The sequence below is a fragment of the Protopterus annectens genome, chromosome 1.part2, assembly GCF_019279795.1.
Source record: "Protopterus annectens isolate FY-2018-M chromosome 1.part2, PAN1.0, whole genome shotgun sequence".
In the NCBI taxonomy this organism is placed as follows: Eukaryota; Metazoa; Chordata; order Ceratodontiformes; family Protopteridae; genus Protopterus; species Protopterus annectens.
In genome coordinates, this window is record NC_056727.1 from 1,230,480,545 (window position 1) to 1,230,624,723 (window position 144,179).

At 44.8% G+C, this 144,179-nt stretch overlaps 1 protein-coding gene across 7 annotated transcripts; it reads left to right on the forward strand.

Annotated features, from left to right (window-relative positions):
- The first annotated feature begins 6,759 nt into the window (after positions 1–6,759).
- RSRP1 (arginine and serine rich protein 1) lies at positions 6,760–99,664 on the forward strand. Of its 7 annotated transcripts, none has more exons than XM_044060093.1 (7): positions 6,760–6,863; positions 55,685–55,737; positions 91,694–92,599; positions 93,188–93,321; positions 95,361–96,406; positions 98,514–98,585; positions 99,092–99,664. In XM_044060093.1, exons 1-5 carry the CDS (start codon positions 6,802–6,804, stop codon positions 95,430–95,432), a joined length of 1,227 nt encoding a protein of 408 aa, XP_043916028.1. In that variant the 5' UTR covers positions 6,760–6,801; the 3' UTR covers positions 95,433–96,406; positions 98,514–98,585; positions 99,092–99,664. The 7 variants fall into 7 exon arrangements, with proteins under 7 accessions (XP_043916028.1, XP_043916029.1, XP_043916032.1 ...); XM_044060094.1 differs by having other exon boundaries at positions 98,517–98,585; XM_044060097.1 differs by having other exon boundaries at positions 91,694–92,354; positions 92,394–92,599; positions 95,361–98,585.
- The last annotated feature ends 44,515 nt before the right edge of the window (positions 99,665–144,179 follow it).

The window sequence follows — 144,179 nt, forward strand, 5'->3', positions numbered from 1 at the left end:
TTTTTGAGGTTAGTGTACTGTGCCTCTAACAGTGACACAGAAGTGATAGCCGGGGTAAACCTACGATCTCCCATCCACTCATCAAGATTCCTCTAGAAGAGAGTCAATGTGGGACTCTGCCTAACCTGGACTGGGATTTTATTCCAGAGTGAAGGGAGCCTCTGGGTTATGAATCTGTTCCTCCAGCATGTCCTATTTATTTCAGTGCTGAGGTTCAAGTTTCTCGAGCGGGTAGCTCGATGGGATTTGGATTTTCTGAGGTGCGGCATGTCCATTAATTCCAGGTTGGACATGGCTTTATACGTCACGCACAGATCGCCTCTGAGCAGGCAGTATGCCACTGAGTAGAGCTGGAGTTTCTTTAACCGGGCAACATATGGCATCTGTTTGAGCCCTTTGATCCTCTTGGTGAGGTACTTTTGGGGTCTTTCCAGTTGCTGCAGGTGTCTGGTAAGGTACATCCCAAAAGGGGCATTGTACTCAGTTATGGGCCAGATAAGGGATGAGTAAAGAGGTACGATGACCTCCCCTGATCTAGATGTGAATCCCTTCATGATTAGGTGGGCTATATAAAATGTTTTTCTAACCACTTTGGCCACGTGGTTGTCAAATGAGAGATTGCTATCAGCTTGGGTCCCCAGGTCCCTAATGACTTCTTCTGTACTTAATGGATTACCACCTATGTGATAATCTGTGGGCACTTTGTTTTTGCCAAAGGGGATGACTATACACTTTTTGGCATTTAGCTTGAGGCCATGGCTCTGCCACCAGTTGTCTGTTTCTATGAGGCCCTTTTGGAGGATGCTTGTGTCGGCTGGAGAGTTGATTATGGCGCCCAGTTTGCAGTCATCTGCGAACTTGGTCAGCCACAGGCCTTCCGTGTTGGCCTGTACCGCCGAGAAATATATACCGAACAAGAGAGGTCCCAGGACTGAGCCTTGTGGGGCGCCACTTGTAACTGGTTTCGAGTCTGACATGGCTCCAGCAGTTCTAACCATGTGGGTTCTGTCCTTGAGCCAGTTTGCAACCCATCTAGTGACATAGAGGTTTATATTTAAGCTGGTGAACTTATCTATAATGCCCGAGTGGGGTATTGTATCGAAGGCTTTTGCGAGGTCCAGGTAGGCTGTGTGGACCACCTTCCCCTCGTCAATGGCCTTGGTGACTGTTTCAAAGAAATCGACCAGGTTTAAGAGGCAGGATCTGCCCTTAACAAAGCCAAACTGGGTAGGATCCAGTGTCTGTAGGTCCCCAATATCTTTATTTATGAGGTCCATGATGATCCTTTCCATAGCTTTGCAGACCAAGCTAGTCAGGCTTCCAGGATCCGTTGAGGCACCACCTTTGTAGAGAGGGACCACTGTTGCTGTACGCCACTCTTTGGGTACATATCCTGTAGTAAGGCTAAGATTGAACAGTAGTTTTATGTTTGGGTTTAGCTCTTCTTGGAGTTCATGTAGGACGCAGCCTGGGACATCATCTGGTCCCATTGATGCTGTGTTTTTTTGCTTTGGAGAGGGCGGCTCTTACCTGACCATCTGAGATGTCAGGGGGGCAGCACTTTGTTGGGATAGATATTTGCCCTTTTGGTGGGGAGAGGGGGGAGAAGTTTGCACTGAACCTGTCAGCTAGGATGTTGGCAATGTGTGGGCTCGGTGTATTTTGTGTCATTTTGGACTAATTCTGAGTATATCTGGGAATTCCCACCCAGGTTACTAACATAACTAAAGAAAGCCTTGTGATTATCCTTAGTGTCCTGTGAAATTTTTCTCTCGAAGCTGGCCTTAGACGATTTTATGAGTGCCCGTAATTTTTTTGCTAATACTGATTAGAGATGCCTTCCCTTTTTGGGATTTTGCTCTATCATGTAGTAGCTTCCTCCTTCTGTTGTATAGTTTGTTTATGGCTGGGGTCCACCAGAAAGGACGTCTGCCTTTGGAGGATTGGGCCTTGGTTTTATTTGGGATTGCATGATCCATGCATTCCTGAAGGTGTTCATAGAATGCGTTTATAAAGGATTCTGCGGTCTGGGCCGTATTTTCCACAGGCCCGGGGGCTTTGAAGGATTTCGTCTCAGTTTTGAGGCATGTGAAATTTGCTTTAGAGAAGTTTTTCACTGTGGTTTTCTGGGCAGGGGGTGGGGTCGGGATGTGAATATCCAGTGAGATTAGTTTATGGTCTGATCTTACCAGTGAGGGATACACTTCTGGTCTGGAGCATAGTGTCCCCATGTTGGTGATGATCAGGTCCAGTACGTTTTCCCCTCTTGTGGGAGTGGTAACAACTTGTTCCATTGCATTTGAGTTTATAAATTCTAGGAACCTTTGGGCTAGGGTGTTGGAGCTAGAGTAATGCTCCCAGTCTATGTTTGGGTAGTTGAAGTCGCCCAATATAATGGTGTTTGGAGAGACCTTCATATTTTCCAGTATTCTCAGGAAGGCCAAGTGGGGTTCCTGTGTTTGGGAGGGTGGTCTGTAGCAGGCTATAAACTGGAAGGCAGTTTTACCCACAGTTAGTTGCACATGGATAGTCTCTGATGCTTCGTGCTGTGCCACCAACCTGGAGGTGTGGGTATCTTTGACGAATATTGATACTCCCCATCCTTTTGTGGTTCGGTCCAAGTTTGGACGGCACCGAGAGAGAAGACACAGGGCCTGGTGCCAAAGAGGTCTGCGCCGAGGGCACCGGCAAAGCATGGAGCAGACTCAGTTCCGTAACTGACAGAGATGCAGGAACTGAGTGACTCCATTTTTCCTTATGTTTTTTGGTCTTTGGAGGGGGTGAGACCTCCGACCCATATAGAGCCTTCGAAAAAATTGTCTTGAGTAAACCTTTTAAAATAAGTTTATTTTTATGTTCTGCTGGTGTACGATTACTAAAACTAGCACAAATGTCACAGTCAGCTTTAATATGATCCATGCCCAAACAGTAGACACACTTATCACACTGTTTAAACCCCAACTTAGCTTTGTCTGATATAGTAAGGCAACAAGGCTATCCTACAGAAAAAAAACAAAATAAGGGAGAGAATACCATTGATGGTTTTTAAAAAATACCACAAGAGGTAAGAAAGGGCTTGTCAAAGACAGGAGAGAGGGACAGTACCAATAATGGTAGAAATTAAATTACCAAGGTAAAGGGTAGGGAATAGAAGTAGGTTATAAGCGACAGTGAGAAAAGGCTAACTTGACTAAAAAAATAAACAATTTTGAAGAGAAACTGTCTTAAAAATAGTAATTTTCTACTTAGCTTTGAGAAGAGATGGCTAGCACTCCTGACTAGGAACGTGGCAAATGAGATCTGGAGTAACTAGGAGAGGGGCATTATGGGTAGGTCTTAGCTGAAAGTTTTTGGCTGGCATGAGCTTGGAAATGGCCGTATCGGTTCCGGACAGAACCCAGGTCCTAATAGTAATTAATGAACAAAGATTTACAACATCAGATTAATATTGCTCCTGATTTTCCAGTTTCCTTTGTCAGCTCATATCCGTTATCCTTTTATAACCTCTTTCTCCTTCTGCAAGGCAACTTTTCTACACTGCTTCTTAATCACATTCCTATTTTAATCCTCACTTCACATTTCAGTTTCTTTCTGACCTTCCCACTTTATCTATCTCAATTTTTTCTACCACTCTCTTTTAAGGAGGATCTGTGTCGGTATGAAGCTAATATTCTTTTTTTTTTTTTCAAATATAATTTTTATTGTTTTTTGCAAGATTTATACAAAGGAAAAGCAAAAATGTAACAAAAAATCCATAATATATTACATACAGAAATTAGTCTTTACTATAGAAAGAGATTGTGACAATGTGAATAAGCATACATATTCTACCATAGCAGGGCAATAACTTAAGAAATTAACGTAAGAATAAAAGGAGAAGGAGGATTAACTACTATCAGATAGTAATAGAGACCCCACTTTATAATAACTAATGTGCTATAAGATATAATTAACCTTAAGTAATCGGAGGATGAATAATGGTTAGAGGAAAAGATGCATGTCTGATTTATGAGTAAAATGAGAGAGGAAAGTGAGTATATTATAAGAATAATACTTTTTACACTATAACCATTTACAACTTGGATGCCTTGACAAGTGTATAAAGGGACATCTCACTAATGTGATTCACAATAGACTATCGTCAGTATTTATTTGTTACAGGACTAGAAAATTTGCACACAAAGGTCTGCACAGATTGTTTATAGTAATGAATGTTGTATGATGATTACTTTGTTTGAATTAAGTCAAAGAGACTGCACCAGTATTTCTGGAAATAGTATTTTTTCTTTTTACTGTTAGAGCAAAGTTTATGTGCAGATATATACTTAATTACCATTGTTTTAAAATTCTCCCAAGAGATTCCTGGGGGGTTCATAGGTTGGTACTAGGCTATCGGCCCTAGGACCTATACAAGCCTAGCCATAACAATTCCCTGGCTATTTCTTCCCACACTATTTACTTCCCTGGACCCCTGTCTAGCAGGGTGACTGACATGATCCCCTGGGTGAATTTCCTTTCTCCCATCCAGTCATCAAGGTTCGTTTTGAAGAGGGACAAAGAAGCGCTCTGCTTGACATGTATGGGCAGTCTATTCCAGAGTCTGGGGAGTCTCTGGGTCAGAAACCTATCCCTCCAGCATGTTTTGTTTATTGTGATGACAAGGTTTAGATCCCTGGAGTGTGTGGCTCTGTGGGATTGGGATTTCTTTAAGTGTAGCATGTCCAACAGCTCTGGGTTTGACATAGTTTTGTGTGTTAGGCAGAGAACGCCTCTGAGTAGGCGATATGCAATGGAGTAAAGCTGCAGTTTTTTAGACGGTCTGTGTAGTGCATCTGCTTGAGGCCGGTAATTCTCTTCTTGAGGTATTTCTGCGGACTTTCCAGTTGTTGTATATGTCTTGTAAGGTACATACCAAAAGGGGCGTTGTACTCTATAATGGGTCTATAAGTGATGAGTAGAGGGGAACAATGACCTCTTTTTTTCCTGGATGAGAAACCTTTTGTGATGGTGTGCCACATAAAAGGATTTCCTGACTACTGTGGCAATGTGATTATCAAAAGAGACTACTGTCCACCTGTGTCCCAAGGTATCTTATCACACTTTCGGTGTTAAGTAGACTACTGCCTATGTTGTAGTTCATGGGTACAGAGTTTTTAACAAAAGGGATGACGATGCACTTTTTGGCATTAAGCCTGAGGCCATGGCTTTGACACCAGGCATCTGTCTCAGCGAGGCCCTTTTGTAGGATGTCCACATCTTTTGGAGTTTTGATTATGGCTCCTAGTTTGCAGTCATCTGCGAACTTTGTTAGCTAAAAACCTTCTGTGTTAGCCTGTACTTCAGAGAAGTTGGATTTGGAGTCTGCTACTTTCACAGAGTGGGTTCTGTCAGTGAGCCATTTGGCAACCCATCTTGTGACATAGGGATTTATACCTAGTTTAGTGAGTTTATCTGTAATTCCAGAGTGGGGGATAGTGTTGAAAACCTTGGCGCGATCTAGATAGGCTGTGTGAACCACCTTACCTTTATCTACGGCTTTGGTGACCGCTTCAAAGAAGTCTATCAGGTTTAGGAGTCATGATCTGCCTTTTACAAACCCCAACTGGGTGGGGTCCTGAGTTTGGAGATTACCAATGTCATTGTTTATAAGTTCCAATATGATACGTTCCATGGCCTTGCAGACGAGGCTCGTCAGGCTAATGGGGCGGTAGTTTCCGGGGTCCGTGGTGGGTCCCCCTTTGTGGAGTGGGATAAACATCACTGTGCGCCATTCAGTGGGCACATAGCCTGAGGTGAGGGTATGATTGAACATGGTACGTAGGTGGGATGCCAAGTTCGTTCCTTAGTTCATGTAGAACGCAGCCTGGGACGTTGTCAGATCCCATGGATGTTGTGTTCTTGGCTTTGGAGAGTGTGTTTCTTACCTGTGCAGCCATGATTACAGGAGCTTTGCATTCTTCCGGTATAGAGATAGGCCCTTTAGGAGTTAAGAGAGGGGTAAAGTTAGCACTGAACCTATCTGCCAGGATGTTGGCAATATCAGTGGATTCTGTATATTTAGTGCCATTGTGCTGTAACTCAGATCAGATCTGAGTGTTGCCATTGAGATTCTTGACATAGCTATAGAATGCTTTGTGGTTGTCTTCTGAGTCAGTGGCGATTTTGTTTTCGTAACTAGCTTTGGAGGATTTTATGAGGGATCTCAGCTTCTTACTGAGGTTGACCAGGGAGTTCCTTCAATCATAGGATTTTACCCTTTTTTGCAACAGTTTCTGTTTTCTGTTGTAGAGTTTGTTTATGGCAGGGGACCACCAGATTGGCTTTTTTTTTTTTTTGGAGGATAGCATCTTGGTTCTGTTATCGATTGCACGATCCATGCACTCGTGTAACTGCTTATAAAGTGCATTTGCGTAGGATTCAGCAGTCATTTTACAGCACTCATATTACACTTGTCTATCATCATTCCTAAAGCTCACGAGCCGGGAATTAGAGGGGGGGGGGGGTATAATTTGATTGATAATACAAGTAACGAGTTACCGTCCAGTCAATAATACCCTCCTCCTCCGAGACAGCAATTTATAAAAATATGCAAAATCTTAGGACTGTGGGGTGGGATTGTTATATGACAGGAGTGTGACGTGTACTATTTATACTACGCAGCGACCATTTTCAATTCAGTCTGTTGCAGCTATTGAAAGAGTTGGGTGGAATTTTTGTTTTATTGTGAAGTTCGATATTTTTTTCACTACTCTTTAGAGAAACAGTTGCTGTTATATTTATTTGACAGAAGAAACTGATTTGATGGTGGCGAGCGACCGTTCAGACAGTCTACCAGCAAACCCTGACTCAAACTCACTGGAGAGGTTCGATTCGTTTCTCCTTATAGTGAAAATTGTATAGGAAATATTTTACTGTATTAAGGGTTGGTGTAGACTGTTGAAATTTTAAATGAAGTGGTTATATATTGGTGGTATAATTGAGTCGTGTTTGTGGGGAAAGCGTGTTTGAGCTATAGGCAGGGAATCGATACATAATAAATGTGGAAGTTATTTGGTTTTTTGATCAGTTTTGCAAAAGGTGTGATTAAGAATTTCATTGCGCGTGTCTTGAAATTCAGTTTTGATAACTGTTGTACTTTGAAGCCGTGTTGGTGGTAGTTCGTTTTTTCTGTAGATTTTTTTTCCCCTCTTAATCCAAAGTTGTAAGGGATCGTGTAATGAATCTCACGCAAAGTTGTAGAAGCTACTGAGTAGTCTGAACGAGTATGTAATATGCATTTACTAGTGGGGTAGTTCGTAGCCAGTTGAGAAGCTTCGAGAACTTGTTTTTCAAGGAAACGTTGTAATTGCGCATGAGTGCCCTGCCGAGCTTTCTGGAAATTATGCGTTGCGGATTTTAGTCGCAAGGGGCGCAGCGAGTCTTACGCATCCCGGTTTCTGGAAGTTTCGTTTGTTTATTGAAGTGGCTTATCGCTTGGGGATGCTATATCCTGTTTTACGTATGGTAGAAAAAGGCATGATTTGGGAATTTATGGAGCCCAAGGAGCAGTGACTCAAGAATTGGCACTTTTCTGTGTAGGTTTTAAACAATTTTATTCTGTCGTTGAGGGGGTGCTCCCTTGCTCAGTATTGAGCTTATTTTGAGAGCAGTGGGTGCTCGGTAGCAGTCCGAGACGTGCTATGGTCAGACGGGAATTATCCCACCCACAATGTCAAAGCACTGAACGCTGTCGGTAATACTTTTTTTTCTAAAATATGTGGTATAATATTACAACAGTAACTGCGCGGCTGAGGGCGCGTTGGTACTAGGATTACCACCTGTCCCACTTTGCGAGGGACAGTTCCTCTTTGGGCAGTTGTCCTGCAAATAAAGTGAAAAAATGGCAAATGTCCTGAGGTTTTAGGACAAAATTATTTTCTATATTTTATGTAATAGTTGCATAAAACAGTTATTCTGTATCTGAAACACCTAAATGTTACAAGAAACAGAATAAGGAACTAAAATGCTACGAGAATAAACTTTTATTTAGATAAAAAAACGAAGTTCTGTCCTTTGTACTGGCCGTGGGTATGTTTTGCCCTGAAAAAATTTGATGTTTGTAGCACAAATGTCCCCCTTAGAGCATTTGGAAAGGTGGCAACCCTAGTTGGTACTGACGGGGAATGGGCGTGGAAAACACGACTGGCAGGCACGCTAATTCGCATGTCATGTCTGTATTATAACCGTTTAATATCCAGATCCGATAACCAGAGTTCTGCATCTGTTACTGTATGATATAGCGATAAGGCGTAATATGACAAAGCACAGGCAGATTGCAGACCCCTTACCTTTCTAAACAGAAGTGTTATAAAAATGTATTGAAATGAAGCGTAATGTCACTTAGTGGTGTTAAAGCGACCCTTGCATGAAAACTGCAGGAAACACTGAAGCAGTCCTGGGGACTTTTTATTGGCACAGTTGGACGTTCCCCTCTGTGACTGACTAATCACGGCTTAACCTGTGGATGTTCTTTCCCTAATCACTTCCTCAAAGTTAATATACTGCTACAGCACTATGGAATACGCTCAAAAAAAGCTTAGCTGTCACGAGATCTTTCTGCTCATCTGAAGTAACTGGTAACATTGTGCCAAATCTTTACATGCTTTCATGAAGAAGTATGACGCTATCATAATTTCCCACGAGTGGTACAGACGGGTTAGAATTATGCCGCAACGAAGTAACAAGGCATCATTTTGTATATGATAAACATGGAGTGCAAAGAATCTATAACCACTGAGACCGCAGTATTTAACAGGGTTGACAAAATGCTGGGGGTGGCTTGTGGTGCAGCGATTAGCGATGTCGCCTCACAGCAAGAGCTTCTCCGGTTTGATTCTCGACTGGAGCGCCTTCTGTGGGAAGTCAGCATGTCCTCCCCTCGGTCGACTGACGTTAAATGCATGCGGGTAGGTGTGTGCGTGAATGGGTGTGCCTTCCTTGAAGGTTGGGCTGGCAACTCGGCACCGTAAAAGTCATCCGCTGTGGCGACCCCTAACGGAGAGAAGGCGAAAGAAAACATATTTTTTGGCTTGCAGACAGATGACTTGTCAATACTAAGAAGACTAGCCTGCATTACTTGCTCTGAATGAAATTTCAAAACATTACAATTGAAATGTGATTTTTATTTACATTTACACAAACCTGACATTATAAAGCATCTTCTTACATGAAGGTAAACGTTATGAAGTGCAAAAATCTATAACCAGCGAGACCACTGTACTTAGGATTGACAAATGGGGGGGGGGGGGCTTGCTGTCTTTTAACCAAACACCAGAGGTCTAAACTTCCTGCTTACAGAACTAGGACCAAAGCCAGAAATTCCCCAAATGGTGTCATTTTCGTAATGCTGCTTCAAGAGATTCGACAGATTAACAAATTAGGACCTCAGTCAGCTATCCAACTGTAACTGCGTTGATTATTTGAGAACAGCAATTCCCCAAAACATGGAGTTGGTATTTTAAAAAAAAAAAAGTTATGTACTTGCCATATAATGTTCCGTGCTTGTTGTCCATAATCTCGCCTTCATTCTTGCTGGATGGGTTCGGCACTTGCTAAGCTCGAGAGTCACTTTTACCAGCTCGAGGCAGCCCCATATCCCATGATGCAAGGCGGTAAATACCCGGATCTCGTTTGCCGCTTCGCTGATGAGGTACTCCTTTTACCAGCTCTTGGTAAGTAATTTGTTATTCAAATATTAGTCACCCCATTCCTCCTTTTTCTCATATTTCTTAGTGTATTTGTCACTTTTATATAGTTTTAGGGTCTCTAGCTCCTAGTTTACTGTTTCCTGGTTGTTTTACTTAGTCGAGCCTTTATCCTGTCCCATCCCTTCCTGTCAGGGCGTGTGTGTGAGTTTATTTTTCCCCTTTTAAGTTAAATTTTTCTGAATCTGGGACTGTGTGAGTAGTGTGTTTTTGTGTGTGCTCACTATGTCCAAAGAACCGAGGGTCTCAGGCTTCAAGAAGTGTGACTCGTGCTGTCAGAAGATGTCTCTGACAGACGGTCACACTTCTTGTATCTATTGCCTGGGACCTCTCCACCTGCAGGACTCCTGTGCTATTTGTCACTCTCTCAGCCAGAGAGTCCTGCAGGAAAGGAGAAATTAATTTTAAGAAGACTACTTAAACCGGAGGGCTCAACGGCCAAGTCTGCCTCGGGTCAGCCCTCTAAGACCTCCAAGGCCCAGGCTTCTGCTACTAAGCCTTCGGCCCTGGGTCCGACTCCTTTGGAATCTAGATCGGCTCCGGCTGGAGCCGATCTTATTTTGACTAAATCTTCGGCACTGATGGCTATCGGTGTCGGCTCACTGCCATCACCATGTGTCTGCTCCGACCGGCTCCGATACCATTATTTCCTTGCCTGTATCTGCTCCGGCCGGAGCCGATACATCTTTGACCAGGCTTGGAGCCGATAAGTTGTCGGCTCCGTTTGGAACGGAGGGTTCTTCGGCTCCGATGGTTCCGTCGAGGAAGCGGTCCAGGTCTCCCTCTTTGGAGCCTATACTCTCGGCTCCGATCTCTTCTCTTCTTGCGGAGCCATCCGAGCCGATCATCTAGGTCTTCCAGGCTCTCAGACCATCATTTAGAGAGAGTGGTAAGCAGATTGTTAAAATCACATGCACTAGCCCAAATGCTTCATAGTCCGTCTCAACAGACGACTACTAGTCCACACCCTCTTCAAGTTCCTCCTTCGACTCTCCTCCAGAGCTCGGAGCCGGAGTCTATTGGAATAGTCACTGCTACGGCTGCGGGGCAGATACCACCCCTTTCTGCTCCTTCAGCTTCTACTCTTATCTCCTCCTCGAGACCTTCCTTGGAGGGATCCGGTGGTCGGGCTTCCCTGGTCTGCTCCGAGGGGGTGAGTGGCATCGGACCCTTGTCCGACCCTGCTCTTCCCCTCAGGGCTTCGGCCTTGGTGAGCTCGGCTCCGACATCTGCCTCGGAGCCTTCCCTTTCGGTGGGCCCGGGAGCCCCTGTTTTTTCAGAGCGGGGTCTCTCGGATCTCCCTGGGAGGGGAGCCTTCGAGGTGATGAGGAGTGTGCTGGCCCCCGGGCTCAGTCAGCAGTCTATTCGCTTAGCTCCTCCCTCTATGGTGCTTGTAGATGTCTCTTCCCGCTCTCTTGCTCCCGGACCGAGTGATCCATCGCCTCAGGTTTCCCCACTGGGAAGAACCCCCTCTTCCGAGGATTCTCCTGATCCGTCAGGAGATCCTCCGCATAAGAGGAAGCACCTAGACTCCCCTGAGTCACTTCAGATACCGACTTAGATGAGTCGGAGGGGTCCCCAAGTTCCCCCTCCGAGGATGTCTCCTTTTCAGACATCCTAGAACTTCTAAAACAGAGGTGAAACCCTCCATTAATCCTTCCGAGGATGAGTCAGTATACCCAGAGGCGTTTGGATCTCGACCCTCCACCTCCTGGGTGTCTCTGCCTTTCGAACCCCTCATGGAGGTGATAGCTCGGAAGGCGTGGGCATCTCCTGATTCTGTGGAACCAGTTCCCAGGAGGCCTTCTAAATTTATTACAGCCCCTTCCGAGAAACAATTTCTTACAAAAGGTGTCTCTGTTGATGCCATGGTGGTGGCGGCCGCCACCAAGAAGGAACTTGCAGATCCTTCCGTACCAGTCCATCCTCCTAACAAGGATTCTAGGACCATGGACAAGTATGGTAAGCGGATGTTTTCCTCAGCGACCTTTGCCATGCGTTCGCTGAATTATTTATGTCACTTCCCCAGACTTCAAAGGGACATCCTTAAAGAATTAGGTGAAGTAGTACAGGATCCTTTAGCTGCAGGGGCTCAGGAGAAGATTGCTTCTCAGCTAGGAATCCTTAACTCCATAACCAACTCCTCCATGCGGCTAATTTCTTATGCAGCAGATGGAGCAAGTAGAGCTGCAGGGACAGGAGTGGCTCTTAGACGTCAGTCCTGGATGCGGCTCTGTAATTTTGCAGACCCCTTTAAGGCGTCCTTCACAAACTCTCCCTTCGATGGATCAACATTGTTTGGTCCTCAGGTGAAGGATACGTTGACCAGGTGTGAGCAAGACGGCAAGACTCTTTCTGCCGTAGGAGTCCGTTTTTCCACCCCTTCTAGGCCTTACCCCAAAGGACAGAAGGGGGGAAAGATGTGGTTCCGAAAATCTCAGGGAGTCACGCCAGACACACGTGGTCAGTTTACCCCTAGAGGCAGAGGGGGTAATAACAACAGACGCCGCCCTAGGGGCAGAGGGGGTCTGCAGAGCCAGGGAGGCAGAAAGCCTCTCTCTGACAAGCCCTTCCAGCATCCGTGAGGTGTTGCCCGACTGTCCACCCTTGGAGGCAGTCGGGGGAAGATTATCTCTGTACCCAGAAGCCTGGCTTTCCCTTTCACAAGACAAATGGGTACAGTCTATCATATCCGAGGGTTACAAGATTCCTTTCGAGGAAAGTCCCTTCCCTCACAAAAATTCCCTTCCAGATGTTCCACCCGGTCTAAGGGAAATCGCAAAATTAGAAGTATCAAAGCTTCTACAAAAAAGGGCCATTCAGCCAGTTCCAACAGACCATTCAGAGCCTGGAATCTACTCAAGGTTTTTTTTGGTTCCCAAAAAACGGGAGATTGGAGACCAATATTGGACCACAGCAGACTCAACAAGTCTGTGAAAAAGACAAGATTTCGGATGATCACACTTCAATCGATTTTGCCCTTCTTAGGCAAAGACAACTGGATGTGCTCAATAGACCTTCAGGATGCGTACTATCACATAAAAAGCCACAGACGCTCCAGAAGGTTTCTCCGCTTTCGGCTGGGGTCCAGTCATTTTCAGTTCAGAGCCCTGCCCTTTGGTCTCACTACAGCCCCCAGAGTGTTCACCAAATGCATGGCAGTGGTCACGGCTCACCTGAGATGTCAATGATTCCAGGTGTTTCCGTATCTCGACGACTGGCTCCTCTCAGCCACCACCAGGCATCAACTTCTCCAAGCCAGAGATTACACCCTAAATCTCTGCACTCAGTTAGGAATTTCGGTCAACTACGAAAAATCCTCCTTATTGCCCTGCCAATCTATTACTTTTATAGGCACAAATTTAGACACTGTTCGGATGTCAGCAAACCTCACAAGCCAGAGAATCCTAGATATCCAAAATCATGTGCGGATCATCCTTGCCAGCAAAAAAGGTGCAAGCCAGACTGGTCCTGAAAGTATTGGGCCTCATGGCAGCTGCCATTACTCTTCTTCCCTTGGCTCGTTTTTATATGCGTCTCCTTCAATGGATGTTGTTCGCCCAATGGTCCTTCCAACAGCTTCCCATGCGTCACCAGATCCTGGTGACACAAACTTGCAAAAACCATCTATCCTGGTGGATTTCTTCTCCCCAAGTCCATCAGGGCAGACCCTTTGTATCCCCGGCCCCGGTAGCCACAGTCACTACGGACGCCTCCCTGATCGGGTGGGGGGGGTCATTATCAGGGCAGGATGGTTCATGGGACGTGGCAACCGTTCGAATACCACCTGCACATAAATGCCCTAGAGATGAGAGCAGTGCTTTTAACGTTGCAAGCCCTCAATGACTTTCTTCCCTTGGGAACGATTGCAGTTCACATGGACAACATATCCGTAGTGTGGTACATCAACAAGCAGGGCGGAACCAAGTCCTACCCCTTGTGTCGAGAGGCTCTCAGACTTTGGCAAAATGGGCGATCTCCTCTCATCGGTTTCTGGTAGCAACGCATATCCCTGGGAAAACCAACATTTTAGCGGACAGACTGAGCAGAGCTATACTCATGCCTCACGAGTGGTCTCTCAAGCAATCTATAGTGGAGGAGATTTTTCAGAAGTGGGGCCGCCCATGTTGCGATCTTTTTGCTACTCCCCAAAACAGCAAATGCCCAGACTTCTTCTCTCTCTTCCCACTTCCGGACCATCCCCTCCAGAGACGCTCTTACCCAAGATTGGCCCCAGGGACGACTTTATGCCCTTCCTCCTTTTCCATTGATACCACAGGTACTCCAGAAAGCTACCGTTTTGAGAGCCAAAATGATTCTCATTGCCCCGTATTGGCCTCGACAAATTTGGTTTCCGTTCCTTCATAGTCATCTTTTGGTGCAGCCGTGGCATCTGGACCCAGTGCCAGATCTTCTGATCCACCAATCGGGTCAGCTGCATCGGTCCATTCCTTCTCTCAACCTCATAGCTTGGTTGCTCCATTTCCTTCCTTAGTCAGACTTCCTATGATCTCTAACCCCGTTAGGGATATCATAGTAGCTTCCCTTAAATCTTCTACTAGAAGGATTTACTCTAGCAAGTGGAAACGTTTCTCCCTTTGGTCGAAATCTGGGAACATAGATCCCTTTACTGCCCCTGTTCATGCAGTCTTGGATTTTCTAGCGGAAATCTTTCACCCCGGTTCTTCATCTTCCACGGTCAAAGTTCAGTTGGCTGCAATCTCGAACTTTCATGTCGGGTTTGCAGATCACAACATTATGTCCCACAAGCTTTGTAGAGCTTTTCTGAGAGGAATTTTTCTCTTGAAGCCCCCTGTCAGGAGTCCCCCTCCCCAATGGGACCTAAATCTAGTGCTGACATCCTTAATTCTTCCTCCTTTCCAGCCAGCTGCTTCATGTTCACTAAAGTTTCTTTCGTGGAAGACACTCTTCCTTGTCACGATTACCTCGGCTAGGAGAGTGTCTGAACTTCATGCCCTCTCTGTTCGTCCCCCATATTTGGTCTTCCACAAGGACAGAGTATCCTTGAGAACTAATCCATCCTTTTTGCCCAAGGTTGCTTCAAAAACAAATTTAAACCAATCCATTGATCTCCCTGTGTTTTTTCCTAATTATTCCAACAGATCGGAACAAAAATTACATTATCTAGATGTTCACCGCCAACTCAGATATTATTTGGACAGAACAAAGCAGTTCAGGAAGTCTGATCAGCTTTTTCTTTCTTATGCTGAAAATAAGAAAGGCCTCCCTGTTTCCAAAGTGACCTTATCTAGATGGCCATCTTCCACCATTTCTGAGATTTATTAACTTAGGGGCAAACAATTGTGCTCAAAACCAAAGGCACATCCCACTAGAGGCCTAGCCACTTCTACAGCTTTTCAGGCTTGGCTACCCTTGGATACTATTTGTGCAGCAGCCACTAGGGCCCCTCCTCATACCTTTTTCTCATTACAAATTAAATTTGGCCTCCAGGGATAGGGCCAGTTTTGGTTCCACGGTTCTCAAGAGTCTGTTCCATTGAGCCACCCAGGATAGAGGTGCTAGGGACCCGGTCCCATCCAGCAAGAATGAAGGCGAGATTGACAACTTAACATTTAAGAAGTTATGTACCTACCATAACGTTCCATGTTAGTTGTCTTCTCTCGCCTTATTTCTTGCGACCCTCCCTCCTGTCCCCCTTGCCTGGACAGACCTTGATCTCCCTTGTCTCTGGAAGATTTTGTTTCCTTGGGCACCAGTTAGTTCTAGTTTTTAATTATCTGGTTTCCCCTTACAGCCCTTTTAGGCTATCTGCTCTTCTTTCCTTAGTGGAAAGTTTTTATGCTAGGTAGTTTTCCCTCTAGGTACCAAACGAGATCTGGGTATTTACCGCCTTGCATCATGGGATATGGGGCTGCCTCGAGCTGGTAAAGGTGACTCTCAAGCTTAGCAAGTGCCGAGTCGGAGCAGAGGATCGACTCCGAACCCATCCAGCAAGAAAGGCGAGAGAAGACAACTAACATGGAACGTTATGGTAGGTACATAACTTCTAATTCGGCTGCTTACTAAAGCTTGAGAGCTTTCACTGGCTCGAGGCCACATCCTATCCCAAGATGCCTAGCGACTGTGCAACCCAATACAACAACAGAACCTCTGCCCATAATTCCTAAGGCATGAAGGGAATCGGGAATTTACAGCCAATTTCAGAAAAATTCCTCTTGATCCCTCCAGGAAGGGGGGAGGAGGTGTGGGATGCAAGAATAAAGGTGCGATTAGGACAACAAGCGTGGAACCGTTACGGGTGCATAAGTTTTGGTATGTTGTCCTATTTTCCCTTTATTCTTGATAGTTGGGACAGCGTCACCAGCACCTTCTTTCTCAGGTAGCTCAAGGGAATAAGCTCTTCAGAACAGTGGAACTAAAGGATGTCCTGTTCTGGGAGCCCGCATCTACTTTTTAATGAGTGATAAAGGTATGAGGGTTAACCCAAGTAGCTACAGCACAAATTGAATCCAAAGGGAGCCTAATTTGAAAGGCAGTGGAAGTCGACATAGCTCTAGTTGAATGCCCTCTAAATTTTTCCAGGCACCCCTTTATTCTGAGGGTTATAGACATAAATAATGGTGTATATACGCTACTTTGATAAGGTGACTTTTGAAACTGAAGTTCTTTTTCTGTTTCTGAGAATGAAACACAGAATTTTCTAAATTCCTTTGTTCTATGCAAGTAAAAACGTAACTGCCTAATTGGTGAAGCCTGTATTCTGCCTTGTTGCCATGATTGGGAAAAAATATGGGTAGCTCAATAGATTGATTTTTAAATTGGCCTCAGAACAAACAAGAGGATGGATAGAGCTTGCAGTTCTGAAACCCTCCTAGGGGAAATAATGGCTGTCAAAAAGATTGTCTTCCAACATAAGAACTTTAGTGGGCAAGAGGAGGCTGGTTGGAATGGAGGGTGAGTTAAAGAAGATAACACCAAATTGAGGTCCCAAGGAGGAGGTGGTGGTTCTCTTATGGGAGGTCTTAAAAGGAATGGACCCCTCAGACAGGCTTTGCATAATCTGTGGGACATTATATTGGATCCCATTTCTCTTACATAGTAGTTTGATATGGTAGCTAGTTGTACCGAGGCTGCTGCTGCTGCACCCCGATTAAAAGGTTTCTGTTAAAAATTCTAGGATTGCAGATACATGGGCTGTAAAAGGGTCTCTATGGTTTTTGTCAGCCAAAAAGGAAAATCTTTTCCATTTGCTTGCATAAAGTTTTCTAGTTGTATTCTTGTGCGACAAAACCGGAATGTGTCACACTGCTGGGGATAGTTCTGGAAGCCTGGCTAAGATGGGAAGCGGAGTAACCAAGCTGTCAGCTTGAGGCTTTGAATAGATGGGTGGAGCATTCCTGAGTCAGAAGATCCAGCACTGGGTCCAGGATACAAGGCGCCCACTGAAGATGGGGCCATAGAAAGGGGAAATATATCTTGACAATGGGAGCCAGTTATTACCAATTCAGAGCTCTGCCCTTTGGTCTCACTACAACCCCCAGAGTGTTCACCAAATGCATGGCAGTAGTTACAGGTCATCTGAGGCGTCTCCGGGTATTTCCATACTTAAGACTGGCTGCTGACTGCCACCACAGAGCATGTTACTAACAAGGACAAGAGACACCACCATTCATCTCTGCTCAGAGCTGGGCATCATAAATTTTGAAAAATCTGCCTTGTTGCCACCACAGCATATTACCTTTATAGGGGCAGATATAAACAAGACATGGTTATAAAACTGCCTTGAGGCTCAGAGTATGGCAATTTCTTCAGTGTTTTCTGACTGCAAAGCACATCCCAGGGAAATCCAACGTGACAGCGGACAGATTAAGCAGTGCAATTCTTATGCCTCACAAGTTGTCCCAGAATCAGGAAATTGCTAACCAAATTTTTTGCCTTGCTGTGACCTGTCTGCCACATCCATTAACTCCAAATACAGCATCTACTTTGCCCTAATTCCCTCTCTGGGGGAGTCACCAATGGATGCACTTGTTCATAATTAGACCCCTGGACTTATATACACTTTCTCCCCAGTTTCTATTAATACCCAAGGTCCTCCAGAAAGCCAAATCGTTGAATTGCAGGCTAATTCTCATTGCTCCTCACTGGCCTCCACCCATTTCCTCTCAGTCATCCAGGAGCCTTTCGGATGATGTGGAGTGGGTGGTTAGAAGGTTGCTTAGTATACTGGCCCTAGCAAAAATTCTCATGAGCTCAGATGAGACAGTCGTGGAGCCAACTTCAGTACCTTCTGTGCCTCCACCTACTCAATCAAGTTTTGAGCCAGTATGTCTGGAGGTCCTTGTGGTGGAACCAGACCCAAAACCCATCTCCGGAGTTTCGGTGCTGACCTCCGCTCCGATCTCATCAGTGGTGTCATCCATCTGGGATTTGTGGCTACCCGCCACTGACTGCAATAAATGAGACTGTGGCACCGAGCAAATCTAATCCAAGGAAGGGGACTGGCTCCTTTTGTGGCTCCGAGATGGTTCCGAAACTCCAGGGGAACCGATGGAGACTTCCTTTTCAGAACCAATAGACTTCAGATCCGAAGAATCCACAACCCCTGACTATGAGCTTGTTCTTCGTTACTGCAGGACCTTGAACTACAACCATGGCAAATAGAACAGGAATCCTGCAGGTGGATGGCACCCAAGCAATACACACTAGTGTGCTCATCTGTGCGCGTTTTTGTATGCAAGAGTCACACTCCTTAAAATTGGACTGTTTGGTCTCTCTAGGCATCCTGTTAAGTCACAATTGGCAGACTGTCACAACCAGTAATGAAGTTACAAACATGCAAAATTTGTCACCACAAGCCTAAACACAACTGATCAGGAAGACCACAACAGAAAATAACTATCGGGCGGATTCACGAAGCCTTACACGGAGTTTAAGAGTAGTGTAAGCCTCCCGATCCAGGAACAGCCCAAACCTCCGTGTAAGAGATAGCTAAAACGTCTCTTACACGGACTGGGCGTGGAAATGCTCAATACCTCATTTGCAGCTCAAAGATATGCAAATGAGGTATTTGAGTGATCCAGGAAGCCCAAACCAGTCCGTGTAACTGACGTTTTAGCTGCAGAAATGTACTCATCTGACAACTGAGTACATTTCTGCAAAATTGACAACGGAGCTATGTCAGCTCCAAATAAAGGGTGCATATGTGTCATCTAGCATGCCAATGGCCAAATATGTGGCCATTGGCATTAAAAAGTGATGCAAAATTATTTAAAACAACTTTTTTTTTTATCTGGGGATTTTGATGTTTAACTGCAGCGCACACCCGCGCAAACGGGGTGCGCTGCCTAAAAGTGAAAACCGAAGCTTATAAGCTCACAATTGTGGGTTATATGTATTACATGGAATGATAATGCAGGGACCAGCAGACCAAAAACAATATGGCCACTGTGTAGTGGTTGCCAAGGGGGGGAAGCTCAGTGTAAGAGATGTAACTAAGCATTACTAGGCAATCCTATGTAAATGAGGGTTACAATACTGAATTACACTGCCACATAGGTAATGAGCACTTTCCGAGTAGTTGAGTAGTTAAGAGTTACAGAAGGGAGAGGAATAGAGAAAGAGGTAGGTGACATCACAGGGGAGAATGATCACATTACATTGGAGGGCAGTGTAACGTGACAGATGACAGACATCAGGGAGAGAGGTGTGTCCCAACAGAACACTAGGAAAGTCAAGAAATAGAGGGTGTACATTATCCCTACACTCAAACTTTCTTGATATACGTGCATGCGCGTGTGTAAGGCAGGCTCACCATGTGGGAGCTTGTTGCAAACAGTTTACAACGGTTTGCGCGGGTGTGCACGTGTGTAAGGCAATGTAAAGATCAGGAAGCCTGTTGCCTGATGTATAAGGCTATGTGCGCGCGTTTTACCATGAATCAGCCAGGTCCAAACCGTGTAAGTATGTGTGCGCGCGTTTAAGTCACTGTGAGCGTGCTTATGCTGCTGTGCACATTGCTCCCCCTGAGGAAACAGAGAGGAAAAAGGAAACAACCAGATTACAAGGAAGCTGCCTGAGGATACTGCTGGAGTTAATTGCTGATAACAATTAGAAGCAGGCAATTACATAGGCAGACTAGAAGCCCAACCCAGCACTTAAAACACTGCAAACAGCAGTGCAGGGTGTTTCTCTCGAGATACTGCAAGAAAGGAGTAAGCTTTCACAATTGAAAACTGAAAAAGCTGAACTCGGAGCAGAAATGCTAGGGGCTGCCATAGCTGTTATAATCAGGCATAGGCAAATTGCTGAGGGTGGTGACAATGCAGATGCTGACAGACAACCCAGAGTGAGGAGAAGGAGAAGAGTATACAGGGCCAGGGTCACCTACCATGGGTTACATGAGCTGGAGATAGTAGAGCGCTACAGAGTGGACAGAGACCTTCTGCAGCAAATTGTTGAGCTGTGCAGGCCACGTCTCACACACAGAACCAACAGAGGGGAACCCATCCCAGTGGAAACCAAGGTATGTGTTGGCCTAAGAATACTAGCAACAGGTACCTTCCAGAGACCAACTGGTGATATGATGGGGATATCACAGGTATCAGCCTCCAGGGTACTGCACCAGTTCCTGGATGCCATGTCAGCACATGTCGGTGATCATGTATATTTCCCCAATGCCCGTGAGGTATTGGCCAGCAATATGTGTCTCTCTCAGCAAATAGTGGGATACCCTGAGGTACTGGGTGCAATAGACTGCACGCACATACGCATCAAAGCACCAGCCGGTGAGCGGGGTAGAGCCTATATTAACCGCAAGGGATTCCCCTCCATCAACTGCCAGGTCGTGTGTGATGCCCAGGGCATAACAATGAATGTGTGTGCTGGCTGCCCTGGGAGCTACCACGATTCCCACATCTGGCATCTGACGCAGTTGTACCAATCATTTGTCAGTGGGGACTTCCCACTCGGACACCTAGTGGGGGATGCAGGTTATGCACTTGAGCCGTGGCTGATGACACCCATCAGAAATGCACACACACCTGAACAGGAACGCCATAATGAGGCACACGCACAAACACGTAATGTCATAGAGCGTGTGTTTGGGCTGTTCATGTCACGGTTCCGGTGTCTGGACACATCTGGTGGAGCCTTGCAGTACACACCAACTACATGTACCCAAATGATCATGATATGTGCTATGCTACATAATATGATCCTGCAGAAACAGCTGCAGCAGGACCAGCATAGGGCTGGGCCAAACATACCCCCACCATTGCCAAGGCCACCACAGGCAGAGGGTGACTCGGAGGAGGAACAACCTGACCTTGCCCCCCAGTAGGCAGAAGGAGGCGTGCCCAGTATTCCCTGGCCTTGGCAAAGAGGCAACGCATAGCACATACACTGGCTCCGTAGGAACACTGGGACTGATACCCCCTCCGACTCACTCCTATAGTAACAGGGACGCCTAACATGACACAACCTGCTTCCAAACATGTACAGGGAGTGTAGTATGTGCATCCGACAGAGGCAGCCCTGCAGCATCACCTGAGGCATGAATGCCATGTATTAAGTAATGTAACACCATGTACCATATGCACACCTGAGGACCCTGAGTAACATTCACCCTCACCAATCATGAACCAGAAAAACACAAACCCATCTTCATAGGTACCACAAGGGATAGGAACCTAGATGTAATGCTACCCAATGCCAGAAGTATAAACAGCAAGATGCGTGCAGTGTAAACGCACACAGTATAGAGAATGTAGATATCAGTGCTGTAATAGAAAACTGGGTCAAAGCCCACATCAGCACCCTAACGCTACCAGGTCACACCTCATACAGTGATGTACAGCTGCAAAACATGGAACAAGCTACAAAACGAGAGTGACTAGCAATAAATGTCATGGATAACCACACCCCCATGTTGGTACCACAACAAGAAGCAGCATGGATTAGCCATGGTCAAATACCAATGGCTAAAACTGCCTACTACTATATAGCTTGCTGCAGACCACTGTCCTAATAGCAGGAACTGCACCAGGCCTATGTTGGAATACATGAAGATATCAAGCCCCCCCAAACCACATTATATTGCTTGACTGAAAATACCTACACATACGCCATAGTTTCATAGTTTACTACTAGGCTGTCTGCCCTAGTGCATTTATAAGCCTAGTCATAGTGATGTGGCTATTGCCACCCCTTATAGTGGTAATAAGTGTACAGAATAGATCCGAATATTGTGCCTCTGACATAGTAGTGACACATTATGACCCCCTTACTTAATTGAATAACTTGACTGTGCCTCTGTGTAGTAGTGACACAGGGAGGACCCCTGGGGTAAACCTACGATCTCACATGCAGTTGTATAGATTTCTCTTGAAGAGAGTCAGTGAGGGACTCTGTCTAACATGAACTGGGATTCTGTGCTAGAGTGAGAAGCCTCTGAGTTATGACTGTGTCCCTCCAGCATGTCCTATACATGTATGTGCTGAGGTTCAAATCTTTAGCTCTCATGGTTCTGGTGGATTTGGATTGCTTGCAGTGGAGCATGTCCACCAAATCCTGATTGGACATGGTCTTGTATGTCAGGCATAGGTCACCTGTAAGTAGGCGGTATGCTACTGAATAAAGCTGGATTTCCTTTAGTCTGAACGCATATGACATGTGTTGTAGACCCTTGATCCTCTTGGTAAGGTACTTTTGGGGTCTCTCCAGCTGTTGCAAGTGCTGGGTGAGGTACATACCAAATGGGGCTTTGTATTCAATCATGGGCCTGATAAGGGAGAAGTATAGGGGTACAATGACCTCCTTTGATCTGGATGGAAAACCCTTCATGATAAGTTGGGCAAGATGGAAAGTCTTTCTAACCACTTTGGCAACATGGGTGTCAAACAAGAGGTCACTATCTGCATGGGTCCCCAAGTGTCTGATTTGTTTTCTGTGCTCAGTGGGTTGCTATCTATGTATTAATTTGTGGGTACTTTGTTCCTCCCAAAGGGGATGACTACACATCAGTTGCATTCAGTTTCAGGCCATGATTCCGGCACCAGCTATCTGTTTTTGTGAGGGCATTCTGTAGGATGTGTGTGTGCCGGCTGATGTATTCACTATGGTGCCTAGGATGCAGTCATCTGCAAACTTTGTCAGCCTCAACCCTCCTATGTTTGCTTTCACATCTGAAAAGTAAATGCCAAATAAGTGGGGTCCCAGGACAGATCCTTGTGGGACACCACTTGTGACTGGCTTTGAATCTGAAAAGGCACCTGCAATGTCGACTTTATGGGTTCTGTTTCTTAGCCATTGTGCAACCTATCCTGTGACATATGGTTTTATATTTCAGCTGTTGAGCTTGTCTATGATGCCTGAGTGGGGTATTGTGTCAAAGGCCTTAGCCAAGTGCAGGTAGGCTGTGTGGACCGCTTAGCCCTCATCAATGGCCCTACTGACAGTTTCAAAATAGTCAACTAGGTGCAAAAGGCAGGATCTGCCCTGTACAAAGCTGAACTGGGTGGGATCAAGGGTCTGTAGGTCACCAATGTCTCTGTTTAAGAGCTCCATAATGACTCTTTCCATAGCTTTGCAGACAAGGCTGGTTAAGCTTGTGTGTTGGTAGTTCCCAGGGTCGGTGGAGGCATCTCCTTTGTGGAGTGGGACCACCGTTGCTGTATGCCAGTGTTCAGGTACATATCCTGTAGCAAGGCTAATGTTAAATAGCATTTGTATATACGGGTTTAGCTCCTTCTGGAGTTCACGTAGCACGCAACTGGGGATACCATCAGGTCCCATTGATGCTGTGTTCTTGTCTTTGCTGAGTGCGGCTCTCACATGGACATCTGAGATGACAGTGAGGATACATTCAGCTGTGATAACTATCTTCTTTTGGGGGTGAGGGAGGGGGAAAATTGCACTGAACCTGTCTGCCAGAATGTTGCCAACATCTGTCAGGTCACTGAAATTTATGTTGTTGTGTACCAACTCTGAGCATATCTGAGGGTTCCCACCCAGGTTTCTGACATAACTGAAGAAGGCATTGTGGTTATCTTTATTGTCTTTGGTGATTTTTGTCTCAAAGTTGACCTTGGATGTCTTTATGAGAGAATATAGCTTTTTACTAGTGCTGTTCACATCTGCCTTCCCTTTAGGAGATTTTAGCTCTGTCTTCATTAGTATCCTTCATTTGTTATACAGTTTGTTTATGGCTGGGGTCCACCAGACAGGCCACTTTCCCTTGGTGGAGAGGGTCTTGGTTTTATTTGTGATTGCATGGTCCATGCTTTCTTGGAGATGTCCGTAGAAAGCGTCTCTGAAGGAGTCACCATTGTGTGTTGTGGTTTCCACTGGCCCAGTGGGCTTAAAGGATACCATCTCAGTCTGAAGAAGTGTGAAGTCAGCTTTTGAGACGTTTGTCACTATACTCTTTGTATTATACTAGCACCGACACATTTGTAGACAATTTCGCAGAATCCATCAAACAAAATGGACATGCAAAATGTAACACTTCCACAAGAGAGGTAAGCATACTGGATGCGATAATCAGAAATATGTGTACTGGATGTCAAGATGAGAAGTGTATCCCTCACTGGTAAGACCAGACCATAGAGTAATCACACTGTAGTTACACATCCCGACCTCAGTCCCTGGCCGGAATACCACAGTGAAGCACATGTATAAAGCATAGCTTGCACCCCTACAAACCAATGTGGAATCCATGAAAGGCCCTGTGCAAGTCCAGAATATGGGACACACTGCAGAACATGTTATACAGGCATACCATGAACACAGCCAAGAGTACTTGGAGTCTGCAATCACAAATAACAAGACACAATGCCATACACCCAGGCATCTGGCATGCTGGACTCCAGCAATTACTAAACCATTGAAGAGAATGAGGAAGCTACCACATGATAGATCAAACATAAAAAGTGAAGTAATCAGTGATCACTAGTATGGCAATAAAATGTGTCCACACATACAATCCACTAAGGCCAGGCAAAACAAGTAGAATCTGTGAATCCAGAGGCAATGTGACACCTGTCCCAAGTACACACGCAACAACAACTCACCCCATTAAATACAAATATATGTAATGGATGCAACCAGGTAGCCAAACCGGAGCCTGAGCACCCCCAAATCAGTACTGTCAAAACTAGTCAGGAGGACAAGGTAACCACATACACCACAAACCCAGTCCCACATAGACCTAAAACGACTGTAAACCAAACACAAAAACATTCCCAGAGGCCCTAATTACAAAAACACAACACCAACACAAGCCTCCAAAGCAGACACCCAATAAAACAACCTCCAGACATAGCACATGTAACACATAGTACACAAAGCTGGTGTGCCAAACAGTCACAGGACAGAAGGAGAAACAACATGCCTGATACAGTTGTAATAGGTGACTCCATAGTGAGACATGCTGCTGTTCCAGGGATGGCTTGCACCTGTTACCCATGGGCGTCTGGATATTGCCTAAGGCTTTTGCAACCTACAGAGATCCTTTCGTAGGCAAGGCCAAAAAGACTAACCCACCACCATAGAAAGCAAAACTGGAAAGAAACAGAAGGGTAATGTTGATCAATGCCAGATGTGTAAACCTCAATATGCATGCTCCTGAGGCCCTCCCCAGTATGGAGAACATTGAGGTCTGTCCAGTGATAGAAACCTGCAGCAAGCCTCATGACAGCACACCAGCACTACCAGGTAATACCACATATCATGTGTTATGGCCACAAAACCTGGAACAAAACATAAAAGGAGGGGGAGTATCCATATTCAGCACAGACACCTATACGTCCAGTTAACTGACAATGCTTACGTCATTGCAGTCCACCCATGTGCAACTAACCGTAGGCAAGACTGCTGTACAGTCTGTAGCATGCTACAGACCACACTCTCACACACAGGAACCCCACCCCACTGTCCTGAAGACAGTGGACAGTATGAATGTACCACCAAATACAAAACAAGGTACACAAATTACCACATAGGTGGTAAACCATTATGTATGGAAGGAGTAATCAGGGACCTAGTGACACAAGTGGACAGTAACCTGTTATGTGACAGTCAAATCGCCAATTTGGCTAGGAAGACTGTCTATATTGGACACTGTATCATGAAAGGATTCACATCTACGTCAACAAAGGTCATTGTGCCCCTATACTGTTCCCTTATCAGACCATATTGTAGTACAATGCCTCATTTGGGATGTACATTACCTGGAAAACTCTTCGGAGCTGTGTGAGTCAGAGATGTCAACCTCAACACATAATCAAATAGGATGTGCTGGAGGGACAGATAGCTAACCCTGAGTCTCTCCACACCCTGGAACAGAATACCACTACATGTTAGGCAGTGCCCCTCACTGACACTCAACAGGAAGTTTGCAAAATGGATGGATAATTGTAGATGTACACTGGGGGTCTTTACTGTGTCATGTCCAGACAGAGGCACAGATAAGTAAATCATAAATGGCCATAATATTCACATAGCAAGGGGTGGCAAAAGCCACACACACTGTGGCTAGGCTTACAAATGCCCTATGGTGGATAGCCTAGTATGAACCTATTATTATACAAATTGTACAGGACACTAAGGATAACCCCAAGGCTGCTGCAACTGATGGTAGGAAGCGTGTTGTGAATTCCCAGATATGCTCTGGATCACACAAATATTACAAACAACATACCAAACACACACACATATTGCCAACATACATCCTGACAGGTGCAGTGCAAACCCCCCCCTCCCCATAATGCAAAATATCTTTCCCAACAGACTGCTGCCTCCCTGACATTGTCAGCCTTACCACAAGATATGTACCTAAAGAGCAGTGTACAACAGTGGTCGTTCTCAAGAAAGGTGTCGCCTGAATGGATACTAAAAACAACCACCACAGAATCCTGAGAAGCTTGGTCTGCACAGCTATGGAAAGGATCAGCATGTACCGCAGACATAAAGATATTGGGGATCTATTGACACCCGACCCTACCCAGTGTGGGTTTATTAAGTGCAGACCTTGCCCCTAAACATGTATGACTCAGTTGAAACAGTAATTGAGGTCACTGATGAGGGCAGTGTGGTCCACACAGTGTAGCTGGACCTTGCAAAGCCTTCCATACAATACCCTACGTGTTCAATATAGATATGCTCACCAGCTTATATATACACCCCTATGTCACTAGAGGGGTTGCAAACCAGACCAACGACAGAACTGACATGGTCAGACATGCTGCAGCCATGTCAGACTACAAACCACATATAACAGGTATCCCACAAAGCTTGGTCCTGGGACCTTCCCCGTCTGATATATATGCCCATTAGGTACAGGCCAACATGTAAGGACTGTGCCTGAACATGTTTGCAGAGGACTACAAACCGCCCAACATATCTGACACTCCAGCTGACACAAGCATCCCACAAAAGGGCCACATAGAAACAGACAACTGGTGCCATAGCCATGTCAGCATGTTAAATGGAGAAAACTGCATAGTCAACCTCTGTGGATATACAGTAAGTGACCACCAATTACCACATAGGTGTTAACCCATTACATACTTAACATGTAATGACAGACCTGGGTACACAAGGTGATAGATATCCTGCATTGGACAAACATGTGGCTGTAGTGTTAACAGAAACAATCCATATACCAACCTAATCATGAAGGTTATGACATCTAGATAAGGGGAGGTCATTGTGGTTCTGCAGTTATCCTTCATCAGCGTTACAATTGACTAAAACAGCCCCTGTGGGGTGTACCTCAGCAGACACCTCCATCAACTGTAAAGTCCACAACAGTACCTCACCAGGAGTATCAAAGAACTTGAACAGATGTAATGTGATGCCTGATTAAACAGAGTGCAACTCCACACACTGCCATGCTGGCTACCCAGATGCAAGCTGTGCCTGATGTAGAAAGCCATGTCCAAGCTGGAATCAATGAACATGCTGCACCTTGTACAATCTGAATGGCAGTGAGCTATGCACATGAGGGACCTGAACCCCAGCACTGACATACATAGGACAAGCTGTACTGCATTATCCATAACACAGAAGCCACCCCCACGCATGAGTAAACTACCAGTGCAGGTTATCTTGTAGAGTCGCTCGTTGATTCTCCTCAACAGGAATCTTAATGAGTGGATGGGAGATTGTAGGTTTACCCTGGGTATCACTGTTATGTCACGGGTAGACATAGGCACAGTATACTAAACATGACATATGTCATGGCAAACTACACTTACAATGTGTCGAAGGACAAACACACTCGCTGACTAGCATTCGAAATGGCCTTGGGCACATCGGTAGTGTTTGCCAATGTACGCCTATGTTGTGGAATACACTACTGATTTTGGACGAGGCTGTTGTAAGTAGTTAATATCTGAACATAATGCAACATGGTCAGATAGCCTAGTATAAACCTATGAACCTATCTGCCCTAAGGCATTTATAAGCCTAGCCCAGAGTTTTGTGGCTTACGCCACTCCTTATATGGAAACAATACTGTGCCCATTAGTTTGTTGTTCCTCTGTCCAGCAGTGACACAGAGACGATTCCCAGGGTAAACCTACGATCTCCCATCCACAGGTCAAGATTCCTTGAACAGAGCCAGCGAGGTGCTCTGCCTCACATAGACCGGGATTCTATTCCACAGCACAGGGAGTCTCCGAGTGATAAATCTATCCCTCCAGCATGTCCTATTTATTTCCGTGCTAAGGTTGAAGTCACTTGCTCTAGTGGTTCTGGTGGATTTGGATTTTTTGAGGTGGAGCATGTCCATTAATTCCTGGTTGGACATGGCCTTGTATGTCAGGCGCATGTCACCTCTGAGCAGACGGTATGCGACTGAATAGACCTGGAGTTTCTTCAATCTGGCAGCATATGACAGATGTTGGAGTCCCTTTATCCTTTTGGTGAGGGACTTTTGGGGTCTCTCCAATTGCTGCAGATGTCGGGTGAGATGCATCCCGAATGGGGCATTGTACTCGATCATTGGTCTGATAAGTGAAGAGTACAGGGGAACAATGACCTCACTAGATCTGGATGTGAATCCCTTCATGATCAGGTGGGCAATGTAGAAGGTCTTTCTAACCACTTTAGCAACGTGAGTGTCAAAAGAAAGGCCACTGTCAACCTGGGTCCCCAGGTCCCTGATAACCTCTTCTGTGCTTAGAGGATTGGCACCTATATGGTAGCTTGGGGTTACCTTGCTTTTCCCGAAGGGTATGACTACATTTTTTGGCATTTAACTTCAGGCCATGGCTCTGGCACCAGCTGTCAGTTTCCGTGAGTCCCTTCTGAAGGATATCCGTGTCTGATGCACTTTCCACTATGGCGCCCAGTTTGCAGTCATCTGCAAACTTTGTCAGCCAAAGTCCTCCCATGTTGGCCTGTACTTCTGAGAAGTAGATGCCGAACAATAGGGGGCCAAGGACGGAGCCCTGTGGGACACCACTTGTGACCGGCTTGGAGTCTTGACATAGCGCCAGCAACTCTAATCCTGTGGGTCCTGTCCTTAAGCCAGTTTGCAACCCATCTTGTGACATATGGGTTTACATTTAAGTTGGTAAGTTTTTCTATAATACCCGAGTGGGGTATTGTCGAAAGCCTTTGCAAGGTCAAGGTAGGCTGTATGGACTGCCTTTCCCTCATCAATGGCCTTGGTGACTGTTTTGAAGAAGTTGACCAAGTTCAAAAGGCATGATCTGCCCTTGACAAAGCCAAACTGGGACGGGTCCAATGTCTGCATGTCCCCTATATCTTTGTTTATGAGCTCCATTATGATCCTCTCCATAGCTTTGCAGAATAGACTTGTTAAGCTTATGAGGCGGTAATTACCAGGGTCCGTAGAGGTACCGCCTTTGTGCAGATGTGCACAACTGGACCCTAACCAGGCTGTTGTGCTCACTATGGAAATGTAAAGCAGTGATAGGACTAAAGCCCAGGATACTGTCCACCACAGTGAAAGTACTGAACCAGTACACTATACAGTACTACAGTGTTAGGTCAGTATGAACAGATGTTGACAATTGTATGCAAAGTATCCCATGCAAAACCTGCAGGCACAGTATAATCCCTGTTGTGTTCACACAAAAAGCATTTGGACAGTAACTACACAGCATGACACAGAACACACAACCATAAACAGGAGATATTTGTTGAAATTCACACTCATCCAGAAATGTGATGGGCTGCAAAGTTCAACATATGGAAAGCTCACACTGGGCATGCTCACACACTTTGATAAATGACATCTTTCACATAACATGCCATGGGAAGGCTGAACTGGGCATGCTCACACACTTAGTCCAAATATCAGTTTAGCATTTTGCCACATATATCTGGTATATGTACGTGTTATTCCAGTAACCAACAACATTATAGCAATCTGACCAGTGCTCACACTTAAATGACTACAGAGACATACATGATATAGTGGATTTCCCCCATATGCAAACATCGTCCACAGATACACAAGTTGTTCATACAAACAGGAAATGTTATGGCAATAAAGACCTGCAAACACTGCTATCAGCACCAAATAATGTGCATCTGACAGTTAAACATATGGGTGTAGAGGTCAACACTAGGCTGTTTGCCCTAGGGAATGACAGCTTATCCAGAGTGTGTGTGTGTGTGTGTGTGGGTGGGTGATTGTGGTTGCTCTGTGTGCAGGTCTGTGTGAGGGAAATGTTCCTTTTAGCAACTGGGAAAACACACCACAGGATGCTCATTCCCCCTTCTAAACACTGATGATGTCAGCACCCTATAAGTATATCAGGAGAAAAGAAATCTCCCAGTAATCTGAATAGCGCGCTCTGCTAATGTGTTTGTCTCTAGTTTCATAACATAGTTAGGTAGGGGTTTGAATCCGGCAAGTGTGTGTGAAGGGGGGTTAGTGTGTGTGTAAGTGTGTATGAAAGGAACATCCCTTTTGGCAACTGTGAAAACACTCCACAGGATGCCTATTCCCCTTTCTAAACACTGATGATGTCAGCACCCTATAAGTATATCCGGAGAAAAGAAATCTCCTAGTAATGCGAATAGCGCGCTCTGCTAATGCGTCCATCTCTAGTGTCATAACATAGTTAGGTAGGGGTTTGAATCCAGCAAGTGTGTGTGAAGGGGGGTTAGTGTGTGTGTAAGTGTGTATGAAAAGAACATCCCTTTTGGCACCTGTGAAAACACACCACAGGATGCACATTCCCCTTTCTAAACACCGATGATGTCAGCACCCTATAAGTATATCAGGAGAAAAGAAATCTCCCAGTAATCCGAATAGCGCGCTCTGCTAATGCGTCCGTTTAGTGTTTTAACTTAGGTAGGGGTTTGAATCCAGCAAGTGGCAAGTGTGTGTGAAGGGGGGTTAGTGTGTATGAAAGAAACATCCCTTTTGGCAACTGGGAAAACACACTACAGGATGCACATATCCCTTTCTAAACAATATCACAATTATTTATGGCTTTTGATTCCAGACATGTCACGTGTGTTTTGCTCACACAGAATGCCCATGTGTGCGGGATGTTTCTCACAATAATGCACGATATCGATTAAACCAGTTATGGCAATGCACACATGATGTATGTGCGCGCCAAATACACATATGTACCTGTGACCTTCAATAGTTACCATGTGTGATGCCTGCCACATGTGACTACATGGTATTTGCACTGGGTAACATTATGACTGTGGTCTTCTGTGCAGGTGCTGCATGTGGGATGTGTATATACAGTGTGAGATGTAGATGCTATCAACCTAGTAGTGAGGGATACACACCTGGTCTGGGGCATATAGTCTACATGTTGTTGATGAAGAGGTGCTGCATGTTTTCACCTGTTGTGGGAGTGGTAAGAAGTTGCTCCATAGCAATGCAGTGACCGCATGCTAAGAACCTTTCAGCTAGGGTGTTGTAGCTACAGTAATTCATTAGCATTCAGTAATATGTCATCATTCCTGGTGAGGGTATGATGCCAACCAAGGTCAGGGTTCTACCAGCCTGTGCCACTTGCTCAGTGACCCCTTCCATGTTCCCTGTCATGTATTCCAGTGAGGGACATCACACATCAGCTGTAGTGGCATGGACAATGACCGAGTCATATGTGTCCATGCATCTGACTGACCTGTATGCTTCTGTTATGTGGTGGACCATAGTGCCCCATGAGCATATCACTGTGACCTTCACCTTGTCCAGCCTGGTGAGCATGACCTCACTGTACCGGACAATAAAAGTACCTAACACAACTGCAGCAGTAGTGTTGTATGGCTGTACAGACTGTGCTTGTTTGGCACACAGGATTTGTGTGCTATGTGTTATGCGTGCTGTGTTCAGGCCTAACGTATGCCTGTGTGCCAGCTGCAGAGGTGTCTGCCACTCAGGCAGGATGCCATTCTTAGGCTCCATGAATGGCCCGGTGTGTTCCCGTGCTTGTATTGCTGTCAGTGTAGGTCTGCTTCAGATTGGTATTGCAGTCACTGTAGTATTTCATGCCACCTGACAGGTTATGCCAGTACTGGGTTCAGAGTGCTTAGCCCACAGTTTGGCTATGTGTTTCCATCTCATACATGTGTTGTACATCCATGGGTAGGGGATAGGGTTGACTGTGTACATGTGGCAGCTGTGACATTACTACATGACTCACATATTTCACAACTGTACCATAGAGGTGACTGACAACTGACCTTTGCACATGCTACCATAGTATTGAGATTGCATTGGTGATTAACAGCACATAGGGCCAATGGTGAACAAGATACATAGGTTCATAGGTTCATACTAGGCTATCTGCCCTAGGGCATTTATAAACCTAGCCAGAATGTGTGTGGCTTTCGCCATGCATTGTAAATCTATTTTGCTATGCCCTTTTCCAAGGTTAGTATACTGTGCCTCTGTCTAACAGTGACATATAAGTGATACCCAGGGTAAACCTACAATGTCCCATCCAGTCATTAATATTCCTCTTGAAGATGAGTGACTCTGCCTAACTTGTATTGGGATAATATTCCAGAGTGAAGGGAGCCTCTGAGTTATGAATGTGTCCCTCCAGCATGTCCTATGTATATCACTCCTGAGGTTCAAGTCTTTCCAGCGTGTAGCTTGATGGGATCTGGATATTCTGAGGTGCAGCATGACCATTGTCAGGGTTTGACATGGCTTTATATGTCAGGCACAGATTGCCTATGAAGAGGCAGTATGCCACTGAGTAGAGCTGCTGATGTTCTTCGTCTCACATTGCTGCAGTCATAACCTGTGGGTAGTCCGCTGTCCTCGGTCGGCCCGAATACCAAAGAGTTAGGCTGGCGTCGGTCATGGTCGCCCGGAGCTGACGTCAGTACGTAGTAGTACTTAAGCGCATGACCGACGCCATATCCCCAGTCTTTCTTGCCACATGGTCCGAAGCAGAAGCAGCGTTTGCAAGTGCCGTTCGGCATTCTGAAATTTTCAAATTTCGAGTTTCAGACCGAAGACCAAGTTGGGCTAAGTACCCCGTTGGGGAAAATTTTTGTCTTTTCTTGCCTCAGTTAATCCGGATGTCAGAAAAAGTTAGTAATTGTATTTCTTGTGGGAAACAGATACCTCATAGGGACTATCATTCTCTCTGTATTCCTTGCTTGGGGCCTGAGCACGACGTAGTCGGGTGTCGCTTTTGCGCTACATTTAATAAGCTCACCATTAAACCTAGATTAGACTGTGCTAGGCTTGTTTTCGGTAAGCGGTGTAACTACAACATGCCGTCGGATCCTCCGACGCCTTCCCATAAAGCGAAAAGATAAATCTTTAAGGTCTAAACCGGATGAGTCGTCCGTTGCGGACGCCGGTTCTATGGAATCTACGGTTGAATCTGTGGATCCTGCCGAGGTCTCGGCTGAATCCCAGGGGGAACCTTTACTTTTGCAGGAGTTGGCCTCTCATGAGTTAGGCCAGGCCGAGGGTGCTTCTCAAGTATCTGTAGTTCCATCTTTACAAAAGGTTATTAGGGATTCTACCTCAGTGACTAAAGGCCCTGCTAAGGCTAAACCTGGTCTTACTGGTACGGGCCATAGCTGTAGTTCTTCAGGTTCTGTTCCTAAAAAACATATGTTGAAAATGGCAGAGGATTTGATTACTTTGATCAGGGGTTCTATGCCCCCCTCCAGAGAAGAGGCCTAGGGTGGAGACAGATTTAGAGGGAATGGAGCATTCTTCAGATTACTCTGAGTCCTCAGCTGAGGATATTCAAGAATTTCCTCCCTATTCAGATTCGGATGCAGAGGATTCCTGTCCTTCTGCTTCACCTCCAGAGGATTTTTCCTTTTCTGAAACTTTGCATTCCATGAGTGAGCATTTCAAGTGGGAAGGTCAGGATTTTTCAGACTCGAAGAGGCTTAGGGAATTTTGTTTTGCCACAACATAGGCCTTTGGCTATTCCCCCTGTTTTAGATGTTGTTCAGGATGTTTTTTCTGAAGCTTCACTAAATCCTGATTCTTTACCCCCTGCCCCTGTCAAGCCAGACAGGTATTACAGAGTTCCAGAGGCACACAAATATTTGTATAAGAGTCCTAGAGCTGACCCGGAAACAACTATTCAAGGGCCGAAGGGTGTCAGGGCTTCTGTGGTTAAGAATCCAGTTCCCTTGGATAAAGATTCTAGAGCGTTGGATAGGTGGGGGAAAAAAGTGTACACTTCTTCTACGTTAGCTATGAGGGCTTTAAATTGCCAATTTCATATGCTGAAGTATCAGAACTTTCTGTTAGGTCAATTGAAATCTAAGGTAGATGCTTTATCTGAGGGTATAGAGTGTAAGGAATTGCAGGACTTGGTTCATGCTTCAGATCAAGTTGGTAAACATTCCTTGCAGTGTGGCTTCGATGCTCTTCAGGCTTCATCCAGGGTGGCTGCTACTGGTTCAGTTATTCGTAGGCATGCCTGGCTTAAGGATCAAAATTTGTCAGAGCATGTTAAAGCTCGGATTTTGGATGCTCCTCTTCAATCTGAAGTTCTTTTTGGATCCCCTGTGGAGTCAGTTTTGAAAAAGATGGAAGATAAAGCTAAGTCTATGCAGACGGTTAAGGATTTTTTGCAAGTGCAGCCCCCTAAGTTTTAGCAGGAATTGGCCTGCAAGAGGATGGTCCTACCCTTCTTCGGATTTTCAGTCTAAGGGCAGGTCTAGACGTGGTAGGGGCAGGGCTCACACTCAGGGTTCTTTCAGACCTAGGACTTGGAGTTCTCCTGCACAATCTTCTGGTGAGGGCAGGGGTCAGCCTTTTCGTAAACAGACCCAATGACCTGTACCTTCAGCTGCCAGATCCTTCTTTTCTGGCAGCTCCTCTAGGAGGAAAGCTGGCACTTTTTCAAACAAAATTGGCATTTGGTCACCCAGGACAAGTGGGTGTTGGAAATAATAAATCAAGGCTACAAGTTTTATTTTCACACTTTTCCTCCTTTCAAAGGCATGCCAGATGTACCTCCAGCAAAGGCTGGAGGCTCAGGAACAAATTTCTTTGCTTTTACAGATGGGAGCAATCCAGGTGGTACCTCCGTCAGAAGTAGACCTAGGGTTTTATTCCCGTCTATTCCTAGTGCCAAAGAAAGGAAACACTTGGAGGCCAATTCTGGATTTGTCCATTCTCAATACATACCTAGACATTCGAAAGTTCAAAATGCTAACATTACAGCAACTTCTGCCTATGCTAGGCAAAGATCACTGGATGGTAACTCTGGATCTCAAAGAGGCCTATCTTCACATTCCTATCAGGCCCAGCTGCAGGAGATTCCTGCGATTTCGGGCTGGTACTTCTCATTATCAGTTCTCTGCATTGCCCTTTGGTTTATCTACTGCGCCCAGGGTGTTCACAAAGGTTCTGGCTCCTGTAATAGCTTTCTTCGGACTGAGGGGAATACAAATTTATCCTTATCTGGACGATTGCCTGATTCTTGCTCAAGACAAAGACAAGTTACTTCAACATCTACAGTATGTAATGGCAGTTTTAAGGTGCCTAGGGTATTCTGTGAATACATTGTATTAATAATATTAATTGTAGTAATAATATTGTGTGGAGCCCTTTGATCCTCTTTTTGAGGTACTTTTGTGGTCTTTCCAGTTGCTGCAGGTGTCTGGTAAGGTGTATGCCGACAGGGGCATTGTAGTCAATTATGGGCATGATTTGGGATGAGTAAAGAGGCACAATGTCCTCCCCTGATCTACATGTGAATCCCTTCATGATGAGGTGGCCTATATAAAATGTTTTTTTAACCACTTTGGCCATGTGGTTGTCAAATGAGAGAATGCTATCAACTTGTTTACCCCAAGGTCCATAATTCCTTCGTCTGTACTTAATGGATTAACACATATGTGGTACTTTGTGGTCACTTTGTTTTTGCCAAAGGGGATGACTATACACTTTTTGACATTCAGCTTGAGGCCATGGCTGTGGCACAAGTCGTCTGTTTCTAAGAGGCCCTTTTGGAGGATGCGTGTGTTGGCTGGAGAGTTGATTATGGTATCCAGTTTGCAGTCATCTGCGACCTGCTCAGCCACAGTCCTTCCATGCTGGCCTGTACCTCTGATAAATATATACTGAACAAGACAGATCCCAGGGCTGACCCTTGTGGGACACCACTTGTAACTGGTTTTGAGGCTGACATGGCTCCAGCAATTCTAACCATGTGTGTTCTGCCCTTGAGCCACTGTGCAATATCTGTAGTGACATAGGGGTTAATATTTACACTGGTGAGCTTCCCTAGAATGTACAAGTGGGGTATTGTATCAAAGGCTTATGCAAGGTCCAGGTAGGCTGTGTAGACCACCTTCCCCTTGACAGTGGCCTTGGTGACTGTTTCAAAGAAATCAAACAGGTTTGAGAGGCAGGATCTGGCATCAACAAAGCCAAACTGTGTATGATGAAGTGTCTGTAGGTCCCCAATATCTATATTTACTTATATTTTTGTAGCTCAGTTGCGGTCAAACAACTTCTCCAGCCTGCACCAAAGACCAGAAACACAACTTTTTTTTTACAAGAACACAAAAGAACCAGCCCCCACTAGCCAAGAGATAATTACACAGAGTAAATGTTTCAGTTTATACAATAGCCTAAGACAACAAGCTGTGAAAGTTTTTAAACAGAAAAAGATTTCTGAAGATTCTGAATAGACAAAGTGCTTTATATATATTAAATTATAAAAACAGTAATCTGTTAAAATAATCAAAAAATACTTATATTTTGTAGCTCAGTTGCGGTCAAACAACTTCTCCAGCCTGCACCAAAGACCAGAAACACCAGACCAGAAAATTTATGAGGTTCATGATGATCCTTGCCATAGCTTTGCAGACCAAGCTATTCAGACTTATGGGGTGATGGTGTCCAGGATCCGTTAAGGCACCACCTAAATGTAGAGGGACCACTGTTGCTGTACGCCACTCTTTGGCCACATAGCGTGTAGTAAGGCTGGGATTGAACAGTAGTGTTACGTCTGGGTGTAGCTCTTCTTGGAGTTCATGTAGGACACAGCCTGGGACACTGTCTGGTCCCAGTGATGCAGTGTTTATTGCTTTGGAGAGGGCAGCTCTTACTTGAGCATCTGAGATGTCAGGGGGGGCAGCACTCTGCTGGGAGAAATATTTGCCCTTTTGGTGTGGAGGGGGGAGAAGGTAGCAGTGAACCTGTCCACTAGGATGTTGGCAACATCTGTGTGTTTGGTATTTCTTGTGACATCTTGGACTACCTCTGAGCATATCTGGGAATTACCACCCGGGTTCCTACCATAACTACAGAAAGCCTTGTGATTATCCTCAGTGTCTTGTGGAATCTTCTTTCAAAGATGGCCTTAGACAATCTTATGAGTGCCTGTAGTTTTCTTCTAATACTCATCAGTGATGCCTTCACATTTTGGGAGTTTGTTGTATCATTTAGTAGCTTCATCCTTCTATTGTATAGTTTGTTTATGGCTGGTGTCCACCACACAGGACGTCTGCCTTTGGAGGATTGGGTCTTGCTTTTATTTGGGATTGCATGATCCATGCATTCCTGAAGGTGTCCATAGAATGCCTTTATACAGGTATCTGCAGTCTAGTCCATATTTTCAACAGGCTTGGGGGCTTTGAAGGTTTCCACATCATTTATGAGGAATGTGAACATGCTTTACATGAGTTGTTGACTGTATTCTTCTGTGCAGGGGGTGGCCTTTTGATGTGAATATCCAGTGAGATTAGTTTATGGTCTGATCTTACCAGTGAGGGCTACACTTCTGGTCTGGAGCATAGAGTCCCCATGTTGATGGTGATCAGGTTCAGTATGTTTTCCCCTCTTGTGTGAGTGGTAACAAGTTGTTCCATAGCATATTGGTATATAAATTCTAGTAATCTGTGGGCTAGGGTGTTGGAGCTACAGTCATGCTCCCAGTCTAGGTTTGGGTAGTTTAACCCACCCAGTATAATGGTGTATGGACAGACCTACATATTTCCAACTGTTTTCAGGAAGGCCAAGTGCAGTTCTTGTGTTTGTGAGGGTGGTCTGTAGCAGGCTATAACCTGGAATGCAGTTTTACCCATTGTTACTTGCATATGGATAGTCTCTGATGTTTGGTACTTTGCCACCAACCTGGAAGTGTGGGTATCTTGGATGAATATCAATACACCCCCTCCTTTTATGGTTTTCTGCAAGTTTTGGGCCTGAAAAGCATGGTATGAGGTATAACTTGGTAGTGCTGGAGTGCTGTTGGTAGCCCTGAATCCGGTATCTGTTACTGCACAGATAGCGATGTTCTCCATGCTGAGGAATGTTTCGAGTGTGTGCATCATCAGGTTTAGAGTCCTGCAGTGGCATATATGACTGCTCACGTGGACAGATGCCAGGTAAGTCATATGCAAAGTGTCACAGGCAACGTACATGTGCACAGGAGAAAGTGACATTCTGTCAAGTGAGACATGAGCATACATATAGTAAGCTGTGCAGATGTCACTAGGAGTCCACAGAAGCTGTGTAACTCTGCATGGCAGGTCGGATCAGTATTCCAGGGTAACTGCAAGGAAACATGCATGCAAACATAGCTACTGTAAGCAGGGCTGCATGTAGTCCATTGTACAACAAACAAGCTGTACCACTTTCAGTAGGTAATACTGCAAATGCTCACCAGCTGACATATGAATACCTATGTCACCAAAGGTGATACTTACCAGACCACGGACAGAAATGACATGGCCAGACATGCTGCATCCCACATGAACACATATTTCAAGCAACACAGACCTCACAAAGTCAGTGTTCTTAACATGCACAGCCCATAAGGCCAAACACAATGTGTGACACTTATAATACGTGATGCCATAGTCAGACACACTGACGTCCCGCCCTCCAGACTGAGCAAGGTGAGGGTCACATTTAGCTACCTGTCGGGTGATAGAATGTGCCACATAACACAAGCACTCAGGTCACTCCACAGCAAGTACAAGTATGAGGCAGTCATTGTCCATGCTGGTGTGAACAACCTGAGACGTACCTCCCTGGACCACATGGAAAGAGACACAGAGGAGCTCTTACATCACCCTCTCAAACTCGGGAATCCCACACAGCCTTCATGATGACACAGGAGAGTATAGATTTCTCTGCAAACACCATCATACTGGGTGACTTCAACTACCCAAACATAGACTGTGAACATTACTCAAGCCACAATACCTAAGCTCTAGGGTTCCCATAGTTCAGAAACTCTTTAGCTATGGAACAAGTAGTCAACATTCCCACAAGAGGGGAAAATATACCAGACCTGATCATCACAAACATGAGTACAAAATGCTCACCACTTGAAGTATATCCCTCATTGTTGCAATCGAACCATATACTAATCACACGGGAGTACTGGATCCCCCACATATGCAAACCTCAAACACATCTGTGTGTGTGTGGGAAATGCCCCTATTAGCAACTGTGACAGTACACTACAGGATGCAGATTCCCCTTTTGAAACACTGATGATGTCAGCACTCTATAACTATATTACCTGAATTAAAGCTCCCCAGTAATTTGTATAGCGCGCTCTGCTAATGCGTCTTTCTCTAGTGTCATACTATAGGGGTTTGAATCCTGCAAGGGAATGTATGTGAGTTAGTGTGAGTGGGGTTTGTGTGTGTGCATAATGCTGTGAGGAAAAGTGCCTTTTGCCAACTGGGAGAACACACTACAGGGTGCACATCCCTCTTCCTAAACACAGATGATGTCAGCACCCTCTAAGTACAGCATTAGAAAGGATTTCTCCCACTAATGCAAATAGCACACTCTGCTAATGTGTCTGTCTCTAGTGTCATAACACAGTTAGGTAGGGGTTTGAATCTTGCAAATGGAAAGTATGTGTTTTAGTGTAAGTGGGGTTAGTGTGTGTGCACAATGCTGGGGGTGGGATGTGGCTTTTGCCAAATGGGGCTACGCACTGCAGGGTGCACATTTCCCTTAAACAGTGATGTTGACAGCACCCTATACAAACAACATGACAACAGACAACTGCCAGTACTCAGTATAGTGCTACATGCTACTGTAACACGCACATGTACCAGAACATACCTAGATAGTGTTTTGAAACCTGAATGTGGCAAGTGTGTGGATGTGGGATGTTTCTGTGTGCGCATTTCCGTATGGAAAACATGTTGGATGTGGCAATCAGGGAACCACAGTACCTGATGCACATTACACTTTTAAACTAATGAGGTTGCCTGCACCCTGTGAGTACAGGTAGAGAAGAGGAAATCAGTAGTAATCCAAATAGTGCACTTTTCAAATGTGTACCTGTCATGTGTCGACAGCTACTCATGTAGGGTAATAAATAATGGAAATGGCATGTGTGGGGGTAGCAGGGTGTGTGTAAATGCATGTGTGACAGAACAGATACATATAGCTGAATCTAAAATACCGCACATGATGCACATTCCCATAGTCAATGGTAGCATGTGATGGTGTGCAGCTGGTACACTTTGGTAAGTAGTATGGGTGCAGATAACAATTCAGGACATTCATACAGTTACTGCAGCAGGAATGCTGGGATATATACACAATCATAGTGGAACAGTGAACAGTTACCAACATGTTACTATCTATGTAGTCACCCTGTGCATCAGCAACGTGTTTACCTTTTCCTGCACTGATGTAGTATGCAGGAGGTGGCACAGTGTCATCATATGCACAGGGTGTGGGTTAGGTATGCCCAAGCCAGCCACTGGTAACACCAATTGACATTTGTGTGTTTGTGAGGGGCAGCAGTACAGGGTGGACCAGTGTTGGTGCAGTGTGTGTATGTATTTGCCCTAGGTGTTAAATTTCTGCATGTGTGTAAGCACGCACACAGTCCCACATAATGGCTGCCATGTACAGGGTTTTGTGGACAGCCGCAGACTGCACCTGTCAGGTCATCCAGATCAGTGTCTGTGGGCACGGACATGGTACCTGTGCCTGGCAGGGGTGCTACGGACCGTATCCGGTACTAACCCAGACTGGGTACTGTCATCGGAATCGGGTGTGTGTGTTGACTGGACACAGTTCCCTGTTGGGACTGTCCAGAGCCACGTGCACGTGGTCTCCTGGGGCGTCCTGATGACAGCACTAACCCAGCATTGCTGGGGCTGCTGCTGGCACTTGAGGTGCGTGAGTGGGCCTGTTGTCGTCCATGGCGACTGCCAGCTGGTGCTGTTGCCGGCATATGGCCACGTCGACGCCGCAAACGCACACCATCACCCTGGCCCATGGACATCTGGTTGTGGAGCAGCTGTTGTATGTCCCAACGTCTGACAACGACATCTGTGAAATTACGAATAGCATTCGCAATGTCACGCATGCCATCTGTCATGGCTGTGCGACATGCTCTCAGCTCCCTCGGACCCTGTCTTGTGTACCTTTCCATACGCGCCTGTGCCTGCATAACAGTCCGAAACATAGTGGAGGTTGACATACCTCCTTGGGCACGTCGGCCAGAGGCAGTACGGCCACGGATGCCCCCACGAGAACCCATGGGCGACTGCGTGGTACCATTGGAGGACCCTGCTCATGGCTGCTTTGTGGGGATGCATGTACCACAGGTACCACATTACCCGGATCTATGCCCAATGCATATTGTCCTTCACCTAGAGGCAATGGTGACAAAGGATGTAACGGCAGGATGACTGTGCGCATTGAAGGGGTTGACAGCTGTGTACTGTCAATTGGCTGACCAATGGCGGACCCAGACACACCTTCCTGCACCATTATAGACATTTCCTCATCATCAGTACCTGGGGCACAAGATTCAGGTTCCCTGCTGCAGGTCACCAGAGCAGCACCAGAACCTACGGGAGGAAAACTGGGAATACAGATTACAGTCTCAAGACATATTTTATGGTGATGCACTTCAATACAAATGCACACATTCAGAAATGGACACATGCACTCATGGACACACGCACACACGGGCACAGGCACATTTGCACACATGCACACCCCACAGTACACACACACATCAGTACTGAGTTACACTACTCTTACTAGTAGTAACTTGAGTATTGCAGGTATTATTAAACACACTCACCAGCATGTATACTACTGAGTTACACTACTCTTACTAGTATTATAAATAGTTTTTCAGGTAATGATAAACACACTCACCAGCATGTATGGCCTGCCTCGTTGCTAGATGGGAGGGACCTGGAAATATGAGGAAAGTAATGTCAGTGGGCACAAGTGTGCCATTGTTTTTGCATATGATACAGTACAGTAGTACACCAGTTATACACATCAGCTGCTCATAATGCCAATATCACACATGCACAATTACATATCATGATGACAGATACATACCACGTGCACACCTTATGCATGCATGAAGTAACAGTGTACAGAACAGTCATATGTACATATGGCATCTTACCTGCATGCTCAGTGTCTTGCTGCTGTGTGGATCCAACCTCCATCAGGATGAAAGTCTGATGCTGTTGTTGTTCTGGGGGCTGGATCCACGACACTTAGCAGCAGCCCCTCCTGTCTGATGAGGGGGGGGGGTGTGGCCACCCCCCCCCCACCTTTGGCAACCTGTTGCCTTATATCTGCAGCACGCTGGCGGACATTTCTAATCAAATCACTGCAGTGATGTCTCACCTGCTCATATGTCCTATCATGCATGCCAACATCATTTATCCTGCTGACAAGGTTTTGCCACAGTGCAGACCTCTCCTGCTGATTCTGGGTGGTGCGTGAAAACAGGATGGCATAGTCATGCACCAAGCTCTGGTGGATCACTTTGTCCTCTGCAGCAGAGTATGCAGGGTTCCTTTTTGGAGCCATATCCCCCTGGAAAAGTACACAAACAGGATATCAGCAGAGTATGTCAGCAATATATGGTACACAGTCTATACATGAAGTATTAAATTGTAGTTATTACTGCTTGGTTGTAACTTGATTAAAGTGTAGCTATCATTCTAAGTCTTTTGGTTTAAGCACTTGGCCTTCAGACCACTTGTTTTACATTATGAAGGTTTGTGGCAAGCACTGTGGTGGCAGGACAGGTAGCTTTCATCCTTCTAAGTTGGGAACTGCTGATTGAGAGCCCAGTGTCCAAGTGTATTAGTTCTGGTATAAGCAGTTGGCCTTCAGGCCAGTTATTTAACATTAACAAGTTTGTGGTCTGCACTCTTGTGTGAGAATAGGCTGTACTCTGCCATTCATAGCTGGGAACTTCTGGTTTAAGGTCTATAGTGCCTGCATATTTGAACTGTATCTTACTGACATTGGTACACCTTGTTTGCTGTAGCATACACTACATCCAAGCCTCCTGAATCTAGCTTTGTTTATATGCTTGTTATTTGTTAGCTTGTTATTTCACTGGTACGCTAATTCCACATAATACACAGCTTCTCAGCACTTCTGTGAATCACTACTGATATCTGTATTGCTTACTGTACTTATTTCCTTGTTACACTTGAAAGAAAGTGACTGCTTGTCGTTTTTGCATTTAGTTAATTGTAACACATTGCACTTAAGTTACCTGGCACTTGCTCAATGAAGCGGTTATATCAGCCAGCAGTAGAAATTAATATCAGTACACCCTCACTCCCCACTGGACCTTGTTTTCAATTATTACGGAATTCACAGTAGTATTCTAGCATATCCAAAGGTCAGTTGTCAATCTCCTCTCCAGTCCAGCTGGTGAGTATGGTAATCCAGAGGCAATGTTATAACAGCCTCATGTACACAGACAACCCCCTCCTCCTAACAAGAAATTCAAACACATGTGAGTGATGCAACCATATACCAAACTGGATGCTAGGCTCTCTCTACTCAATACTGCCATAACCAGTCAGGAGGATAAGGAAACCACACTCGCTACAATTCCAGTCTCACATAGACCTACCACGACAGCAAAACAAACACATAATCACACAAAAACATACTCGGAGGCTCAAAATAAAGATCTGCCTAAGCAGCAGAGACCTCCAAAGCAGACACCCAAGCAACCACTACCCCAAAACAAAACACGTGCAACACATATCTCACAAAGCCAATGTGCTGAACACTCACAGCCCTTAACAGTGAACAACACACCTCATACACATGTTGAACACTCACAGCCCTTAACAGTGAACAACACACCTCATACACATGTAATAGGTGACTCTATCATCAGGCACACTGACGTCACGTTCACCAGGCTGAACGAGGAGAGGGTCACAGTGAGCAGCCTGTCGGGCACTACGACCCGCCACATAACACATGCACTCAAGTCACTCCAAGGCAAGTACAAATATGACTCACTCATTGTCCTTGCTGGTGTGAATGACCTGACACATACCTCCCTGGACTACATGAAAAGAGACAGAAAGGAGCTCTCTGAGCATGTAGCCCAAGACAGTATGACCCTGACCTTGAGTAGCATCTTACCCTCACCAAGAATGATGCCACAATATCAAGGCAAGATGATCACTTTCAACAATTGACTCAAGTACTGGTGTCATTCAAAGGTGATCCAATGCCTGTCAGCTTGGGATGATATGCTGTACAAGCCACGATGCTTTGCTAGGGACAGCTTGCACCTGTCACCCCTGGGCTTTTGGATTTTGGCAAAGGCTCTTGCTACACCCATAGTGCCTTTATTAGGCAAGGCTCATAAGGCAAACCCACATCCATAGGTATCACAAAGGATGAGGAACTAAAAGTAATGCTACTCAACGCCAGAAGTCAAAACCTCAAGATACACGCACTCAAAACTCTACTTAGCATTATGGACATCGATATCTGTGCAGTAACAGAAACCTGGTTCAGGTTTCCCAAGAGCACACCAGCACTACCAGATTATACCTGTTACCATTCTTGTCGGCCCCAACACTTGGACCAAACAACAAAAGGTACCCACACCTCCACATCGGTGGCAAAGTACCACATAGGTGTTAAGCCACTAAGTACAGAAGAAGTAATTGGGGACCTGGGGAACAAACTTGATAGCAATCTGTCATTTGACAACCATGTGGCCAAAGTGGATTGAAAAACATGTTATATAGCCCAGCTAATCATGAAGGGATTCACATGTACATCAGAGGAGGTCATGGTGCCTCTTTACTCATCCATCATCAGGCCTATAATTGAGTACAATGCCCCTTTTGGGATGTACCTAACCAGACACCTACAGCAACTTGAAAACCCCAACAGTACCTCATCAAGAGGATCAAAGGGCTCAAACAGACGCCATATGCTGCCCGGTTAAAGAAAATCCAGCTGGACTCAGTGGCATACTGCCTGTTCAGAGGCAATCTGTGCCTGACGTATACAGCCATATCCAACCCAGAAGTAATGGACATGTTGCACCTCAGGAAATCAAAATCCCATACAGCCACACGCTCAAGGGACCTGAACCTTAGCACTGAATTAAATAGGACATACTGGAGGGACAGATTCATAACCCAGAGGCTCCCTTCACTCTGTAATGAACTCACAGTACAGGTTAGGCAGAGTCCCTCATTGACTCTCTTCCATAGGAATCTGGATGAGTGGATGGGAGATCATAGTTGTACCCCGGGTATCACTTCTATGTCACTGTTAGACAGAGGCACAGTATACTAACCTCGGAAAAGGGCATAGCAAAATAAATTTTAATTGGGTGGCAAAAGACAAACATTCTGGCTAGGCTTATCAATGCCCTAGGGCAGATAGCCTAGTATGAACCTATGTGTACTGCTATACTACTTCTGCCATATGTTGCATGTGTGTGTGTTGTGGGGGATGCAGGTAATGGGCAGATATTTCTGCACAGGCAACACTTCTAAAACACTCTGGGTGTTCATCCCAACATACTGTATGTGTGTTGCCATCCAACACTGTGATGTGGACACACATTACTCAGCCTGGATATACATATCCCAACAACACCACAAGCACAGTACATTACCTTGCTATGTATGTATGTAATTACACAGTTATTCACTAGTTAGGACTGTGATGCTATCCATGCAGCCCACTGGGACAGTGGAAGCCACAACACACACTGCTGGCCCCTTTGCAAAAGCTTACCACAGACATCCCACATAGTGCATATAATGTGCACACACATATCTAACCCAGACCGTATGCACACCACTTATTTATCCTGTCCAGTGGACTACAGATACAGGCACGTTGTATAACAATAGCAGGAGGCTACTGCAGCACAGAGCAGATTCACATGAAGGGAAGACATCTGTGGTCAGCAGTGGTAAGATGCTTCACATTCACCAAATGCACAGATATTGGCAACATTGTTGCAGACAGTTTAAGTGCAGGTATTCTCCCCCCCCCATTCTCCTACACATGTGGAATTAGTTATCACAGATGAATGTAACCTCCCTATCATCTCACATGTCCAGGTGAGGGCCACCCTCAACATTGCAGAACACACAGCATCACTGTTACAAAATGGTATCCCTGGATGTGTGATACGTTCACCCCTAGAGGACATAGCACCACATTACAGACTGATATTAAACCCTGGCCATACTACAGGATATGTATCTGAACAGTGCCATACATACACAGTGGTCCCACGCCAATGAGGAGGAACCTCTACTGACCCTGGGAACTACTGCATCATATGCATAACTGGCCTTGTGTTCTAAGCTATAGAAGTTTTAAGTATGGAAGACATGTACAGCAATATTACATATATATATATATATATATATATATCAGGATTATGTACACACAACCTATCTCATGGACATACCTATAGATAGTGAACTAGGATACATTTGGAGGTTTCACGGTAAACACAGTATTAACCTGCTACTTTGCATTACCTGTGTTTGTGTCAGCTGTTGCTGTGTCACTGCTGCTAATTGCTGCTGCTGGTTTTGTTGCTGTGATGATGCAGTTTTTTTTATCACTGCCTTTATTGCTTTATTTCTTTCTTTTTCTCTCTCTCTCTCTCTCCGTCGGTTTAGTGCAATTAATGTATTGCATGTGTGGAGTGTTAGTACTGGATGCTTTTGTAGGTATCTGCATAGGTCCATGTGATGGCCTCTGCACCAATTGTAAAGCAGCATTTGCTAATTGCATGCAGCCAGTTGTGTACTGATTGCATGTCTCACTGTGATTTCAGGACAGTGCTATAAAAGGGTATGTGAGATAGGCGTTGCCCTTTCAGATTGTAAGGGCGTGGACCATGCTGGTATGCTGTCGACAGTGTTCTGTGAGTGTGAAGGTTAGTAAGTCTCTCATGATTCATGCTATGTTGTAAAGTCAGGTTGCTGCATTTCTCTCACCTGTTCCCTGTAGTGAGTGTGTATGCATACTGACACCTACAACTATATTTCCATATGTATTAATATATATATATATATATATATATATATATGTGTGTGTGTGTGTACATATACATACATTCATATATGTACATTAGCTTACATTATTAAGTACAAGCTAACAATTAGCAGGGCTGTTTCTGCTAACACTAAACTAGTATGGGAATCCAGTAATTAGGACAGTAAAAGTCTACCTGACATGCTTTGGGTAGTACACATTCTATATTGCCTTTATTTTCATTCCTATTACATGTTATACTTATTTTAGCACTGTATTCCTGTATGAGAGGCATTGCTTAGTGGTAGGTCATACAGACTAGTGTTACAATGGTCTTGTGGTAGGGCCTAAAAGTATGCTTTTATTTTGCTTTCAAATTGAGTACAGGGCCTGTCAATCAAAGTGCTGAAGGCACCTTTAAGCAGTTAAAAGGGTTAGTAAGTCTCACAGGAGCCAGGCTGGGTTGTAGATTCTGGTTGCTGCATTTATCTTCACTGTTTCCTGTAGTGAGTGTGTATGAATACTGACACCTACCACTATATTTCATATGTATTAATATATATATATATATATATATATATATATATATATATATATATATATATATATATATATATGTGTGTGTGTACATATAATACTTTCATATATGTACATTACCTTACATTATTATGTACAAGCTAACAACTAGCAGGGCTGTTTCTGTTAACCCTAAACTAGTATGGGAATCCAGTAATTCGGGCATTAAAAATCTACCTGACATGCTTTGGGTAGTACACATCCTATATTGCCTTTATATTGATTCCTACTATTACAGGTTATATTTATTTTAGCACTATGTTCTTGTATGAGAGTCATGGCTTAGTGGTAGGTCATACAGACTAGTGTTACCAAGGTCCTGGGTTCGAGACTGGCAGTGGGAATTTATGTTTCTTTCGAAATGAGTACAGGACCTGTCAATCAAAAGTGCCAAAGGCACTTTTAAGCACTTAAAACCAGGTCTGCGCTCGTTTGCGCGGAGCTCACGCATGCGCACTAGTGGTGAGCTCCACGCACACCTGTGCTATTTTCTTTGAAAGAAAAGAAAAAGGGGTGACAGGAACGTGGTGAAAAGGGGGTCACAAAGAGGGTAAGACAGTAGGGAAACAAGCTTGGGATTTGCAGGAAGGATGTAGGTGAGGCCCATAGCTGCCCATGTCTTTCTCAGCAACAGCTGTGCATTTGTATGTAATTTGGTGTGACATTTGAAACCTTCCAGCCCTGAGAGAGGTGTCAGGACAACATTAATACCTGTTGTACAGCCAGTTGTAATTAACAGTTTCAATGTGCAGCGGACATGTGTGCAACATGGACAGCGTATGGGGCGTAATTTTTTTGTGGGTACAGTGCCCTTTTTTTTTTTTTTTTTTTTTTTTTTATCAGGTGAGAGTGGTATGTCAGGTGAAGGTAGTCGGTATAGCTGGGGAGGTAGATTAACAGACAAGACGCATACAGGGGCGGTGTATGACACATGTGGGGGGGTTACACAATTGACGGGGACGGAGGTTGGGATATCCAGGGCACATGAGCCCACAGATGGCAACAGTGGAACTGATATCCCCACCCATAGGCAGTTGCCACTGTTCCTTCACAGCCCAGGATGGGGCTGTGCTGGGGGCTGTGCAGGCGGGACAACGGGCATGCCCGTAAGCTGTGCCACCCGGGCCTCAAGCTGGCGTAGGGGCCCAAGAACAGAGTCTTGAATCTCCCTTCGCACCACAGACCGGACACCTTAGAGGGTGAGTGGACGGGCTCCTCCGGCCACGCTTGCAGAGGGGGGACAGGCCCCATCCCCTGCAGCGCTTCCACCCGAAGGTGGCACAGGGCCACCAGAGGAGGGTCCAGCCTGGGCACTAGTGCCAGGTGCAATCGCCAGATGAGGTGGGAGAGGTGGGTCCGCTGGGACCTGCCTTCCCAAGCGTTCTAGGTTTGTGAGTATGTTATGTTAGTTTGGGTTAGTAGCATATTATTCCATTCAAATTAGTTGTAACAGCATGCATTGGTATTCCCATTAAACAAACACCCAGATATTAACACGATTGAAAAACAGGCATATCAATATCACATGCATTATTTGAACAGACATACACAATCAAACAACATGCAGGGTTGATTAATGGCAACAGGCCATCAGGTTTGCAGGTATGAAGAGGGCACATGCAACAACGGACATGCATATATTTTTGAAACAACAGGACAAATGTCCATGGTTAATGAAATGTTCACATACCAATATTTAGTGAGTTTTTTAATTTGCAATTATAGGGTGGGGTGGAGAAAGAAAATGATGATACATTCATAAATTATACATTGATATACATTTGTAATAGAAACACAATTAACTTGTGGGTGATAGTTTCCAAATGATTTTTAATTGACTGTCATGCTAGACCTGTTACAGATACATCACTATCCTAGTTATTTTGAATTTGATCAGATACATCATCCTGCTACACTTTGATGACAGGGCAGGGGACAACTATGGATGTTTAGTATGTCAGACAATCATACAATCATTTATTCTATCTGAAAATTGTTGACTGTCATCACCATATACAGATTTTGGCTTAAACATTCAAGATTCAGACACACTGAAATCAGTTTGGGATGTTAATTTTTAATTCCCACATGCATTTAGTTCTGTAGAACCACACTGAGGTTTATATATTCAGGAGTTATTACTACTTTATTTATTGATACATGACCCTTTCTGTCACTCACACATCCTGCTATTTCACAATTCAGGTTGGTACTTCTAGGCTTTGTTCACATATTAGACCTGTGGTGATTCAAACACTTTACAGCAGCCTCACTTCTGTCATTATTCAGCATTTCAACAGGGGATATATCTCACATGTGATTAACTCGGCTTCTGAAGCTGTACTCTTGAGACTACTGCAGGTTATACTACATTTAATTAATGGTGGGACATCTGTATTACAGAACTATTTATTTCTATCAGTTATATTTCCAGTTTCACTTCCATACTGATGAACTTGTTGTAGCCATACCTGCAGACTTTCACTTGTTGCTTGCACATTCTATTACTTTTAATCAATACACTGCAGTGTTCTGCTACGTGCTACACTATAATATTTATTTACATGTACTAGGTGGGGTTACTAACCTGCATGGTGGCGCAGCCGCACCAGCCTGCGGTCATGTGCCCTGCGATTCGCAGAGCGGACACCTGCAGCTGTAATACAAAACAAGTAATATTGGAATACACATCTCCATGGTATCAGCTAGTTGAATTCCTTACATAAGTAAAATGTAACTTACTCAGTAGTGGGGCGTTGGGCATATCCCAAGCCTCCTGGATCCATTGGGTCAACTGGTCTTATTTACGTCGCTTCAGGTCCACATGGTGGTGACGAACCTGCTCACCGGTACGTGGAATCCCAGTAGCACTAGTGAGATCATGAGCCAACTGGTCCCATGCCTCCGCCCTGTATGCTCCCCATGAGACCTGGCCCTGCATGAGTTGGGCCTCATGATGGTGAACTAGGAGCCAGACCATGTATCTGGACTCCTCAACGCCCCACTGCTGTGCTCGAAAGCAACGTCCCTCCCCTACTCCACTCATTCTGCCTGCAGGTCTATTCTACAATCGTTTATGCTGTGTATTCCCGCCTATGGGGCTTATATATGGCGATTTTCCCGCACATTTCTATGATTGGCCGTTTTGGAATTGTATCTACTTCACAGAAACTGCTTTATCATGCTCCATTTTGGATTACATCCTATATATATGCTATTTCTGCATTTCTAAGTACTGCTGTCATGTCTTAGTGGGGTTTAGTACCTTGACTCTAGTGCATGGTATCCTGGGTTCGAATCTGACCACTGATTTTTAATTTTAATGACTGTCTAGAAATGAGTATATGACCTGTCTATCAAACATGCCAAAGGCACTTTTAAGCACTTAAAACCAGGTCTGCGCTCGTTTGCGCGGAGCTCACGCATGCGCACCGGCGGTTAGCTTGTGGGCACGGCGCGCACCTCCGCGCAAACGGTGTGCGCTGGGTTAAACCTTAATTGGCTAGTAACCTGCATGTTAAGCTAAGCACAGCTAGTTGCACACAGTTTGTGCCTGTTAAACCAGTGCTTGGCTACGGGCAAGCAATTTGCAGCCTTTGAAGCACTACTCAGCTACGGGCACTCTGTCTCACAGCAGCTTAGCTATCAGTACATTTCTAAATATTTTTATTATTGTATTACTTGAAAATATATGCTCCATTTCATTCCATTTTACAAAAGGAAATACTTTTACATTTGTACAATACTGTCAGGGGCCTTTTTAGTGCTTATTTACAAAAAAAAAGGTTGTCTGGGCTCGAACCTTGCCTGCCTGGTCTTAAGTCGACAACTCTACCGCTATGCTATTACTTCTTGTCTTACTTTGCATATTTAGTTCTTATATCCTTTTCCACTGATTGCTAACTGCAGTTGCGCTTGTAGCACACCAGCTACGCACAGTAGCAAACATTTACGGGGTTTTAAAAAAATTAAAACAGTTTTCATTTTCATTTTATAACATCTGTTCACTTTTTACATTCCTGGTCTGTGGGGGCATATGTTGTATAGTGTGTTTATTCACATTTCCATGGCCTCTCTCATGGCTGTTTACTTTCTGCCTTTCTAGACTTCCGGGGACGTGTCCGCTTGCAGGGCTTAGCCTACGGACACGCCCCCTACTGTCTTACACGGACCGTGTAAGAGTTAGTGTGATTCAGCATGCCTCATGCACCTCATGCATATGCATGACATGCTGACATCACACCGTTTAACTGCAGCCTCCGTATAAGAGTTATAACTCGTACACGGAGGCTTCCTGAATTTGGCCTTATACTATTTTTTTTTAGTAGAAATTATTAAAGGGTTACAGGACTGTCTTAATTTAAACTGTGTACTCATCTAACCCAAGGCGACACCTCTAACTTAAATGGCAAAACCTAGATTTCAGAACAAGGAAAAGGGAGCCCTCTAAAATTGGCTAAACTAGGGAAAGGGGGATCCTTAAACTAAAACGGACTCAAAGCAATTTGTGGGTTACGAGCAAGGCTATCAGCTGTTCGTGGATGAGTTTGGTTCTAATTCGTGTTGCTTAACTTCATTCTGGTTTTATTCAGTGGTATATTTTTCCATGGGCGTGTTCATTTTGACCCCGCATGTACAGCTTTCAACAATGTTACTCTGTAGCTGCCCCGTAGTTTTGCGCAGAAGTGAGTGTGGCTGTGAAGTATGCATATTATGCATGATTGACACGTCATGCAGGTTCGTTTCACCGTACACACGAGCATTCATTGTGAGGTAGTACAATTATTATCTATTGTATGTAGTGTTTTTCACTTTTGTAAGGGGGTTGCACCCCAGCTGTGTCTTTAGTTTCTCTGGCTGTTCTGCACATAGGTTCATAGGTTCATACTACGCTGTCCGCCCTAGGGCATTTATAAGCCTAGCCAGAGTGTGTGTGGCTTTTACCACCCCTTAGGATGAGAATACTATGCATGGGCGTGGCCAGAGTGACATGCCTAGTGGCTGCGATGTAGTATTATGCAAGTGATGCATGATTGACCTGCCATGTAGATTGGTTTGTGACTTCATGAATATTCAATGTATCGTGATCTGGGAGTTAATGTTTCAATTTAAGTAGCAGGGTGCGGGGGGCCTTGCCCCCCTGCAAAGGCGAAGGGAAAAGTAAATTGTTTAAAAGAGGTTTCACTAACGGTGATGAAACAAGATGCAGGAGCTAATCCATCTGACAAAAACATCAACGTGCTTTTTCATCACTTTACATCACCTGTTGCTGGGGGGAGGGGTTTGGATCGTCTTGCTGCTGTTCATGGGAGGTACTGTTGTAAAACATTCTCTCTCCTTAATTCCTCTAAATTGTGTAAAATTCCGATTGCACTACATTGAGGGAAAGGGTTGCTGGCATGCATCATGTCACTGTCAACTGTGCACAGCCATTATTTGCGTACATCACGTTTCGTTTTGCTGCTGTTCAGAGTAGTTTAGAGAGCTGACCTTTTTTCTACTGTTCATGGGGTTTACAGATCTTGTTATACTTCAAAGAAATAACAGTTCTAGCATGAAATACTCGTTGGCTTTTGGTTTTAAACCCCCCCCCCCCATGCACAGTAGCAAGGCTCACCTAGCACCCAGTGACGTTTTACTAAATTCATCGATAAAAACCTTTATCTTTACTCGTCTACAAGACTATTCATTCGTGGTTCAGTATGCTGAAAGCAAGTAGTACGGCTTTGTATCACTGTCTGCATGTTTGTGTACGCGTGTCTGAATAAACATAACTTTTTCGCCAATATAAATATTCAAAAACCCTACATTACTGGATATTATGGTACAGTGTAATATATCAATGTAGTGACATGTAGACTGTGTATGTCTTGGTGCACATACCCGATGCAGCAGTCCTCATACACCATAAATGAGGCAATGGACAATCATTTAATTTTCTGAACTTCATTTAATACAAAAAAGGGGGTACAGGGAGCTTGCCCGCCTGCAGAAGCAGTTGCTGTACAAACTTGATAGTAAAGAAACATTTGAAGTGCAAAAGCAATTAGTATAGAACTGTTTTTTGTAAAATAACTGCTGCTTTATTTGTATTTTTAAGTATTCTGCGCTTGCATTGTCTGCATGGGAGAAGTACCATTGCAATTCAGCTTATTTTTGTCATGTAACATTTTGCATTTCTACTGGAACATAAATATTCGTGATGTCACTCGCAAATCTGCATGACTTATCAGTCAGCCACGATTGCCATGCCATGTCACATGGTCTTGCCCTGTCTGTCAATTTGGGCACACCTATTTCTGTGCCGAAATGCCAGGGGTACTCTTCTAATACAAAGCCGATAGTGCAGATAGTGTGTTGACACTGCTTAAACCCAGTTTTCCAGAGTACACCATATAAAGGAAGTCGCGTGACAGTTTCCCATGCATGACATGTTTTTAGATCTTGTTTCGTATGATAGCTTTTAACCTGCAGAATTGGGACATCCAGAAGTCACGACAAAAGGTATTCGTGTTAACTTTTTATTGAATCCTGGTATTCTTGAAGGATGTGCAGTAACAAAGCCCCACCCACTACCTAGTGACATGAATATTCACGGGTATGTCGTTACCAGCCGTTCTATAAATACATTGCAGCAATATAAATCAACAGTGCACTGGAGGAGTCGTTATTGGGTACATTGCAGATGCTGCAAAGAATACTTCTGGCCAACTTCAGAGTCTGAAACAATACTAATTTCACATTACTTTGAAAAGAACTATTAATTTGACTGCATTTCGCACTTGTTGTTCCAGCATTTCTTTCAGTGCTATAAAAGGGTATGGCCTCTAACGAAAGTCAAAAAATGCAATGAAATTAAAGATGAAAATGGACAGTTATGGCAGCAATGTTTCTTACCATTTTGGGGTGTAACAAATTAGAAAATATTAAGCTATTGATTCTGAGACATTAGTGATGTAGAAAAACTTTCAGATTTTCTGAAAAAAATTTCAGTTTGTGTACAGTTCTTTAAAGGTGTACGTAGCTCTAGCATGCTAATCCTCTTGCCAAATATCAAACAAACCTTCCTTCATTTGTTGCATTTTGTTTGGTCAAAATAGTTGAATTATGTAGATGTAACTTAAGTTTGTTTCGAGATTTATGTGTTGTTAGTTGCAGTACAATTTTTTTGAACACATTCATAGTTTTTTCCCCATTAGCTGTTAGTGTCTTGATGCACAGACTCATTTTCAGGATGTGAATCACACTGTGTAATAGAGGGGGGGAACTGCACATAGGGCAGCACTACCATGCAGCCCCACTTGCTGTTATTGGCTCACCTGTATTGTGCATAATTTCAGTGTTACTCTGGGTTTACATTGTGTGTGTGTCTAAATGCATTTCAGCAGTGTGCTCAAAACATCTGCATGATAAACGCAGTGTGGCAAACAAGTCACTGCTGTATTCCTGAAGGTGATGCACATGTGTGTTAATTTTTGTTACATTCAGGAAAACGTTTTATGAGGGTCGGTTTTTTATATAGTTATGGTGAGTTTCATTTTTTTTTAGGGTGATTTGTAGTTTGAATGCACATTTTTGATGTTTCGTTTTCTTTTTTTTTTTTCTGTCTTACCTGTAGCTTTGATTCAGCAAGAAGTCTGGGCAGAATGGAAGACCGCAGAGATGAGCATGGTAAGTAATATTCTTAGTTTATGTAATTTTTCACTGCGTTTGGTGTTGAGGCCAAGTTTTACAAAAGGAAGTTGTAGGGTTTGGCATGGTCATGATGAATGTCTTTGAGGTGAATGAGTATGTTAAATTAGCAAAAAACTTCCTAGGCATGCAGGGCCATAGTGAGCTCTTGTTCCTCAGGCATGGGAATCTTCACACCAGTTCTCTCAGGTTAGTCCTGCAGGGTAAATTGCCAGACTGTTTCATAGTAAAGATAGTGATGTTAAGTTGTCAATCTCGCCTTCATTCTTGCTTGATGGGTTCGGAGCCGATCCTCGGCTCCGACTCGGCACTTGCTTTAGCTCGAGAACTCCTTTTACCAGCTCGAGGCAGCCCCATATCCCATGATGCAAGGCGGTAAGTACCCAGATCTCGTTTGCCGCTTCGCTTAGGAGGTCTTCTTTTTACCAGCTCTTGGTAAGTTGTTCACATTTGTGATTTTTCAAGCCCCTTTTTAGTCTAAAACTAATTTATTGATAGTTTAAGTTTATTTTTCTACCCTTTCTGACAGAAATTCCTGTCTCTTTTAATTTTTGTTAGTCAATTTTCCTATCCCATCCCCCTGTTAGGGTGTGTGTGTTGGTTTTTATAGAATACCTCTTGGTATTTTGTTTAATTTAATTTTGACTGGTGTGTCTGTGTGTTGTGTTTTCGGCACCATGTCAAAGGAGAGGGTCTCAGGTTTTAAGAAGTGTGACTCGTGCTGTCAGAAGATGTCTCTGACAGACGGTCACACTTCTTGCCTGTATTGTCTGGGCCCTCTTCACCTGCAGGACTCCTGTGCTTTTGTCACTCCTTCAGCCAGAGAGTCCTGCAGGAGAGACGTAATAAGTTGATTCTTAGGGGCCTTCTTAAGCCGGAGGGCTCTCCGCTAAGTCGGCTCCACCAAAATCAACAAAACCTGCCAAGGCCCAGGCTTCTGTATCTAAGCCTGCGGCCTCGGCTCCGACTGCATTGAGTCTAGATCGGCCGGCTGGAGCCGATTCTGGCTTGACAAAGCTTTGGCACCGATGGCTATCGGTGCGAATCTGTATCCACTTCGATGTCGGCTCCGATCGGTTCCGACACCCATGTGGCACAGGCATCGGTGTCGGCTCCGACACCGTTACTTTGGTGGCTGTATCGGCTCCGGCTGGAGCTGATACATCGAGGCGTTCTGTCGGCTCCGAGAAGTCGGCGCCGACAGGATCTATAGTATCGGCTCCGATGGCTCATTCCAGGAAGAGGTCGGGGGCTCCTTCCTTGGAGCCGATACTTTCGGCTTCACCTCTTCTATCGGAACGGAGCCATCGGAGCCGATCTTCAAGGTCATCCAGGTTGTCAGATCATGACCTAGAGAGAGTGGTCAGTAGATTACTCAAGTCACAGGTACTGGCCCAAATGTTACACAGTCCGTCTCAGCAGACGACTGTTGGTCCACACCCCGTTACAGTTCCTCCTTCAACTCTACCCCAGAGCTTGGAGTTGGAGTCTTCGGGCATGGTTACTGCTACGGCTGGAGGACGGATACCCCCTTCTGTTCCTTCAGCCTCTACTCTTATCTCCTCTTCCTTAGAGGGATTCGGTGGTCGGGTTTCCATGGTCTCCTCCGAGGGGTGAGTGGCATCGGACCCTTGTCCGAGCCCGCTCTTCCTTGGAGCCTCGGCCTTGGTGAGCTCGGCTCCGACATCTGCCTCGGAGACTTCCCTTCGGTGGTCCCTGGAGTTCCTAGCTCTTGGCGGGTTCTCTCGGACCTGCCTGGGAGGGAGCATTCGAGGTGATGAAGAGTGTACTGGCCACTGGTATCAGTCAGCAGTCTGTTCCCGTAGCTCCTCCCTCTATAGTACCTGTTGACATCTCTGCCACTTCTCTTGCTACAGGACCCAGAGATCCTCCGCCTCAGGTTTCCCCATTGGGAATTTCCCCCTCTTCCGAGGATTCTCCTGATGTTTCGGGAGATCCTCCTAGGAAGAGGACTTGTAAGAGGAAGCATGTAGACTCCCCCGAGTCTGTCACTTCGGATACTGACTTTGATGAGTCAGAGGGATCCCCTAGATCCCCCTCTGAGGATGTCTCCTTCTCAGACATCCTAGAACTTCTGAAACAGAGGGGAAACTGGCCCACCAACAATCCCTCTGAGGATGAGTCAGTATACCAGCTGGGAGAAGTAGTTCAGGATCCTACAGCTGCAGGGGCTCAAGTAAAGATTGCTTCGCAGCTAGGAACCCTCAATTCCGTTGTTAACTCCTCCATGCGGCTAATATCTTATGCTGCGGATGGAGCGAGTAGAGCCGCAGGCACAGGTGTGGCTCTTAGACGCCAAGCCTGGATGCGGCTATGTGATTTTGCGGATCCCTTTAAGGCGTCCTTCACAAATTCTCCCTTTGATGGGTCAGCTTTGTTTGGCCCTCAGGTGAAGGAAACCTTGACCAGGTGCGAGCAGGACGGCAAGACTCTTTCTGCTGTTGGAGTCCGTTTTCACACCCCTTCTAGGCCTTACCCCAAAGGACAGAAGGGCGGGAAGATGTGGTTCCGTAAATCCCAAGGAGTCACGCGGATTCACGTGGTCAGTTTACCCCTAGAGGCAGAGGGGTAACAATAACAGACGCCTAGAGGCAGAGGGGGTCCAAGAACCAGGGAAACAGGGAGCCTCTCTCTGACAAGCCCTTTCAGCATCCCTGAGGTGTTGCCCGGCTGTCCCTCCTTGGAGGCAGTCGGGAAGATTATCACTGTACCCAGAAGCCTGGCATTCCCTCACTCAAGACAGATGGGTACAGTCGATCATATCCAAGGGTTACATAATTCCTTTCGAGGAAAGTCCTTTCCCCTCAAATTCCCTTCCAGATGTACCACCGGTCTAAGGGACATTGCAGAGTTAGAAATCAAAACTACTGCAAAAAGAGCCATTCAGCCAGTTACATTAGACCATTCAGAGCCGGAATCTACTCAAGGTTCTTTTGGTCCCCAAAAGACGGGAGACTGGAGACCAATATTGGATCTCAGCAGACTCAACAAGTCTGTCAAGAAGACAATATTCAATGGTCACTCTACAGTCAATTCTGCCCTTCTTACAGAAGGACAACTGGATGTGCTCAATAGATCTTCAGGATGCGTTATCACATCAAAATTCACAGACGCCCAGGAGATTTCTCCGCTTCCGGCTGGGGTCCAGTCACTTCCAGTTCAGAGCCCTGCCCTTTGGTCTCACTACAGCCCCCAGAGTGTTCACCAAATGCATGGCAGTGGTTACGGCTCACCTGAGACGTCAAGGATTCCAGGTGTTTCCGTATCTCGACGACTGGCTCCTGTCAGCCACCACCAGGCATCAGCTTATACAAGCCAGGGATTACACAATAGACCTTTGCTCTCATTTGGGCATCTCAATCAACTTCGAAAAGTCATCCTTATCGCCTTGCCAGTCTATTACCTTCATAGGCGCAAACTTAAACACTGTTCGGATGTCAGCTACCCTTACAGAACAAAGAGTTTCAGACATTCAGACTCATGTCAGGATCATTCTGGCCAGCAAGAAAATACAGGCCAGAATGGTTCTGAAGGTATTAGGTCTCATGGCTGCGGCCATTACACTTCTTCCCCTGGCTCGATTCTACATGCGCCTTCTTCAGTGGATGCTGTTCACACAGTGGTCATACCAGCAACTTCCAATGCGTCACCAGATTCTGGTGACACAAACATGCAAAGAACATCTTGCTTGGTGGATCACATCGTCCCAGGTTCACCAAGGCAGGTGCTTTGTACCTCCGTCCCCGATAGCCACTGTCACCACGGATGCCTCCCTGATCGGGTGGGGGGGTCATTATCAGGGCCGGATGGTTCATGGGACGTGGCAACCGTTCGAGTACCATCTGCACATAAATGTCCTGGAGATGAGAGCAGTGCTTTTAACGTTGCAAGCCCTCAACGACTTTCTTCCCGTAGGGACAATTGCAGTCCACACAGACAACATGTCTGTAGTTTGGTATATCAACAAACAGGGCGGAACCAAGTCCTACCCCTTGTGTCGAGAAGCGCTCAGACTTTGGCAATGGGCGATCTCCTCTCATCGGTTTCTGGTAGCAACGCATATCCCTGGGATAACCAACATTATAGCGGACAGATTGAGCAGAGCTATCCTCATGCCTCACGAGTGGTCTCTCAAGCAATCTATAGCGGAAGAGATTTTTCTGGAATGGGGTCGCCCATGTTGCGATCTTTTGCTACTCCCCAAAACAGCAAATGTCCAGACTTCTTCAGCCTCTTCCCTCTATCAGGCCATCCCCCCAGAGACGCTCTGACCCAGGATTGGCCCCAGGGACTTCTTTATGCCTTCCCTCCTTTTCCTCTGATCCCTCAGGTGATCCAGAAAGCTACCGTTTTGAGAGCCAAATTGATTCTCATTGCCCCTTACTGGCCTCGACAAGTTTGGTTCCCGTTCCTCCATTATCACCTTTTGGTGCAGCCGTGGCATCTGGACCCAGTGCCAGATCTACTGATTCACCAATCCGGTCAGCTGCACCGGTCAATCCCCTCTCTCAACCTCACAGTATGGTTGCTCCACTTCCTTCCTTAGCCAGGCTTCCTTTGATCTCTAACCCTGTTAGAGACATCATAGTAGCTTCACTAAAATCCTCTACCAGGAGGATTTACACAAGCAAATGGAAACGTTTCTCTTATTGGGCTAAGGCCCAAAATATTGATCCTTTTACTGCCCCTGTTCAGGCAGTTCTGGACTTCTTAGCAGAGATTTTTCATGCAGGCTCCTCTTCTTCCACAGTCAGAGTTCAATTGGCTGCTATTTCTAATTTTCATGTCGGGATAGCAGATCATAATATTATGTCCCATAGGCTCTGCAGGGCCTTCTTGAAAGGAATTTTCCTACTAAAGCCTCCAATCAGGAATCCTCCTCCTCAGTGGGATCTAAATTTAGTGCTGACATCCTTGATTCTTCCCCTTCGAGCCAGCTGTTTCTTGTTCCCTGAAATATCTTTCTTGGAAAACTTTATTCCTAGTGGCTATTACATCTGCCAGGAGGGTGTCTGAACTTCATGCTCTTTCGGTTCGACCCCTATTTGATTTTTCACAAAGACAGAGTATCTTTGAGAACTAATCCATCCTTTTTACCTAAAGTCGCTTCAAAGAACAATCTGAATCAATCCATTGATCTCCTGTATTTTTCCTAACTATTCAGATAGAGCTGAACAAAAGCTACATTATCTTGACGCCCACCGTCAACTTAGATATTATTTGGATAGAACAAAAAATTAGAAAATCTGATCAACTTTTTGTTTCCTATGGATAATAAAAAAGGCCTTCCTGTTTCTAAAGTGACTTTGTCCAGATGGCTTTCTTCGGTCATCACTGAAATTTATACACTCAGGGGAAAACAGCTGTGCTCAAAACCTAAAGCACATTCAACTAGGAGTTTAGCTACTTCTACAGCTTTTCAAGCTAGACTTCCTTTGGACACTATTTGTGCGGCGGCCACTTGGGCCACTCCTCACACTTTTGTTTCCCATTACAAATTGGACTTGGCCTCCAGGGACAGAGCCAGTTTTGGCTCTACAGTCCTCAAAGAGTTTGTTCCATTGAGCCACCCAGGATAGAGGTGCTAGGGACGCGGTCCCATCAAGCAAGAATGAAGGCGAGATTGACAACTTAACATTAAGAAGTTATGTACCTACCATAACGCTCCATGTTAGTTGTCTTCTCTTCTTTCTTGACCTCCCTCCTTCCCCCTGGCCTGGACAGACCTTGTATAAGAAACTATTATACTAAGGACCATTCAGACCTGGTCCTTTTTCCATCTGTAAGTTTCTTCTTCCTTTGGGAAGTATTTTTTGCTTGGTGTTATTGCCCTTTGTCAACAAACGAGATCTGGGTACTTACCACCTTGCATCATGGGATATGGGGCTGCCTCGAGCTGGTAAAAGGAGTTCTCGAGCTAAAGCAAGTGCCGAGTCGGAGCCGAGGATCGGCTCCGAACCCATCAAGCAAGAATGAAGGCGAGAGAAGACAACTAACATGGAACGTTATGGTAGGTACATAACTTCTTATTTTCTATGTATACTTAATCCTTAATGCTTGCATCCATCCAATTGTGGACATAGCACATAACCGCCAGGGCCTTCATTTCAGTTGCATCAGCAGTTTTAGTTGCAAGTAGGCTAACTAGTATGGTCTTTGAGATAGGAAAGAATAAATGATTCTTGTTGCAGTACCTATGTGTCTAATTAGATTAACATGTAACAGTCAAACAGAATTCTCATGCAGCACTGTTTGCTTATTTTACTTGGGATGAACATTGCCATTGTGTAAACCTGCAACCTTCTTCCCCAGACTAGGTAATGTTTGGTGTGGTTAACACCACCAGGAGTTACTTAAAAATGTATACCATTGTGTCTCCCTGCATGTCTGTTCTTGGTAAACACTTGCCTACTTAACTTGTCTTGTTTTTAACGAGTTTAATGAATCTGCATCTTAACTAACCCAATATGAGTTTTGTAAACTGCTTTTGATTCCTCACTTGTCCATAGAAGTTGCTGGCATTTTGCTGAGAATTGAGAAACAGAGTTCATGTCCCATTTTACATGAATATGCCTGATGTAAAATTTGTTTGCTGCAAAGTTCAGCTGGGCACCAGACAGTTTTTATTGAGGGCTCTAGTAGAAAAGCTGCCAACAAATGGTTCAAATTCTGTTTGACCAACATATAACATTTATTGTATTTTGAGCATTGGGGGAATGCATGAAAGACTTGTGTACTGAATTTTGAAGTCTGGTACAAGGTTAATATTAAGCGGCCCTGTCCCCACGGTACAGTGTATAACAAGCAGAAAGTTTTCCATGAAAACAAGATTACCCTCATGGGACTAGACATGCTGGCAATTGGGCTTGGGTTAATAGTAAAATTAGTGATCGTTACCAGCAGGCTTGAGTAAAACGTCATGGTAAGATAAGTATCAGTTTCTGTCCATACTTGTTCTGCGAACAGTCCATTAATTAGGTTCCCTTGCAAGCGCTTCAGAGGGCTGTGAAATGAGGCATGCTACTAAACTATGTCAGTGGTAAAGCACGAGTGTTCTTGCAGTGGGATTCAAACTGAGGCACTACAAACCAAATACTTCAGCAAACATTTTTTTATATTTTGCTTAGGAAAGCTTGTGTTCTTAAGGTCATTACTAGGCAGTGTTTGGCTTTTTTCTCCAAGCATTTCCGGTGTTGGTAGTTTGGGTGTGATTGCGGGGGAATCTTGTTTTGGCAGAATTAAAAGATGTCTCATGGGTATCGGGTCTTTATCATAACACCTGCTCACTAGCAGTGGTGAGACTTTGTTGCTTTCCTTAACTGGCATCATAATTGCATTGGTTATACAGATGTTTACTTAAGTCTTCATTTTAAAAGTGCCAGTATTCTGTAGATATTTTGGTATCTCACTTGGGGTAAATCAAAGGAGCATCAGTTCTTATTCCGTTCTTTCTAGTGGATCTTGTGACTTTTTGGTTCTTTAGATGCGAATTTAGTTTTTACAGTCAACTGATATCACACCATCTTGTGCGTGCAGCCTGAGAGATGCATGCAAAACTAAATGATCTGATACTGTTAATCCTCGTTCATTCCTTACGCCTGGGTTCTGACCTCTGAACCGAGCCAGCCATCTTCCAAGCCGCAAACTCACAAGCTAAACTCTTGCCCACAATTCCCCTCTCCCTGTTACCTCAGATTTCGTTTGCCGCGTTGCCGTTCAGTCGTGTCAAGCCACTTCTCTTGAGCAAAGTAAAACTTTTTTGATAATACATTATCATATTGCAGTTTTTCTCCATTCTGATTTTGTTAAATAGTTCTCTTACCTTATCGCATCTAGCAACTCTATTTTGGATTTGTTTTTCTTGCCCTTCTTACCGTGAGTTAACTCCTTTACCATCATTCTTAAAATCTTTCCTGTTTTACTTTTGAGTATTTCTTGTACCATTGTTGGTACCTTCTTCCTTCCTTTCCTTTCTTCCTCCTATCATGGCAAAGAAAAAAGGTGGTCCGGGATTTAAGATGTGTGGATTGTGGGCATAAAGATGTGTGGATTGTGGGCATAAATTGCCTATTTCGGATGCACATGCATTGTGTTTGGGTGTGCCTCAGTTGACTGTTGACCCGCCTTGTGGGATTTGTGCTAATTTTTCTAACAGGACTTTGCTGGAAAGGAAAAATAAACTGATTTTAAAGGGACTTCTCAAGTCTTCCTTTTCAGAGGCATTTCTGGGTCGGAGATTTCAACCCCTCCTAGTTCCCATAAGAAAAGAGATTACCACAAGACAAGTCTCTCCCGTCTCCTGCTGGGGGCAACCCTGAACAGAGACCTAAGAAAGCCAAACTTTCTAGTTCCGATTTGACTTCCTCAGCCCCGAGGCTTTCAGTGCCTAGATCTTCGGCACCAAATTTTGTGTCCTACTCCTCATCGGAACCGAGGGGTCCCTCGGTTCAGAGTCCTTACCAGCACCGTTTTTTTCATTGCAGACCTTTCCGGTGTCTCTTGGCACCTACCATAGTGCCAACCACCACTTCAGTGACTACCTAGTCTGTGCAGACTTTACTTTAAGCACCGATCTCCTTGGTGCAGACACCTATTTTAGCACCGTCCAAAGACCCCTTTGTGGGCACAGTGTTTCCTGTGTCCTTAGACCTGACTCCCCTTCAGCTATGTCTGAGATCCACTAGAAGCCTCTCGGAACATTATGTGGTGCCTTATGGATCAGTTGCTTTTGGCAAGAGGTGTCCAACCCTCCAGGAACTACTCTTCCTTTGGAGGTGAACACCCTTTTTCCAAGACTCCTTATTCTTTTTCATTGCCTTTGAAAACCCCCCTGCGGTAGCACAGACTTCCCTCACTTCGGCTCCTTTCATGGACCTCATTAAGGAGTCTGGTTGCCTTTGTGGCAGGAGAGACTTGTCACTTCAGTCACTGCTCTGGGTGCTAGCTGTGACGTACGTACTCATGTTTTTCACAGCCATCCAGGGACTCCCGAGTTGGGCTGATTTGCTTGAGCGAGGTGTGACCTCTTCGGGTAGACCAGCCTTCCAACTCATTGAGAAGGCTCTTGTGTCTGTTGGCGATCCTGTGCTATCATTGCCCCCATCCTCCTCTGGACCGCAGTTTACACAAGACACCCCTGCTGCCGGACACAAGGTCATCAGGGCACACTCCCACTGGGGGCTCCTTTTGCGCTGTCTTCCCAAGATTCTCTCCCCCTGAGGAAGTTCATTGCAAGAGTTCGTGTAAGAGGAAGCATGTGGACTCCCCGGAATGGTGCCCTCTGTCACCCTCTGAGGTATCCTTTGGAGATGGCCTCAAAATACTTAAACAGAGAGGTGATAGGCAGCCCTCTAACCAGACATCTGAAGAGTCTGTATTCCTGCAGGTCTTTCATGCCTGGCCCTCTACCTCTTGGGTTACTCCACTTGCCGGCGACCTTGTCCAGCTCGTTGTGCAGTGTGCATGGAAGGTTTTTGACACCGTTCTCAGCAGACCAGCTAATATCTTGTCTCCTCCAGATAGTGAGCCTCAGTGGTCCAAAGCTCTTCCTGTAGATGCCTTGGTGGTGGCAGCCACAACAAAGAAGGATCTGGCGGAAGTAAGCCAGACTGTCCACCCGCCCAACAGAGGGTCCCGGGCACTGGACAGATTAGGGAAACATACCTTTGCATTAGTGACCTTTGCAGTCAGGTCCCTGAATTATATGGCACATTTTACCAGGCTTCAAAGAGACTTAATGTCTGAGCTCTTTGGCCGGAGCTGTGTCTGATGAGGTCTGGGACAAAGTGGCCTTACAGTTAGCCATCCTTGAATTGATTCCGAATTCCTCCATGCGCTTTATTTTCTCACGCATCAGAGGATGCGCTTTTGTGATTTCGTGGAACCTTTCATAGGTTCATACTAGGCTATCTGCCCAAGGGCATTTATAAGCCTAGCCCATAGTTATGTGGCTTTCGCCACCCCTTTAGTTTGAATAAAAACTATGCCTAGTATTTTGCTGTGCCTCTGTCAAGTAATCCCTGGGGTATATCTGCGATCTCCCATCCATTGGTCAAGATTCCTCTTGAACAAGGCCAGCGAGGTGCTCTGCCTCACATGTACCGGGATTTTGTTCCACAGCATAGGGAGTCTCTGGGTGATGAATCTGTCCCTCCAGCACGTTCTATTTATAACTGTGTCAAGGTTTAAGTCTCCCGCCCTTGTGGTTCTGAGGGATCTAGATTTTTTGAGGTGAAGCATATTCATCAAATCTGGGTTTGACATGGCCTTATATGTCAGGCACAGGTCACCTCTAAGCAAGCGGTATGAGACTGAATAGAGCTGGAGTTCTTTCAGTCGGGCAGCATAAGACATATTTTTGAGACCCTTTATCCTTTTGGTGAGGAACTATTGGGGCCTTTCAAGCTGCAGCAGGTGTCGGGTCAGATACATTCCGAACGGGGCATTGTAATCAATCATAGGTTTAATGAGTGATGAGTACAGGGGGACGATGACCTCCCTTGATCTGGATGTGAATCCCTTCATGATCAGGTGGGCAATATAGAAGGTTTTCCTAACTACTTTAGCAACATGAGTGTCAAACGAAAGGCTACTGTCAACCTGGGTCCCCAGATCCCTGATGATTTCTTCTGTGCTTAGTGGATTGCCACCTATATGGTAGCTAGGGGTAACCTTGTTTTTCCTGAAGGGTATGACTATGCATTTCTTGGTGTTTAACTTTAGGCCATGGCTCTGGCACCAGTTATCCGTTTCTGTGAGGCCCTTCTGAAGGATATCTGTGTCAGATGTGTTTTCGACTATGGCAGTTTGCAGTCATCTGCAAACTTTGTCAGCCATAACCCTCCTGTGTTTGCTTGTACTTCAGAAAAGTAGATGCCGAACAGGAGTGGACCCAGGACTGAGCCCTTTGGGACACCACTTGTGACAGGCTTTGAGTCTGACATGGCTCCAGCAACTCTGACCCTGTGGGTTCTGTCACTTAGCCAGTTTGCAACCCATCTTGTGATGTATGGGATTACATTCAAGCTGATGAGTTTTTCGATGATACCTGAGTGGGGTATTGTGTCGAAGGCCTTTGCCAGGTCGAGGTAGGCTGTATGGACTGCCTTTCCCTCATCAATGGCCTTGGTGACCGTCTCGAAAAAGTCAACCAAGTTTAAGAGGCAGGATCTGCCTTTGACAAAGCCAAACTGGGTTGGATCCAAAGTCTGCAAGTTCCCTATGTCTTTATTTATGAGTTCCATTATGATCCTCTCCATGGCTTTGCAGATAAGTCTTGTCAAGCTAATGGGGTGGTAATTTCCAGGGTCGGTGGAGGCACTGCCCTTATGAAGTAGGACCACAGTCGCCGTGCGCCACTCCTTGGGTACATATCCTGAGGTGAGGCTAAGATTAAACAGCTGTCCTAACTGTGGGTTTAATTCCTCGTTGAGTTCGTGAAGCACACAGCCGGGGACACCATCCGGTCCCATGGATGCTGTGTTTTTTGCCTTAGTGAGAGCAGTTCTCACCTGGACGTTGGAGATGTTTGGGGGGCTACAATCCTCTGGTATAGATATCTCTCCTTTTGGCTGGCAGGTGGGGAGAAGTTTGCACTGAACCTGTCAGCCAGTATGTTGGCAATGTGTGTAGGTTCAGTAATTTTCACATCATTTTGAACTAATTCTGAGCATATCTGGGAGTTTCTTCCTAGGTTTCTAACATAGCTAAAGAAGGCCTTATGATTGTCTTTTGAGTCCTTGGCGATTTTTCTCTCAAAATTTGCCTTGGATGATTTTATGAGGGCTCTTAGTTTTTTACTTATGATGATCAAAGGTGTCTTACCTTTCAAGGATTTTGCTCTATCTTGTAGTAGCTTCCTCCTTTTGTTGTAGAGCTTGTTTATGGCTGGGGTCCACTAGACTGGACGCTTGTCTTTGGTACAGAGAGTCTTAGTTTTGTTTGGGATTGCCTGATCATGCAGTCCTGTAGGTGCTGGTAGAAGGCATTTGTAAGTGATTCAGCGGTTTGAGTAATGTTTACCACTGGCTCAGGGGCCTTAAAGGAGACCACACTAGTTTTTAGAAGTGTGAAGTCGGCTTTTGAGAAGTTTTTCACTGTGGTCTTTTTTGTTTCAGGTGGGGGCGGGATGAGGACCTCCAGCGAGATTAGTTTATGATCTGATCTCACCAGTGAGGGGTATACTTTCGGTGTTGAACATTTTGATCCCATGTTCGTGATGATGAGATCAAGTATGTTTTCTCCTCTTGTGGGGATGGTGACTAGTTGTTCCATGGCATTTGAGTTTATGAACTCCAGGAATCTTTGGGTTAGAGTGTTTGGGCTTGAGTAGTGTTCCCAGTCTATATTAGGGTAGTTGAAGTCACCTAGTATGATGGTGTTTGGAGATACATTTATCCCCTCCAATGTTTTCAGGAAGGCCATATGAGGTTCCTGAGTTTGAGAGGGTGGCCTGTAACATGCTACAAATTGCAGAGCAGTCTTGCCTGTGGTTAATTGCACATGGACGGTCTCCGATGCATCGTGCGTTGCCACCAACCTTGAGGTGTGGGTGTCCTTTATGAATATGGACAACCCCCCCCCCTCCTTTCTTGGTGTTGTCCGGATTTTGGGGCCGGAACGCATGATATGAGGTGAAACCTGTTAGTGCTGGGGTGCTCTCAGGAGCCTTGAACCAGGTTTCTGTCACAGCACAGACATCGATGTTCTGCATATTGAGAAGGGCCTCGAGTGCGTGCATCTTGAGATTTAGACTTCTGGCATTGAGCAGCATTACCCTTAGTTTTTTCCTTTCTGGTGTTCTAGGCTGGTAGGTTTAGAACTTGAGCCTTGCCTAAAAAACGCACTATGGGGGTGGCAAGACCCCTTGCCAATATCCGGAAGCCCAGGGGTGACAGGTGCAAGCCGTCCCTTGCGAAGCAGCGTGGCTTGTCTAGCATGTCATCCCAGGCAGACAGACATTGGATCCCCTTTGAATGACACCAGAATTTAAGCCAGTTATTAAAACTGATCATCTTATCACTGTATTGTGGCATCATTCTAGGTGAAGGTAGGATACTGCTCAAGGTCAGGGTCATACCTGCCTGGGCTACATAATCAGAGAGCTCCTCGATGTCCCTTTTCATGTAGTCCAAGGAGGTACGTCTCAGGTCGTTGACACCAGCGTGGACAATGACTGAGTCGTACTTGTACCTGCTGTTGAGAGACCTGAGTGCTTGCGTTATGTGGCGGATTCTAGCGCCCGACAGGCAGCTTACTGTGACCTTCTCCTTACTCAGTCTGGTGAGTGGAACGTCAGTGTGTCTGACTATGGAGTCACCAATGACAAGTGTGTCTGGCATTGTGTTTGGCCTTAAGGGCTGTGACTGTTTGACACTCTGACTGTGTGGTCTATGTGTTGCATGTGTTGGGTCCTGAGTTGGTAGTTGTTTGGGTGTCTGCTTTGGTGGCCTCTGCTGTTTTGGTAGATTTTTGATCAGAGCCTCCGAGTATGTCTTTGTGTGATTATGTGTATGATTTGAAGTTGTGATGGTACTATGTGTGACTGGGTATGTATTGTGTGTGGTTACCTTCTCCTCCTGTCTGGTCTTGCCAGTCCTATGTTGAGAGAGCTCAGCCTCCAGTTTGGCCGTTTAGTTGCATCTCTCACATGTATTTGTGTTTTGTGGGAGAAGGAGAGGATTGTTCAGGTACATGAGGCAATTGTAACATTGCCTCAATATTCCCAAGTTCACCAGTTGAGCAGGAGAGGACACTAGCAACTGATCCCTCGACATACTAGAAGTAATAGATAAAGAGACTTTCAAAGGACTCCGGGGATGTGGGTTTTAGGCTGGTGGGGTACTATCTATAATAAGAGTGCTTTATTATGGTGCAAGTACTGTAGGAGTAAGTGCTAGGCTTTACAGATAGAGAATAGTCTACTTGGGAATCAAGTAGAGATGAACTTTTCAGTTATAGGATACGCTGGTTTGATCAGCAGTACAGCTCAAGGAAGGTAGTTTTAAGGAAAATTTGAAGAGTGGAATTTAGATGGTCCGAATAGTTTAACCTTGTTTAACCGCCCGCTGCTCTTGTGTGCAACAGTGGCAACTCAGCTTAACGCTTAGCGTGTTTTATATCAAGGGGCTGAAAAAAAGCTAGGAACTGGCCCAAAACGACCAATAGACTACAAGTTACTGGCTGAAACCTCACAAAACTGGACCAACAGGCAGCTCAATGCTTCCCACTCCCACTGGTAAGCAAGGGAACTTCCTGTCTTCCAAATTAGGCAAAGAATCAGTAACAGGAACTACAAACAAAGTCCAGGGATCAGCAACTCTGAAACTGGACTTACTCTAGCTCAGTAAGGCGGGAAAAACAAGAGATTTTTTTTTTTTTTTTTTTTTCTTCTCAGAAACAAGGAGAAACAGATACAGTAGACACTTTTAAATGCTATAAATCGGCTATCACAGCCTACAGAAACAATTTGCAACAATTACAGATTTTAAAAGTAACAAAATGAGATTTCAAGTGCAATAACAGAATAAATGCAGAAAAATAAATACAATGTATCAGCAAAGCAGGCGAAATACAGTCGCTAGGTAATTAGAAGTGGAAAGCCACAAAAAATATACCTAAATCAGGTAAAGTCGCTTTTTTAGCTCTCTGAAGCCTGGATTACTCTGCTGGCCACCATGAGGACCTGTGCTGTTCCTTTCTGAATGCTTCCATTGAAGCCTCTTCGTTATTTGGACCCAAGGTTAAAGACACACTGGCTAGGTATGAACAGGACAGTAAGACCCGTTCTGCCGTGGGTGTCTGCTATTCTTCCCCTCAACGGGCTTCCTCCAGAAACCAGAAGAGTGGGAAGATGTGGCACAAAAAGTCTCGGGGCTCTTTAAGTGACACACGAGCTGAGTTTTCCCCTAGAGGTAGATGGGGGGGACTCCATATGGAAGATGCCCCTTTCGGGGCAGAGGAGGTCCGCGTAACCAGGGTTCCAGAGATTTTCTCTGGCCAGTCCTACCAGCACTCCTGAAGAGCGGCCCAACCGCTTTCCTCTGGAAGCAGTTGGGGTCGTTTCTCTTTGTACCCTTCTGCTAAACTAACCATTACTACCAAGTCTTTGGTACAAGAGATAATAACCAGAGGTTATCCTAGTCCCTTCGATCTTTGTCCTGCCCCCCCCCCCCCCAAGGAGCTTACCCGATGTTCCACCCAGTCAAAGGGTAGAAGCAGCATTAAGAGTTTTCAGAGCTGCTAAGAAAAGTGTTATCCAGATAGCCCCATCAGACCAGATAGGATCCGGATTTTACTCAGATTATTTTTAGTGTCAGATAAGACTGGGGACTGGAGACCAATTTTGGATCTGTGTGCTAAATTCGTAGAAGTATGGAAATTCCAGATTGTTACAATACAGTCTATACTCCCACTCTTAGAGGCAGGCGATTGGATGTGCTCTATAGATCTTTAAGATGCGTACTACCACATAAAGGTGGACAGACCATCGAGAAGATTCTTTCGCTTCCGTGCAGGAGCTAATCATTACTGGTTCTGAGTACTGCCTTTCGGACTCTACAGCCCCCATACTGTTCACCAAGTGCATGGCAGTTGTCACAGCTCATTTGCGACTGCAAGGATTCCGGGTGTTTCCATACCTAGGCAACTGGCTCATCATCGCTTCCACCAGACATCTATTGGAAAAAGCCTTGGTATACTCTCCACACTGCAGAAAGGCTAGGTATAATTATAAACTGGCAAAAATCCAACCTATCCCCATCCCAGTCCATAGAATTCATTGGGTTCCTGTTGGATCCAAAGAACTGCACTGCATCGAGTCCAGAGCACAGAATCTTAAGGATAAAACAACAACTCGTACCCATCCTCTCAAGGGAAAGAGCGACATCACATTCTGTTCTCCAGCTGTTGGGTTCCATGGCAGCTTCTATCACCATTGTCCCCCTCGCGAAGTTCCACATGAGGCTTTTTTACAGTGGTTACTACTCACCCAGTGGTACCCTTTTCAGTTTCCTCTCTCCCAGATTCGGGTGACTCGAATGCAGACGAGACTTGATTTGGTGGATGTCGCAGAACCCGTCACAATGGTCTTGCCCCTTCACATCCCAACAGACCAAAGCCACTGTGACCACGGACGCCTCCCTGATGGGGTGGGGGGGCTTTTTCAGGGCAAAGCTAGTCCAAGGCACATGGTTGGACCTAGAGGCCCATCTGCATATAAATGTCCTAGAACTGAGGACGGTGCTAGTAGCGTTGGAAGCATTTCATCCCCCCTTCCATCATGGACTATTGCAATACAATCGGACAACATGGCTGTAGGCTGGTACATCAACTAACAACGCGGAACCAAATCCTACCCACTTTGTCGAAAGACCATGAGGATATGGCAATGGGCGATGGCTACCAACCGCTTTCTTTTAGCAATGCACATTCCTGGGAGTTCCAACGTGATTGCAGACAGATTGAGCAGGTGCATTCTGCAACCACACGAGTGGTTTTTGAATCCTCTTATAGTGGCGGAGACTTTCAACCGCTGAGATCCCCTTTGCTGCGACCTTTTTGCATCCCCAACCAAACTGCAAATGCAGCAATTACTTCACCCTGATTCCCCCTCGGGGACAGTCACCCAGGGGCACTCTAGTCCATGATTGGCCCTCTGGTCTGCTTTATGCCCCCCCCCCCCATTCCCCAGTTCCTGAAGAAAGCCTGCTGGTTGAAGAGCAAGATAATCTTCAGCACCATATTGCCCTCTGCAAATTTGGTTCCCCCTCTTGTGGCCTCACCTGCTAGTTCAACCATGGATTCTCGATCCAACTCCAGATTTGATCTCCCATGTGCAGAACCTGATTCACCCCAACCTGAACAGCCTGAAACTCGCAGCTTGGCTCCTCCACTTCCAGTGATTGCCAGACAGACTGATCTGTTTTCCCCAGTACGTGACATTCTTACATCTCATAAGTCTTCCACCAGAAATACTTCTCAGCAAGTGGGAAAAGGTTTACCATTTGGCTGAAGGAAAAACGGATAGACCCTTTTTCAGCACCAGTGCCGGTTGTATTGGAGTACTTGTCCCGTTTATTCCAATCTTGCCTATCTGCTTCTGCCATTGGAGTTCATTTGGCCGCGATATCTAATTTTCACAATTGTGTCCATGACTCTCCTCTTATGTCACACAAATTATGCAAGACTTTTCTAAAAGGTGTAAATCATTTGAAACCCCCTTTTAGAGAATCTAGCCAGCCTTGTGATCTGTCTTTAGTCCTGCAAGCTTTGACTACGTCTCCTTTTGAACCAGCTCTTTCGTGCATCCTCAAGTTTCTTTCTTGGCAAACTTTGTTTTTGATCACTATTACTTCTGCCAGACGTATCTCTGAACTTCAAGCTCTGTGCATCAAACGGCCTTAGTTTAATCTTTCATAAAGATAGTGTCATTGAGATCTAATCCTTCCTTTCTGCCAAAAGTGATCTCTGAAATGTCCATTAACCAATCCATTGAATTGCCAGTTTTCTTTCCCAATCATTCTAACAGGGGAGAGTATTGTCTACATACCCTTGACATTCATAGGCAACTTAATTTCTGTCTGGACAGAACTAAGGCTTCTTGCAAATCAGATCCGCTATTTCTGGCCTATTCTGGTCCTAGACTTGGATGTGCTGTTTCTAAGGTCACATTGGCTAAATGGTTAAGACTGTTAACATTTATTTACAAAACTCACGATATCCCTCTGACTGCAGCCATTAGGGCTCATTCCACTAGGTGCAGCTGCAACTTGGGCTAGACCTCATACCTTCATCAGCCACTACAAATTGGATTTGGCCTCCAGAGGAAGAGCGTCCTTTGGTTCAATGGTGCTCAGGAATGTCCTTCCATGAGAGCCTCCCAGGAATAAAGGAGGAATAAAGGTAGCTGGGGAATCTGTCCCAGGCGTAAGGAATGAACAGGGATTAACAATATCAGATAAGATACGTCATACCATAACGTTCCATCTGTATTGTTGATCCTCGTTCAGTCATTACGACCCTCCCTCCCCCTCCTGCGGCTTATAGTGGATCTCATCATCTGGTTCCATTAGGTCCTTTGACCAGAGGTAGCCTCTACTTCCTTTTACTTGCAAACTCAATCTGAGGTAATGGGAAGAGGGGAATTGTGGATAAGAGCTCGAGAGTTTGTGGCTGTCGAGAGCTTGGAAGATGGCTGGCTCTGTTCCGAGGTCGGAACCGATAACCCAGGCGTAATAACTGAATGAGGATCAACAATACAGATGGAACGTTATTGTAAGACACAACTTCTTTTGCAGTGAGGAGAGGCAGCTGAGTTTCACAGTAGTGATTTTTCAAGTTTATAGGTAGGGTGAACGAATGTGTAGTTTACCTAAATGGTTGGACTGGTTTCAGTCCTGCTTACTGCTTGTGAAAAACCCAAATTGGATACTGAAATTGACTTTGAGTGCACTAAGTTTAGTTGCTTTTAAAGCACTCCTCTTTTCAAGAGGAGTCGTCTTCAGTTTTGAAAGTATAGGATGTGTGCTTTGGCAGGCTTCCTCTTAAATCTTTCAAATCTTGCACAATTAACTGTTTTGTTTGGAGCATGTCAGTGTTTTGTAGCTTTGCCACCAGCTTAAATGTTCAAATTCATTTGTACTTCATAATGCATACCAGGGTTCTGCTGTGGTTTTTATGGGTTTTAAAATTTAAGCAGCCGGCCTTTCTGGAGTTGCCTGCATTACCATTTTCTGTATGATCCTAAAGTAATTTTGTCTTTCTTTTGTGGTGTGTGGTTGGTTCTGGCTTGTACTTGTGTGCCCATCAGTTTAGAGACTGTCCTTGTCCCATTATTCAGGTGACTTGGAAGAGGGAGTGGATGTCCTACATGAAATGCACCCATTTAGTACAGCTTCTGCACTGACCTGTTACTTGCTGGCTGGCCTTAACATGTGTGGTCACGCCATTAAGCATGCAGCACTTCTCAGCAAGGTAATATTTCAGTATCTATTGACCTAATTTCCTTTGATCCTGCATTTTTGTAGTAGTGTCCAGATCTAGCTATTGGTCATATTCATTTATTCTTGAACAGTATGTAAAGGGCTACTGTACAGATACTGTCATTATTTCCAGTTTTCATGTTAATGGTTGGCAAGCATTTAGACTTTGGTCCACAACTGTTCTAATTTTTCTCCAGCTGCTCAGTGCTTGTGAGCCCCTGTATTCTCTTCTTCTAGACCACCACCATTTTTTGGCAGCTCTGCCTTTGTGACCACCACCACTTTGATTTTATCTCACACTTCTAAAAGCTGTTACTTGAATTACATTCAAAGCTGTACCCAACTGAATGCTTCAAACCCTCCCATTGTATCTTCAAAATCGAATCCTGTTCGCACGAACAGCATTTTTTTACAAGTATGTTTTGCCCATAATGTCCTGGACTGGACGGTATTGGGTCTTAGTATTTTTTTGCAGGTTATTTTAAGTATACACCAGAGTTGCTGTATAAGTCGGTGTGGTTGGCCCTCAACAGCAAATTGCATTTGTGTCCTTAAAGGACAACTGCGGGAAAACATTTTAAAAGGATATAGTGTATAACTTTTCTTTACGTTTGGCTCATTACAAACCTGTATGTACCAGACAGTAGTAGTAACTAGTAACTTTATTCAGTTTGCACCCCTGACTGACCTCCTGGGGGCAGATATTTTGATAAGTTTGTTTCCTTCTAATGAAATATCTTCCCTGTGATACACTGGGAGCCCACTGTTTCTGAGCCATAGCTGGGTTGTCATATGGCAGTTCCATTCACTTAGAATGGAAGAACACAGAACAGCAGCTAACTTTGAGAGGCCTTGGTGAAAGTATCATATACTGTCATGCAGTGCCTCTTACAAATGTGTTTCTTGCTGATGTTACACATTCTGTGAAAAAGATTCCACAAGTAGCAGCTCATTGCTGAGAAAACACTTTTTTTAGGCATTCAACTTTGCTCTGCTTGTGTTCCTTCTCAAATTACTCCTTCATATTCCCACCCACAGCCAGCAAGAGTTTCACATTTCCTGCTCTGCTAGGTTTAGCTAATTTGAATGACAATGCACATCAGAATTGCTTTCTGTCAGCCTGGTGTGCTTCTAAAATTGTTCCCTCACCTCTCTCCTTACTGCTTTCATCTGAATAGCACTTTCACAGTAAATCAGGATATAGATATGCTGTTAGTAATCCTCTAAACATGCCTGTGACATGCACATATAACAGTTAATCTCAGCCACTGACCGATTTAGCTATGACTGCCAAAGCATACTCTGATCATTATGAATAGTCCTATTTGCCTTGGAGATGTGCAGTATTCTGCATTTTTATCCCTTAGGCATGTCACTGATGTGTCCTACGTGTAGTTGCTACTACTTTTGTGTGCGCACATGCATTGCTGACATGATGTTTTTCAAGCAACTTAATACTCTTTACTTCATGCTATGCACTGCCTACTCTCTCTGTTCCACTGTGCATATACTGTTCTTGCTCACTCTCAAATTTATTTTCTTTTCCGGGTTGCCACAACATCCTGTTCTATTCATCAATATACAGTCTGTAACCTTTCCCCAAGAAGCTAGATAAACCAGACTTCCTCTAACAGTGTTTTGTACAACAGTCATTTTTGTGTAATCATAACTGTTGCAATTCAACCATTTGAATTTAGTCCTTACAGCAGGGATCAAGCGTGAGAGGCCCCTTTTCCCCAGGAACATCAACAAAACAAATGAGCTGCAAAGAACAGTTTGTAGAATTATACACAAACTCCAACTCAGTATGTCTCTCAGGGATGGTCTAAGTCTTTTAAAACAGAAAAAAAGGATGCAAAGGGCAAAATTTGGGTTATAAATAGCTGAGCTGAAAAATCAAAGTAAATTAAAGCCAGGAAATTTACAAGAGCCCATGGCCACAAAATGCATAGCAACAAAAATAAGAAATTATCTAGAATTAGAATCCAGAGCAATTATGTTAACACACACTTCAGCTATGTTAGTATCTGCAAGTGCATAGCTTGTGAACCCTGATGAATAAGAATCTGGCTTTCAGTGCAGGAACGGGCAAGCTGAGATGACAGGTATGATGCTGAGAAGATGAATTCATTATGCAGACGTCACGACTCAGTGAATAACTTTAGTTGACTGTTCTGCAACAGAAGATGAAGGTGTGATGAATATGAATGGGAACCCAAAGTCACAGACAATGGATTAGCATATTCACAGGAATCCGAACAGTAGCATCAGATGAGGTAAGAGCTGAATCATTTAGTAAACCAGTTTTTAAACCAAAGGAAAAAAATAACAATACTTGTAACTGCTTGGTGACACAAGAACTATAAGCATAAACAGGTCATCAAAACGTAGCTCATATCAAATGGACAGCTATGTTTGTGCAATCACTATTCCACTTCACCATCTGACTTCAAAATACTGGTCTTACAGGTGTACCAAACTGTTTACAAAAGTCATGTAACATAAGGCAAGTCACCAAACGGATGGCAGGCATTTTGGGTGACAATGACTTTTGTTCACACCATACTGTGGCAATTTTATTTATTTCACATTTGTTAAGCGAGTTAGTCCAACTGAGTTTGCAAACTCATTTTCAGCGGAGACCCGGGGGGGAAAGCCCCAGAAAACCCAAGTAAAGATAAAGTGGCAATATACGAATATTAAATAATCACAATACAAAATAGTTGTAAAACAGAAAAGGTTAACTGTTTGCATTGACAGCAACCCATTTTCAGTGGACAACTGAGAAAAATACTGAAGTGCAGTCATCCTAACTCCCCTTATGTCTACATCAGCTCACAGAACAGTATCTCTGTCTTCTGGGTACACTTTTACAGCACAATGTAAAGCACCAGGCATGCACACTTGGTGCAAAATTCTTCTTCCAGACAATGAATACATAGACACACACCTTTTACGGAAAATGTTAGAAAACTTGAAAACCCAATCCTGTGTTTTCGGGCTAAATGAACACCTGTAATGCATAACTAACAACTTAGGACACAACCCTAGGAAACCATGAATTTGTGTGCAACAACCTAGCATCAGCATCTCTAATCACTAGTGATCATTTCTCCCTAACAGTTCTTGGCTAATATGACCCTTGCTCATGTGTACAGTACTCTCTGCACCTTTCCAGTGTCTTCTCCCCTCAGTATATATTTTCAAAAATATTCTTCCTTTTAGGCTATCACCATGCATCCTTTTTTCTGTTGTGGCAACGAAGATAGGTGTTACATAGGAATTCTACTGCTTACTGCTGTCATTTTTCGCCCACTACCAAAAGCATAAATTGTTAAACTTTTACTGTACTCCAGAAAATGTGTGTCTGTGTGCCTGCCACACAACTCAGCAGCCACTGGTCAATAAGCTGCTGGCTGGTCTGTAGTTAACCCAACCTGGGTTACCTTTGGTGGCTGTGTTGAGCTACTGCAACTCGGCAGCCACTGGTCAATAAGTTGCTGGCTGGTCTGTAGTTAACCCAACCTGGGTTACCTTTGGTAGCTGTGTTGAGCAACTGCAAGACTCATAATCTATGAACCTGTCAAACATGGACTGTGAATTGCTAGTCTGGTGTAGGTTCACTGACAGGATGCAGCTTGGACATGGATGACATGATGTTAAGGTGGAGGATGAACATCCAATGTTTCCGGGAGACTAGATGGAAGGGCAGTGCAGGAAAAGCACATGGCTTGGGATCCACAGTCTACTACTTTGGGGGCAGACAGGCTAGAATTTATCTGTGAATTGTGGTGAGAGAAGGGCTTCAGAAGGCAGTGAGGGATCAAGTCTGAATTAGTGACAGACTCATGGCATTCAGACTCCAGTGTAAGGATAGGCTGACATTATAAATACTGCACTATGCCCCACTGCAGGGTTGTGGTAGAGAGCCAGAGTGCAGTCAGACGAGAGCTGCAGGACTTAATATATAAAGCTGAGCATCATGAATCTGTTTTGATAATGAGTGACTTTATGCATTTATTGTGATAGAACAGGATATCAGCACTGTCTGGCTCCTCATGGGTGGGTCATCATGGCTTGATAGTAGCCAACACATGGTTCAGTAAGACAGTCAAGTCCACGTACATGAGTGGCCAATATCCAATTCGGATACATTTCTCCTAGTGAGGAAAGTATAATCACAGATTACACAGTTAACCTCTGCGAACCTAGTTGAAGAATGGCAGAACCTTAAAACTGCATGTGTGAGGACTACAGAAATGAGTTGTAGCCTGGCCATGTATTTCCATAAAGTAATAAAGGAAAGCACGTGGAGTAATGCAGCAGTACAGGATCTACGCAAAAGAAATGAGTTAGAAGTGGGAGATTGGAATGACCACCCCGGTTAGGAAGGAATAGAGACTGACTAACAAATGAAGGTAAGAAAGGAGTTGCATTAGCACTGAATGGGGCATTGGAGGCACTAGACATGCAAATGCAAACAGACTTGGTAGGTGCCACAAAGAAACGTCAGAAGGCCATTATTTCCAGACAGAGGACTGACAGACACTTCATGAGGGATGCCAGCAACTGAATAATCTCCTGTCTGCAGTACATCAAAGGAACATGGTAAGCTATTTTAAGTACTTACTTCCTCCAGTCACAATAACGACCACAGATGCTGCACTGCCCCAGAAACAGGATGCAACACGAGAACAGGATACCACCCTGTAATATGTAAGACTTTCACTAAGGAAATTCAAGTCATGTACAGCTACAGGCTCAGTAAAAGTCACAGTGGATATGATAAACATGCTTGCTGAGATATGCGAGAATTGGCTCCAGAAGCTACTTGTAGCAGAGTGGAGAGAACGGCATATCCCAGGTGACTAGTATCACCGTACTTGTGCCAATTTACAAGAAGAAATGGGGTATCCACCACTGTGATCCCTACAGAGCCATCAAAATCCTGTCGCATTGCACAAAACTTAATGGAGTGTGAGAATGGATACACAGGTAGTACAGTGTAACAAGGGTGATGAGCAGCACATATTCCGATCAGGATGCAGCACAACTGACCCGTTGTGAATGATACAGCTGATAAGACGGTAGAGATGAGGAAAGAGTCCAAATGCTCCTATATTTTTGATGCAGATGAGAAGGTCCCAGGAAAGCTGCCTTGGCCAGAACCATGGGTGGTTCAAAGTCCCTGAAACAGTAGACTTGGTTCAGCCTAAGTAGAAGGACCCTACAACTCAAGTACAGTGTTAAGTCTCCCCTGTGGGTCAGTCGATTCACCCATAACTGGATTCTTTTTCTATCTAATTCATAAGATATAAAACGTTGCCAATTGCCAGTGACTACTACCAATTAGTAATTTTTCTAGTGTAAAAACCACACACCGCCCTTTTTTGAAGGAGGTGATGTAAATAGATTCATGTAACTATCGGTTTGATGTGAATGGCATCTGTTTCAAGGCAAAATCTTGATGTGCTCTAGCATTCCACACTGACACATCAGTAGGTAAAAAAAAATGCTTTTAAACCATCTTTTCTTATTCTGGTGTTGCAAACATAATTTGGACTGACAAACTATGTTTACCCCTTACTTACAAATCCCATTATTTGACATCTGAGGCGATTGTCATGACAGTTTTTTCTCTTGCATACCATAGCAGCAGCAGCCTTTGAATGGCAGATAACATTTCTATTTAGTGGGCCATTAGCCAGACAGCAATATTGGGCATGGATAGAGGAACTGTGACACAATTGGCTTATTCCTGATATGTGCAGTATTCCGCTTTTGTAACTCTTGCCACATAAAAGAAATTATTTTTTAATGTTTTTTTTTGTTTTTAACTTTACCACTTCTGAAGTAAAGGACCAAAGCAGTCTAACTCAGTTGCACAAAATAAAGTGTGTGTGTGTAAATTAATACACAAGTGCCTACGATTTAATAGTTCGTATTGCTTGATGTGAATTTTTTTCTTAAACTGTACTTTATAATAAATCATATGTAAATGTTGGACGTTCACTCATTTTATCATTATGGCTGTATGATTAAGGGGGAAAAAATCTGGAAACGTCTAATTTATTTATTTGCAGTTAGTTTACCAGGATAGTCCATTGGGCCAAGATGAACCCGTTTTCAATGGAGTCCTGGGGAGAAAAGTTCCAGAAACAAGGTTACAATAGGTTTTAGATTAGATTACAATATTTACAAATTGTACAGCTTAGAGCATAACATTTCAGGTAGCACATACTGGTGAGGAACATTACAGATGATACAGACTAGAAAAGGAAACATTTCAATAGAAAAACTGAGAAGCCATTATATCTTGGGAAGCTAGTAAATAGGAAACAAAATAATACATTTTTTTTTAATAATTAGCTTAGTAAGTACAAGGGGGAATGTATGAGTTAGGAGAGGCAGTAACAAGGAAGTGGTACGAATGGATGGAGGTAGGGAGTTCCAGAGATGTCCTAGACCATAGGATAGGAAATTTTTACCTGGGGGACGAGTTGGTTTGTACAATTCTATTAGGTTTTGGTTATTAGATCTTAGTACTCTGTTGGGAAGGTGCATTTTAAAGGCAGAGGAAAGGGATGGACAGAGGAAGGGTTTGAAAATGAGCTTGTGTGCAAGAGTAAGTTGAGAATAGATAAGTTGGTTGGATAGTTCTAGCCATTTTAGTTTGTGGAGAGAAGAACAGTGGTGGGTAGATGCCTTATGGCTGGTAGCGAACTTGGCGATTTTGTTGTAGCAAGAGGAAAGTTGTGTTTTAAGGGAAGATTGTAGGTTAGTTAGGAGTGGGGCTCCATAGAGAAGAGAGGGGATAAGAAATGAGGTGGAGGGTGTAAGGTAACAATTTTGTTGGTAGAGCATGCCTAGTTTTTGATGATTTTTTTTTTTGATATTTAGTTGAATATGGGAGTTGAATTTAAGCTGTCAATTTGGACCCCAAGTAACTTAGCCTCTGACACCAATTCCAAGGATGTGTTGTTATGGCTAGTGATAGAAAAAGTGTTTGTATTGATAGAGGTGAGTTTAGAGGGAGTAAATACCATTAATTTGGTTTTAGAGGCACTAAGTGCTAGGTGGGTTTCTTTATCCATTGTTCGGTGGTTGAGAATGCATTTTGTGTAAGCTTTTGGAGTATTGGGATGGATGTGGCAGAACAGATAATAGTTGAATCGTCTGCATATTGGATGATATTAGAGGCAGTAGAGCTTGTTATATTTTATTTTAGGTGTAGGCGTCCAAGCCAGGCGTAGTCGCAGAGGGTAATGCAGGGCACAAAAGTTCCTTAATTCCTTCTAGGAGAAGCTTAGTTCTATTCCCATAAAGGGGATGAGGCAGTAGAGCTTGTTATATTTTATTTAAGGTGTAGGCGTCCAAGCCAGGCTTAGTCGCAGAGGGTAATGCAGGGCAAGAAAGCTTACTGTAACACCCTTTTCCTTAGAAAATAATGCGGTACATTATTAAACAAACAAGATTCGCCTTACTATAGATGCAGACGCTAACACCAGGATACACAGCGGCCGAGGACGGAATTACTTTCTTGCCATCTCTCTATTCTAATCCTGACTGATTATTCTTATTTGGTTTTAGACTGCTATTGAAATCAGTTTACTTGCATCTCCCTTAGATTAACTGTACAAAATTATTCTAGAACTGCATCCATATGCCTTCTCTGACTGTCTCATTGACAGTAACATTGCACTGAATATATTACATAGTGCATATTCTGAGCATATTTGGGGCTTTCCCCTCATATATATATATATATATATATATATATATATATATATATACACATACCTAGGTATATGTATAAAAGTTTTTATAATTATATACATACATACAAATATACATATGAATGCCATTAAACATAGGAACATCACCAGAAAAATTGGAATGACACCTAGAAGGATTAAACACAAACATCCACTCATATGTAACACATGGATGGGCTATGGCTGTATTAAAAGGGTGCCAAGTGTACTAGTTAGGGTATAAACTCCTGGGCTGTAACAACCAAGTACAAGCAAGTCTGAAAAGGGAAAAGCACAAGGTATCAACCATGCATAAAGACAAAACTTCTGACAGTTTCTCTCAACTTAAAGACCAAATAATTTTATTTATTTTACATTTGTTTACCAGGAGAGTCCGGCTGGGCATAAAACCCTTTTCAGCGGAGGCCCCGGGAGTAAAGTTCCATTGTTAGACTATTTTGTTAATAAAAAAATAGTAACAGACATTCATAATGGTAAGACTAAAACAAAATAAATTGGTCAAGTGGGAGACCTAGCCAACAATTTTATATAACAATGCTTCTAGAAGTTAGTGCGTTCAATAGTAGTAAGTAGTGACATTGTATACAGTGAGTGCAGTTAGGATACTTAGTCTTTATATACAGGTAACATAGCAGCTGAACACTTACAATCTGATAGATATTAACAGTGAGAAACAAAAAAACAGCATAAGGTAGTCATATGACTTAAATTCAATGCTCATTACATATGCAATTAAAATTAAATTCCATGGTTTGGGCTACCTATGCCCAGTACATGTACAAGTCCAGGAATTGGTGAGGTGGGCTTTAATGTGATGCTTGAAGTTTTTTAAGCTATAGTTCTAATTTCAAGTGGTAAGGCATTCCGCAGTGTAGCAATGTAGTAGGAGTACAGTCACCTGAGCTATTTTTACTCCTGGTTACTTCAATTAGAGCTTTATTAGTGGATCTTTGGACGGGTACTTGTATGGGGATTGAGGAGGCCTTGTAGAGCTGGTGTATCGGGTTTAGAGTACATTTGATGGGCGGTAGAGTTGTGTGAGGATGAGTTGATTGTGTAGTTCTAACCAAGATAGTTGTTGTAGGTCATTGCAATGATGGGTTCTAGGAGGACAACTAGTAGCAAATTTAGCTATCTTATAGCAGGCATCTAGCTTGCTTAGGTCTGATTTGGAGAGATTGGTAACTATGGGTGAGTTTGACAGAAGATGAGTTCTGGTTGTTTTTATTCTGGAGTTTGTGGTTGGGTAGTTTTTGCATCTGTATAAGGTGCCCGTTTTTCTTGTGTACTTTTTACAGTCTGGGCAACGTGCAAGTCTAACTTCAGATTTTTGATCAGTAACACTACCGAGAAGTTGGGTGGATGGTACTGGTTCGATCAAAGTCTTATTACTGGGTGTGATATTGAAGTAAGTGGATTGGGTTTTGAATTTAGTGGTGTGAAAGAGCATAAGTTTAGTTTCCTTTGGGTTCAGGATTAATTGGGCATCTGTCAACCACGGTTCAATAGCATTGAAGGATGTTAGGGTTAAGTTCTGTAGTTCCGGTAGAATTGGGGCAGAACATATGACAGTGGAATCATCTGCATACTGTATATGGGTAGCTAGAGTTGTAGCATTATGGAGTTTATTTGTAAACAGGTTAAAAAGGAGGGGGGCTGAGAATAGACCCCTTGGGGCATGCCCACAGTCACTGGTAGTAAGGAAGAAAGCTTTGTTCTACCTTCCTGCTTGCTGCTGATCTGCAAGATAGTTCTGAAACCAGGCTAGAGTGGAGTAGCTTAGGTTCAGTTTGGACAAGGCAGTCAGTAGTTTGAGACACTGTTTCGAAGGCTTTTGATAAGTCTAAAAAGATTGCTGATAGTATCTCACCTTTGTTTCTAAGTTGACTAATGATGTTAGTGACGCTAATAAGGGCTGTGGTAGTCCTATGGTAGGGGCAAAAGCCGTGCTGAGTATTTGTAAGTAATTTATTGTGTAGGGAGATGGTTAAGTATTTGGGTGTGAACGCACCTTTCAAGGATTTTTGATAGGGATAGGATTGCTATGGTCCGATAGGATTGCTATGGTCCGATAGTAGAAAAGTCAGTGGAGGGGACCTCCTTTGTGTAGGAGTATGATGTGAGCAATTTTCCAGAGAGTGGGGATGCGTTGCTCTGATATGGAATGGTTAATTAGTAGGAAACTGCATGGGAGATGCCTTCAGCTGCTTTTTTGAGTATTTTGAGAGTTGCCAGGGTTGTGAGTTTTAGCCCGAGCAAGTATTTGTTGGGACTGGTTTTAAGGAGAAGGTGGTGTTATCTAGAGAGGTTAGGTTGATGGGCAGTGATGGGGAGCCGAAGAGGTATTTATTAAACTGGGTAGCAATACATTCTAGGGGTTACTTGCTGTTGGTTGAGAGGTCTTGGTTTGACTTGGTCATAGCATTTTATTTAAAGTGGTCCAGAATTTTTGAGGATTATTTTGATCTTAAGTTTGTAAGCTAGAATAGTAATTCTCATAAAGTCTTATTTTGTTTTGGCTTTGTTTCTTAGCTGCCAATACTTCTGGTGAGTAACTATTGTTTTTTTTTGTGGGTCCATTCGTGCCACTCTTAATCCCTTTCTTTTAGGAGTGATTTTATCTGTTCAGTGAGCCAAGGAGAGTAAGTAATTAGATTTTGCTTGTATCGTCCTGATAGGGACCATGTTGTTTAAGATATTTAAAAATGTGGTGTTAAAGTAGTCTACTGCACTGTCCAGGGATAGAGTTTTGAGGAGGTCAATTGCAAAGCTTAAGGGATGTTATGAAATCTTGAGACCTGAAATTTTTGGTGCTACGAATTTGGTAAGTAGATGTTTTTTCTTGTAGGATTTGCCTTATGTACAATGTATGTTGGGAGGTGGTGAGTGACTCTGGGAGGGTACCAGAACGATAGGAGGTGGTGAGTTACTCTGGGAGGGTACCAGAACAATAGGAAAGTGTGGAGTAGTTGGGGAGAATCCAGTCAAGGATAGTTTCCTTTTTAGTAGTTTTATCAAACCTTGTTGTGGTTTGAATTAATTGGGTAAAGCCGTAGAGGTTGATATGGGTGGCAGGGTGGTCAGAGTTGCAGGAGTTCCCCGTTAATATTAAAGTCCCCTGGAGTTCCCGTTAATGTTAGTCCCCTGGTATAATGGTCTCTTATGGGAGGTTATTGGAGGACCAAAACAATTATGCAGATTAGACATGTTTCCTGTATCTTGGCATTCACAAGTGCATAACTTCTGAAAGCTGAAGAACAACAATGAGTCTGGCTATTAGTACAGGAGGGGGCAAGCTGAGCTACCAGGTATCATGCTATGGTGATTCATTAAATATGCAGACATCTTGACTCCTCACTAACTTCAATTAACAACAGAAGATGAAGAAAAAGGTGTGATGTATAAGCATGGGAATCCTAAGTCACAGACATTGTTTACAGATGAGGTAGGAGAATTATCGCAGACAAAGCGAGTTTCTACACTGAAGATGCACATTATTATGTATATGCTGGTTGTGTCACAACAACAGTTACTTCTAAGGATGGACATGTCTGCCGAAAGTAGCTCGCACCAAACTTTCATACATATATGTCCAATCTCTACTCCACCATCCAAGAAAACGTAGCCACGTTCAGCAGAGGGACATTTGAGGAGTTATCACAATCTTGCTACATGATGACGTCTTGCTTTTTGACATAATGGAATTAATAGATCATTAGTATACTCAGTAGATCCAGAGGAGGATGAGTGTGAGGGCAGCACCAAGAATCAAATGGTGGAAATTGAAAAATAGTAATTGTGAGGTGATTTTCAGAGAAGTTAAGACGGGCACTGGGTGGCAGTGAAGAGTTACCGAATAGCTGGGTAACTACAGCAGAGCTAGTAAGAGAGATGGCTAGAAAGGTGCTTGGTGTGACATCTGGAAAGAGGAAGGAGGACAAGGAGACCTGGTGGTGGAATGAAGAAGTACAGGAGAGTATACAGAGAAAGAGGTTGGTGAAGTGGGATTGTCAGATGAAAGTAGACAGAGTATAACGAGATGAGGTGCATGGCAAAGAGAGAAGTGGCTAAGGATAAGGCGTATGACGAGTTGTATAAAAGGTTGGACACTAAGGAGGGAGAAAAGGACCTGTACCGATTGGCTAGACAGAGGGACCGAGCTAGTAAAGATGCAGGTATGGGTGATAAAGGATAATTAGGGGAACATACTCGCAAGCAAGAGTAGTGTGTTGAGCAGATTGAAAGAGTACTTTTAGGGGCTGATGAATGAGAGGGAGAGAAGGTTGGATGATGTGCGGATAGTGAATCATGAAGTGCAGTGGATTTGCAAGGAGGAAGTAAGGATAGCTATGAAGAGGATGAAGAACGGAAAGGCTGTTGGTCCAGGTGACATACCTGTGGTAGCATGGAGGTGTTTAGGTGAAATGGCTGTGGAGTTAACTAGATTGTTTAATGAAATCTTGGAAAGTGAGAGGATGCCTGAGGAATGGAGAAAGTGTTTTGGTACCAATTTTTAAGAATAAGGGTGATCTGCAGAGCTGTAGTAACTACAGAAGGATTGAATTGATAAGTCACAGCATGAAGTTATGGGAAAGAGTAGTGGAAGCTAGGTTAAGAAGGGACGTGAGGATTAGTAATCAGCAGTATGGTTTCATGCCAGGAATGAGCACTACAGATGCACTGTTTGCTTTGAGAGTGTTGATGAAGTACAGTGCGTCAGAAGGAGTTGCATTGTGTGTTTGTGGATTTAGAGAAAGCATATAACAGGGTGCCTAGAGAGGAGTTGTGGTATTGTATGAGGAAGTCGGGAGTGTCAGAGAAGTATGCAAGAGTGGTACAGGGTATGTACGAGGGTAGTGAGACAGCGGTGAGGTCTGCGGTGGGAGTGACAGATGCGTTTAAGGTGGAGGTGGGATTACATCAAGGTTCAGCTCTGAACCCTTTCTTATTTCTAATGGTGATGGACAGGTTGACAGACTAGATCAGACAGGAGTCCCCGTGGACTATGATGTTTGCAGATGACATTGTGATCTGTAGTGAGAGTAGGGAACAGGTGGAGTAGACCCTGGAGAGGTGGAGATGTGCTCTAGAGAGAAGAGGAATGAAGGTCAGCAGGGCTAAGACAGAATATGTGTGTGTGAATGAGAGGGAGGATAGAGGAATGGTGAGGATGCAGGGAGTAGAGGTGGCGAAGGTGGATGAGTTTAAGTACTTGGGATCAACAGTTCAGAGTAGTGGTGAGTGTGGAAGAGAGGTAAAGAAGAGAGCACAGGCAGGATGGAGTGGGTGGAGAAGAGTGTCAGGAGTGATTTGTGACAGACTAGTACCAGTAAGAGTGAAAGGGGAAGGTCTACAAGAGGGTAGTGAGACCAGCTATGTTATATGGGTTGACAACAGTGGCATTGACAAAAAGGCAGGAGTCAGAGCTTGGAGTGGCAGAGTTGAAGATGTTAAGATTTGCACTGGGTGTCATGAGGATGGACAGGATTAGGAATAAGTATATTATAGGGTCAGCCCAGGTTGGAAGGTTTGGCGACAAAGCCAGAGAGGCAAGATTACGTTGGTTTGGACATGTGCTGAGGAGGGATGCAGAGTATATTGGGAAAAAGATGCTAAGGATGAAGCTGCCAGGTAACGAGAAGAGGGGAAGGCCTAAGAGAAGTTTTATGGATGTGGTGAGAGAGGACATGCAGGTGGTTGGTGTGACAGAGCAAGATGCAGAGGACATGAAGAAATGGAAACAGTTGATCTGCTGTGGCGACCCGTGATGGGAGCAGCCGAAAGAAGTATACTCGGTAGATCCATACAGGAATCTTATGTCCCTAAACTGTGGCGTGCCACCTTTATGCTACCCTCCACAAAGGAGGCAAAAATAATTTCAACTTCCGCATAGCAATTCTAGCTCCTATTTCAAAAATTCTCAGTGTATCCACCTCCAGCTAATGCCATTCCTTACAAATAACCAACTCCTTACCCCAACACAACATGGGTTCTGTCCTGGCCATAGCACAGTAACAGCTCTTTCATTTCTAGATATAGTAAACCACACCTGTGACTACGGCGAACTATAGTATCCACAGTCCTCGACCTCTCCAAGGCTTTTGATACCATCTCCCATACCCACCTTTCTAATCTTAACCTCTCAAAAAACACCATTACCTGGTTCAGCAGCTACCTCTGATAGATCCCAGGCTGTGAAATGGAAAACTGGCACCTCTGCCTTCCTTGCAAACCCAACCGGGTAGCCCAGGTACTCTGCCCAATGCTCTCTAATATTTTCATTAATGATTTCCACGCAGCCATTCCTAACACTATAAAATAGTACAATATGCAGATGACTCAACTTTAGTTTGCTCTGCCTCTAACCTCCTTGAGCTCCAAACTAAAACTCAGACTGCTTTCTGACACCTCGATTCTTTTTACCACTTCAGAGAAGTCAAAATAATTTCTACTGCACATTTATAACACATCTAACCATATGCCTAGCGTGTGGAAATCGGCACTAGTCAGGCCTCTGCCCATATAAGACCAATAAAACATTCCACTTCTGCTCATTATGTGTATTGCTAGTATTTGCTAAAAATCTAGGAAAAAAATATCTACAGCCAGCTATCATCCGACCTGCAATAATATCTTTGAAACAGACTGGGTTTAACTCGGGGGGGGGGGGGGGGAGTATAGTGACCATTCTGTGAACCCTTACAGAAGAAATTCTGCCAAGTATGGACAAAGGCAAACTAATGCGAGTGCTTATTCCTTGACATCCTGTTTAACTTTGACTAGTCCCACTCATCCACTTCCTGGTCCATCTCGGCTAGCTGTCAGTCCCCATGCCTCTGCACGATTCAGAAATTTTTCTGTCCTTCAGTTTCTTTAAAGTTTAAAAAAAAAAAAAAAAAAATGGATCAGTAACCCCCAAGATTCTTTTCTCCAGTAAAGGGTCTCTTTTTTTTTTTTCTAGTTTATTAATACCATTCTATCGGACCTTTACCATCTAAAGCCCAAAATTGTATACTATTGGTTTCAGTACTTAGTAGAGCCGATTTTAAATGCAAGCATTCAAAACCGAATAGGTCACTACTGCATTGATATAAAAAACACATCAAAATGCAGTATACTGCTAATCATAGCACTGCTAAATGCATGCATTCCTCTTACTCAACCAACCATGCTTAATGAAATCTTGCCTTAACCGTCTAAAGTCAACTGGTTGACACGCCATGATAAAAGCTTGCAAAGGCTAATTCACAGGTTGAAGGGAGTCAACATGCAACAGAAATCAGAGATACCAAAAATATTGCCTGCAACAAAGATTAACTGACTGCCAGTGCATCATAAGACACCCAGTTTCCCTTGCAAAAACAAGAAAGAAGCAGACACTTCAGCAGTAAAATAACCAATGCATTGAAATCAATAAGGAACTGTGAATGTGTTGTGTATCAATAATTCAAAGTCAGCAGAAGCATGACAAAACCTAGTAAAATCAACAGCAGATAAAAGCAATTTTATCACTTCGGTCATTACCGCAAGTGCAATATCAGCACTGATTTATCAAGCTGATATTGCACTACTGCACTGTCGTGTTTTCATTTTAAATATTTCTCGAGCAGAGAAGATGGGTACGGGGTGGGGGTGGCTTGGCTAATTTTAGTGAGACAATGTGATGGTTTGCTTATAATTTTCTGATATACGGTGGCATTTGGGAAGTTCGTGGCCAGATCTTGTATGTTTTTCTTTTCCACGAGGTGACTCTTCAGATTGCTGAAGTTTTTCCTATACCCTTACAGTCAGAAAAAAATGATAGACTGTTTATAACATACTTCTTAGGAACTGATGCAAGATGTGTATTAACTGTAAATGAAAGAAGCAGTTGCAAGCTGATTGAAACACCTCAGATGTCTGCAATTATGGTAAACATATCTGTGGTAAACACAAAAATCTTCACCCGAAAACACTTGTGGGATAAGCAGGTATCGTAGTAATCTCGCAACAAAACAGATGCATCTAGCAACTTCAGTGAATAGAGTAGTTCCCACAGTCAGTCAGCATAGCATTTTTATTGGCTGCAGGAACCAAAATTAAAAGAGTTCATGTATAATTTAGTGTGGGTGTCCCCAGGGCGAAAGGACTGAAGGAGGTGGCTCATGAGCAGTTCTTCAAAAGCAACTAAGCCAAAGTGAAACATAACCTAGGGCATTATTACCAAACAGTTTGAGTGCCCATATGTTCTCTACAGTGATACGCTTAAAGATGGCTCACAGTACCGGAGCTGTAAGAACAGCTAATGAAAAAAAATGTTGAAATCGTGATGTTGGATAGAAAGAATATGGTACAATGTTGCGTTCAAAAGATGGGGGGAAGGAACCTCAGAAATGAGAAAAAAGTGCAGCCGCACGTAGTGGTCCGTAATTTTAGGTTTGACTTCAAATCATTTGGAGTTTGAGGTGTGGTAGATGGTTTGCAAATTTTAAGTTGGCTGCAGGGAGTCATTTAAGGTCTTCCCCATGAACTCCTAGTAAGTTTTGACAAGTTTGGAGGTTGTATATGCTTTGTGGGTTTGGTCAAATCAGATTATTGTGAAAGGGCGTGGTCATGGAATTTATGGTGAATTTCCTCAGTTCAGTTTGTGATTTTCAGATTGGCCTTATTTCCATTAGATTACACAGCAGTGGTACATTGCTGACTAGTTTAGCCTGTATACTTCAGTTGATGGTTGTGTTTGTAGGGTGGATGTCACTAGTAAAACTAGTCTGTTTTACTTCAAGCAACCTTTTTCTGACCCTGTCTTTAAATTTGTGTTAGTAACTTACTTAGCTGCTTTTGTGACCTCCAAGAACAGAAAGTGCTGTCTCTGGCCGCCTTCTGCTTTTCGTTATAAACATTGCTAATTTTATTATGCAATTTAATGTCTCTTGTGCATTGCTTAAGGATGGGAAATAGTGTTTAAAAGTGTAAGCTTGATAGATATAGGTAGCAGGCCTAGTCTGTCTTATCAGAAGTGCTAGCAGGCTTTACTGTGCTTCATAGAAGTGAGATGGTAAAGTAAAACCGTGGGAAGTGAATGTGTGAAAATGATGTCTAGGAAAACAAAAGCTGTCATTTGAATATTTTATGCTGGAGTTGAAAGCAAATTTTAAGTTTCTTCCTTTCTCCTTGCAGGGCTCGCCTATTCAAGCAGTGGTAAGAGAACTCAAGAAATGACTAGTTACATGGATGATTTAAGTTTGTATTCGCCACCAAAAGATGCACAAGCATCAAATTCTGATTCTTCTACCAAAAGGAAAAGAATTTCAAGGTTTTCAAGGTCTTCAAGCAGATCACGTTCCCGTTCAAGCAGCTTGGATAGCACTCATTCCCATCACCACAGTAGAAGCAGAAGCCTTTCAGTGCACAGAACTGGAAGAAAGATGTCAAAATCTAATAAAAGAAACTCTGTGTATTCCTCAAGTGGCTCTTCAAGCAGTTCAAGATCTAGATCACGTTCAGAGTCGAGGTACTCCAGTCATTCTAGAAAAGGTTATAGACGGAGGTACAGAAGCTATTCTAAGTCTGGTTCAAGAAGCCGTTCAAGGTCATATCATGGGTCTTATAGGTCAAGATCTAGGGGGCGGAGAAGCCACCATAGGTCTTCTAGATACAGATCTCAGTCAAGGTCTTATACAAGGTCCAGGTCTCGCTCTAAGCCCCGTTACAGGAGGTCACGGTCCAGGTCTCGCTCTAGGCCCTGTTATAGGAGGTCTCGGTCCAGGTCTCGCTCTAGGCCCCGTTACAGGATGTCTCGATGTCGATCTAGGCCCCATTACAGGAGATCTCGGTCCAGGTCTCGTTCTAGGCCCCATTACAGGAGGTCTCGGTCCAGGTCTCACTCTAGGCCCCGTCACAGGAGGTCTCGGTCCAGGTGTCACAGAAGGTCTAGGTCACGATCTCGAACCAGGTCAATCGGTAGGAGGTACTATGGATTTGCACGCAGAATATATCCTTGCTTCAGAAGAAGCTTAACACCAAGTAGGAGTAAATCTCGAAGTAGGAGCTGGAGTAGACCACACCTTCACCTGACTGAAAAAGGTAAGTAAAGGTCTGTGTAAGTTAAAAGGTTGCTACAATGACTTAATTGCCATTAGATTTGGAGTTAGATGGTGATGTAATTTTTCCTTTGCTTTACTATAAGTGCTTGTGAATACCAGTCTTACTGATTGTTCTTCCAGATATCGCGCAGTGTGTGCTGATAGGCTTAAATATAAATATTTTATTAGTGATAAAACAGCCTGTTAAAACTGGTGTGTTTGTTAGAGACTGGCTGAAGGTTTATGCAAAATGGGGGGGGTCTATTATGAATCTGAACTAGATCTTTCAAGGGTGGGTGTTGCTAGCTGGTTTGGAGGAGAGTCCTTAGGCTTTTCACAGTTATTGCTTTGATTCAGTGAGCTCCGTTATCAGTAGCTTAATTCCCTCTGACTGTTGGGCTGTTTTGAGTAGTGTGTGAAGTTAACAGAATTGCTGGCGTTGACTGTTTGTCCTCAGAGGCACTGCTTCAATGCAGTCTTGTCGTAACTGCCCTTGGAGATGCAGTATTTATGGTGGTGGTAAATTGCTTCTGAAAATTATCCAGATTAGTTTGCAATGCTGACATTGTTATATGCAATTGTATTGTAGAGCGGAAGGAGTTACTTGAAATAGCAAAAGCCAATGCAGCCAAAATGTTGGGGAAGGATGATATTGAGCTACCAGAGAGTTTAAAGGAACAGTCACCAAAATCAGATGAAGTCTCTGTAATGACCTACACTGAGGTAAGTAAGATCATATTTTGTTGGATGTTCTAAAATAAAAATAAAAAAAACTTTTTGAGTTCAGGTCTTCCAAGGCTTAGTACGATTTCTGGGACCGATTACAGTCTTTGGTGCTTGTGTTAAACTGAAGATTGTTTGCTCATGTGGGCTTCTTGTTTGTTTAAAGGTAGAAATTTTAGATTGCTTGAGTGGGGGGGCAGTCCTGTTACGTAGCATCTTGAGGAATTTGGCAAGTTAATGGTAAATGATTGAGATCGTTAAAATGTTAAATGCTCCTGAAGACTGGGAACCACCATTGAATTTTAGCTTCTTAAAGCTTTTACTGTTTAAACTTGTTTTGTGGGATTGATTTCAAAACTATACGCAAGTTTTGTAATAAGTCTTGCTTGGCATTGATTTTGTATGTAAAGACTTCTGGGTGGCCTCTGATTTCCATTACATAGGGTAATTGGAAAGAGGCGATTAAAGTCTAGGGAGCTCAATCTAGTACTTCATTTTTGAAAGGTGCTGTGTAAGAATTAGCTATTTGGTTGCAAACTGCTTAATTTTCAGTATTTTGTCATTCCTTGTTTTGTCGGTATTTACTGTTGCAAGTGTGTGCGCAGAAGTTCTTTTACAAGGTGAATTCTGTTGCACATGCTTAATTTCAGTTAATCGGGTGAGAACTTTTTCAGTTGTGCCAGTAGTACTTGAATTGTTCCCTTTAGTTAGATCATTAAAATGATTTTGGTTGATAGTGCTGTGAAGCATATTGCAAGATTTAGTAAACTGAATTGTTATATGCAAGGTATGAAGGTTGCTAGTGTGGATGAAATAGCTTGAGCATTGCTATTTCATTTCTGAATACCTTTGGCTGCACTTTCTGTAAGGTGGGTAGTATTTGTTTTGAAGGGGACACAAAGCATTCTGCATTAGTTTTTTAAAGCAATGTTTGCTTTTAAACTTTTTGAAGCTGCTTTTATTAAGTTAAAACATACTGATTTCATTTCTTTGAACCTAGTTTATAAGTATTAAGTGGTAGTTAAACCCAAGGCAGTTAAGATTCGTTTACTAGAAGCTGTAGCTGTATCGAATGAAATGTACAGGTGTTAAAAAGATCAAAGTTCCGTTATTGGTCCACTTCAAGTCCCATGAATGCACAGAAATCACAACCATGTGTTACATTATTTTTTTGGGGGGGGGGACTCTTGTGGAAATGCCTCCATTACTGGCAGGCCAAAGAGTTTATGCATTAGAGTGGGTATTGATAGCTTTGTCTAAAGCTGAGGTTTTGATGATTAGACTTTTGGGTTCTGGGCCTAAAAGTAGTGCTATGTTAAAACCAGTATGTGCTTTAAAACTTTATCAGGTTTATGAAATATTTAGGTGGTATATTTCTGCCAATAGGGTTGGTTAGATAATAGAGAACAAATGGCTTAAGTAATTTGCATAAATGATTTTTTCTCCTTTATTGACCCCTTGTGGCTGTGATTTGTTCACGATGTCTACAACAGAGAACAAGTGCATTTTACAAATCATAGTTTTTTGTCACATCTAATAGTTTTTCTTGAATTGTGCTGCAGTACTGCCACACCTTCACATTGGTGTAGTATATTGACTACATTTGCTGTGTGGGCACTGATTTTTGTTAGCATCATAGGATGTAGCAAACTTCCTTCAACTAGTCACATTTTATGAAAAAAACATTTCCATGGCTCTACCATGATAGGCTTTGACATGCTTATTTAGTAATTTTGTTTTAAATTCTGGCTGGTATATACATGTGGGATGGTGTATTGGTTCATTGGGTGGTGCTTAAACTGATTGCAAGCAAAGTTTGTGGTGGGGGGGGTCTTCATATTTGTTTTGTGCTCCCCTGTTGAGAGCTCAGTATTAGTACTGGTTTGTACTACCCAAGTGGTGGTTTTAGTGGTTTAGTTGTCAGTTGACCTTTTGGGTGCCATTACGCAGCTTTTGCATGCATCCCAGTTTCTTGTGTCCATTTTAAGTATCCCTGTAGAAATAACTCATTTAGTTACTACAATTTTTCTGTCTTGTAGATGTGGTCTGCAAACTCCTTGGTGAAGAAAACCAGGTGGTATAAAAGCAATTTATTATCTTTTGTTTTCTAGATCAGATGTTTTACTTAATTCATACTGTTTTTGAAGAAGTGACCTAGTTTTAAAGATTACCCGGTAGTGGTTGTGATTTATTTCTAATAACTAATAAACCTCAAATGGAATAGCTTGTCCACTCTCCCAGGTGCAGAGAGCCAGAGGGCCAGCACAGCACCCTCACCCACTTAACTGTGTTCTGGATAAGCAGGTTGCACTCCAGCTCAACTTTTTTGTTCACTTGTAATGGTGCACTGCCGCATTCACTTGGGTGAAAGTTTTATGGCTGTGACACAGAAGTATTCCACCCTAGTTATGTTTTAGAACATATGCCAAGAAAATAACATTTGAGGTTAACACTTGATGTCTCATTAAAAGTTTGTTTTGAATTGTTCACTTTAGGAAGAATAAGACATGACTATCAAATGAAACTTGAAATACAGCTTTTACATGTAATTCAGGTTTGCCTTTTATGATATTAACTGTGTTACAGATCAGGAATTGTTACCGAAGAAGATGGTTGCAGCACTTCACAGATAAGTTACCTAACCCTGTCCCATATTGCAGAACTGCAAATGCTGGTATGGGGCACAGTGTTAATGTCAAGTTTTAAATTTTTTGCAGTACTGACTGCATATGTTTATTGCCAAGTGGTTTTGCAGTATCCACTCGTGAGATTTTGCTGCCTTGAATGCATGTCTAGAAGTTGCTGTGCTTGGTGTTGATATAAGCCTGAGCCAGTGAAAAATGTCAGCATTATCAGGTGGCTCCATGTCTTGTGTAGTGTGGTGGCTCTGAAATAAGAGTAATCAACTCGCAAGTAAAAGGAGATGTATGGCCACCTTTGTGGCTTTGTACATGACCGTGCTGGACTAGTCTTGTTTCTCTGTAGTACTTGTTTGTGTTTGCATATTTCTTAATAGACCTTGTAACATCTTTTTCAGGTAATGGTCAATGTTTAGGCAGGAATCTTGTCACGAGAAACGTAACAGGTACAGGCACTCTATCTATGCCAGCCAAATGTGTTATAGAAGTGATAAGTTAAGCTTTTGGTTCCATTTTGTGATTGTTCTAATGAATGTTAAAAATGCAAAGTTTAGAGTTGAGGGTCAAACGAGTGTTTGCAGAACTCCCAGTTAATGCAGTTGTTGGAAATACCATTAACACAAGGCCAGTTTAACAACTGGCTGTGCTTCCATCTTGTATGACCTGCTGTTTTGAGGCATTGGTAAGAGAGGGTACTTGCCTCATCGTTGAGATGGCTACAAAGGCAGTCTGGTCTCCATTCTGTTAAACTTTTTCAACGAGTAAGGTTTCTAAGCTTATGTAATCCTCGCAGTAAACAGGTGTGTGGATTGTCAGGTTTAGGTCCCCATGTTAAGTATCAGTTTGCTTAAGCTTATGTAATCCTTGCACTAAACAGGTGTGTAGGTGTCAGGTTTAGGTCCCGATGTTAAATACCAGTTTGCCTTTCTTATGGCACAGTGGAAATCAATTCTGAAGTTATCACAGAAGTAGAGGGAAGGAAAACCATTTTAAGTAGAATCCTTTAGAAGGGGAAACCCAATGTTGGAATTTCCTCAACCTTTTGATTCTGATATATTCTACCATGGAGTGAAGATACTCTGCCTGTTAACTTCTGGGGGCATACTCCGATTTAGTCAAGGTGAACCCACCTTTGCTCAGTTGGTTCTTGGCACCACTTGATGGGTAGGGTTTTTATCCCACAGGTTGTTTTCCAGGTTTTCTCTGAAGCCTGAGCTTGCAAAGCCTTGTTTGGGCTTGACCGTAAAGCTTTAACTGATTACCAGTAACCTTTTTTTGCATGTTGGTAATTTGCTGGCTTTGTTTGATCCATAGTACCTGCTGCGGAGTAGCATGGGATAAACAGCTTGTCTGTTGTATTTATCACACTGGTGCTTCATGGTCTCTGCAGATCCTCCTTCCCGACATAGTCATTCTTTCACTCTTAGTAGTGTCTGTGAGCCACATTCTGAAAGTTTTCCTGGTCAATATTACTCAAGTTTACTTGTTCAGTAGTAACATTCAGCTGCTGTCGGTCTGAAATTGTCAACACTGCAGTTCTACATTGTTTCTAAACATGGAGTCTGAAAATGTTAATTGAAATTGAGCTTTGAATGGTTGGGGTGGGAAAGTTCAAGGCTTCAAGATAGGTTGAGGTGCAACTCTTGGAGACATTTCTTGAATATACCCAGGCAAATCCAAACGCACCAGGTGACGTAAAATAAGTCCCAGGCACATACGGTGTACTTTGGTACATGCTGCTTGGTAAAGTACTTGAGGTTTCTGTATCTATGGAGGTATGCTTTGACTAATCCCTAGCTTTTGCATTGGTACCTTTCCTTTCATGCAGTAACTGTCTAATATCGAGGGGTTGCTTTTGCTGTATTAATCTTGCTTTCCCCATATTTTTGTCAAGTGGTGCTTGGACTACTAGGCAAAACCGTCTTCATCCTTGTAGTTGGAACATAAGAAACAGAACAGTATTTTCAGGAGTTGGCAAAATCTGCAGTTGTGCTGCAGGGACTGTTCTTACATCACTCCTGCATTATTTATCTGGATGTTTACGTTCTCCAAATTTTATATTCCTAGTGTTGCCAATATGTATGCTTAAATTAACCAGCTTGTAAAATGTTTCCAACACACATTAGAATTGTCCGCCCCAGTTTGCGTTTCGTAAACCCCCCCCCCCCCCCGGTCACATTTGTCCAGTGTTTCATGTAAATTGTCAGCGTGATTTATAACACCACCTAGGTACGTCACCCAGGATAGCATGCTAGGAGATGTGGCTCTGTTGGGGTGTTGATGAGTACACCATTCCAAAGTCTGCCGTCACCGACTGGAACTGCTTCGGGGGGAGGGGGGACTGCTTCAGGGGAAGTCCACCCCCAGGAGTAAGTTTCCACTTGGAGGGAACAAAGGCAGTAGTGAATTCCTTAAGCAACTGTAACTGGGAAGTTCAAACACAGTTTTTGTTGCATAATGTCTAATTAGAGTGTAGTATTAATTGGGAAGTAACTGTAATTAGTGATTTAAAATTAAAGTCTGTGTATTGATATAGTGACCCTTTTTGTGTAGCAGCTTAGAATGCTGACTGAAGAGAAACAGGGGACACTGTTGTCTGATGAGACTACTTCCTTGAACTCTGTGGTAAGTAAGTTTTAAGTATCTTTGTGGTTCCATGTAATACACGGGTGTTTATGTATGTAGTTTTTCTGATAATTGCATATCCGATTAGTTGGAGAATTCTAAAAATGCAGCTGCAGGTAACCTAGTTAGAATTGCTTGAGGGCAGTAATGAAAGAGGATGCCCCATTGTGTACTGATTTAGGGTTTGCTGAGCTAACCAAGTATACAAGTGGTATGTTTCTAGGTAATGTGAACATGGCTCTAATTTTTGTAAATTTCCATCTTGTGGGATGTTGCAAAGGGAATTTGAATATCGAGACTTGACTGCATTGAATGGCTTGGTTAACAGCGAGCTTCACTATTTAAAATGTCAACTTGAGATGTTAAAACATTTCAAAGTAGCTTTTGACTAATAGTTGGGCGTAACATCTAGCAAAAATGTCTTTAATCATGGCTGTTTAGACTGACATATCGCTAATGAGCATGTTCTTTCAGCACTGTTATGAACCTTTTTTTCCCTCCTTTAGGATGTGAAAGAAGCAACTTGGAAGACTGTGGGTAACTCCAATACTAAAATTTCAGTTTCACATGAAGAGAAGAAAATGAGCTTGACAGATTTCTCTCCACGTTCTTTATTATACAAGTCCCGGTGACTTGATAGTGGAGATGTGTGAATGAGTTCAGTTGTAGTTCTTTGTACATATTAATTCTCTACAAGTTCTTTATTGTGCAAGTCCCGGTGACTTGATAGTGGAGATGTGTGAATGAGTTCAGTTGTAATTCTTTGTACATATTAAGTAACACTGTGCTGAGTGTAAAGTGCATTTGTAATTTTGTATGTTCATATTAGTGTTACAACTGAAAGATTATTTGTCTGTATCAGAACCTGTAGCTTGGGGTGTGATTTATAATTTTATTAGTTCAGAGTGGGTGTGTTACAACATTAAAATGTTTAAATGCAGTAAGGACAGGAGTTTGGGTTGGGTTAAGTTCCAATCAAATACCCTTGTCTGACTGGGAAATAACTGCTTGCATTTTCTGCAGGCATCTGTATATGTGAAGTTTTAATATTTTCAATAAACTTTTTATATTAAACTCTTCAGCTGTTTTTATTCTGATTTTTATTTTGTTTTCTGATTTAGATGTGTTTACTATATTCAGTCCTATATTGAAAGTAGGAAGCCTCTCAAGCACTTGCTTGTAGCGTAATGCTAAAACTTGGAAGTGAGCATTGAAAGTTGCAGTATTATAAAGCACCTAGATTGACATGTTTAAAGGCTGGCTGCGTTGGCTTGCATTTTTCTGAAGGTCAATACCATTTTGAGTGTTCATAAAATAGGGTTTGTTATACAGCTCGTGTTTTGATCAGTGTTCTGTCATTGCAGTCAAATTCATGACAGATGGCCCATAAGCAGATGTCTGCCCTGCCATCTCAATTACAGAGGTGGAGTGCTTGTGGTAAGGGTTTTCTTCCCCAAAGCTTGTGACAGCAGTGGGTCTTTAGCCTTAATATCTAATGGGCCAAGGTGTTTTGGAGCAAACACGTTTGTTTTTGCAGTTCACTCCCTTTTCCGAGAAGTGAGGTGCTCTTGATCTTTTAAGGACAAGTTTCCCATGACTGTGAAAACTTAAAAATTCTAAGCAAAAATATTTTTAGGTTTTACTGTTAAAGGACAACAGGATTCTATTAAATGCTTGACTTCCCTGTCCCTTTTCTCCTCCTATACAGTCCCTGCTATGAATAAACAGTACTTTTAAAATATTTTAAATCTACTGATCTGAAGTAGTTAACTTCATTTGGCAGCAACCTATGGGTCTTCGGATCCATATCGGATCCAAGCTCCTCCCCTACCCATAATCCCCTGCCAACCCTCCGTGCCCTCAGATCTAGTTTGCTGCGGTTGAAGCCAATCCTCCGTGCCCTCAGATCTAGTTTGCTGCGGTTGAAGCCAGCAGCTTGATCCTTGAGTTCCAGGCATTAGTGAAGATTTGTGAGAAAAATTTGATCTTTTCTTTATGGGGTCAACCTTGTTGCGATCTCTTCGCTTCTCCCTCAAACACGAAGTGCAACGACTACTTCGCTCTAATTCCCCCACCCGGGGAATTCCCCCGAGACGCTCTGGTTCATGCTTGGCCGCCCGGTCTCCTCTATGCTTACCCTCCTCTTCCTGTTATGCTGAAGTTCTTACAGAAAGCCAGATGGCTGGGGAGCAGAATAATCCTCATTACCCCATTCTGGCCTCGTCAGGCTTGGTTCCCTTATTTACGGTCTCATCTAGTGAATCCCCCCTGGATTCTGGATCCCATCCCGGATCTGATCTCGCACCCGTTAGACCTCCCGACCCCGAATCTGGACGATCTGAAGCTCACAGCTTGGCTGCTCCAGTTCCATTCCTAGCTAGGACTCCCGGTATCTCTTACCCGGTCAAAGCTATCTTAGTGGCGGCCCACAAGCCGTCTACTAGAAGACTGTATGATAGGAAATGGTTTTCTATATGGCGGAGCAACAAAACTTAGACCCTTTTACGGCTCTGTTGCCTGCGGTGTTAAGACTTTGACTTTTTGACCAAGGAGCCAGCTCGTCCACGGTCAGAGTTCAGCTGTCAGCTATTTCGCACTATCACGTGGGGATTGACCTAGGCCCTTTGATTTCAACAAGATTGTGTAAGGCCTTTTTGAAGGGTACCTTCCTACTAAGACGCCCGGTGAAGTATGTAGTCCCTCCTTGGGATCTAGCGCTTGTGCTCCAGGCTTTGACAGCTCCTCCCTTTGAGCCTGCAGCCTCAGTGGATCTCAAACTATTATCCTGGAAAACAGCATTTCTCGTCGCTATCAATTCGGCCAGAAGGGTGTCTGAGCTACAAGCCCTTTCCGCCAAGCCGCCATATTTGATCTTTCACAAAGATAGAGTATCCCTCAGGACCAACCCCTCTTTTCTTCCTAAGATTGCTTCCGAATCAAATATCAATCAAACCATTAATCTACCTGTCTTTTTTTCCAAATTACCAAAACAAAGGTGAATACAAGTTGCACTCGGATGTTCATAGACAACTACGTTTCTGTTTACACAGAACAGCTGGTCATAGGCAATCGGACCAGCTGTTCATTTCCTTTGCAAAATCTAATTTTGGAAAATAAGTTTCAAAAGTCACACTGTCCAGGTGGATATCAGTGTATTCTTCTAGCATAAAGTTCTGGCTGGCCCGCACTCCAGGGAGTCCACGCCCATTCTACTAGGTCAATTTCCACATCTGCTGCATTTTGTTCTAGGGTTTCATTGAATGAAATTTGTTCGGCAGCCACTTGGGCTTCATCTCATACCTTTATAAATCATTATAAGTTGGACCTGGTCTCCAGAGGGAGAGCATCCTTTGGCTCTGCAGTGCTCCGGAACATCCTTCCATGAGGACCTCCCAAGAATTAGGTAGCTGGGGACTCTGTCCCATAGGTTGATGCCCAAATGAAGTTAACTACTTCAGATTAAGAAGTTATGTACTCACCATAACGTTCCATCTGAGTAGGATTTGGCAGCAACCGTCCCTCCCTCCTTCCCCCTGACCATCGGCTGTTTGTTACTATTTGGTCATCTGATTGTATCGAGGTCAGACCATAGGCTGGATATTTGGTGCAGGTCTTGCATTAGGCAAACTCGATCTGAGGTCACGGAGGGTTGGCAGGGGATTATGGGTAGGGGGAGGAGCTCGGATCTCTGCTGTTGAAAACTGCCTGCTCTGATCGATATGGATCTGAAGACCCATAGGTTGCTGCCAAATGAAGTTTACCTACTCAGATGGAACGTTATGGTGAGTACATAACTTCTTATTTCTTGCCACTAGAACAGTACCTTACTATACTGTTGTGGTTTCACTTTCAAAAAAACTTGTATCCCGCCCTGGAAAAGCTGGCTGCATTCTCCATTTCATTGTCATCAGGGCCATTGAGTACAGGTAGATTTTTTTCGTGTTTCACTGTTAGTCATCACTTGTGGGATGTTCTTCATCTCACATTGCTGCAGTCATAACCTGTGGGTAGTCCGCTGTCCTCGGTCGGCCCGAATACCAAAGTATTAGGCTGGCGTCGGTCATGGGCGCTCAGATCTGACGTCAGTGCCAGGGTATTAAAGCATGACCGACGTCATATCCTCAGTCTTTTTGCCGCATGGTCGAAGCAGAAGCAGCGTTTGCAGGTGCCGTCGCGTTCTGAAATTTTCGTATTCTGAGTTTCAGACCGAAACCAAGTTGGGCTAAGTACCCGTTGGGAATATTTTTGTTTCTTTTGCCTCAGTTAATTCCGGATGTCAGAAAAAGTGAATAATTGTATTTCTTGTGGAAACAGATACATAGGGATTACCACTCTCTCTGTATTCCTTGTTTGGGGCCTGAGCACGACGTAGCCGGGTGTCACTTTTGTGCTAGATTTAATAAGCGCACCATTAAACGTAGGTTAGATTGCGCTAGGCTTGTCTTCGGTAAGCTGTGAAATTACAATATGCTGTCGGATCCTCCGACGCCCACTACCACTAAGAAGCGCAAGGAAAAATCGTTAAGGTCCAAACAGGATGAGTCGTCCGTTCCGGACGCCGGTTCTTTAGAAACTACGGTGGAATCTGTAGATCCAGCCGAGGTTTCAGTTGAGTCTCAGGGGGAGCCGTTAATTTTGCAAGATGTGACCTCTCAGGAGTCAGGTCAGGCTGAGGGGGCCTCTCAGGTTACTGTACTCCCTTCTTTGCCTAAGGTGGTTAGGCCTTCTCCTTCTGGCTCTAAGGTACCTTCCAAGGTCAGGCCTGGTTTTCCTCCCTCTGGTGTCAGTCCTAGTTCTGCAGGGGCTGTGCCTAAAAAACACATGCTTAAAATGGCAGAAGATTTGATTTCCTTAATCAGGGGTTCTATGCCCCCTCCAGATAAGAGGCCTAGGGTGGAGCCAGAGGTGGAAAGTTTGGAACAGGCTTCAGATTATTCAGAGTCTTCGGCTGAAGACATTCAGGATTTTCCTCCTTATTCTGATTCAGACGCAGAGGATTCCAGTCCTTCTGCTTCTCCTCCAGAGGATTTTTCTTTTTCAGAAACCCTGCATTCTATGAGGGAGCATTTTAAATGGGAAGGTCAGGATTTCTCAGATTCCCGAAAGAGGCTTAGGGAATTTTTGTTTTTACCACAACATCGGCCCTTAGCTATACCTCCAATTTTGGATGTTGTTCAGGATGTTTTCTCTGAGGCTTCTCTTAATCCAGACTCTTTGCCTCCTGCGCCAGTTAAGCCAGATAGGTATTACAGAGTGCCAGAGGCTCATAAATATCTGTATAAGAGTCCAAGGGCTGACCCAGAAACTATTAGCCAGGGTCCTAAGGGTGTCAGGGCTTCTGTTGTAAAGAACCCAGTTCCTATGGATAAAGATTCTAGAGCTTTGGATAGGTGGGGTAAAAAAGTGTATACCTCTTCCACTCTAGCAATGAGGGCTTTGAATTGCCAGTTTCATATGTTGAAGTACCAGAATTTTCTCTCTACTCAGTTAAAATCTAAGGTAGATGCTTTGGCAGAGGGCATAGAGTGTAAGGAATTACAGGATTTGGTTCATGCCTCTGATCAGGTGGGTAAGCATTCTTTGCAGTGTGGTTTCGATGCTTTACAGGCTTCTTCCAGGGTGGCTGCCACTGGATCAGTTATTCGCAGGCACGCCTGGCTTAGAATTTTGGATGCTCCTTTGCAGTCTGAAGTTTTGTTTGGTTCTCCTGTGGAGTCTGTCTTAAGGAAAATGGAAGACAAGGCTAAGTCTATGCAGACTGTGAAAGATTTTTTGCAGGTGCAGCCCCCTAAGTTTAGCAGGAATTGGCCTACTAAGGGATGGGCTTATCCTTCTTCTGATTTACAGTCTAGGGGTAGATCTAGACGTGGTAGGGGCAGAGCTCAGGGTTCTTTCAGATCTAGAACATGGAGTTCCCCTGCACAGTCTACAGGTGAGGGCAGGGGCCAGTCCTTTCGTAAACAGGCCCAATGACCTGCCTCTTCAGCTGCCAGATCCTTCCTGTCTGGCAGCTCCTTTGGGAGGAAAGTTGGCATTCTTCAAGCAAAACTGGCTTTTAGTCACCCAGGACAAATGGGTGTTGGACATTATAGACCGAGGCTACAAGTTTTATTTCCACACATTGCCTCCTTTCAAAGGCATGCCAGACGTTCCTCCTCAGCAAAGGGTAGAGGCTCACAAACAGATTTCTTTACTTCTTCAAATGGGGGGCTATACAGCAGGTACCTCCGTCAGAAGTGGGCCTAGGATTTTATTCTCGCCTGTTTCTCGTACCAAAGAAAGGAAACACTTGGAGGCCAATTTTGGATTTATCTATCCTCAACACATACCTGGACATTCCAAAATTCAAAATGTTGACGTTGCAACAACTTCTGCCTCTGTTGGGCAAAGATCACTGGATGGTAACTCTAGATCTCAGAGGCTTATCTTCATGTTCCTATCAGGCCCAGTTGCAGGAGGTTCCTGCGTTTTCGGGCTGGGACTTTACATTATCAGTTCTCAGCTAGTCACTGTTCCCACGAGAGGAGAAAATATACTAGATCTCATTGTCACAAACATGGGGACAAAATGCTCCACACCGGAAGTATATCCCTCATTGGATCTGATCATAAACTAATCTCACTGGAAATCCACATCCCGCCCCCACCCCAAACAAAAAAGACCATAGTGAAGAACTTCTCTAAAGCAAACTTCACACTACTCAAGACTGGTGTGGTATCCTTCAAGGCCCCTGAGCCAGTGGAAACCACAACCCAAGCTGCGGAAGCCCTTACAAATGCCTTCTATGAACACCTCCAGGACTGCATGGATCAGGCAATCCCAAATAAAACCAAGACTCTTTCCACAAAGGGCAAACGTCCAGTCTGGTGGACCCCAGCCATTAACAAACTTTACAATAAGAGGAGAAAGCTATTACATGATAGAACCAAATCCATAAAAGGGAAGTCACCCCTGATCATTATTAGTAAAAATACGAGCACTCATAAAATCAACTAAGGCCAATTTTGAGAAAAATTGCCATGGATTCAAAGGACAATCATAAGGCCTTTTTCAGCTATGTTAGGAACCTGGGTGGAAACTCCCAGATATGCTCAGAATTAGTCCAAAATGATACAAAAATCACTGAACCCACAGACATTGCCAACATACTGGCAGACAGGTTCAGTGCAAACTTTACCCCTCTCCCTAAAGGAGAGATAACTATCCCAGCCGAGTGTAGCCTCCTGGACATCTCAAATGCGCAGGTGAAAGCTGCACTCTCTAAAGCTAAAAACACAGCATCAATGGGACGGGATGGTGTCCCCGGCTGTGTGCTACACGAGCTAAATGAGGAATTAAACCTGCACATAAGGCAGCTGTTTAATCTCAGCCTTACCACAGGATCGTGCCCAAGGAGTGGCGTGCGGCAACTGTAGTCCCACTCCACAAAGGCGCCTCTACGGACCCTGGTAATTACCGCCCCATAAGCTTAACAAGTCTAGTCTGCAAAGCTATGGAGAGGATCATAATAGAGCTCATAAACAAAGATATAGGGGACTTGCAGACATTGGACCCGACCCAGTTTGGCTTTGTCAAGGGAAGATCATGCCTTTTGAACTTGGTCGACTTCTTGAAACAGTCACCAAGGCCATTGATGAGGAAAGGCAGTCCATACAGCCTACCTTGACCTTGCAAGCTTTGACACAATACCCACTCGGGTATTGTAGAAAAACTTACCAGCTTAAATGTAAACCCATATGTCACAAGATGGGTTGCAAACTGGCTTAAGGACAGAACCCACAGGGTTAGAGTTGCTGGCTGTGTCAGACTCCAAGCCGGTCACAAGTGGTGTCCCACAGGGTCGGTCCTTGGCCCCTATTGTTTGGCATCTACTTCTCAGAAGTACAGGCCAACATAGGAGGACTTTGGCTGACAAAGTTTGCAGGCGACTGCAAACTGGCCATAGTGGAAAGTGCATCAGACACAGATATCCTTCAGAAGGGACTCACGGAAACAGATAGCTGGTGCCAGAGCCATGGCCTGAAGTTAAACGCCAAAAAATGTATAGTCATACCCTTCGGAAAAACAAGGTAACCCCAAGCTACCATATAGGTGGCAATCCACTAAGCACAGAAGAGGTTATCAGGGACCTGGGGACCCAGGTTGACAGTGGCCTTTCTTTTGACACTCACATTGCTAAAGTGGTTAGAAAGACCTTCTACATTGCCCATCTGATCATGAAGGATTCACATCCAGATCTAGTGAGGTTATTGTTCCCCTGTACTCTTCACTTATCAGACCAATGATCGAGTACAATGCCCCATTAGGGATGTATCTCACCCGACATCTGCAGCAATTGGAGAGACCCCAAAGTTCCTCACCAAAAGGATAAAGGGACTCCAAAATCTGTCATATGCTGCCAGATTGAAGAAACTCCAGCTCTATTCAGTCGCATACCGTCTGCTCAGAGGTGACATGTGCCTGACATACAAGGCCATGTCCAACCCGAATTAATGGACATGCTGCACCTTAAAAAATCCAAAACCACTAGAGCAAGCGACTTAAACCTTAGCACGGATATAAATAGGACGTGCTGGAGGGATAGATTTATCACTCAGAGACTCCCTATGCTGTGGAATAAAATCCCGGTCCATGTGAGGCAGAGCACCTCGCTGACTCTGTTCAAGAGAAATCTAGACCTGTGGATGGGAGATCGTAGGTTTACCCCGGGAATCATCTCTGTGTCACTGCTGGACAGAGGCACAACAAACTAATGGGCACAGTATTTTTTCATATAAGGGGTGGCGTAAGCCACAAAAATTTGGGCTAGGCTTATAAATGCCTTAGGGCAGATAGCCTAGTATAAACCTATGAACCTATGCATTGCCCTTTGGCTTATCTACTGCGCCCAGGGTGTTTACAAAGGTTCTGGCTCCAGTAATAGCCTTCTTAAGGTTAAGAGGAATACAAATTTACCCTTATTTGGACGATTGCCTGATTCTTGCTCAAGACAAAAACAAGCTACTTCACCGTCTACAGTATGTTATGGCAGTGTTAAGGTGCCTAGGGTATTCTGTGAACGAAACAAAGTCCAGTCTAGTACCCTCTCAGGAAATGTGCTTTCTGGGTGTGAGACTGAATACAGCTTCCCAGATGGCTTTTTTGACCCTGGACAAACAGAGAAACCTTACACTTTACTTCCAACAATTGTATCTGCGGTCCAGGCTGACTGCAAGGACAGTCCTTCAAGCCTTGGGGTTCATGGCATCTTGTATTCTGGTGCTTCCCAATGCCAGACTGCATATGAGGAAGCTACAATGGTATCTCAAAAATGTATGGACGCAACACTGCCACGATTTGGACACTGTCATTCAGATAATACCTTGCATTCAAAAGGAACTTTTGTGGTGGGCTCAGGAATGTCACCTAAACAAGGGACTCTCTGTGACCCGACCAGAGGCGAGTCAGATCTTAACGACAGATGCCTCGGACAAGGCTTGGGGAGCTCACCTCAATGGAAAATGGGTTCAAGACACGTGGCCTGCCAGACTTCAACATTTACATATCAACTTAAAGGAGATGTTAGCAGTCCAATTTGCATTGATGGCTTTCAAGGATCTACTTCACCCAGGACAAGTGTTGATTCAAACAGACAACACAACTGTCATGTGGTACATCAACAAGCAGGGGGGAACACATTCTTATCCTCTATGCAGGCAAGCAATGATTTTGTGGGAGACTGCTCTCAGTTTACAGCTAAATCTTCAGGCAAGGTTTCTGCCGGGAGCACAGAACTCCTTAGCAGATGTGTTAAGCAGACAAATCATGGATCCCCACGAGTGGAAACTGGGTCTTCATGTATTTCAGAAATTGACAGTGTCATGGGGAACTCCAGACATAGGTCTGTTCGCTTCTCCACTAAACCACCAGCTGCCAAAGTTTTGCACGAAGAGGTTTCATCCCACAGCTTGGAAAGTTGGATGCTCTTTCTTTCAGTTGGAAAAATCTTCATGTGTATGCCTTTCCACCTCTGCCTCTCCTCCCAAAGGTACCTCTGAAGGTCAAACAGGACAAGCCAAGGATGATTTTGATAGCTCCAGATTGGCCTCGACAGCAGTGGTACCCATTACTGAGAAGTCTAGTACGGAAGCCTCCATGGCCTTTGCCTTTGATTCCACACCTGTTGTCCCAGGAGGACAGTCATTTGCTCAATGTCAAACTTCACTCTCTTCACCTAACAGCCTGGCATATTCTGTTTTGAACCATAGAGGGTCTCATCTTCCACAACAAGTTTTGAATGTGATTTTGGAAGCTAGAAGGCCTAGTACAAGGAAAGTGTACGCAGATAAATGGAAGAGATTTTTGTTTTGGAGTGCAGCAAAGGATTTGGATGTTTCTGAGCCTAATTTAAGTGTGGCTCTTCAATATCTTACTGAGTTATTGGACAAAGGTTTGTCCTTCTCTTCTATTAAGATTCATGCTGCAGCAATTTCAGCTCACTACGACTGTGACCCACCATTGTTTTCTCATCCTTTGTTCAAGCAATTTCTTAGAGGGCAAAGAATATAAGACCCACGAAGAGCTCCTACTCCTGCTTGGGATCTCAATTTTGTGTTGGAGAAACTCACTCTACAACCTTTTGAGCCTGCAGCTACTGCTGAGTTTAAATATTTGTCATGGAAGACTGCTTTTTTGTTGGCCATTACCTCTGCAAGAAGGGTTTCTGAATTGCAGGCCCTTATGGCAGTTGAGCCTTTCTTAATTTTCCATAAGGATAGGGTATCTTTACGTACTAATCCTTCCTTTATGCCTAAAGTGGTTTCTAGTGTGGCTTTAAACCAAACTATTCATTTGCCTACTTTTTATGCAAATCCCCAAAATAAAGGGGAAAAGATTTTGCACACTTTAGATGTACACAGGCAGTTGCGATATTATTTGGACAGAACTAAAGGGTTCAGGCAATCTCAGCAGTTATTAGTTTCTTTTGCTTTGTGTTCTCAGGGCAAGCCCGTGTCAAAACAAACTATTTCTAAGTGGATTGGGTTTTGCATTGCTTTCTGTTATTCCCATCATGGCAAAGAGATTCCAGCTGGGATTAGGCCTCATTCCACTAGGGCTACTGCCACTTCAACAGCTTTCTTGAGGGGGGTGGCAACTAAGGATATTTTGGAGGCAGCTACTTGGAGTTCAGTGCATACTTTCTCTAGGCATTACCACCTTCCACTGTACTCTAAATCCAGGGCTGGTTTTGCCACTGCTGTTTTGCAGGGCATTTTGGCAGCTCCTGCTTCATTATAGTTTAGCCATCCTCCCTTACCTCTGCTTTGGGATTCTACCCAAGTGTTAGGACTGCAGCAATGTGAGATGAAGAACATAGTACAGTTTTGTACCTACCATAAATGTAGATGTTCGAAGATCCACATTGCTGCAGTCCAATTTACCCTCCCTCCTTCCCCTCTGTAGTTTGAGGCGGTTGTGTGGGCTGGGTTATCAATCTGAGGTATATTGTATATGTTGTTTATATTGTACATATTTTTAGTGTTAGGTTGGTTGATTGTTTGGTTGTTGTCTATGGGTTTTGACCTTTCTTTTTAGGGTCTTCTGACATCTGGGGCAAGAAAAGACTGAGGATATGACGTCGGTCATGCGCATTTGTACCCTGACGTTCTGATGTCAGTCAAATGCGCCTTGACCGACGTCAGTCTTATACTCTGATATTCGGGCCGACCGAGGGACAGCGGACTACCCAAGTGTTAGGACTGCAGCAATGTGGATCTTCGAACATCTACATTTATGGTAGGTACAAAACTGTACTTCTCTTACATCAGACACTGATCTCGATGATGCAGAAGGGTCCTCGGATGATGTCTCCTTTGCAGACATCCTGGAAGCCGTTAAACAACGAGGCGGCTGGCAGTCCAAACCCCCCTCTGCTGATGAGTCGGTGTTCCTTAAGGCCTTCGGGGCTCAGCCCTCCGCCTCCTGGGTGTCTCCGCCCATCGACGAGCTCTTGGATTTGATCTGTCGAAGGGCGTGGGAACACCCAGACTCTGTGGAACCGGTGCCTGCTCGTCCTAATAAATTCCTTTCGGCACCCTCTGAAAAAGAGTTTCTAACTAAAGGTGTGGTTGTAGATGCTTTGGTGGTGGCATCTGCTACCCAGCAAGAAGTAGCAGAGGCTTCGACGTCCGTCCATCCTCCTAATAAGGAGTCTAGGAGCGTGGATCGGTACGGAAAGCGCACCCTAAGTTCAGCTGCCTTTACATTAAGGTCCTTGAACTACCTTACGCACTTTACCAGATTTCAGAGGGATCTGATTAAAGAACTTTCCGATACCCTCTTGGGTAACCTGCCTGAGGAGCTGGCCCAGACGGTTGGCTCTCAGCTGGCTACATTATCGTCCATTTCAAACTCGTCCATGAGGCTCATTTCTTATGTGGCCGAAGGCGAGTAAGCAGCGGTACAGGCATTGCTCTCGGAGACAAGCCTGGCTCCGCCTGTGTCATTTGGAGGCCTTTAAGTCTTCCTTTGCCGGCCTTTGATGGGTCCTCCCTGTTTGGACCCAAGGTAAAGACACACTGACCGCTTGCGAACAGGAGGGTAAGACTCTGACTGCCGGGGCACGATTTTCCACTCCCTTTCAGCCTTATCCCAAGGCTAAAAGAGGAGGGAAAATGTGGTTCCGTAGATCTCAGAAGCCTTACCCCTCTCAGCAGGATGATCCCCCTTCCAGAGGCAGGGAGGGGAAATTCTTCCAGAAGACGCCGTCCCAGAGGCGGCAGAGGCCCTCGCAACACTGGAGACCGCGAGTCCTTTCGTGGCTCTTCAGCCTTTCACAGTCCCTGAGGGATTGCCCGACTGTGCAGCTCCGGAGCCAGTCGGGGGTTGTTTTTTGAGGCACCTAAAAGCCTGGGAAGGTATCACTCAGGACAGATGGGTGCTTCGAATTATCGCCGGAGGATACTCCATCCCTTTCTCTCACTCTCCACCTCAGTCCAAAAAAAATCCCGGACCCGCCACCCAGTCAACGGGAAACTGCATCCTCAGAAGTTTCAAAGCTGCTGCAAAAAGGAGTCATCCAACCGGTCCCCGCAGACCAGATCGGATTAGGGACTTACTCAAGATTCTTTTTGGTGCCAAAAAAGACCGGGGACTTGAGACCCATTTTAGATCTCAGCATTCTAAACCGTTCAGTCAAAAAGTCCAAGTTCCGAATGGTCACCCTGCAAACCATTCTCCCATTGTTGGAGAAAGATGTTTGGATGTGCTCCATAGATCTTAAGGACGCTTATTACCATATCATGGTACATCAAGCGTCCAGGAGACATCTGGGCTTCAGCCTAGGAGGCAGTCATTTTCATTTCCGCGTGCTGCCCTTTGGTCTCACCACAGCCCCCAGGGTGTTCACCAAATGTTTGGCAGTCGTGACTGCTCACCTGAAAAGTCTAGGATTCCTGGTGTTTCCGTATCTAGATGACTGGCTCCTAACTGCCACCTCCAAGCATCTACTATTGCGGAGCCTACAAGCCACTATATCACTGGGCAATTCCCTTGGAATCACTTTCAATTGGCCAAAGTCTGTGTTGCTGCCATCTCAACGCATAAGATTCATAGGAGTAGAGATAGACTCAAACCAAATGCGGGTCTATCTACCTACAGACAGAATACAAACCATTCAGGCTCAAGTTCGAGCCTTACTTCCCAGATCCAAAGCCCCAGCCAGAATGGTCCTGCAGCTATTGGGATCCATGTCCGCCAAGGTTCTTCTAGTCCCCCTGGCAATGTTGCACATGAGAATTCTCCAGTGGCTTCTTTCAGCTCAATGGTCCTTTCAGGAACTCCCTCTCAGTCACCTCATATGGATCACAGAAACTTGCAAACGGGACCTTCGCTGGTGGCTAGTGCCCTCCAATTTGGATCAGGTACGACCCTTTGTTCCACCACCTCCTGCGGCCACTTTGACCACGGACGCCTCCCAGATGGGGTGGGGGGGGCATTCTCTGGGCAGGTCAGTCCAAGGCAAATGGCACCCAGAAGAGACCCTACTTCATATCAACATCCTAGAAATGAGGGCGGTGCTTCTGTCCCTTCAAGCCCTTCATGATTACCTCCTTCAGGGCGTAATTGCCGTTCACTCACACAACATGTCAGTTGTCTGGTACCTGAACAAACAGGGAGGGACCAGATCCTATCCTCTTTGCAGAGAGGCCATGAGAGTCTGGGAATGGGCAGTGTCGACCAAACGCTTTCTAGTAGCTACTCATATCCCGGGCAAGTCCAATGTGATAGCCGACAGACTGAGCAGAACCATTCTCTCTCCTCACGAATGGTCTCTGAACATGACAGTTGCAAATCAAATTTTCAGCAAATGGGGAGTTCCGTGTTGCGACCTCTTCGCGACTCCACTGAATGCGAAGTGCAAAAAATTCTCCCTAACCCGGCTCCGGGGAAGAGCCCCATGGACGCACTAGCCCGTCCTTGGCCCACCGGCTTACTTTATGCCTTCCCCCCAGTTCCTCTCCTTCCCAGGGTGATCGAAAAGGCATCTCTCCTGGGGAGCAAAATGATCCTAGTTGCTCCTTAACTGGCCTCGTCAAGTATGGTTTCCCTATCTTCGGAAATATGCTCTGGAAGGTCCATGGTTCCTGGATCAGATCCCAGACCTTTTGGTTCATCAGTCGGGACTATTCCACCAGTCCCTACACACCTTAAAATTGACGGCTTGGCTCCTCCTCTTCCAACTATAGTCAGGAGTCATACATTGGATCCAGAAGTTGTACACATCTTATCTTCGGCCCACAAGTCTGCTACATAGAAATTGTATTCTAGCAAATGGAAAAGATTTGCTATTTGGGCTCAACTCCGGGGCCTGGATCCCATCACTATTTCCGTATCAGAAGTACTAAAATTTTTAACTTCTCTTTTCAATCAAGGCTCTTCAGTCTCTACCATCAAGGTTCAATTGGCAGCGATTTCCAATTTTCACGAATCTATAAACCCACCTTTAATGAGCAACAGATTGTGTAAAACCTTCTTGAAAGGTGCTACGCTTTTAAGACCTCCGATTTCTCATCCTGCTCCTCCATGGGATCTCGATGTAGTGTTACGCGCCTTAACTTCCTTCCCCTTCGAACCGGCAGCGACATGTGATCTAAAATTTCTATCGTGGAAGACTGCTTTTCTGGTGGCAATTACTTCTGCCAGAAGGGTTTCAGAGCTTCAAGCTTTGTCTGTAAAACCCCCGTACTTGGTTTTTCACAAAGACAGAGTATCACTCAGGCCAAATCCTTCCTTTTGTCCCTAAAGTTTGTTCCAGTTTCTGCCTACAACAATCATTAGAACTTCCAGTCTTCTTTCCGAAATATTCTAACAAAGCGGAGTTCATATTACACACATTAGATGCCCACAGACAGTTGCGTTTTTATTTAGATAGGACCAAACAAACAAGGAAAACAGATCAATTGTTTGTATCCTTTGCAGACAATAAATTGGGCAAAGCTGTCACAAAGGTCACTATTGCCAAATGGATCAGGGACTGTATTACTCAAGCTTATTCTTATTGTAACAAAGAGCTTACCACCTCTGTCAAAGCTCATTCTACAAGGGCTATGGCTACTTCGATAGCATTTCATTCTAAGCTTGCCATTAGTGACATTTGTGCTGCGGCTACATGGTCTTCCCTGCACACTTTTATTTCCCATTACAAATTGGATGTGGCATCTAGAGGACGAGCTTCATTTGGTTCCGCAGTGCTCAGGAGTGTTTTCCAATGAGCCACCCAGGATTTAGGTGCTAGGGACGCAGTCCCATCAGTACAGAATGTAGGCGAGATAGGATCACATAACATCTTTTAGTTATGTACTTACCATAACTTTAGATGTTTGGGATCCATCGCCTACATTCTAATAACCCACCCTCCTTCCCCCTTCCTTGGAGATCAGAGGATATCAGAAGGTCCGAATCCTGTTGTTTCATCTTGAAACATCTAACAATGTTATATAAACAAGTTGTGCTTGTGTGCATGAATGCGGACAAACAAGATCTGGGGGATTAGTGGTGGTGCATCCTGGGATAAGAAATAGCTCAGCCAATAAGAGGCCTCGCTCTATAGCATAGCGTGCCGAGTCGGAGCCGAGGGATCGGCTCCGAGCCCATCAGTACCGAATGTAGGCGAGATGGATCCCAAACATCTAAAGTTATGGTAAGTACATAACTAAAAGTTTTGCAGGGCATCCTTGCTCCTCCTAGTTCCACTTAGTGCCTGCCACTCCTACTTAGCTTTGGGATTCTTCATAGGTTCATACTAGGCTGTCTGCCCTAGGGCATTTATAAGCCTAGCCAGAGTGTGTTTGGCTTTCGTCACCCATTTTAAATTAATTTTGCTATGCCTTTTTTTGAGGTTAGTATACTGTGCCTCTGTCTAACAGTGACACAGAAGTGATAGCCGGGGTAAACCTACGATCTCCCATCCACTCATCAAGATTCCTCTTGAAGAGAGTCAATGTGGGACTCTGCCTAACTTGGACTGGGATTTTATTCCAGAGTGAAGGGAGCCTCTGGGTTATGAATCTGTCCCTCCAGCATGTCCTGTTTATTTCAGTGCTGAGGTTCAAGTCTCTCAGAGCTCGATGGGATTGGATTTTCTGAGGTGCAGCATGTCCATTAATTCCAGGTTGGACATGGCTTTATACGTCAGGCACAGATCGCCTCTGAGCAGGCGGTATGCCACTAAGTAGAGCTGGAGTTTCTTTAACCGGGCAGCATATGGCAACTGTTTGAGCCCTTTGATCCTCTTGGTGAGGTACTTTTGGGGTCTTTCCAGTTGCTGCAGGTGTCTGGTAAGGTACATCCCAAAAGGGGCATTGTACTCAGTTATGGGCCTGATAAGGGATGAGTAAAGAGGTACGATGACCTCCTCTGATCTAGATGTGAATCCCTTCATGATTAGGTGGGCTATATAAAATGTTTTTCTAACCACTTTGGCCACGTGGTTGTCAAATGAGAGATTGCTATCAGCTTGGGTCCCCAGGTCCCTAATGACTTCTTCTGTACTTAATGGATTACCACCTATGTGGTAATCTGTGGGCACTTTGTTTTTGCCAAAGGGGATGACTATACACTTTTTGGCGTTTAGCTTGAGGCCATGGCTCTAGCACCAGTTGTCTGTTTCTATGAGGCCCTTTTGGAGGATGCTTGTGTCGGCTGGAGAGTTGATTATAGCGCCCAGTTTGCAGTCATCTGCGAACCTGGTCAGCCACAGTCCTTCCGTGTTGGCCTGTACCGCCGAGAAATATATACCGAACAAGAGAGGTCCCAGGACTGAGCCTTGTGGGATGCCACTTGTAACTGGTTTCGAGTCTGACATGGCTCCAGCAATTCTAACCATGTGGGTTCTGTCCTTGAGCCAGTTTGCAACCCATCTAGTGACATAGGGGTTTAAATTTAAGCTGGTGAGCTTATCTATAATGCCCGAGTGGGGTATTGTATCAAAGGCTTTTGCGAGGTCCAGGTAGGCTGTGTGGACCACAAACTAAGAAAAAAGCTTGACAGCAAAACCAAATAAAATCCAAATAAAGCTCCAGGCAACGGAAACTCCTCTCAGCCAGTTTTATTAAGCGCTTTTCGTCATTGAAAGTAGAGTGACTTCTTCAGATAAAATATACATCACAAATATTGGCATTTTATACTCATTCAACCCCTTCCAATTAATTAGCTCACCTGCTAAATTAATTAAATTGTGGACCACCTTCCCCTCGTCAATGGCCTTGGTGACTGTTTCAAAGAAATCGACCAGGTTTAAGAGGCAGGATCTGCCCTTAACAAAGCCAAACTGGGTAGGATCCAGTGTCTGTAGGTCCCCAATATCTTTATTTATGAGGTCCATGATGATCCTTTCCATAGCTTTGCAGACCAAGCTAGTCAGGCTTATGGGGCTATAGTTTCCAGGATCCGTTGAGGCACCACCTTTGTGTAGAGGGACCACTGTTGCTGTACGCCACTCTTTGGGTACATATCCTGTAGTAAGGCTAAGATTGAACAGTAGTTTTATGTTTGGGTTTAGCTCTTCTTGGAGTTCATGTAGGACGCAGCCCGGGACACCATCTGGTGCCATTGATGCTGTGTTTTTTGCTTTGTAGAGGGCGGCTCTTACCTGAGCATCTGAGATGTCAGGGGGGGCAGCACTCTGTTGGGATAGATATTTGCCCTTTTGGTGGGGAGAGGTGGGAGAAGTTTGCACTGAACCTGTCAGCTAGGATGTTGGCAATGTGTGGGCTCAGTGTATTTTTTGTCATTTTGGACTAATTCTGAGTATATCTGGGAATTCCCACCCAGGTTCCTAACATAACTAAAGAAAGCCTTGTGATTATCCTTAGTGTCCTGTGAAATTTTTCTCTCGAAGCTGGCCTTAGACGGTTTTGAGTGCCCGTAGTTTTTTGCTAATACTGATTAGAGATGCCTTCCCTTTTTGGGATTTTGCTCTATCATGTAGTAGCTTCCTCCTTCTATTGTATAGTTCGTTTATGGCTGGGGTCCACCAGACAGGACGTCTGCCTTTGGAGGATTGGGTCTTGGTTTTATTTGGGATTGCGTGATCCATGCATTCCTGAAGGTGTTCATAGAATGTATTTATAAAGGATTCTGAGGTCTGGGCCGTATTTTCCACAGGCCTGGGGGCTTTGAAGGATTTCGCCACTGTTTTGAGGCATGTGAAATTTGCTATAGAGAAGTTTTTCACTGTGGTTTTCTGAGCAGGGGGTGGGGTCGGGATGTGAATATCCAGTGAGATTAGTTTATGGTCTGATCTTACCAATGAGGGATACACTTCTGGTCTGGAGCATAGTGTCCCCATGTTGGTGATGATCAGGTCCAGTATGTTTTCCCCTCTTGTGGGAGTGGTAACATGTTGATGTTATGTGATCCTATCTCGCCTACATTCTGAACTGATGGGTTCGGAGCCGATCCCTCGGCTCCGACTCGGCACGCTTATGCTATAGAGCGAGGCCTCTAATTGGCTGAGCTATCTTTATCCCAGGATGCACCACCACTAATCCCCCAGATCTCATTTGCCGCTATCAAGCTTAGACGTGGTCTCAACATTGGCTGGGCTAAGTACTAGTTATTAGGCTTTTCCTGTCACAAATTTCCTTTCTTTGGACCCAAAAGCTGTTTTAACAGCTATTGTTGATATATTAGTGTGTTTGGTGAATTTGTGTTAGTAAATTCGTGATTTTTTTAGTCAGGGAAGGTTTCCCGTTTTAGTTAGAGGGGGCCTTCCCCTGTTACTTTGCTGCTTGTGTAATTTCTTGGGTCAAGTACCCGTTTAAGTTAGAGGGTCTTGACTCTCTATCTTTCACTCTTTTTTTTGTCTGTTTACTGTTAGTGTTTAAAAAAAAAAAAAATTTAAATATATATATGTAATTTTTGTTAAAGTTGTTGTATTGAACTGTCTTTAACTAAAAGTTTAGTGTTGTTTTCACGTATATTGATTCTTTGGCAAAGCAGTTATGTCGAAAGAACACAAACCGTCCGGGTTTAAGAAATGCACGAGGTGTGGTTTTAAAATGTCCATAACGGACGACCACGCCTCGTGCGTCTATTGCTTAGGTGCTAAGCATTTACAAGAGTCGTGTAGTGTGTGCCACGCGTTCTCTTCTAGAGTCCTCCAGGAGAGGAAAAACAAATTAATCCTCAAGGGATTAATCAAGCCTTCCTTCGAGGAGGCTTTATCTTCCTCTCAGTCTCCTTCTAAAAAGAGGAAAGCATCGGCTCCGACCAGTCAGTCGGAACCGACTGCTAAAAAATCCAAGCAGACTTCTCCATCGGCTCCACGGACTTGGGCCGAGGTCGAACGGTCTGCCTCGATGCCTCCAGCCTCGACCCCTCTGGTTTGAGCCGAGGTCTGGGGCATCGAGGCGGGTCACCCTCATCGGCTCCACTGATATTGGAGCCGATCAGGGTTACCGGCTCAGACTCTTCCCTCGGGCGAAGTCCTTATCGGCACGAGGGAAATTCCTTGAAACCTTCCTCAGAGCCGATAGTTGTTGAGTCCTTTTGGAGCCGGTCCCGAGCCCTTCGGAGCCGATGGAGAAATCGGTTCGGCCCGATCGGTATCCTCTAGGTCATCCAAGATGTCTGATTCGACATCGACAGGGTGCTCCGACTCTTCCAGTCTCCGGTGTTCCAAAAGCTTGTTTGGCTCCAGCCCATTTGGCTTGGAGCCGATGGTCCACTCCCCTACTGTGGTTCCTCCTCCAACAGCTTCGGCACCGTTGGAGCCGGTGCTGGTGGAACCTGTGGAGGTGTTAGGGTCGGGCCCAACCCTTGCTCCAACTCCGGCTCTTGGGTCGGAGTTCAGTACACGGACTTCTTCCTTCGGCCCTGGGGGGAGGCTTCGGGATTGATGCTCTTGGTCCCAAGTCTCCCTCTTGGTGCGTCGGCGGCGGGAGTACTGTCCACTGTCGTGGCCACAGAGGTGGGACCCTCCCAGGATTCTGGTGGTCCCGCCTTCAGGACTATGAGGAGCGCTTTAGCCAAATCTTCCTTGGCTACCTCCACGGTTTCCCCAGCTACCTCCCTGCATACGGAGACTGGGTCGTTGGCAGTCCCCCTGTCTTTAGACAGCGGAGCCCCCGGGCCTCAGGTTACCCCCGCTGGGGTTTCTCCCCCTCCTGGAGGTCCTTCTGAAGCCTCTTCGGAAGAACCCCCCAGGAAAAGGTTGTGCAAGAGGAAGCACGTTGACTCCCCTGATGAGTCTTTGACATCCGACACCGATCTCGATGATGCAGAGGGGTCCCCTAAGTCGTCCTCAGATGATGTCTCCTTTGCAGACATCCTGGAAGCCCTAAAACAGCGAGGCTGGCAGTCCAAACCTCCCTCTGCTGATGAGTCGGTGTTCCTGAAGGCCTTGGGGCTCAGCCCTCCGCCTCCTGGGTGTCTCCGCCCTTGACGAGCTCTTGGATTTGATCTGTCGGAAGGTGGACACCCAGACTCTGTGGAACCGGTGCCTGCTCGTCCAACAAATTTCTCGGCCCCCTGATAGAGAGTTCCTTACTAAAGGTGTGGCTGTAGATGCTTTGGTGGTGGCATCTGCTACCCAGCAAGATGTAGCAGAGGCTTCTACATCCGTCCATCCTCCTAATAAGGAGTCTAGGAGCATGGATCGATGCGAAAGCGCACTTAGTTCAGCGGCCTTTACACTGAGGTCCTTGAACTACCTGACGCACTTTATCAGATTTCAGAGGGATCTGATTAAGGAGCTATCCGATACCCTCTTGGGTAACCTGCCTGAGGAGCTGGCCCAGACGGTTGGCTCTCAGCTGGCTACAATGTCGTCCATTTCAACTTCGTCCATGAGGCTCATTTAGGTATCTATGCGGCGAAGGGCGAGTAAGCGGCAGTACAGGCATTGCTCTATGGAGACAAGCCTGGCTCCGCCTGTGTCATTTCGCGGAGGCCTTCAAGTCTTCATTTGCCGACGCCCCCTTTGATGGGACCTCTCTGTCGACCAAACGCTTCCTAGTGGCTACTCACATACCGGGCAAGTCCAATGTCATAGCCGACAGATTGAGCAGAACCATCCTCTCTCCTCACGAATGGTCTCTGAATATGACAGTGGCAAGTCAGATTTTCAGCGAATGGGGAGTTCCGTGTTGCGACCTCTTCGCGACTCCTCTGAATGCGAAGTGCAAAGAATTCTTCTCCTAATCCCGGCTCGGGAAGAGCCCCATGGACGTTAGTCCATCCTTGGCCCACCGGCTTGCTTTATGCCTTCCTCCAGTTCCTCTCCTCCCAGGGTGATTCAAAGGCATCTCTCTTGGGGAGCAAAATGATCTTGATTGCTCCTTACTGGCCTCGTCAAGTGTGGTTCCCCTATCTTCGGAAACATGCTCTGGAAGGTCCATGGTTCCTGGACCAGGTCCCAGACCTACTGGTTCATCAGTCAGGACTATTCCACCAGTCCCTACACACCTTAAAATTGACGGCTTGGCTCCTCCTCTTCCGACGATAGTCAGGAGTCATGCATTGGATCCAGATGTTGTGCACATATTATCTTTGGCCCATAAGTCTGCTACAAAGAAACTTTATTCTAGCAAATGGAAAAGGTTTGCTATTTGGGCTCAACTCCGGGGTCTGGACCCCATTTCTATTCCCATGGCAGAAGTACTAAAATTTCTGACCTCTCTTTTCAATCAAGGCTCTTCAGTTTCTACCATCAAAGTACAATTGGCAGCAATTTCTAATTTTCACGAATCCATAGACCCACCTTTAATGAGCAACAGATTGTGTAAGACCTTCTTGAAAGGTGCTGCTGTATTAAGACCTCCGATTTCTCATCCTGCACCTTCATGGGATCTCGATATAGTGTTACGCGCCTTGACTTCTCTTCCCTTTGAACCGGCAGCCACATGTGATCTAAAGTTTCTATCATGGAAGACAGCCTTTCTGGTGGCGATTACTTCTGCCAGAAGAGTTTCAGAGCTTCAAGCTTTGTCAGTGAAACCCCCGTACTTGGTTTTTCATAAAGACAGCGTATCCCTCAGACCAAATCCTTCCTTTGTTCCTAAAGTTTGTTCTACTTTCTGCTTACAACAATCGTTAGAGCTTCCAGTTTTTTTCCCAAAATACTCTAACAAAGCGGAGTTCATATTCCACACACTAGATGTCCACAGACAGTTACGTTTTTATTTAGACAGGACCAAACAAACAAGGGAAACAGATCAGTTGTTTGTATCCTTTGCAGATAACAGATTGGGCAACGCTGTCACAAAGGTTACTATTGCCAAATGGATCAGAGACTGTATTACTCAAGTATATATTTATTCTAACAAAGAGCTTACCACCTCTGTCAAGGCTCATTCTACAAGGGCTATGTCTACTTCGGTAGCATTTCATTCTAAGCTTGCTATTAGTGACATTTGTGCTGCGGCTACATGGTCTTCTCCGCACACCTTCATTTCCCACTACAAATTAGATGTGGCATCTAGAGGACGAGCTTCATTTGGTTCCACAGTGCTCAGGAGTGTTTTCCAATGAGCCACCCGGGATTTAGGTGCTAGGGATGCTGTCCCATCAGTTCAGAATGTAGGCGAGATAGGATCACATAACATCTTTTAGTTATGTACTCACCATAACTTCAGATGTTTGGGATCCATCTCGCCTACATTTCCAATAACCCACCCTCCTCCCCCCTTCCTTGGAGATCAGAGGATATCAGAAGGTCAGAATCATGTTGTTTCATCTTGAAACATCTAACAATGTTATATAACCAAGTTGTGCATGTGTGCATGAATGCGGGCAAACAAGATCTGGGGGATTAGTGGTGGTGCATCCTGGGATAAAGATAGCTCAGCCAATTAGAGGCCTCGCTCTATAGCATAAGCGTGCTGAGTCGGAGCCGAGTGATCGGCTCCGAACCCATCAGTTCAGAATGTAGGCAAGATGGATCCCAAATATCTGAATGTATGGTGAGTACATAACTAAAAGTTCCATAGCATTTGAGTTTATAAATTCTAGGAACCTTTGTGCTAGGGTGTTGGAGCTAGAGTAATGCTCCCAGTCTATGTTTGGGTAGTTGAAGTCGCCTAATATAATGGTGTTTGGAGAGACCTTCATATTTTCCAGTATTCTCAGGAAGGCCAAGTGGGGTTCCCGTGTTTGGGAGGGTGGTCTGTAGTAGGCTATAAACTGGAAGGCAGTTTTACCCACAGTTAGTTGCACATGGATAGTGTCTGATGCTTTGTGCTGTGCCACCAACCTGGAGGTGTGGGTATCTTTGACGAATATTGATACTCCCCCTCCTTTTGTGGTTCGGTCCAAGTTTTGGGGCTGAAAAGCATGGTATGAGGTATAACCTGGTAGTGCTGGGGTGCTCTTGGGAGCCTTGAACCAGGTTTCTGTTACTGCACAGATATCGATGTTCTCCATGCTAAGGAGAGTTTCGAGTGCGTGCATCTTGAGGTTTAGACTTCTGGAATTGAGTAGCATTACTCATTTAGTTTCTTATCCCTTGTGATACCTATGGAGGTGGGTTTGTCTTTTGAGCCTTGCCTAAAAAAAGGCACTATGGGGGTAGCAAGAGCCTTTGCCAATATCCGAAAGCCCAGGGGTGACAGGTGCAAGCCGTCCCTAGCGAAGCATCGTGGCTTATCGAGCATGTCATCCCAGGCTGACAGGCATTGGATCCCCTTTGAATGACACCAACACTTAAGCCAATTGTTGAAATTGATCATCTTGTCTTCATATTGTGGCATCATTCTTGGTGAGGGTAAGATGCTACTCAAGGTCAGGGTCATACCGGCCTGGGCTACATGCTCAGAGAGCTCCTCTATGTCTCTCTTCATGTAGTCCAGGGAGGTACGTCTCAGGTCATTCACACCAGCATGGACGATGACAGTCATATTTGTACTTGCCTTGGAGTGACCTGAGTGCTTGTGTTATGTGGTGGATCCTAGCACCAGACAGGAAGCTCACCGTGATCTTCTTGTTCAGCCTGGTGAGTGGGATGTCAGTGTGCCTGATGATAGTCGCCTATTACAAGTGTATCAGGTGTGTTTAGCCTTAAGGGCTGTGACTATTCGGCACACTGGCTTTGTGAGCTATGTGTTGAACGTGTTTTGTTTTGTGGTAGCAGTTTCTTGGGTGTCTGCTTTGGAGGTCTCTGCTGTTTAGGCAGATTTTTATTTAGAGCCTCCGAGTATGTTTGTGTGTGTTTATGTGTTTGGTTTGTTGTCGTGGTAGGTCTATGTGAGACTGGAATTGTAGTGTGTGTGGTTTCCTTCTCCTCCTGACTGGTTACGCCAGTACTGAGTTGAGAGAGCTTAGCCTCCAGTTTGGCTATATGGGGTCATCTCTCACATGAGTTGGAATTTGTTGGGAGGAGGAGAGGGTTGTCTGTGTACATGAGGCAGTTGTAACATTGCCTCAAGATTCCCAGATTCACCACCTGGACCGGAGAGGAGATGGACAGCTGACCTTTGGACATGCTAGAATAGTATTGGGAATTCCTTTATAATTGAAAAAAAGGGCCAATGGGGAACAAGGTACTCAAGGGGAGTTTGTGAGGGTGTAGTGTTTTTAATTTTTTAGAGCTGACTTATATAATTGCTTTAGTGAGCAAGTGCCAGGTAACTTAAATGCAATGTGTTACAGGTAACTTAAATGCAAAAACGACAAACAATAACTTTCTTTCTACCCATCTGTTATGACTGCAGCTCTATGCACGATGAACATAGTACAGTTTTGTACCTACCATAAATGTAGATGTTTGAGTGCTCATACAGCTGCAGTCCAGGTTTCCCTCCCTCCATCCCCTCTTAGGATAGGCCTTATGGCAAACACCTTCTCATACAACCTATTTGGGGTATTCTTTTATGGTGTACTTGCTTGCAAACTACTGTTTTTTGATTATTCTATATTGCATGATTACATAACTTTGTTTTGCCTTCCATCTGGGGCAAGGAAAAACTGAAGAAGATGGCATCGGCTGGCTCTTTTATACCCCTGCCGCACTGACGTCAGGGAAGAAGCGACGACAACTGACGCCGGACTTAGACTTTGGAATTCGGCCGACCGAGGACCCGCCTGACGGCAGGATAACCCATCTGTTATGACTGCAGCTGTATGAACACTCGAACATCTACATTTACGGTAGGTACAAAACTGTACTTTCAGGCAGAAACCAAGGAAAAGCTCCTACAGAACCTCTCCTTTGTGCAGACCCTGCTGACCTCACTGGGATTCGCCATCAACCTGAAGAAATCATAGCTATTACCCACACAGATTACCTTCCTGGGCACGCTACTAGACACCGCAGAAATGCAATGAACCCCCCCCCCCCCAACAGCTGGCACACAAGAACCACCTCACAGCCAGGAAAATACAAGCCCTAGGATACATGGCTTTCTGCATCCTGCTGGTACCTCTTGCCAGATTGCATATAAGGCACTGCAGTGGTACCTCAGGAAATTATGGTGCCAACACTCCCAGTCTCTGGATCACCAATTACCACTAATTCCTTGCTTAAGGAAGGAGCTCCTCTGGTGGGCCTAGGCTTGCTCCCTGAGCAAAGGCCTTCCCTTTGTCCTTGGGCCACACAAGCAAACCTTGACCACAGGGCTCAGACATTGCCTGGGGAGAGGCACAGGAACTCTTCAAACCCAGGCCTTTTGGAGATGCTAGCAGTGCACACAGCTATTCTAACCTTTAAAAGCATCTGTCTCCCAGGGTACTCTTAATCAGGACAGACAACACTACTGTCTTTTAGTACATCAACAAACTGGGGCACTCATTCTTACCCACTGTGTTGCTTTGCCACGGAAATCTGGCATTCAGCCTCCAGTCTGGGACTGCATCCCATAGCTCAGTGCCTTCCAGGGAAGCAAAACATCCTGGCAAATCACTTAAGCAGACCTTTATTTGCACAGGGAGACTGTCTTATAGATCAGTCACATTTGGGGGGAACCAGACATAGACCTATTCACAAGCTAACAGAACAGTCAGGTGACCAAATTCTTCTAAAGACAGTTTCACCCAAAAGCCTGGAAAGTGAATGCCCTCTCCTTCCACTGGGGCAGCCTGTATATGCCTTTCCTCCATTTCATCTGCTACCCAGGATACTACTCAAGATCAGAGGGGAAAGACCAAGGGCTATCATGGTTGTCCCAGACTGGCCAAGAAAGCACTGGTACTCCATTCCATGCTCCTCAGCATGACCATGCATCCTCCCTTTCCCTCCGCCACAAACCTTCTCACACAACAAGAAGGGAACATCCTACATCCATGCCTAGCCACACTCGAGCTAACAGCATGGCTGATACTTCAAAGGCAGACAACTATTCAGTCCTCAGCTGTCAGGTGTTAAACATTTGTTAAGGAGGGCTCGTAGGCTCAGCACTAGGAAATCTTATTCCTCTAAGTGGAAGAGATTCACCTGTTGGTGCTCCAGCAGAGGTGCTTCCAGCACTGCAGTCTCTCTACCACTGGTTCTGGACTACCTGACAGAGCTCCTCCATAAGGGTTGGTCTTGCTTCTTTATCAAGATTCGTGCTTAGGCTATCTCAGCCTACGTCCAGGTGGATCAGCCTTTATTTTTATTCTCTCAACACCTCTTGAAACAGTTCCTCAGATGCGTGTCTCACATCAGACCACCTAGAAGGCTGCCTGCGGTAGCTTGGGATCTAAACATTGTCCTGGAAAAACTGACTACCCCCTTTTGAGCCAGTTTCCTCAGCAGATCTCCAGTACCTGTCTTGGAAAACTGCCCTTTTACTAGCCATCATCCTTCATCTTCCAGGGTTTCCTTTATGCCTAAGGTCGTCTCTGATCTTAACCAGGCCATACACCTACCTGCTTTCTTTCCTAAACCCACAAATGGAGAAAGAATTATGCATACTTTAGGTATGCACAGATGGTTGAGAATTTACCTTGACAGGACAAAATCAATCCAGAAAACTGACCAGCTCCTGGTTTTGTTTGCCCCTGGGTAAAGGTGAAAACCCATTACTAACCAGAACATTTCCAAATGGATCTCTCATTGCGTACATTTCTGCTACACCTTCCATGGAAAGGGTCCTCCCAAATCTGTTGTACCCCATTCCACAAAAGCAGCCTCTACCGACACAGCCTTTCTGAGGGGGATTCCTACTAAGCTGCTACATGGACATCTATACACACTTTCACCAAGCACTACCAGCTGGCTACATTCTCCAAAACCAGGGCAGGACTTGCATCTGACATCCTGCAGGGGAAGCAAATTTGTACAGCTTTTCTCCACCCACTTCCTCAGCTTTTGGATTTTTCCCACAACTGATGACTGCAGCAGTGAAACACTAAGTACATAGTACAGTTATGTATACTTACCATAAATGTAGATGTTGGTGTATTCACTGTTGCAGTCCTGTTTCCCTACCACCTTCCCCCTTTCTTGCTTAATGTATACATCTTATCTGGGGCTCCTACTCTTTGGGAGCAAGAAAAACTGATGTAATGGCGTCGGATATTTACCTTTAATAGCCCTGATGACCTGACGTCCGCCACACAACAGCTGGCACAGGAGGACACCCTTTACTGTGGTATTCGGGACAGCAAAGGGCTGTCCATCAGGGATAACCCACAAATTATGACTGCAGCAGTGAATACACTAGAACATTTACATTTATGGTAAGCGTACACAACTGTGCTTTTTCTGGCCAATTCCCTCCCCAAACTGACATCACCACAGCTGTCCTAAAACCCCACCCATGCTGTGATGTCCCCTGGTTCTTCCCCTGCCCATACAGAAAGTAAAGGCTAGAACAACCACAGAGCTAAAATTGCCCTTTTGGAAGGGGGATGGGAGAGGAGTAGTACGATTCAGGCTTCACAAAAGACTGCAATGTAGCCTGTGATGCCCGTGCACTGGCCCAGTAATCAATCCTCACCACTAACACCAGTGAGGTGTGTCCATATTGGGAAGGATAACAAATACACAGTAAAGTACAATTTCCCTTAGCACACAGAGATCACAGTCAGTCTGGGGCTGGTTTCTCTCCCTCTCTCCAAATCCCCAGTAAGACTCCACTGGCACAGCTATAGAATAGGGCCCTTAACCAGGGTCCCAAGTCAAGTCCTCCTAGTGCACACTGTCCAACCAATGCTTCATGTCCCTGCCCAAGTAGCTGACACACTTTGAGATATGATTTATGAACAACCACAGGGTTGTTAAACATTTGTTAAGGAGGGTTCGTAGGCTCAGCTCTAGGAAATCTTATTCCTCTAAGTGGAAGAGATTCACCTGTTGGTGCTCTAGCAGAGGTGCTTCCAGCACTGCAGCCTCTCTACCACTGGTTCTGGAATACCTGACATAGCTCCTCCATAAGGGATGGTCTTGCTTCTTTATCAAGATTCGTGCTTAGGCTATCTCAGCTGAGGGTGTAGTGCTTTTAATTTTTTAGAGCTGACTTATATAATTGTTTTAGTGAGCAAGTGCTAGGTAACTTAAATGCAATGTGCTACAGGTAACTTAAATGCAAAAACGACAAACAGTAACTTTCTTTCTACCCATCTGTTATGACTGCAGCTGTATGCACGATGAACATAGTACAGTTTTGTACCTAACATAAATGTAGATGTTCGAGTGCTCATACAGCTGCAGTCCAGGTTTCTCTCCCTCCATCCCCTCTTAGGATAGGCCTTATGGCAAACACCTTCTCATACAACCTATTTGGGGTATTCTTTTATGGTGTACTTGCTTGCAAACTACTGTTTTTTGATTATTCTATATTGCATGATTACATAAGTTTGTTTTGCCTTCCTTCTGGGGGCACCTGACATCTGGGGCAAGAAAAACTGAAGAAGATGACATCGGCTGGCTCTTTTATACCCCTGCCGCACTGACGTCAGGGAAGAAGCGACGACAACCGACGCCGGACTTAGACTTTGGAATTCGGCCGACCGAGGACCCGCCTGACGGCAGGATAACCCATCTGTTATGACTGCAGCTGTATGAAAATTCGAACGTCTACATTTATGGTAGGTACAAAACTGTACTTTCAGGCAGAAACCAAGGAAAAGCTCCTACAGAACCTCTCCTTTGTGCAGACCCTGCTGACCTCACTGGGATTCGCCATCAACCTGAAGAAATCATAGCTATTACCCACACGGATTACCTTCCTATGAACCCCCCCCCCCCCCCGGAAACGGACCTTTCTTCAGTCGTACTTCCAACAGCTGGCACACAAGAACCACCTCACAGCCAGGAAAATACAAGCCCTAGGATACATGGCTTTCTGCATCCTGCTGGTACCTCTTGCCAGATTGCATATAAGGCACTGCAGTGGTACCTCAGGAAATTATGGTGCCAACACTCGCAGTCTCTGGATCACCAATTACCACTAATTCCTTGCTTAAGGAAGGAGCTCCTCTGGTGGGCCTAGGCTTGCTCCCTGAGCAAGGGCCTTCCCTTTGTCCTTGGGCCACACAAGCAAACCTTGACCACAGGTCTCAGACATTGCCTGGGGAGAGGCACAGGAACTCTGCAAACCCAGGCCTTTTGGAGATGCTAGCGGTGCACACAGCTATTCTAACCTTTAAAAGTATCTGTCTCCCAGGGTACTCTTAATCAGGACAGACAACACTACTGTCTTTTAGTACATCAACAAACTGGGGCACTCATTCTTACCCACTGTGTTGCTTTGCCACGGAAATCTGGCATTCAGCCTCCAGTCTGGGACTGCATCCCATAGCTCAGTGCCTTCCAGGGAAACAAAACATCCTGGCAGATCACTTAAACAGACCTTTATTTGCACAGGGAGACCGTCTTATAGATCAGTCACATTTGGGGGGAACCAGACATAGACCTATTCACAAGCTAACAGAACAGTCAGGTGACCAAATTCTTCTAAAGACAGTTTCACCCAAAAGCCTGGAGAGTGAATGTCCTCTCCTTCCACTGGGGCAGCCTGTATATGCCTTTCCTCCATTTCATCTGCTACCCAGGATACTACTCAAGATCAGAGGGGAAAGACCAAGGGCTATCATGGTTGTCCCCGACTGGCCAAGACAGCACTGGTACTCCATTCCATGCTCCTCAGCATGACCATGCATCCTCCCTTTCCCTCCGCCACAAACCTTCTCACACAACAAGAAGGGAACATCCTACATCCATGCCTATCCACACTCGAGCTAACAGCATGGCTGATACTTCAAAGGCAGACAACTATTCAGTCCTCAGCTGTCAGGTGTTTAACATTTGATGTTATGTGATCCTATCTCGCCTACATTCTGACTGATGGGTTCGGAGCCGATCCCTCGGCTCCACTGGCACTTATGCCAAAGAGCGAAGTCTCTTATTGGCTGAGCTTACTATATCCCAGGATGCACCACTACCAGTCCCCCAGATCTCGTTTGCCGCTAACTAGCAAAGACGTGGTCTCGAGCTGGCTGAGCTAAGTAGTGTTTTTCACTAACTTTTTCTGTCAGGAATTTCCTATTTCTATAACAAAAAGCTGTTTTAACAGCTACTCCGTACTTTTGTGTGTGACTGGTATTTTTGTGGAGAATTTTGTGTGTGATTGTGTGTTTGTTCTGACTAGAGGCCCCTTGAACTGAAGGGCCTTTCCCTGTCAGTCAATTTCTTGTCAAATCCTTAGGGTTTTTTTTAGGATCCCCTTTAGTTATTATTTCTGTAGTTGTCGGATTGTCAATCTTAATCGGCAACCGTAAGTTAATCATTGTAGTGACAGTCTTTTAAAAAAAAAAAAAAAAAAAACACAGAACAGTGTGTTTTTCTGTATAGAGTTTCTGAATTTGTTGCTATAATGTCTCAGGCTCCTAGGCCTTCGGGCTTTAAGAAGTACACTAAGTGCAGTTTTAAAATGTCGATCACAGATGACCACTCTCTCTGTGCATATTGTTTGGGCGCCAAACATTTGCAGGAGTCCTGCAGCGTGTCACGCGTTTTCCTCGAGGGTCCTCCAAGAGAGGAAAAATAAACTTATTCTGAAAGGCCTTATAAAACCCTCCTTTGAAGAAGCTTTAGCATCCTCTCCTTCTCCTGCTAAAAAGAAAAGGGCGTCGGCTCCGACCAGTCCGTCAGACCCGACCGCCAAAAGACATAGGCAGGCTTCTCCTTCAGCTCCACGGACTTCGGAGCCGAGGGCGGAACGGTCTGCCTCGATGCCTCCAGTCTCAACTCCTCTGGGTTCGGAGCCGACGGCTGGGGCATCGAGAGGCGGGTCACCTTCATCGGCTCCACTGATCTCGGAGCCGATGAAGGTTGTTCGCTCAGACACTTCCTCCTCGGCGCCGAAGTCCTCTTCGGCACCGATGGAAATTGGCTTGTGCATTCCTTCGGCGCCGATAGTTATCGAGTCGCCTCGGACCCGGTCCCCTAGTCCCTTGGAGCCGTTGGAGAGACCTACTCGAACCCGTTCGGTCTCCTCCAGGTCATCGAGGATGTCAGATTCGGACATAGACAGGGTGCTCCAAAGACTGTTCCAGTCCCCAGTCTTTCAAAAATTTGTTTCGCTCCAACCCAATTGGCTTCGGAGCCGATAGCCCACTCCATTGCCATTCCTCCTCCGACCGCTTCGGCTCCGTCGGAGCAGGTGCTGGTGGAGCCGGTGGAGATCCTAGGGTCGGCTCCGACCCTTACTCCAACCCCGGCCTTCGGGTCCGAGTTTAGCACACGGACTTCGGCCGGACCCGGGGGTGACGTTTCGGGACCAATACTGTCAGTTCCGAGCCTCCCTCTCGGTGCTTCGGCCGCGGGACTTCCATCTGCTATCATGGCTCCGGGGACCGGACACTCCCAGGATTCTGGGGGTCCGGCTTTCAGAGCTATGAGGAGTGCCTTGGCCAAGTCTTCTTCGGCCATCTCTACGGCTTTACCGGCACCTTCCCTGGGCATGGAGACTGGGTCTTTGGCAGTTCCCCTGTCTCTAGGCAGCGGAGCCCCGGGGCCTGAGGTTACCCCACTGGGGTTCCCTCCTGAGGGTTCTTGAGTTGTCTTCGAAGAGCCCCCAAGGAAGAGATCGTGCAAGAGGAAGCACATGGACTCCCGACGAGTCTCTTACATCGGACACTGATCTTGATGATGCGGAGGGTCCCCAAAGTCGTCCTCGGATGATGTCTCATTTGCAGACATTCTAGAAATCCTTAAGCAACGAGGCGGCTGGAATTCCAAACCCCCCTCCGTTGATGAGTCAGTGTTTCTCAAGGCCTTTGGGGCTCAGCCCTCCGCCTCCTGGGTGTCTCCGCCCTTGACGAGCTCCTGGATTTGGTTTGTCGGAGGGCTGGGAACATCCAGATACTGTGGAACCAGTGCCTTCTCCCTAACAAATTTTTGTCTGCCCCACCCGAGAAGGAGTTCTTGACTAAAGGCGTGGCTGTAGATGCCATGGTGGTGGCATCTGCTACCCAGCAGGACGTGGCAGAGGCTTCAACGTCCGTCCATCCTCCTAATAAGGAGTCTAGGAGCATGGACCTGCACGGGAAGCGCACCCTGACTTCAGCGGCCTTTACTCTGGGGTCCCTGAATTATTTGGCACATTTCACCAGACTACAGAGGGATCTGGTCAAGGAGCTCTCAGACTCCCTCTCAGGTAACCTACCTGAGCAGCTAGTCCAGTCGGTTAGCTCTCAGTTGGCTATCCTTACCTCGATTTCTAACTCGTCCATGAGGCTCATTTCATATGCGGCCGAAGGGGCGGGCAGAGCGGCAGGCACAGGCGTGGCTCTACGGAGACAAGCCTGGCTCCGTTTGTGTCATTTCGCGGAGGCCTTCAAGTCTTCCTTTGCCGACGCTCCCTTTGATGGGTCCTCTTTGTTTGGACCCAAGGTAAAAGACACCCGCTGTGAGCAAGAGGGAAAGACTTTATCTGCCGTAGGAGCACGTTATTCCACTCCCTTTCGGCGTTATCCCAAGGCTAAAAGAGGAGGGAAGATGTGGTTCCGCAAATCACAGAAATTTTTTTCCCAACAGCAGGAAGATTCCCCTTCCAGAGGCAGAGGACGGGGAAATTATTCTGGGAGACGCCGTCCCAGAGGCGGCAGAGGCCCCCGCAACAATGGAGACCGCGAGTCCTTTCGTGGCTCTTCAGCCTCCCACACTCCATGAGGGATTGCCCGGCTGTGCTGCTCCAGAGCCAGTCGGGTGCCGTTTTGCCAAGCACCTAAAAGCCTGGGAGTCTATTACTCAGGACAGATGGGTGCTTCGGATTATTGCCGGAGGTTACACCATCCCTTCACACACTCACCCCACCGTCCAAAAATCCCGGACCCACCACCCAGTCAAAGGGAAATTGCAGCCGTAGAAGCTTCAAAGCTGCTAGAAAAAGGAGTCATCCAACCGGTCCCCACAGACCAGATCGGATCCGGAAACTACTCAAGGTTCTTTTTAGTGCCAAAAAAGACAGGGTACCTGAGACCCATTTTGGATCTCAGCAAACTAAACCAGTCCGTCACGAAGTCCAAATTCCGAATGGTCACTTTACAATCCATTCTCCCATTGTTGGAGAAAAATGTTTGGATGTGCTCCATAGATCTCAAGGACGCTTATTATCACATACCGATACATCAGGCGTCCAGGAGGTATCTGCGCTTAAGCCTGGGAGACAGTCATTTCCAATTTTGTGCTCTGCCCTTTGGTCTCACCACAGCCCCCAGGGTGTTCACCAAGTGTTTGGCAGTAGTGACTGCTCACCTGAGGAGTCTCGGATTCCAAGTGTTTCCCTATCTGGACGACTGGCTCCTGACTGCCACCACCAGGCATCTACTACTAGAGAACCTACAAGCCACCATCTCCCTGGGTGCTTCCCTGGGAATTACATTCAACTGGTCAAAGTCTGTCTTGCTGCCTTCTCAGCGCATAAGATTCATAGGAGCAGAGATAGACTCAAAATTGATGCGAATTTTCCTTCCTACTGAAAGGATACAAACATTACAAGGTCAAGTCCGAGCCCTGCTTCTAAGATCCAAAGCCCCAGCCAGGTTGGTCCTGCAACTTTTAGGTTCAATGTCTGCCACGGTTCTCCTAGTTCCGCGGGCAAGATTGCACATGAGGATTCTTCAGTGGCTGTTAACGACACAATGGTCCTTTCAGGATCTCCCCCTCAATCATCACATACTGATTGCAGAAACGTGCAAACGGGACCTCCGCTGGTGGCTTCTGCCATCCAATCTGAATCAGGGAAGACCTTTTGTTATGCCCCCTCCGGTAGCCACCTTGACGATGGATGCCTCCCAGACGGGGTGGGGGGGGGCATTGTCTGGGCAGGTCAGTTCAGGGATCTTGGCTTCCAAACGAAACCTTTCTCCATATCAATGTGTTGGAAATGAGGGCTGTACTTCTGTCCCTACAAGCCTCCACAACTTTCTCCCTCAAGGCATTATCGCTATCCACACAGACAACATGTCGGTGGTCTGGTATCTAAACAAACAAGGAGGGACCAGATCTTACCCCCTTTGCAGAGAGGCCATGAGGGTGTGGGAATGGGCAGTGGCTACCAACCACTTCCTGGTAGCGACCCACATTCCAGGAAAATCCAATGTATTGGCAGACAGACTGAGCAGGACTATTCTTTCTCCTCACGAGTGGTCCCTGAGCGAAGCTGTAGCAGCTCAGATTTTCAAAGATGGGGACTCCGTGCTGCGACCTGTTTGCAACACCACAGAACACGAAGTGCAAAGGTTCTTTTCCTTGACCCGTGTCAGGGGAAGCAGCTACGGATGCTCTAGTCCAACCTTGGCCAACAGGACTGCTTTACGCTTCCCTCCAGTTCCACTCCTTCCCAAAGTCATCCAGAAAGCTTCCCAATTGGGGTCCACAATGATTCTAATTGCTCCGTACTGGCCTCGTCAGGTATGGTTCCCCTACCTACAGAAATATGCTCTGGACGGTCCTTGGTTTTTGGATCTAACCCGGACCTTCTGATTCATCAGTCGGGACAACAGCACCAGTCCCTTCACACTTTGAAATTAGCAGCTTGGCTCCTCCACTTCCGACTTTAGTCAGAAATCACACCCTGGACCCTGAAGTTATTCACATTTTATCTTCAGCCCACAAACCCACCACTAAGAAATTGTATCACAGTAAGTGGAAGAGGTTTGCTATCTGGGCTCAACTCAGAGGCTTAGACCCTATTACTGCCCCGATACCAGAGGTCTTGAAATTTTAACATCCTTGTTTAATCAAGGATCTTCAGTCTCTACTATTAAGGTCCAACTAGCAGCTATCTCCAAATTTCACGAATCCATAGACCCACCGTTGATGAGTAGCAGATTATGTAAAACTTTCATGAAAGGTGCTGTGCTTTTAAGACCCCCAGTTTTTCATCCTCGCCTCCGTGGGATCTTGATTTGGTACTTAGTGCCTTAACATCTCCTCCCTTTGAACCGGCTGCTACATGTGAGTTGAAATATCTGTCTTGGAAACCTGCCTTCTTAATTGCAATTACCTCTGCAAGAAGAGTTTCAGAACTTCAAGCCCTATCTATCAAACCACCGTACTTGATTTTTCACAAGGATAGAGTATCACTTAGGCCTAACCCATCCTTTGTTCCAAAAGTTTGTTCTAATCTCTGTCTCCAACAATCTCTAGAACTACCAGTTTTCTTTCCAAAATTTTCAAACAAAGCGGAATACACCTTGCATAAGTTGGATGTTCACAGGCAATTGCGCTTCTATCTAGACAGGACTCAACAGATTCGAAAGACAGACCAATTGTTTGTGTCCTTTTCAGATAATAAACTGGGTAAAACCATCACTAAAGCGACTATTGCCAAATGGATTAGAGATTGCATAACTCAGGCTTATTCCTCTTCAAATAAGCAACTTACAACATCTGTCAAAGCTCACTCTACTAGAGCTATGGCTACCTCTATTGCATTTCATTCCAAGCTCGCTATTTCTGAGATTTGTGCTGCGGCTACTTGGTCCAACCCGCACACTTTCATTTCCCACTATAAATTGGATGTGGCATCTAAAGGGCGAGCATCATTTGGTTCCACGGTACTCAGGAGTGTTTTCCAGTGAGCCACCCAGGATTCAGGTGCTAGGGCAGCTGTCCCATCAGTCAGAATGTAGGCGAGATAGGATCACATAACATCTTTTAGTTATGTACTCACCATGACTGCAGATGTTTGGGATCCATCTGCCACATTCCTAATACCCACCCTCCTTCCCCTGCCTTGGAGATCAGAAGAGATTGAACGGTTTTGAGTTCTACTGTTTTATCTTGTTTCATCTGACGATGTTATATAAGCAGTGCGTGCATGTGTGCATGTATGCGGACAAACTAGATCTGGGGGACTGGTAGTGGTGCATCCTGGGATATAGTAAGCTCAGCCAATAAGAGACTTCGCTCTTTGGCATAAGCGTGCCGAGTCGGAGCCGAGGGATCGGCTCCGAACCCATCAGTCAGAATGTAGGCGAGATGGATCCCAAACATCTGAAGTTATGGTGAGTACATAACTAAAAGTTAAGGAGGGCTCGTAGGCTCAGCACTAGGAAATCTTATTCCTCTAAGTGGAAGAGATTCACCTGTTGGTGCTCCAGAAGAGGTGCTTCCAGCACTGCAGCCTCTCTACCACTGGTTCTGGACTACCTGACAGAGCTCCTCCATAAGGGTTGGTCTTGCATCTTTATCAAGATTCGTGCTTAGGCTATCTCAGCCTATGTCCAGGTGGATCAGCCTTTATTTTCTCAACACCTCTTGAAACAGTTCCTCAGATGCATGTCTCACATCAGACCACCTAGAAGGCTGCCTGCGGTAGCTTGGGATCTAAACATTGTCCTAGAAAAACTGACTACCCCCTTTTGAGCCAGTTTCCTCAGCAGATCTCAAGTACCTGTCTTGGAAAACTGCCCTTTTACTAGCTATCATCCTTCATCTTCCAGGGTTTCCTTTATGCCTAAGGTCGTCTCTGATCTTAACCAGGCCATACACCTACCTGCTTTCTTTCCTAAACCCACAAATGGAGAAAGAATTATGCATACCTTAGGTATGCACAGATGGTTGCGAATTTACCTTGACAGGACAAAATCAATCCAGAAAACTGACCAGCTCCTGGTTTTGTTTGCCCCTGGGTAAAGGTGAAAACCCATTACTAACCAGAACATTTCCAAATGGATCTCTCATTGCGTACATTTCTGCTACACCTTCCATGGAAAGGGTCCTCCCAAATCTGTTGTATCCCATTCCACAAAAGCAGCCTCTACCGACACAGCCTTTCTGAGGGGGATTCCTACTAAGCTGCTACATGGACATCTATACACACTTTCACCAAGCACTACCAGCTGGCTACATTCTCCAAAACCAGGGCAGGATTTGCATCTGACATCCTGCAGGGGAAGCAAATTTGTACAGCTTTTCTCCACCCACTTCCTCAGCTTTTGGATTTTTCCCACAACTGAGGACTGCAGCAGTGAAACACTAAGTACATAGTACAGTTATGTATACTTACCATAAATGTAGATGTTGGTGTATTCACTGTTGCAGTCCTGTTTCCCTACCTTCCCCTTTCTTGCTTAATGTATACATCTTATCTGGGGCTCCTACTCTTTGGGGGCAAGAAAACCTGATGTAATGGCGTCGGATATTTACCTTTAATAGCCCTGATGACCTGACGTCCGCCACACAACAGCTGGCACAGGAGGAAACCCTTTACTGTGGTATTCGGGACAGCAAAGGGCTGTCCATCAGGGATAACCCACAAATTATGACTGCAGCAGTGAATACACTAGAACATCTACATTTATGGTAAGCGTACACAACTGTGCTTTTTCTGGCCAATTCCCTCCCCAAACTGACGTCACCACAGCTGTCCTAAAACCCCACCCATGCTGTGATGTCCCCTGGTTCTTCCCCTGCCCATACAGAAAGTAAAGGCTAGAACAACCACAGAGCTAAAATTGCCCTTTTGGAAGGGGGATGGGAGAGGAGTAGTATGATTCAGGCTTCACAAAAGACTGCAATGTAGACTGTGATGCCCGTGCACTGGCCCATTAATCAATCCTCACCACTGACACCAGTGAGGTGTGTCCATATTGGGAAGGATAACAAATACACAGTAAAGTACAATTTCCCTTAGCACACAGAGATCACAGTCAGTCTGGGGCTGGTTTCTCTCCCTCTCTCCAAATCCCCAGTAAGACTCCACTGGCACAGCTATAGAATGGGGCCCTTAACCAGGGTCCCAAGTCAAGTCCTCCTAGTGCACACTGTCCAACCAGTGCTTCATGTCCCTGCCCAAGTAGCTGACACACTTTGAGATATGATTTATGTACAACCACACAGACACGCCTGGGGAAGGCTGGCACAGGTTCACTAGCTGTGCCCCTTCTGTCCAGGCTATATGGTAGTAGTCACTGCCACCAACCAGGGCCCTAATCGGCTACTAAGGCCCTTAGGAAAGGGTGTCCAATTATTACTGTGCAATATTATTATCCAAATATTAAGTGTGACTCTGGGCTAAAGCTATTGCAGTGGCTTGGACAGCATCACAATATACATGCAGTGTACTCTAGAGCTTAAATTCTCTACATAAAACAGCCACAGTTGAAAAGTTTAAAAATATTTAATAACACAAGACAGTACTTACTACACAGTGCTAGTCAAGAGTTCAGAGATCAGAAAAATGCTTAAAATAATACATTAGAAAAGTTCTGACATCAGTACAGAAAAATGGCTAGACTAGACTTCCTACCTATATTTAAAAGCAAACACAGTTTTAAGAAACTTGCATATAGAGCAAAGCAGTGCTGGTGGTGATCTGAAAGCAAAATGCTCAGTGTCTTGTCTTTAAATTGGTAACACAGTACTACTGACTCGTTTCAGATTGCATCTTTTTTTCTCCGGTTCCCAGGCTAACAGAGTTTAGCAGCCCTTTTGATCTTACACCTGGTCAGGAAGCTACAGCAATAAGATTTTATACATGCAAATTCTAGCAATTAACTAGTCTCAAAACAGGAACAAGAATTCCTTCATCCAGACATCTGCTCTGAGTTTTGAGATCAAGCAAGTATACAATGCTTGACTTGTCAGCTTTCCTTCAGCAGGGTTACATTTGTGAAGTTCAAAATTTAACAGTGAGAGCAACCATGTGAATTACATTAATGTTTACAAGTGATAATTCTCTACAAAGTCCTATCTAGCTAGGCTGGCAGCCTTCACATACCCCACCCCCTCCCACAGAACTCAAGCTGGTTTTCAAGTGGCCCTTGAGGAATCATTGCTTGAAAGGATTAGGTCGAACTGCGAGTATACCTTATCCCATTCCCTGTCATGAGCGCCCATCTGTGTTGGCATTGCTAATCCCACCGAGGTGATGCACTGACATGTATACTTGCAACCGTAGGCTCCATCTTGGCATTTTGCTGGCTGTGTGTATAGCCATGTTAGGGGATTGTGATCTCAACTACAGTGAATTTTCTTCCATACAGATAAGGCTGAAGTTTTTGCAGTGCCCACACTATGGCTAGACATTTGTTTTCTACAGCTGTGTATAGTATTTCTTCCTGGGTTTGGAGCCTATGACAGATATAAACCACTGGGTGCTCTTCCTCTGAAGAAATCTGGCTAAATACAGCACCCCATTGTTTGAAGCATCTACCTGCACAACAACTTTTTTTACTGTAATCTGGATGGCTAACACGGGGTCCTCCCAAAACTGCTTTAAGCTTCTGGAATGCCTGCTCAGATGCTGGGGTCCACACTGCCTTATCTGGCCTGTCTTTCCTTGCCAGGTCTGTGAGGGGAGCAACTATGGTACTATAACTGGGAACAAACTTTCTATAGTACCCTGCTATCCCTAAGAATGCCCTCACCTGCTTTTCCGTAACAGGTGCAGGCCATGCCTGAGTGGCTTCTACTTTGGCAGGTTCTGGCCTGATCTTACCACTCCCCAGTTTATGTCCCAGGTAGGAGACCTTCGCCATACCCATCTGACATTTGCTGAGCTTAATGGTGAACCCTGCCTTCTGTAGTCTGCCCAGCACCTCCGTGAAGTTCAAGGTGCTCTTGCCAGGAATGGCTGTAGATGGCCCATATCATCTAGGTAAGCAAGGGCAAACCCTCCTCCTAGGATATGATCTACCAGCTTCTGGAAAGTTGCTGGGGTATTTTTCATCCCAAAGGGCATCTTTGTGAACTCATACAAGCCAAAAGGAGTTACAATGGCTGACTTCTCTCTAGCACTGGGAGTCAAGGGCACCTGCCAGTAACCCTTGGTATGATTAATGGTTGTAAGATACTTAGCCCCACCCAGCTGCTCTAGGGCCTCATTTTTCCTAGACATGGGGTAAGCATCTGACTGTGTGATTGTTTTAATTTCCAGTAGTCCACACAGAACCTGCTGCTGCCGCCATTCTTCTTTGACATAAGCACCACTGGGGAGGCTAAGGGACTTTTGGACTCTTGAATTACCCCTTGTTCCAACATCTCCTGTATCTCCTCCCTCAGAGTCTATTTGACTCTCTCAGGCACCCTATATTTAAAGGGGCCTGCCCTAATAGGCCTTTGGGGTCCTGTATCCACCTGGTGCTGCACCAGGTGGGTGCACCCTGGTTTCTCAGTGAACATGTCCCCAAACTCCTGTAACACTGCTCGGACCTGTTGAGCTTGGGTAGGAGATAGCTGCTGGGACATTGCTACCCCTTCCACTGAGGTGTCAGTCAGAGCCTTACTGAGGAGATAGTCACCAGATCTCCCTCAGACTCCTGCAATCCACTGCAAATACTCAGCACAAGGGCCTCCCTATCATGGTAAGATTTCATCACGTTAACATTGTACTATTTGTGCTCCTGCTTAACTGTCCCACCTTGTGTCCCTCCCAAGCTGCTTGCAGCTTGTGTCTGACAAGAATGAGCACCATTACCTGCTGCCCTACAACATAGTCTCAAGGTTGAGCATTCCTGTTTTACCATACCTTTTTCTTTTGGGCTTCTGCCAGGTTCTCCTGGACCAAGCCCATGAGTTCCCTGAGCCTTGTCCTGAGGTTTAGGACATACACCACAACAGACTCCTTGTGAGATTCACACTCTCCTTCCCCACTCATGAATTAAATCTAGAGGTTCCCTCACCATATGCCCATACAGCAACTCAAAGGGTGAAAACATATAGATTCCTGGGGAACCTCTCTGTAAGCAAACAGATGGGGCAGATATTTGTCCCACTCCCTCTTAAACTGGTCTGCAAATGCCTGTAGCAGGGACTTGATTGTAGAGTTTAATCTCTCAACCAGACCATTAGTCTGGGGATGGTAGGTGGTGGTCTTCAGGTGCTTCACCCCCACAGTACTTCCACAGACAAACCAGCAGGTCTGACATGAAATTGGCACTTGTCAGTATTTCTTTAGGGAAACCTACCCTGCTGAAAATCACTAAACCATGTGCCACTTTTTTTTTTTTGCCTCAATAAAGGACAAAGCCACTGCCTCGGGGCATCTTGTAACGTAATCTACCACAGAATATACTTTTTCCTGTGGAACTTGGGGTACTCAGAGGCCCCACAATATCCATAGCTACCCTCTGAAATGGCTCCTCAATCATAGGCAAAGGAGCTCTCACTTTATCTCCTGCCCTGCCTACTTTTTGGCACTGCTCACAGATCCTACAGCACCCGGTTACATCTCTGGAACTTCCAGGCCAGTAGAAGTTCTGTATAATATGTCTCTTTGTACATTTTATGCCCATATGACCTGCAAAGGGAATATCATGGGCTATGGCTAGAAGCACCAAACAGTAGGCTCTAGGCACTGCCATCTGCTGTATTCTCACACCTCCTAGCTCTCCCTCAGGGGTCCACACACTATACATTAACCCTTTGTCCCAGTATACAGATTCCCCCTTCCCTTGAGAATCCGGTCCCTCACTAGCTACCTTTTTCAGGCCTTGCAAAGTAGAGTCTGAGAGCTGAGCCTGTCTCAACTCCCTCTCTCTCTAACCCATTCCAGTTCCCTTTCCACAGGAAGTCTGGCATCCTCTGACAGCGGTGTCTCACTGTCAGCCTAAGTACTACTACTACTCACCTCTACCCTTGCAGTCCCTCTGTCCAAGGGAACATCAGTACCCACAAGCAACTGTGGCTCACCTTCAGTCTCACTGCTACAAGGTAGCTCTCTCCCTGAAGTAACCACCTCACCAGTCCTTGGCTACAAGCATGCAGACTGTCTGGGTCTGCCCCAGGCTACCAGACTCGCATGCTTGCCTCCAAGCCTGACTGCAGGTAACAGCACAAGCACATGGTACTGCAGTATCAAAACCATTCCCTATCAGGACATCTGCAGGGATATCTTCAAACACACCTACTTAACCAGCTTCCTTTTCCACCCTCCCAGTCAAGGTGAACCCTAGCCAAAGGTATTTGGAATGGGATCCCTCCTAAAGCTCTGACTGGAGTAGATTGCCCAGGCAAGTAGTGCTCCTCTGTAACCATTGCAGGCTTCACAATGGTTGTCAGGCGCGCTCTCTGTTAGCAGTGGTTTCTTTGCCATTCACTATGGTTGGATATCATCTCTTGTGGTAGTTTGGTGCCCTTGTTGTCCCAAGACAACCTACTATTGGCATTTTGTCTTTCTGGAAATGGGAGACTGGATGTGCTGCTTGGGTCTTCAAGACACCTGCCTTCTTATCAGGGTAATCAGAAGAGACCAAGAGATTCCTTGAGTTAGAGCAAGATTCCTCTTGCTCAGACTCAGCACAGCCCCAGCAGTATTTATTAGATGTAGCATGTTGATGGAAACAGAGGTTATATCCCTTACTTGGATGTCTAGCTACCAGTTCTCATATGAGTGCTACTGATTCTCAAGGGATTGCTTACCTGCATTAGTTCCAATGCTTGGGAGTCTCTGAATGTCATACAGTTACAGATGAAGCATCACAAACATTAACCGTTATCAGTTGCCATTTAGGCACTCTGTACTGTTTAGCCAGTGTTGTGCAAGAAATGGTTTCATCCATGCACTACAAGGATCATGATCCATTTTCATAGCGACAGCAATGTTATTCCTCAAGGTTTATGACCTCATGGAAATTGCAGTTCTAGTTTGCCTTGGCAGGATACCATATGACTCTCTAACAGACCCCAAAGGTTGAGTGGCATTAGAGCGCAGATCTCATGTCTCTCCTAGGAATGCCACAGATTATTACAATAGTTACTTCATTCAATCTTTTTCAAGGCAGTCTTGTCACCATAGATGTGTTTGGCCTGGGACAAGGGGAAGGAACACTGTTTGACACAGGCCAAGGGATGTAGTACAGGAAGAGAATAGTGACTTTGGATACACTACAAGACTTATTTCTAAGGGTGGTATCCCCTTCCAGTCCGATATCATGGGAGTGGTTTGGAATAGCAACAAGCAGTGCAAAACCCATTCTTACCCTGTACATCAGGAGACCAGCTGACTACTGGAATGAGCCATGTTGGATTTCTAGTAGCAACCATTATTCCCAGCCAAGCCAGTTGTATTGCTGACAAGCTTACCCGTTGTACAGAGTGATCCATCAGTCATTGTCAAAAGCCATCTTCCACTGCTGGATCAAACCCTGTTGTGACCGCTGACTTTTCAGCCAGCTCTGAGAAACAGCTTACAGAGTATGTGGGATGCTGTGGTAGCAGTAGCTGACAGTCTCCTTTATAACCCATATCTCATTTCCCCTTATTATGAAGTTTCTAAACAAAGCATAAATAAGCAGCGTTCTCATAATCCTTTTCTGGTCCAGAATAATTTTGTTCCTTCTGCTGTGGTTTTATGTATTGGAGAAAGTTACCTAAGACCATACAGAGGTTTTCTTGGTGGCTGTGCAGCTAGTATTGGCCAGACCTCTGGACTCAATTTAACAGTCTGGTTTCTCCAAATCTGGTGATGGCCAAGGATTTTGTTTTACCTTTCCTTTCTGCTTAGACACGTTCTGCTGCATTACATTGTAGAAGCAAATGGACTAAGTTCTTTCTGTGGGTCATTGCTTATCTTATTGCAACCTAGTTAGATCCTACTGATGCCTCTAGGTGTCTAATATAGCCTCTTCTGTTTGCATTAAAAATTCTGAAACTTTGCTACATTCAAGCTATTGAAAGACTTAATTCTAAAGCTTACATTATGGGCAGTACAACTGTTCTGGTATTTGGCCTCTGCCATTGCTGATAATTGTCTGTATAGTATGTATTTTGTCATAATTTTCTAAATATCTCAATAACCAAGTAAAAGGACAGTGTCGCATCATGAAAGCTCACGTATGGACAAACAAAAGGCTGTCAAGATGTGTACAGCTAGAGTGGTTATTGAGATATTCTAAGTATAAAAGATTACAAAATTGATATCTACTGTGTTTATTAGGATTTATAAAATATAGTTTTTAGATATAAAATCTAATGAACTTTGTCACTTTAAAGATTTGTTGATGCTGAAATGTGAGGACAGAACTTGACTTTGTCAAAAAGTTCAGGATGCAATCATCGGAAAGTAGCGTTCAAAACTTCAAAGCTCCAGCGGAGATGATTAGTTAAGGACTTGACCTTTTTTAGGCCCTTGTGGCAGTTCCTCCAGTTCATAGTTTACAAATTTAATCAGGGCCTGAGCTACTCTTGTTACGTAGCAGCAGTTTGCAATTTTTAACAGTTTGAATGCACCAGCATTAGCATCCATGCCTTTTTCAAAGGAACTGCCCCACCTCTTAGAGAAAGTATACATCCTTGTTACTTTAATTTCATGTTAGATAAACTGAGGTTGTCCTCCATCCTTGTACCAGTGACTAGAACAGATAATATGATACTGTTAATCCCCGTTCATTCCTTATGTATGGGTATCAGTTCCAAACTCAGAACCAAGCCGGCCATTTTCCAAGCTCGCGTCAGCTTCAAACTCTCGAGCTAAACTCATACCCACAATTCCCCTCTCCCTGTTACCTCCAATTTCGTTTGCCGTGTTGCCATCCGGTCGTGTCAAGCTACTTCTCTTGAGCTAAGTACAGTCAATTGTTTAATTGCTTTACAAATTACTTTTCTGTCAGAAAAGTTGGTATTTTATTGTCTCTTGCCCTATCGCATCTAGTGTTCATAATTTCCTCAGGTTTTTTCTGTCCTTTACTTACCCTTTTTACCGCAGGGTAATTTTTCCTTACCATCATTGCTAATCCCTTTCT

What these genes read in the sequence shown, in the direction of transcription:
- RSRP1 (XM_044060092.1), top strand. Translation starts at nt 6,802, where the DNA reads ATGGTGGCGAGCGACCGTTCAGACAGTCTACCAGCAAACCCTGACTCA. An exon ending in CCTTCACCTGACTGAAAAAG is followed by an intron (nt 92,600 to 93,187) that starts GTAAGTAAAGGT and finishes ATTGTATTGTAG; the next exon opens with AGCGGAAGGAGTTACTTGAA. An exon ending in CTGTAATGACCTACACTGAG is followed by an intron (nt 93,322 to 95,360) that starts GTAAGTAAGATC and finishes TCTGTCTTGTAG; the next exon opens with ATGTGGTCTGCAAACTCCTT.